Source organism: Balaenoptera acutorostrata, chromosome X, assembly GCF_949987535.1.
Source record: "Balaenoptera acutorostrata chromosome X, mBalAcu1.1, whole genome shotgun sequence".
NCBI lineage: Eukaryota > Metazoa > Chordata > Mammalia > Artiodactyla > Balaenopteridae > Balaenoptera > Balaenoptera acutorostrata.
Genome location: NC_080085.1, coordinates 20,081,581 through 20,225,759, shown reverse-complemented (window position 1 = coordinate 20,225,759; position 144,179 = coordinate 20,081,581). Strand labels below are relative to the sequence as shown.

Genomic DNA, 144,179 nt, shown 5'->3' with positions numbered 1-144,179 from the left:
AAATGAGCAGCTGGTATTTTGAATATTAATATAATCAACTCAACAATTCCCCATAACACTTTGACTATGTCACAGTTGTATTTGTTGTATAGTGTTATCGTTTATTTATCTTGTTCCTCTGACCTATGAATTCATTAAGAGCAGGGAATGCATTTTATTTATTTGTTTATTTCTATACTTTACACTGTACCATCAAGGCACATAAGAACTGCTTAATTGTTTGTTGACTAGCTGGATACATAAATGAATAAATAATTTTTGGCTTGAATCCTGTTGGGACGTTTGAAAAAAACCCTACTCTATTTAAAATTGCTCAGTGTCTTGGGAAAATATATTTTTGGTGAAATATCCTTATGGTGTCTTTTGGACCTTCTGCCTCTGAATTATTTTCACAAAATATGAAATCTTTGGGAGCCAGTTGGCATCATCATTAGTCACTGGAAATCATCCATTTGACACCAGCAAAAATACAGGCATGACACTTTTTTTTTAAGTCTTAATTGAGTTTGTTACAATATTGCTTCTGTTTTATGTTTTGCTTTTTTGGCCCCAAGGCATGTGGGATCTTAGCTCCCCGACCAGGGGACCAGGGATCGAACCTGCAACCCCCTGCATTGGAAGGCGAAGTCTTAACCAATGGACCGCCAGGGAAGTCCCACAGGCATGCCACATTTCTCACAAAGGCTCTAAGTTAGTGAAACACCCAGTAGTGAGAATACATCATTGTCCTTTCTGTTCTGAGATGACACAGTTGATGATCTCCCCTTCTCCTGTTTGGATAAGGAGCAGTCTTATACAGATGAGCCTTCGCATACTGAATCAAATTTGTCCATAGGACAGGGCTAGCCTCTCACAAGTTGCTGTGTAAATGATGTTGCTTCAAGTGACTGCAAGCAGCTCTTCTGCTTCCAAATGATCATTCCTATAGCGTTTCAGGGCCCCAGATTTCCCCATAAGAACTATTACCATGCTTGATTCATTGTTCAGTCGTTCCACCTTGCTTCTGCTCCTTTCTTTGCGTCCTACGCAACGCCGACCCCCCCGACCCCCTGCCGTAGAGGCAGCAGTTATAGCTTGGCTCTTTTTTCCTACTCCCTAACACAGGCACCTTACATTTTTATAATTTAATTTGGGTTGAGAAATGTAATTTATGCGACAAAAATCTATGCATTGTATACTGGGTGTTAGGCACTGTGCCTTCTCTGAATAAGTTCACAGTCTAGAGGGGATGATAGACAATTAAACCAAGAATTAAAGTGTGGTGTGATAAACGCTATGATAGAGGCATTCCTGGAGTGTACAGACATGGGCCATCTATAAGGTGGAGGTGGTCAGGAGATGACATGACTCTTGAAGGATGAATGGGTGTTGTGTAACTCGGCAGTAGATATTTGAGACTGAGGAAATACCAGGTATATCCATATAATATATAGCATGGGGGTGAGGAAGATCATTTGAACGTTTTGTGAGCTGGCTGAAGCCTAGGATGGCGATTCTAGAAAATGATGCCAGGTCATGGAGAGTCTTGTTTAAGGCATTAATGGAGGCACTGGGTCTTTAGATTTGAGTTTTAGCATGTTAATTTCAGGTGGAAGAATAAAGCAATGAGTATAAGTGGAGAGAGGGCATTTCTGGTGGTGAGAAATGATATGAACTATAACCTTAGCAATTGGCAGTTAGAAGTCATTGTGATAGGAGGAAGTAGAAATGGTAGAATCTGACTGCTTGCATGTGGTGGTGGGGCTGAAGGGAAGGAGGGAAATAGAAGAGTCTCGGAAAGCTGACAGGTTCCTCATTTGGGTAAATAGATAGTAGTATCTTCTACCCAGATGAAGCTGAGTACCAGGTTAAGGGGCTGAAGAGTAAGAGAGATTAGGGTGAGAGGTGAAATAACAGGGTTTAAAATAGTGGATTTAAGGATCTTTTATGACACTTAAATGGTGATATGTTGATGTCTAGTAGGTAACTGAGTTAATAGGTTTAGAGTTCAGTAAAAGGGAGTTGACAACTACCAGTGCACAGATTTCAATTAAATTCAATGGAGAGAGGGAGAGAAAATGAGAGAAAGATTGAGAGGGAGTAAAGAAGAGAGGAAGGGAGAGAGAAATAAAACTATGATCTGAGAAGAGAAAAGAAGAGTCCTGTATCAGTCAGGGTTTTAGGTTCCAAGTAATAGGGATTGAGACTGAGCCCTAGTTGATTTAACTAGAATTACCAGGAAGGCAGGAGGACCAAGCATGGAGGTTTCCTAACCAGGGTAAGTGCTCCAAATCATGCCAGATGACTGTTACGCTTGCAGATCCCACTGCTGCTAGTATCATAGATTTCACCAACTCTGAGCCACTTTTTACCAGGATGGATTTAACAAGGTTCCTGCTTTATTCTGTTTTTAGTTTTTATATCAGGCAGGGTTCTGAGAGGAAATAGATGGCATGCTCAAAAGTGTCACAAAAGAGAATTTGAAGAAGGGACTAGATATTTTCAAAGGAACAAGAAGGGATGGTGAGGCACTCGAGCTAGCAACAGAAAGACGACTCTACCACCCCTAGGACTGAAGGGGGATAGAAGGGAGCAATTACAAGAACCCAGCCAGATCTAGTACCATAGGAGTGAGGCTGTGGCCTTACCCAGAGGAATACAGCCATTGCCAAATTGCATCTCAGTGAGGAAGAAGCAGAGGGAATAGATACCTCAGCCTCACTCTCCTCTGGCCCTCTTACCTCGTTTTTTTTTTTTGAATTTTATTTTATTTATTTTTTTATACAGCAGGTTCTTTGGCCCTCTTATCTCTTGCTAGTGTGTTTCATTGGCCAAGCATAGTGGGAAGGATGCTGGCAAGGGGAGCCCAGGGGATGTGGTGTCTAGAGGTCCACTTCTTGAGCACAGAGCAGGGTGGAAAGTGGATCCAGAGGGGTAAATGGGAATATCCAGCATAGCTTCCAGTTCAAATTGTGATTGGCAGAGCCTGGATTATTTAATCATGGCTTGGTTTCTAGGGAACTTGGGGAAGCAAGCCACTGACATTTTCAGAATGCATACTTGGAGTCAGGCTGTATTCAGATGATCAGGGAGAAAGATCAGCCATGAAGAATGACAACTGTCCCCTCAGTGGTCAAGGTTAATGCCCTGGGAAAAAACAAATATTCAGGATAGAGGCATGTAAAGAGCATACTTTGAAAGGCAAGTAAAATGGTGCAGCTAAGGAGGAAGGAAGGAAAACCAGGGAAGACCATAGTCAGATAACCAGAATCACCAGTGTCAGAGGCTCAGAAGGGTTGATTGAAACAAGAGCTGTTTCTCTGGGGTGGTAGGTGTGGAAACTATATCACCAAAAAGTGAATGAGAGGTGATGAGGTGCTGAAAGGGATTGTATATTACTCTCTTTAGAATGTTATGGTTTATGAGGAAAAGGAGAGAGACAAAATAATCACTTGTTTGGGGATGATCATGAATTTGGATGAGGATTTTATTTTTTTAAAGAAGAGAGAACTTGAGTGTTGCTTATGTGTGTGAAAAGAGCTTGTAAAAAGAGTTGGTGGAGGTATACTATGCACTAGCAAGAGAAAGCCCTCTTGCCCTCTTTCTTTTTTCTCATTTGGGTATGCTTTATCTTTCTACCTATCTACCTATCTATGTGTATAAATTTTTAATGGGATTATCCCAACTATGCTATTTATGGTTCATATTTTTTACTTATTTATATAAAAATAACTACATATTGCTACCATAATTTTTCCAACTTATTGAAGGAAAATTGACAAACATATTCATATTTATTTAAAGTGTACAATGTGATTATTTGATATACATTGTGGAATGATTACCAAGACCAAGATAATTAACACATCCGTCACCTCACATAGTTACTCTTTTTTTTTTCTTTTTTGTGGTGAGAACACTTAAGATCTATTCTGAGCAACTTTTGAGTATACAGTACTGTATTATTTATTAAGTCACCATGGTGTACTTTAGATTCTCAGAACTTACTCTTATAACTGAAAGTTTGTACCCTTTGACTTACATCTCCCCATTTCTTCCTCTGCTCAGCCCCTGGAAACCGCTGTTCTGTTCTCTGTTTCTATAAAATTGACTTTTTAGAAATCTCCCTCCACCAGTTTTATTGAGATTCAATTGACGTATAGCACTGTATAAGTTTAAGGTGTACAGCATAATGATTTGACTTACATACATCATGAAATGATTACTACAATAAGTTTAGTGAACATTCATCATTTCACATATATACAAAATTAACGAAATAGAAAAAATATTTTCTCCTTGTGATGAGAACTCTTGGGATTTACTCTCTTAACAACTTTCATATATAACATACAGCAGTGTTAATTATATTTGTCATGTTGTACATTATATGCCTAATAATTATTTATAACTGGAAGTTTGTACCTTTTGACTGCCTTCATCCAATTTCCCCCTTCCCTTACCTCCCCACTTCTGATAACCACAAATCTGATCTCTTTACCCATGACTTTGTTTGGTTTTGATGTATAGTTGACCTACAACACTACGTTAGTTCTTGTTACTCAATATAGTGATTCAGTATTTCTACACATTTCAAAATGATCACCACAGTAAGTCTACATGGCTCGTTTATTTTGCAGTTGGAAGTTTGTGCCTCTTAATCTCCCTTACCTATTTCTCTCCCTTCCCCCCCCCCCGCAAACACCATTTTGTTCTCTGTATCTATAACTCTCTTTCTGTTTTGTTTTCTTTGTTCCTTTGTTTTGTTTTTTAGAATCCACATATAAGTGAAATCATACAGTATTTGTCTTTCTCTGTCTGACTTATTTCACTTAGCATAATACACTCTAGATCATCCATGTTGTTGCAAATGGAAAGATTTCATTCATTTTTATGGCTGAGTAATATTCCATTGTATACATGTACCACATCTTTATCCATTCATCTATCGATGGACATTTAAGTTGCTTATCTTTTCTTGGCTATTGTAAATAATGCTGCAATGAACATAGGAGTGCATATATCTTTCCTAATTAGTGTTTTTGTTTTCTTTGGATAAATACCCAGGGATGGAATTGATGGATTGTATGGTAGTTCTGTTTTTAATCTTTTGAGGAATCTCCAAAATGTTTTCTATAGTGGGTATACTAATTTACATTCCCACCAATAGTGCACAAAGATCCCCTTTTCTCCACATCCTTGCCAACATTTGTTATTTGTTGTCTTTTTGATAATAGCCATTCTGACAAGTGCATGGTGTTATCTCATTGTGGTTTTGATTTGCATTTTTCTGATTATAAGTGATGTTCATCATCTTTTCATGTGCCTGCTTGCCATCTGTATGTCTTCTTTGGAAAAATGTCTCTTCAGATCCTCTGCTTATTTTTTAAAGTAAGTATAGTTGATTTACAGTATTGTATTTAATTGGGCTGGTTTTCTTTTATAGAGAGTTGTACAAGTTCTTTGTATATTTTGGATATTAACCCTTTATCAGATGAATCTAAATCATTGCAAGTATCTATCTGGCCTTTATTATGTTGAGGTATGTTCCCTTTATATCCACTTTATGGAGAGTTTTTAACATAAATGGATGTTGAATTTTGTCTGAAGCTTTTTCTGCATCTATTGAGAAGATCATATGATTTTTTTCTTCATTTTTTTAGTGTGGTGTATCACACTGATTTATTTGCAGATATTGAACCATACTTGCATCCCTGGGATAAATCACACTTGATCATGGTGTATGATCTTTTTTAATATATTAAATTCAGTTTGCTAATATTTTGTTGAGGATTTTTGTATCTATGTTCATCAGTGACATTGGCCTGTAATTTTCTTTTTTTGTGGTGTCCTGGTCAGGTTTTGGGATCAGGGTGATCCTGGCCTTGTAGAATGAGTTTCAGAAGCATTCCTTTCTCTGCAGTTTTTTTGGAATAGTTTGAGAAGGATAGGTATTAACTCTTCTGTAAATGTTTGGTACAATTCACCTGTGAAGCCATCTGGTCCTGGACTTCTGATTTTTGGAGTTTTTTAAAATTACTGATTCAATTTTATTACTGGTAATTTGTCTGGTCATATTTTCTATTTCTTCCTGGTTCAGTCTTGGGAGATTGTACATTTCTAAGAATTTGTCCATTTCTTTTAGGCTGTCCATTTTATTGGTGTATAATTGATCATTTATTGGTGTATAATCTCTCTGGATTTTTTTTATTGTTATGTTGTCAGTTGTAACTTCTCCATTTTCATTTCTGATTTTATTGATTTGGGCTCTCTCTCTTTTTTTCTTGAAGAGTCCTACTAAAGGTTTATCAATTTTGTTTACCTTTTCAAAGAACCAGCTCTTAGTTTCACTGATGTTTTCTATTGTTTTTTAGTCTCTATTTCCTTTATTTCTCCTCTGATATTTATGATTTCTTTCACTAACTTTGGGTTTTGTTTGTTCTTCTTCTAGTTCCCTTAGGTGTAAGATTAGATTATTTATTTGAGATTTTTCTTGTTTCCTGAGGTAGACTTGTATCGCTATAAACTTCCCTCTTAGAAGAGTTTTTGCTGTGTCACATAGATTTTGGATCATTGTGTTTTCATTTTTATTGGTCTCCAGGTATTTTTTATTTCTTCTTTGATTCCTTCACACTCATTGGTTGGTTAGTAACATATTGTTTAGCTTCCATGGTTTGTGTTTTTTGCATTTTTTCACGTTATTGATTTCTAGTCTCATAGTGTTGTATTCAGAAAAGATGCCTGATATGATCTCAGTCTTCTTAAATTGACTGAGACTTGGTTTGTGGCCTAGCATGTGATTTATCCTGGAGAATGTTCCATGTGCACTTGAAAAGAATGTGTATTCTCCTGCTTTTGGATGGAATGTTCTATATATATATCTCTTAAGTCCATCTGATCTAATATGTTATTAAAGCCAGTGTTTCCTTATTGATTTTTTGTCTGGTGTTCTGTCTATGTAAGTGGGGTGTTAAAGTCCCCTGCTATTATCGTGCTACTGTCAGTTTCTCCCTTTTTGTCTGTTAATATTTGCTTTATGTATTTAGGCACTCCTATGTTGGGTGCATATATGTTTACAATTGTTATATCTTCTTCTTGCATTGATCCCTTAATCATTATATAATGTCCTTCTTTGTCTTTTGTTACAGTCTTTGTTTTAAAGTCCATTTTGTTTGATACAAGTTTTGATATTCTGGCTTTCTTTTTCATTTCCATTTTCATGAAATACCTTTTTCCATCCCCTCACTTTCAATCTGTGTGTGTCTTTGGATCTGAAGTGAGTGTCTTATAGGCAGTATATATATGACTCTTGTTTTTGCATCCATTCAGTCACTCTGTGTCTTTTGGTTGGAGCATTTAGTCCATTGACATTTAAAGTAATTATTGATAGGTATGTACTTTATTGCCATTTAGTTAAATGTTTGGGGTTGTTTTTGTAGTTCTTTGTTCTTCTTCTTTTGCTCTCTTCCCTTGTGATTTGATGACTATCTTTATTGTTATGTTTGGATTCCTTTCTCTTTTTTTTGTCTATATCTATTATAGATTTTTGGGTTTTGGTTACCCTGAGGTTTATATATGGGTATCTGTGCATATACATGATTATTTTAAGTTGCTGATCTCTTAAGTTTGAATGCATTTTAACAACTCTGAATTTTTACTCCCCTTGTCCCCCATTTACTGCTCTTGACATCATATTTTACATCTTTTTGTTTTGTGTATCCCTTAACTACTTATTGTGGATATAGATGACTTTGCTGCTTTTGTCTTTTAACCTTTCTATTACCTTTATACATGTTGATTTACTAGCTTTACTCTATATTTGCCTTTACCAATGGGATTTTTCCTTTCGTACTTTTCATATTTCTTGTGGCCTTTTCTTTTTCACTTAGAAAAGTCCCTTTAACATTTCTTGTAAAGCTGGTTTGGTGGTGCTGAACCCCTTTAGTTTTTGCTTGTCTGTAAAACTTTTGATCTCTCCTTCAAATTTGAATGAAAGCCTTTCTGTGTAGAGTATTCTTGGTTGTAGATTTTACCCTTTCATCACTTTATATATATCATTCCACTCCTTTCTGGCCTGCAGAGTTTCTGCTGAAAAGTCAACTGATGAGAGTTCTCTTGTATGTAACTTGTTGCTTTTCCCTTGCTGCTTTTAATATTCTCTCTTTATCTCTAATTTTTGCCATTTTAATTACTGTGTGTCTTTTTAAAAAACATTTATTTATTTATTTATTTATTTTTGGCTGTGTTGGGTCTTTGTTCCTGCATGGGGGCTTTTTCTAGTTGCGGTGAGTGGGGGCTACTCTTCATTGCAGTGCGCAGGCTTCTCATTGCGGTGGCTTCTCTTGTTGTGGAGCATGGGCTCTAGACACGCGGGCTTCAGTAGTTGTGGCACGTGGGCTCAGTAGTTGTGGCTCGCGGGCTCTAGAGTGCAGGCTCAGCAGCTGTGGCGCACGGGCTTAGTTGCTCCGTGGCACATGAGATCTTCCTGGGCCAGGGTTCAAACGCGTGTCCCCTGCATTTGCAGGTGGATTCTTAACCACTGCGCCACCAGGGAGGTGCCTTACTGTGTGTCTTGATGTGGTTCTTTTGGGGTTGATCCTGTTTGGGACTCTCTGTGCTTCCTGGACCTGGATGTCTGTTTCCTTTCCCAGGTTAGGGAAGTTTTCAGTTATTATGTCTTCAAATAATGTTCTTTGCCCCTTTCTCTCTTCTCCTTCTGAGACCTTTATAATTCAAATGTTAGTGTACTTCATGTTGTCCTTGAGTTCTCTTAAACTATCCTCATTTAAAAAAATTATTTTCTTTTTTCTGTTTGGCTTAAGTGATTTTCACTCTCTCTTACAGTTTGCTGATCTGTTCCTTTTTTCAAAAAATTTATTTATTTATTTTTGGCTGTGTTGGGTCTTCGTTTCTGTGCGAGGGCTTTCTCCAGTTGCGGCGAGCGGGGACCACTCTTCATCGCGGTGCACAGGCCTCTCACTGTCGCGGCCTCTCGTTGTGGAGCATGGCTCCAGACGCGCAGGCTCAGTAGTTGCGGCTCATGGGCCCAGTTGCTCTGCGGCATGTGGGATCCTCCCGGACCAGGGCTCGAACCCGTGTCCCCTGCATTGGCAGGCAGATTCTCAACCACTGCGCCACCAGGGAAGCCCTGATCTGTTCCTTTGTATCATCTAGTCTACTATTGATTCCTTCTAGTGTATTTTTGTTTTAGTTATTGTATTCTTCAACTATTTTTAAAAGTGTATTTTCTGTCTCTTTGTTCAAAACTTTTCACTCTGTTCGTGCATTCTTTTTCCAAGTTCTCTGAGCATCTTTATGATCATTACCTTGAACTCTTTATCAGGTAGATTTTTTAATCTCCACTTCACTTTGTTCGTTTTCTTGAGTCTTATCTTGTTTCTTTATTTGGAACATATTTCTCTATCATTTAATTTTCCCTAATTTGCTGTTTTTCTTTCTGTGTATTTGGTCAATTATGTTTCCTGATCTTGTAGAAGTAGACTTTTTTAGGTGATGTCCTATGAGTCCCAGCAGCTCACTCCCCTTTGATCACCAGACCTATATGCTCTAGGAGTGCCCTGTATGTGGGTTGCATGTACTCTTCTGGTATACTGGCCTGACTTCTGTGGGTTTTCTGGAAGCCATGGCTGGCCCCTGGTCCAGTTGGTTGCTAGGCTTTGCCTTGTGTGGAGGTTGCCATTCGCTAATGCTAGGGGCTGGGTCATAAGGCAGCTGGACGCCAGCATGGGTCCCGGGGCTAGTGCTGGCTCACTGGTGGGTAGAGCTGGGTTTTGGAATGTGTGGTTTCAGGGCCATTGGTTCCTCATCTAGTGTTGGCCTGCTGGTGGGTGGGGCCAGTTCCTGACATGGCAGGCTGCAGGGTCTGTGGTGGCCCAAAGCTGGAGCCAGCCTGCTGGTGTGTTGGACCTGATCCTGGGGTTGGGTGGCTGAGGTTCACAAGGTGTCTTGGAGGTGGTGTTGGCCTGCTGGTAGGTGTGGCTGGAGCCCAGTGGATCCTGGGGCTGGTGCCCACCCACTGGTAGGTGGAGCCTTGTCCTGGGGCCTCTGTTTGCAGGGCCCTGGGTGTCCCAGAGCTTCTGTTGGCTGGCTGGTGGGTAAGCCTTGTTTCTAATACTGCTCATTGTGGAGTCTGCGATATCCCACAGCTGGTTTTGGTCCACTGGTGGGTGGGGCTGCAACCCAGTGTAGTTGGTTGAGGGTCCCAAGGTGTCCCAGAGCTGGTGTAGGTACACTGGTGGGTGGGGCCAGGTCCCTGGGGGTTCCAGGGCTGGTGTTGGGCTGCTGGTCAGTGGGTTGGGTACTGACATGGCAGGCTGTGGGCTGCAGTGGTCTTGGAGCTGGTGTCCACCGACTGGTGGGTGAGGCCGGGTCCTGGGGCTAAGTGTTGGCCCACTGGTAGGCGGAGCCAGGTCCTGGGATCTCTGGCTGCAGGGCCTGGGTATCCTGGAGCTAGTATCAGCCCAATGGTGGTCACAGCCTGGGCCTAGGGGTTCCTGGGTCTAGTGCCAGCCTCTGGTGGGTGGAACCAGGTCTTGGGGTCTCTGGTTATAGGGCCCTGTGCATTCTGGCATTCGTGTTGGTCTGCTTTTCAGTGAGGCCAGGTCCTACAGGGGGCAGCTGGGGGCTCAGGGAGTCCTAAGGCAGCTGGTCTTCTGGTGGGTGGGGCATTGTCTCTTCCTGGTTAACTGCTTGGCATGAGGCATCCTGGTATTAGTGCCGACAGGCTGGTGGATGTGGCTGGGTCTGGTGGTAATAAATTAGAGGGAGGATTCCAAAATGGATTCCAGCACCAGTGTTCTCCCCAAAATGGCTGCTGCCAGCATCTGTATCCTCAAGGTGAGCTCCAGTTGCCTCCTGCCTCTCCAAGATCAGTAAGTAGGTCTGATCCAGGGTCCTTTCAAGTTATTGCTTCTGCCCTGGATCTTGGAGCATGCGAGATTTTGTGTGTGCCCTTTAAGAGTGAAGTCTCTATTTCCCACAACCCACTGGCTCTCCCAAAAATAAGCCCCTGTGGCCTTCAAAGCCAAATGTTCTGGGGGCATGTCTTCCCAGCGCAGGTCCCCTGGTCTGGGAAACCTGGTGTTGAGCTTGGACCACTCACTCCTTAAGGAGAACCTCTGCAATTGTAATTATCCTCCCATTTGTGGGTTGCCCACCTGGGGTTATGGGTCTTGACCACACCCCATCTCTGCTTCTACCCATTTCATTGTGATTCCTTCTTTATATCTTTAGTTGTAGAAGACCTTTGCTGCTAGACTTCAGGTCTTTCTCGTCAATAGTTGCTCTGTGAATAGTTTAATTTTGGTGTGCCTGTGGGAGGAGGTGAGCTCAGGGTTTTCCTACTCTGCCATCTTGGCCACAACCTATGAAATTTACTATAAAAACTGATTCTACATATACGTGATACCAAACAGTATTTGGCTTTCTCTGCCTGGCCTATTTCACTTAGCCTGATGTCCGCCAGGTGCATCCATGTTGTGACAAATGGCAGAATTTTCTTCTTTTGTATGGCTGAATAATATTCCATTGTATCATTATGTACCACATTTTCTTTATCCATTCATCTATTGAAGGACATTTTAGGTTGTTTCTGTATCTTGGCTCTTGTGAATAATGCTACAGTGAACATGGGAGTGCACATATCTCTTTGAGGTACTGATTTCATTTCCTTTGTATATATACTCGGGAGTGAGATTGCTAAGTCATATAGCAGTTCTAGTTTTAATTTTTTGAAGACCCTCTGTACTGTTTACCGTAATCACTGTGCCTATTTACACTCCCACAACAGGGTATAATTGTTCTCCTTTCTCCACATTTTTGCCAACATTGGTTATTTCTTATCTTTTTGGTAATAACAATTCTAACAGGTGTGAGATAGTATTTCATTGTGGTTTTGATCTGCATTTCCCAGATGATTAGTGATGTGAGCACATTTTCATGTACCTTTTAGCCATTTGTATGTCTTCTTTGAAAAAAATATCTATTTGGGTCCTTTGCCCGTTTAAAAATTGGATTATTTGCTATTTTGCTATTGAGTTGTGTGATTTCTTTATGTATTTTGGATATTAGCCTTTTATCAGATATATGGTTTGCAAATATTTTCTTCCATTTGATAGGTTGTCTTTTCAGTTTATAGATTGTTTCCTTTTCTGTGCAGAAGTTTTTTAGTTTGATGTACTCCCACTTGTTTATTTTAGCTTTTCTTGATGTGGTTTTGGCGTCTTATCCAAGAAATCATTGTCAAGACCAATGTCAAGGAGCTTTTTCCCTATGTTTTCTTCTAGGAGTTCTATGGTCTCATGTTTTAGACTGCTAAATTTTGGGATAATTTGTTACACAGCAATAGATAACTAAAATAGTGGATTGAAATAGCATGTCCCAGACTTACAAAGGGTGAAACTCATTTTCAAGTGAAATTTATTAACTATTTTAACATTAAAAAGCACCTTAATCTGTTAATTAAAAAAATAGTTGATCCCCAAAGCTATTACAGTTTCACAATTGCTTTAAAATGAATGTGTTTTATTAAACAAACAGTATCTACATATATCTGAAAAATATCTATATGTATGAGACTTGTGAAAGTGTTCAGATTTTAAAACTTCATACCTGTTCCTCAGAACCCCAAAGATCTATGGCCCATTAGTCTTAGAGATCAAACTAATTCTACTTGTCTTAATAGGTGTAAAAAAATTGGATATGATTTGGGAGCTAGTGGAACCAGCCCTTTGAAGCCCACTGATGATTTATCATTGAAAGATTTTTCTCCATAGGCCTAAGTTCATACATTGACTGAAAAACAATTGGTATCGAGGCAATGGGTAAAAAAAAAAAAACAAATATATATACATATATATTTATATCTCACATATACTTATATTTCATGATGTTCAGAAATGAGCACTGTGATTATTTTCATCTTTATATATTTCCAGGAATTATTTTCTGAATACTCTAGTTTACCACTGAACATACTATAGGTGGTAATAAATTCTCGTAATATCATTTGACCTTTGACACTTGTTTTGATCAAATGTTGCTTTAAAATGTCTCATACTGGAGAATGGGAAGCCTTATCTAGAAAAGTAAGTTAAGGAAAATATTAGGTTTTTTCCTTAAAGGTAGAGTGTCTGATTTTAAGCTAGTTCAGTGTTGTAGTTGCATCTAGTATCAATGTAATTTCTTTCACATTACTCGGTATTATGTGTCTGGTATATTTTCAGAGCAGTCTGGAAAGCAATTGAGTAGACTATGTAAGTGTTCTTTCTACTGAGCATTACCTGGTACGAATGGATTATATAATAAGACCATTTACTTTTGTGGAATTCAGTGTGTGATACATAGATCTACTGAATTTACTCCTGGCCTCCCATACCCCAAAGGAAGTAAACTTAAAACTAGAAGAAAAAGCAATATCCGAGACTAAATTTACTGATGTTGAATCCTTACCTACAAGATGAATGTAGCTAAACATATGAACCTATCTGAAAATAAAAGGAGGATAGCTCATAAAATAGTGTTGGGACATTTGACTGTCCATTGGAAAGAAAAAGTTGGTTTCTTCCTCGTACCATTAGCAATAGTAAGCTCCAGGAGGATTAAATATTTAAATGTGAAAAATAACATCATATAATTATTAGAGGAAAAATTAGGAAATCATTTTCAGTTTTTGGAGGGGGTGAAGGATTTTCTCAGTTTGGCCCCAAGGTTTTACCATATTAAAGAAAAATTGTATCACTTTGACCGTGTAGTAGTAACCATAGTAATAATAATAGTAGTAGTAGTAGTAAAATCATTGACGTGACAACACTAAAACAAATTTTGAAAACCCATAACAAACAAAGATGTCACAGGGTTAAGAACATATTCTTATTATATAAAGATATTTTAGAAATTAATAAAACAGATAAACACTTAAATAGAAAAATGGGCAAAAGATTTAAATAGGCGATTTTCAAAAGTAGAAATTCATATAGAGGCCAATAAACGAGAAGATGCTTAATTTCACAGTAATTAGAGAAGTACAAATTACGTGGTATTTTGTTCAGGTACCATACTGTCAAAGATGAAAAAGATTGATCATAGCCAGAGTGGATGAAGGTGCCAGGAAACAGGCAATCTCCTGCACTGTGGAGGCAGTCTAAGTTGAGTAACCTTTCTGGAAGGCAAACTTGCATTAAAATTTATTTACCATTTTTCACTGAAGAATTCACTTCTAGGTAATTAGTCTAAAGAGGTAATCATATAAGTATCCCAAAGGTGTTTTATTTCAGTGTTGTATAGAATAGCAAGTTTGGCATGAACCCAAGTGTCCATCCATACAATAGAAAAATAGGTGTTTATTTTAAACAAATAAACCAGGCTATATTTATAGGCATTGACGTGGGAGTAATACCACAATCTACTTCATAGTTTTTAATTTTTATCTATTTTTAACATCTTTATTGGAGTATAATTGCTTTACAATGTTGTGTTAGTTTCTGCTGTATAACAAAGTGAATCAGCTATATGTATACATATATCCCCATATTCCCTCCCTTTTGCGTCTCCCTCCCACCCTCCCTATCCCACCCCTCTAGGTGGTCACACAACACCGAACTGATCTCCCTGTGCTATGCGGCTGCTTCCCACTAGCCATCTATTTTATATTTGGTAGTGTTTGTATGTCCATGCCACTCTCTCACTTCGTCCCAGCTTACCCTTCCCCCTCCCTGTGTCCTCAAGTTCATTTTCTATGTCTGCATCTTTATTCCTGTCCTGGCCCTAGGTTCTTCAGAACCATTTTTTTTTTTAGATTCCATATATATGTGTTAGCATACGGTATTTGTTTTTCTCTTTCTGACTTACTTCACTCTGTATGACAGTCTCTAGGTCCATCCACCTCACTACAAATAACTCAATTTCGTTTCTTTTTATGGCTGAGTAATATTCCATTGTATATATGTGCCACATCTTCTTTATCCATTCATCTGTCGATGGACACTTAGGTTGCTTCCATGTCCTGGCTATTGTAAATAGAGCTGCAATGAACATTTGTACATTTTTAAAAGGCTACAGAATAGTGTGTATGGAATGAGAACATTTAGTTTACAGGCATATAAAAGTTAGGAAGACTAACACATAGCAGAGAAGTTTCTCTTGGCAGTGGATGGGGCTTTGCTTTCATTTTTTTTCTTTTTTGTGTTGTTTAATTTTTTGTTTACAGTGAAACCATATTACTTTGAACTATGAAAAGACACTGAAGGTTTGCATTTTGAGTAAAATTGAAAATTAAGAGTAACTTTTCCATAAAGTACCCGCATTTTATATAGTTATCTTGGATCCCTTGGGCCTTGTTTTAATCACTGTAAATAACTAAGGTAGACAAGAAATCCTTAGCCTGAAGAGTCTTCACAGAAAGAAAAATGGGGAAGGACCAAAAATTGTCTGAGTTTAACCCCTTTTGAAGGACACTCAGCTTTGTCCATATCAGATTGGAGTGTTGTACACACACCTTGACAGTGACACTTTTTGGGAGGGGATGTAGCTGAATTCTTTCTTTCCTACTCCTTCCCACTTCCCTGTTTTTCCACTTCTGTTTTTTTGTGCCCTGTTAAACAGTAGCATTATAACAAGAACAGATACTTGAGACCTTCTTCTCAAGGACCTCTGGACAGCACCTTGTTTTGCATATTCAGAGAATCAAAATGAATAAATAACCCATTCCAACTTCAGTTTAAGGCAACTGTAATGACTGCAAACCTCACCTAAAATATTGGTGAGCTGAGGCCTTCAGCAGGTTAGCCTTTGCTGCAGGAAACATTTGTGAATAGCTGCCATTAGAGAAAGGAGGTCACCAAAAGCTTGGCCTTGCCAAGTCCCCCTGTCTCCCTTCACTTCTCCTCTCAGTAAATAATCAGAATGCTGCTTTTTGCTTGGAGGTGTAAGGTCTATGCAGTGGTTCTAAATTAGGGATGCATATCAGAACTTTGGGAAGATTTTTAGAAATAAAGATGCCTGGGAAGTACCTCTAAGAGATTTGGCTGGATTGCTGGAATCTATTTCACTTTAAACATTCCTTAGGTGATTCTCATGGTCAGCCAGCACTGGGAAACATTGGAAACCATAGCTTATTGCATACATCTGCAAAGCTTTGAAGACCTGGAGGCTCATTATGCCCTTAGAGATGTCTCAGGACTCACTTCTTTATAAATCATGTAAAAATTGGCTTTTGGTGTTCTCTCCAGTTAGCAGTGAGCTCTCCCTTCTCTGAGTGCTTATATTAATTCTCGTATGTACTACATTACTCAAATGGTACCCTAATCCAACATTATGTCCCTAATTCATGTATTTAACATACTTATTTAGCACCTACTACATTCCAGGCTCTAGTATAGGGATCATTTCATATTTACTGTTCCTGATTATGTGTTGCATCTATCCCTGTAGGTACTGTGTTCATCTCAAACCATTGTAATAAGGAATTTACATGTCTGTCTGCCCATCCCACTATGGCTGAGTTCAGAGATTGTGTCTTATTTTTAATTGTGTTTCTAGTGTTTAGCGCCTCCCCTGGCACTTAGTGAATGCTCAGTGAATATTAGCTTATGTTATTATCCTTGAGGGAGCTGGGAGAACTGATGGTGTGTTCTAGGACTAACAGGTCAGTGATAACTACTCAGCATGGCTAGTACATAGCAGGCATGGGAAGAGGTGGTGGGAGTAGAGGTTGAATAGGCAGGTAAGATGAGACCATGAAGAGTCTTATATGCTATGTTAAGAAGTTTTGATTTTATATACAATGGTCAGTACTATGATCTGAATGTTTGTCCCTCCAAAATTCATATGTTGAAAACCTAATACCCAAGGTGGTGGTATTAGGAGGTGGAGACTATGGGAGGTGAGATCAGTTTCTTTATAAAAGAGATCCCATAGAGATCCCTTGCCCCTTTCCACCACTTGAGGACACAGTGAGAAGTCAGCAGTCTGCAAACTGGAACAGGGCCTTCACCAGAACCCAACATGCTGGCACTCTGATTTCGGACTCCCAGCTTCCAGGACTGTGAGAAATTAATTTCTATTGTTTGTAAGCAACTCAGTCTCTGGTATTCTGTTACAGCAGGTTAAACAGACTAAGACAGCAAGTCACTCAAAGTTTTATGCACAGAAGAGGCACGATGAGAGTGCAGCTGGGAGGAGGTTAAGAGGAGAACCAGGAGTAGGCCGTGGTTGGTCACTTAGGGTTTATTGCAGTAATCTAGATGAGGTATGATACAGGCCTAAACACAGGCCATAGTGGAGGGATAAAGGAAGAGAGGATAAAATAATTCATGAGGCATTTTCAGTGGGTTGCTGGAGCTGGTTTGTACTAGTTTGTGGTAGCTGATTCTGTACCTCTTTCCCCAACTCCGTGATCCGTGACTTCACATTAGTAGCTTAAAATTGGCCATGGTGGGAGTATTTACACTATGGAAATTGGCAAACACTACAAATCACGGCTTTTGCTTTTTTACCTGGAAAGCCATTTTACCAAGACATCACTGCATTTACCTTGGTTTAAAGGTCATTTCACCTAGAAAGCCTTACCTTATTGTGGTGCGTGGATAAGGTGCATCCTCTGTGTGCTCTCATAGCATCCTACTCCATGTACGTTAGAATACTCAACACTCTGTAGTTTAATAACCTGTTTACTTATTTGCATATCATGCTGGGGTGTAAGCTTTGTGACGGCAGCAACATGTCTGCCATGTGCACAACTCTACCCCCATGCTTATCATATAAATAAGTGTTCAAAGATAATACTGTGTGAATGAATGTTTTTTCCCAGTAGTTAGTGTGGCAGATATGTTTCTACAGCAATTCCAGAACTGATGTATTTTCACAGTTCATACTTTTATTTCTTTAGGATAAGTTGAATGAGTCAAAATTACAATGTAATTATCAAAAAAGCCATATATGTCTTCAGCTCTTGAAAGAGAGTAGAAAGAATATATCATTTCTCTGATCATAACATAAAAGAAGTATTTTAAGAGAGAAATTATTTTTCATTTTGTTTTAATTTTTTCTTCATTGCAGATATGAAGACTACAATTTTTTTTGCATTTTTAAGTGTAGCATGGGAAGAAAGAGACTTTTGAAGATCTAAGCCAGCATTTTATAATAGCTAGGAAAGTACTCTTTCAGTATTGAGATGTGGAGAAGAAACAAAAGGTATTGGGAAAAAACTGAGACTTTCTTTTGCTTTTTCATGTTGTTAACATTACACCTGTCAAAATAGACAACTTTCTGTCAAAATAGGTGTGTATACTTACATGCACATATAAAACATATATAAAGCACAGTTATTAATTTAATATTTGTGAAAAATTTATAACATAGCTGTGTTCATTATCTACTGTTGCATCACATGTGGCCCTAAAACTTAGTGGCTTAAAACAGTACACATTATTGGACTCAGTTTCTGTGAGTCAGAAATCTGGCAACAGCTTAGCTGTGTGGTTCTGACTTAGGGTCCCTCTTGAGCTTTAAGTCAAGATGTTGATCTGGGCTACGGTCATCTGAAGCCTTGAAAGGAGTTGGATGGAGGATGAACTTCCAAGGTAGCTCAGTTGCATGCGTGGCAGGTTAGTACTGGTTTTGTCAGGAGACTTCTCCATGGGGCTGCCTGAGTGTCCTCATAACATGGCAGCTGACTTCCTCCAGAAAGACTGATGTGAAAGAATGAGCAAAGAGGAAGCCACAGTGCCTTTTATTGACCTAGTCTACACCTTTTGTTGCCATATTCTGTTCCTTGGAAGCAAGTCACTAAATACAGCCTACACTCTCGAGAGAGGGGATGGTCAGGCTCTACTCTTTGAATGGAAGAGTATGAAAGAATTTGTGGACATACTTTAAAACCACCATGATGGCAAAATGGTTGTGTTGTAATTCTGAGTGACAAAAGTCAAATTCACAATTACTTGTGTAATATCAAAATTGGGTTAGAAAAATAGCATAAAAAGTTAGAGATGATAATTATTAATAGACCAATAATCACATAAGAGGTGTTTGAAAAGAGAATAAAAAACTTATGACTAAGAAGGCAAAATAATTGAATCACAGGACTTTAATGGGTTCTTACAAAAGAGTAAGAAAAATTTTTTAATGACTTAGGATAGCAATCAGGGCATGGGGAATGGACAGAATCCAGAGGTGGAGGCAAGATGTGAAGGCAGCTGATCAGACTATGGTAAGGAGATCCTGGAACAAAGGCACATTTTGCCCCAGCCAAAAATCTATATGTGCTTTCTTAAGGGCATAGGCTTGTTTCAGAGCAAGCCAAATTAGGAGAAAACAAGGTGAGTTAATTAGCATGGAGGAAGAACTGTGAGTGAGGCTGGAGGTGAGGCCTAATTCTGGTGTTAATGGTTTATCATTAAACAAGGTATCTCCCCTAGGTGTTTGACCTTCCATACCCATCCTGTCTTTATTCCATGTGTATGTATTACATAATGTTTTCATGCTTTCTTCTGCCATATTGAGTATTGATTTTCTGTTAATCAAGTCTCCAGCTTTCCAAAGCTGGACATTCCAGGTGAGGGGATGCAAATATTGCAGGTGAAGGGGAAAAGATAATTGCCCCATGAGGACTCAAATGAAATTAGAGACCGTATTCCTGAGGTATAAATTGGGAACTGATGGCAAACAATGGAATAAAATGACTTAGAGAAATTAGAAATCAGTGCTCTCAACAGTCAAAGCACAGGTCCCAAAGATAGACAATGACACTTAATGTTCTTTCTGGCAAATTGCTTTGCAGCTTTGAACATTTAGTGTGAGTCTGCTTTTTTGGAATCATGGCACAGAGCATAGCATATTCTTAACATATGCAGACTCATCTAAGTGGCCTCTTAGGAAAAGAAGGAGTCTCTAGAAAGACAAGTTGAGTGGTGTCTTTCCCAATAAGCTCTTGTATGTATTGAAAAGTAGCTTTTCAGTGTAGAAACTGGCTACACCTCAGTGGAATGGATGCACATTGCTTTGTTTCTCAGAAGAGTTGGTAGTCTTAAAATATTTCCTTCTCAGATGCTGCAGTGATGTATTCTAGTTCACTTCATAACCTTCTGATGAAGCCAAGATGTTTCCCAGGATTGTCTTCCCTCTGTAGCCATGGTTCTTACTCTCTCCTCTGCCTTTGAGCCTTGCCCCAACCCACCCTGTCCTTCAGTTCTCTCAAAATCTGGCCAAAAACTTACCCCTTCACAGAGTCTTCTAAGATGAACTCCCTCTCTCTTCCATCACTACCAACTTAGAGTCTTAAGTCTCAAGTCTTTAGTTGATGGTGTATTATTAATAACTGGTTGTTTTTAATCATTTCCAAGCTGTGCCCTTTCTATTGTCCAATGTAGTAATATAGTAGTAGTTGAGACCATGGGCCTAGATCCTAAATTGCAGCTCTACCACTCGTTCGTTACCTGTGTGACTTTGGGCAAGTTACTTAACTTCTCAGCATCTCCGTTTTCTCATGTGTAAAATGAGAATAATATTAGTGCCTCTCTTACAGGGTTGTTGTGAGTATTGGAAGATAATACATATCAAATGCTCAGGAAACCCTCAGTAAATATTAGTTATTAATAGTAAGAGAAGCTGTATCAGCAGGGCTAGTATGTGTAGAGGAAAAAGCGTGATATTGTTGAAACCCAGATCTGCAATTTAGTAGCATACTGACCTTGGGCATGTTATGTAAGCTCTCTGAGCCTTAATTTCCTTGCAGTAAATGGGGAAAATAATAAACACACCTGCTCATGGAATGAACGTAGGGCTGGTACTTAGAGGTGCTAGCAAATGCCTGTGTACTTCCTCAACAATAACAACAACAACAACAACACAACAATTGCTCATTTTAATGAAGCCAAAATCTTATTTCCTCATCACCTCCCCACTCCTGCTGATCAGGTAATTTAGTGGCGCTTTAATGAAGAAAAAAATTAATCAACCTGTATATTCAGCGTCTCAGAGAGTGAACACACAGCTGCTTGAATTTTTCACTCTGCAGCTGGCTGGATTCACATTGCTGGCATTATTGTCTAGGTTTGTTTACTTCTTCCTAGGGAACATTCACATTTCCAGGTAATATTCTTGTGTCCACAGAACTTCCTGCCCTAAATGAAAGAATAGGGATTTGTGAAATGGAGGCAGGAAAGTAGGTAGTCAAAATTGACCTGAACCAAATGGTCAACCCTTTCCTTGGGCCTATAGTATTAACCTAAATAGCTGATTCTGGAACCTGATTTTAGTGTTGCCATTGCTTCCACATCCTCAGTGGATATGGTCATTGTCTCTAGATGCATCCCCTATAGCTCTCATGACAGTGACAATGAGAGCAAATACTGCATTTGCTTTTTTCTTTATCCTTATTATACCCCATGAAAAAAACGTAAGGAGTTTGGGGCTTCATCTTAACACATAATGTAGACCCCAGTTTTGTGAGGAATCCTTTAGAGTCTGTGATCCATGGGCTGGCAGCATCGGCATCAACTGGGAGTTTTTAGATATGCAAATTCTTGTGCTGCACCCAGACCTACTGAAGAGTCTTTGGGGGTGAGGGACACCCATCTGTGTTTTGCATCTCTCCAGGTGATTCTTGTGCCAGAGTTTGAGAAAGCCAATAATCCAGAATCTTGCCAAATTTGGGTGACTTGTAACAAAATGCTTTAAAGAAAGAGTCAAACTCTATTTAGCCATGAAAACCTAAAGAACGTTGGCCTAGTTTAAATTTGTATTGTTTAATTCTTGAAACTCCGAATCACTGATTCTTCACTTTAGATTTTATGACAATCCTGGAGCTTTCAGTGACCTTGAAGGTTGTCATGGAATTCTAAAAAAATTAAACCTCAAAACAAAATTAATTTTAATATAATTAAATAATCCACTCTGGGCAGATTATGGAGCCATTGGAAAAGAAACAAACAAAAGGATGGCATAACTTTGTAAGTTTTAGAATCACTGTCCTCAGTATTGGCCAGGAATATTTTATGATTATATCACTAATTCATGTAAACATGACTTGTACTGTTGTTTTCACTTTAAACCCATGCTCAGTTGTGATCTGTAGAATTATAGTTCTTAATACAAAAACATTTCCTCACAAACCAGACATGATAAATAAGTCTGGATGGGACCACATAAATACACAGCATGCTGGACTTCCACGGTGCAGATCCCTCTTGAATTAGCTTTCACTCCTTTGGAGTAATACATAATATCAGGGCCGCCTGCTGTAATGCAGCCAAAACAAAAACAACCCGTCAGCTGCCAAGCACACCTCTGTTGCAGAGGTGAATGATTCAGGTAGACTTCAGCATTTAATGAAGCCCGTTGTTTCCTATCAATTAACTGAGTGCTATTAAATTTTGCTGATAGAAAATAACTGTTCTGACCATGAGCCCCTCCATTTATCAAGCTTGAAAGACAAACAAGGATCCGGAGTGGCACAGACAAGAGAACACAGAGAAAATCCCCCTAAAGGAAGTAATTCTTTTTATGGCCTTGTAACACGTTGGCCTCCGTATAGAGAGATACTGTTGGTGATCCTGTCACTGCCCTAGGATAGGTCATGTGAGTAGTTTTTCCAGTGCTAGGACATAGAGTTACAGGCATAAATTATGGCTTGGACATTCACTACCAGCTGGCTTAACTCCTTTCAGAGGGAAGTATTTTGGAAGCAAGGCCTGATGTGCATTGTGGGCACTGGAGAAATGTCCGTCCAGAGCAGAAACCACAAGAGGGGCTGGCTTCCCCCTTCTTGCCAGTGAGATATTCCTATGACTGGTGTTATAGCTTCTTGCTCCTCGGTAACTTCATCTGTTGATGAAGTGGGACACCTGTAGGTCCTCCAGTTTTTGCTTGAAAAATAAGTACAAGGATTAAAATATCTGAAGTGAGGCCATGGCTGATGAGAGAGCAGAAGAGCAGTAGGGTGATGCCCGCTCTATTGATGTGGGTGCTCTTGTCCTCCTTGCTGCTGAGAGGTGAAGCCTTCGGAGCAGGAAGCGGGGCGGATGGCAGGGAGGTGGAGAATAGATGACGACCACAGATGAGAGTGGCGGGCTCCCAGACAAGCAGAGCACTTCGGGAATTACTCTTCAAGGGTGCCTGCCTCCATCCTTTGCTATGGTACAGAACTCTCCTACGTTCTTGAGTCCTTCGACAGCCGTTCTGCTGGGCAGCTCCTTTCTGTGTGCTCATGGTCCCCAAATCACTGGTGTGTAGAACTGCTTGGTGTGTTGTATGTGTCAATCATAGTCCTGTAGTAGCCACAGCCCCTGCTGACACTGTCTAGCCTGTGACCCACTATTGACTAAGATCATCCAGCTTAAAAAAGTGGCTCATTTTGTTAAACAGGAAAGCAATATTTCTGAACTCAGGCCTATACGTGCCATGCCCTCACCCATTTCTTATCTTTCAAAACACAAAACGCACAATCTGAGCTCTCCTGACGCTTAGGTATGAGGAAAGCAACGAGGAAGGACGAGTGTGGATGGTGGCTTCTCCTCGCAGGAGAAGAGTGCTCCTCTGCGGGCTTCCTTCTTCAGCCTAGTAACCACAAGTGTGTTTCCGCAAAGCTTTTGCTCAACCGTGAGAGTTTTGGTTCCATTCCCCCAATTGCTTTTGGGGAAACTGACCCTACCCTTGGCACTAGGGGTGAGACCTGTCACTTAGGCCTGAGCTCCTCGGAGTAATCCCATTCCTTGGTCATAGATATTGGTTCACGGGTGGAATTGTGACACAGTAATAGGTATTCCTGGGTAAGCAGCTTCCAGGCCCTTTAGAGCTAGGTTGACTCTCTCCGCATCTTGAAGGGGATGTAGCTTTGGGAGTCACTAGAGTTATCTTGAGACCAGAAAGGGGAAACAGCCTGAATATAAAGTTGACACATGGAGGAAAGAACCTAGGACTTCAGTTTCGCTGTTGAACTGCTGAGCCAAACCTGCCCTGAAACCTACATGCCCTAACACTGAACTTTCAAATTACACAAGCCTTTTATTGTTTAACCTATTTTGAGTTGGCTTTTTGGTTACTTGCAACCTAATTCATCCTAATAATACAGTGGGTGGAAATGGAACTTGAGGGGTGTGGTTAAATTAAGACAAATTTCCACTATGCTTCCAAATTAACAGAGGAGATGTCTTGGGAGTGGAAGATTTCAAGGAGGGGAAGGGGCTAGTAGAAGACATTGCAGACATGAGTGAGGCTCTTGGATGCTATTATTGATGTGCATATCCTCTTTTTCTGTCTAGGTATAGGTTCCCCTGTAGGCTGAATGTCTCCCATAGCTACCTATTATTGAGCAGATACTCAATGACTATCATATACAGTTACATGAAACCAAAGCTATGCTACTGAGAAAGCATGTACACCTCCTCCATTCACTTCTTGGTTTATTTAGTAGTGTCACAAAAAGGTCATATTTCCACAGTCCATCAGATTCTGAGTCATTTGGACTTTTTAGTGAAGAGTAGATCTTTGGGATTATGGGTGATGACCCTTTGCAGGACACTGAAAACAGATAGTGCCACAGAGCAGAGGAAGGGCAGGCAGCACAAATTAAGCCTTCATTCTTGCTGTAGTTGCCTCCAAAATGTTTTGTCACTTCCTTGCCCTCTTTAATTCTTTTCTGAGCTATATTGACCCCCGCATCTTTCAGTGTCACTTGTACTATATACTCATTATTCCTGAATGAGTGTGTATCAAGGAACTTCCACTTTGTGCAAAACCAGTCAAGAACAAATAACACAGTGTTCACTCCTGTAAGATGCTGATAGTACATACTTGCTGCCAGTAAAATGACTGAGATGTGTTTCTCTTGGGTGAGGGGGTCCCATGTTACCCTTCACACCCTCTTGTCCTCACCATGGGTCCCATCACAGTTCATGCCCACCACAACATAGGGCCAACAGTTGATCCGAGTAGACTTGCCTTTAAAAATAATCTACTTAGTATCTGTTTTTGAAACAAATGGTACAGTAGGCCTCCAAGTTAATGCTGCAATGAATGTAATCTATTTTATGGAATTACCAGGTTAGAGGCAAGCAACAATTTTAAGACTTTTAATATATAAAGTATCCAAAATATCCCCGTTTGGTTTGAATTTTTCATAAATTTACTTCTATATAAGACAAACAATTTATAAAATATAACAGAGAAAGCTTTTATACAAGATTTAAATAAAATTGTTAATGATTCATTTGTTATAACATTTATTTTGACTTATATTCATAGCTGTATACAAATGTATCAGAAGTGATGGCAGAAATGAAAGCTAACATTGCTGTAATCAAATGAGCTAAATTTGGAGTTTTCCAGCAGTGGCAAAAATTTACAAATATCCTTTTCCATGAGATATGAAAACTTCTTTGATTTCAGAGAATTTTCTCACTTTTCATCATCTGAAGCAACTTATTATATTAGTAGTAAATGAGAAGCTAGTATGGGCAGGAGAAATATTTAAACCCCACTTAATTTCCCACTGCATTTTTCTACAAGTCTCGTAGATTCTGAGTATCCTTTGTGTTTTCTTTGGTGAGTGATTTGAGGAAAACTTAGGTGACTTTTGTGTAGGAGCTTGGAATGTTTCATGGGTGAGTGGATGCAAGGAGTTTAAGAGGAATTGTTAATTAGTAGTAGCAGAAAATTATGATTTGTGTGCAATAGCTAATAATCAAGTTCATTCCTTACAGAGGACCACTTTGCCAGACATGCTGTTTTTCACATGGACCAATTAAGATGTAAAGCTTGAAATCAGATCAACAAAGTGTTTTTTTTAAATCTTCCTGTCAGTTGGGGGAAATAACCTTACTCCACAGAACCTCTCTTTTATAGTGATACATGTTGTGATTCCATTTAACCAAGGGATTCTTTGAAATAGCAGGCTCCCTAGTTCATTAAGGAATTTGTCTGGCAATCATTAGTCAAAAGACTGGTGAGCAGAACAGTTTAAACCCAAGAGGAACTTAATTGAAAATTAATTTGAAATTAAGAAAAAACCTTCTGGGATGATAACATAAATCATTTGGGTTTCAACAGAAAAAAAATCCATTTAGGTATCTTTTTTATTGATGTATAGTTGACTTATAATATTATATTAGTTCCAGGTGTACAACATAGTATTCAATATTTTTATAGATTATATTCATACAAAGTTACTATAAAATATTGACTACATTCCCTGTGCTGCACATTATATCCTTGTAACTGATTTATTTTATACCTAGTAGTTTGTGCCACTTAATTCCCTTCACCTAAAAAAATTAGGTATCTTTTAACAATATTATATGTTTTTTAAAAAGGTATTCTTCCATCATTGACAAGTTCTAGGATAGAGATGACAGCTCCAAACAACCAAACACCTGATGAGAAAAAAATACTGTAAAAAATACTGTGTTAAGGAAATAATGAAGTTTATTTAAATACAGATTAGGCGCTCCACTCTTCCTCTTCCCACCCCGACCCCCTGTCTCATCTCCTTCTTGCCTATCCAGATACTCTAATCCTGTGGTGATTCCTAAGTGACAGCCTGCTATCTTGAATCCTATCACTGTCCCTCAAGTTTAGTTCAGTTTTGAGATGAAGCTAGGGGTTTAGAAATGTTGCCTTGGGACTTAAGATGCTGGGAAATGTTAAAGCTGACACATTCTTGCTACCTGGAACCAAGAGTGAGTAACAGGGAAAAATATATCAGGCAGTATTTCTCATTGTTCAAAGGCCAGTTGTTCTTGTCTGATTATTTCTTTGACTAATGAGTACTATCGGGCTGCTGTGGACAGAAGGATGGGAGAGATGTAGTAGAAAATGAAATATTTTGTAGGTCACAACTTCTCCAAAGGAAAATCTGCCAGGGAATAGTAAAGAAATACTTCTCTTTGAATGCATCTTGAGGAAATGTTGGAACTTAATTGAAAAGTTCTTGTGAATGACATTGCTATTTCCTGCTACTAGGCTTCAGATGAGAGCAGAAAATTATACAAAGAAGTTTAAAATCATAGCCTTGATTAGAGGCTATGATCAAGGGGCAGCTACCATGAAGGGAAGCCCTAGAAAGATAAAGAATTGTGAACTGGATGGTTCCTTCCTCTCCAGGCCTTCCTTGAGATGCCTTCTGAACGCTAGAAATTGCAAAGCAGCAGTGTACAAATAATTGGAACTTTGTAGTCTTTTATCGTATAGTACTCCAATAGACGTAATTTAAAAGTTCTTTGTCATAAAACATGGGAACACAAGAATTCAACTCCAGTTTGCCACCTTAGCAGGGGAGAGGTGTGAGGAGAACTTACTGAGGTGCAAAGAAATCTGAAGAGTATATGAGAGGTGTCTTAGTAACTTTAAACTTATGGAAGACCAGAGAAAGACAGAGAAAAGGGAATATTTTACTTTGAAAATAGATCTATCTTGCTTTCTGAATAGAGGAGAAACAACCAAGAAATTGGAACACAATTCAGCATGAATCCGGAACAGAACTGGTATGGCTCTCAGGGAGTTTATAAAAATGTAGAACTTAAAGAAACACAGGTTTTTGGTGATATATATCACTTGGAAGGCAATAGTTATCTTAAAATGTGAAAGCTGTGGTGAATGCCAGTTAGTGGCATGCAGCCGTTTGAGCCATTGCTTGCTTTTTTTTTTTAAAACCATTTTAAAAAATTGAAGTATAGTTAATTTACAATATTGTGTTAGCTTCAGGTGTACAGAAAAGTGATTCATATATATTCTTTTTCAGATTCTTTTCCATTATAGGTTATTATAAGACATTGAAAATTGTTTCCTGTGCTGTACAGTAGGTCCTTGATGCTTATCTGTTTTATATATAGTAGTGTGTATCTGTTAATCTCATACTCCTAATTTATCCTTCCCTCTCCCCCTTTCCCTTTTGGTAACCATAAGTTTGTTTTCTGTGTCTGTGAGTCTATTTCTGTTTTGTAACTAAGTTCATTTGTGTCATATTTTAGATTCCACTTATAAGTGATATCATATGATACTTGTCTTTGTCTAACTTACTTCACTTAGTATGGTCATTTCTAGGTCCATCCATGTTGCTGCAAATGGCATTATTTCATTCTTTTTTATGGCTGGGTAATATTCTATATATATATATATATATATATATATATATATATATATAAAATATATATAGACACACACACACCCACACCCACACACACACCATATCTTATTTATTGATTCATCTGTCGATGGGCATTTAGGTTGCTTCCATGTCTTGGCTATTGTAAATAGTACCGCTATGAACATTGGAGTGCATGTATCTTTTCTTTTTAAAAAAATTTATTTATTTATTCATTTTTGGCTGCGTTGGGTCTTCGTTGCGGCACGCGGGCTTTCTCTAGTTGTGGCGAGCAGGGGCTACTCTTCGTTGGGGTGCGCGGGCTTCTCATTGCGGTCGCTTCTATTGTTGTGGAGCATGGGCTCTAGGCACGTGGGCTTCAGTAGTTGTGGCATGTGGGCTGTAGTGCGCAGGCTCAGTAGTTGTGGCACACAGGCTTAGTTGCTCCCTGGCATGTGGGATCTCCCCTGAGCAGGGCGCGAACCCGTGTCCCCTGCATTGGCAGGCAGATTCTTAACCACTGCGCCACCAGGGAAGTCCTGGGGTGCATGTATCTTCTCAAATTGGAGTTTTATCTGGATATATGCCCAAGAGTAGGATTGCAGGATCATATGGTAACTCTATTTTTAGTTTTTTAAGGAACCTCCATACTGTTCTCCATAGTGGCTGCACCAATTTACATTCCCACCAACAGTGTAGGAGGGTTCCCTTTTCTCCACACCCTCTCCAGCATTTGTTATTTGTAGACTTTTTAATGATGGCCATTCTAACCAGTGTGAAGTGGTACCTCATTGTAGTTTTGATTTGCATTTCTCTAATAATTAGCGATATTGAGCATCTTTTCATGTGCCTGTTGGCCATTTGTATGTCTTCTTTGGAGAAATGTCTATTTAGATCTTCTGCCCATTTTTTGATTGGGTTGTTTGTCTTTTTGATATTAAGCTGTATAAGCTGTTTGTATATTTTGGAAATTGATCCCTTGTTGGTACCATTGTTTGCAGATATTTTCTCCCAGTCTGTGGGCTGTCTTTTTGTTTTGTTTATGGTTTCCTTTGCTGTGCAAAAGCTTTTACGTTGACAGTGACCCTGATGGGGGAGAGACAGGAATCCCTGTCTTCTCGGTGAGGTAGAAGCTAGATGTTGTGTGAACTGAACACGTCTCTCAGTTGAATTGCATGTGCAGCATTTTGTTCATGGTTTGGGGCAGATACAATCTGCATCAACTACAATATCCAGAAGAGGGCTGTGCACAGGGGTGTGGCAGTAAGAGTTCATTAACTTAAGTACTCATGCCAGTCCCAGGTTCTTCTGCTTTTGGATATGACTATAGTTTGATTTTCTTATAAATACATGGTGCAAATGTTAGGGAACAAGCTATTGGAACAGACATGGAATGAAATAAATACATTATAGATGCCCATGTGCAGGTGGGAATAAAGGACTGCCACAGTCTGACCCAGAGGCACTTCTGCCAGCATCTTAATTTCAGACACAAAGGGCTTCAAAGGCTCTAAGGAAGATAACAGTGAAGGGGAATCAGAGAGTACCAAGAGGGCAGTCTCCACTGAGTAACCCCAAAACCCAAATCAATAGTGTCTTCTACCCACAAAGGTACTGAGGTAGTTACAGGATAACCTCTAACATTAGGATCTGGATATGTTCTAGTGGTTAGCCCTTAGCCCTTCAAACCTCAAACAGTGGCTGGATGTTGGGTGGAGAGCAATACGCAGTGGTGTGCTGGAGCCGGCTCATGCTAGCTTGTGAGACAATTATTAAATTTTTAGGAATTTTTGAGCTAGTTACTAAACTGTGAATAGCTTGAAATTGGCTATGCCCGCCCCCCACCCTGCCCACTTCCCCAGAAAGCCAGTTGTTAAAGTTTTTCAGCACACCACTGGATATGAAACTTCTTGTGTATACAAAGGTAAACCTAGAATTGGAACTCTTCTTGGTCCAAACACTGAAGACCTGGTTTTTCTGGAGTCATCCGGTTTCTTAATTTTGTTCATACTTCATGATGACCTAGCTGCCATGGCACCTGATGGGTTATGATCTTTTATCTGCGTTGACCGTGCCTATAGCCTTAGTTCTTCCATATCCTTAACCAGTTTTTAGTTTTCCCTTGGTGGTGTTAACTCTGCTGGAGACCTTAACTAGGCCTCAGTTTGCCTGCCTTGAGTCCTGGCTTATGGCCCTACAGCTTCAACACCCATGATGTCTCAGAGAATTAAATAAGATTCTGTTCATTATCTGTGTGTATCTTGAAGAATATTCCTCATTGTAGCAGACATTACTGGTGCTCTGTCCATATCCTTTGACACTCACTATTTTAGTGTATGCCAACAGCATCTACAGAGAACACCTGCACTCCAGTGTCTGATGGCAGTTGTAAGGTAAATCCCTCAGCTTCCTCATTTCTCAGGTGGAACAATTCTGGCACATTTTCCACAACTATCTCCCAGAAGTCTCCAGTGGGATTGAGCCCCAGTTGCCCAGAGAGGTAACCGGTTCATTTACATATCCCCTATTATCTTCCTTCCCTATATCACTTTCCCTCTCCCCTGCTGGTGCTCCTGGAATCACCTCCTAAATAAATGACTTGTACCCACATCCTTGTCTCTGGGCCTGATTCTGGGGAAGAACCAGCCTAAGACACTCATCCCCCTCATTTTTATGCCAACAGCAGAATGGAAGGCACTTATGAACTACATTCTGAAAAATTCTTGAGTTACAATACCAAGACAAAGAAGATTCTTGATTGGCAGATCACATATTAATAAATGTTCAACTTGGCATCTCCTTATTTTTAATGCTGTGTGATGGTCAAACATTTTTGCAGTGGTGCTTGTTGCTTTCCCTTTGCCATCATCAAAGTGAAGTAAAAGGGACACACACATATTTGTTTTTAGTCCTGTGCTTTATTTTTAATTCTGTATAAATAAATACAAAATGACAAAAAGATATACGTTTACTGAACATTGCATTGATTGTGTGGCATTACACAGTGTGTCACAATATTTCAGCTTATAATTGTGTCCTTTAGCTGTTGATGCATAATTCTATAACTTTTAGGATACAATTCGTCTGGAAGCTTTAGTGGAACCCCTGAGTGCTTACACTTGCAAAAGTTTGTTTGGGGAGTATTTGAGCCACAATGGCTCAAGTCTAGGGATATTTCTGGAACATCTAAAACAGTAAAAGAGTAAGGGATGGAGAGGATATTCTTTTTGCGTTCATGAGAGGCATGCAGGGGTACAAATCTCAGACTACCACACTATAGTTATTTCAAGTTTAAGCATTGGATTCAGTATGTATACTTATAAAAATTATTCAGTAGTACTGATTCTTTCTAAAATTTGCGTTTTAACCATGGGAGGTCAGTTGGCAAGGCCTCTTAACAACATTAGTATTACTTCCAGGGTTTTTTCTTTTTCTTTTTTTTTTGTCATTCTTCTACAATACAAGGTCAACAAAAGTGAAAGATTAAGTGGGACCCTTTGCCAACAACCTCACATTTCTTAATTCATATAAATGCAGACAGATAAAACAGCCTGGGATCTTTTATTTAATGACCTCCAGTTCATGGGACTCAACATTCTTACAGATTCCACATCTGTGTTCCTGTTCAAGCTGTTGTGATAAGTATTTATTACACATTCTTTTAGGGCTCCCTCTCAGTGGATCCTCTTGAGTTTGGTGAGTTAAGTGCTATGACTCAAGGGAATTTTTTAATATTCTTGTGAATCAGTGATGCCTTCTGCAGAAATGAAGATTTTCATGTAGATGATGAAATGTCATCTCAACGTAATACCCTGGGGAAAGATAACACTTGCTCCCAAGAGGGAGGGGCCTGGCATCTTGAGTCATGCCTTGGTGATGAGAATTTTTAGTTTTTCCAACCCTCACTCTTGATTATTTTTTTAATCCTAAGAAATGACTTTTCCATTTAAAAATCATTGCCTACCCCTCCCCCCAGGTTTTGATTACAGACTGTCAGCCCCCTCATCCCTGTATAAGACCACCCATTCAAGTATAAAGCACAAATGAGAATGTGGTGCAGTGAGGTTGAAAACAAAAGTCTCATGTTTAATATCTAACATGAGTTTTGTCCTGATGCCCTGTTGATCTTTGCCAGCTAAAACATACAGCTTTCCATCCTGTTTTGGATTCCAGCAAAAGCTAAATACTTCGTGAGTTACAAAACTCACCACCTTTACTGAGGGCTGTGGTAAAAGAATCTACTTTGAGCTCCAAAATTATCATCTACAATTCATTTTTAAGTGAAATTCTTTAAAACTAAATCCCATTTTTATCTTTTCCTATGGAAAAAAGACAGAAATGGAAAGTAAACTATTCCCCCTATCAGAAATTGTCCATGTACTGAAGGCGTCCAGGTTGCCTGATGACATCTTTGCAGGAGTATGGAGAGGGGCAGTATTCGTTCTTCTTCCAACCTTACTGAAAGTTTTAGCAGTGCCCTTTTATAGGCAGCAGCTTGAGTGTTGGTCTATTTTTAAGGGAGATTTGGACTAAGATGGAATCATTTACTAAATATCTGCATAAGTCTGGAATGTGCACATATTTTGCCATTAGGATTGAAACTTAACTAAGTATATGTTGAAATATGAAAATGAGCTCATTCATGTTCGCTTTTCCCTTGGTCCTTATTTTCTGGGCTATTTAGGGAAATGTCGATGCTTGAGAGTAGAGCAAAGTGGCAAAAATCCAAGGGATTAAATTTAGTTCTTATGTATGTCTTCCTACCATAAAATATTTCCAAGTTAGTTAACTAAATTAATTGAACATGCAGTTATGAAGTGGAATTCTTCAAGGATTTGCTAGTGAAGGCCTGGTTTTCTGACCTAAGTTTTTTAATCTGCATTACAGATTGGCTTCTGAAAAAGGAAGCCGTTCTGGCCTTTCTTCCACTTGTTGGAGAGCTACCACTGATGAGAGAGTGTCCACACAGAAATTAGCCTGTGGATGTTTACACACACACACACACACACACACACACAGGCACCCACCAAACTCTAGACAGCTTTTTTCCCGTGTGTGTGTGTGTGTGTGTGTGTGTGTGTGTGTGTGTATGTGGGGGATGTGAGAGACAGAGAGACAGAGACAGAGAGAGACAAAGAGAGAGAGAGAGAAACAAAGGGGGTGGGGGCAGAGAGGGAGAGAGAGAGATCTGATTTCAGTTTCCATGGAAATGGGCTAAATAAGGACTTTAACAGACAGGAGTATGAGTGCAACTTCTTTGCTATTCCCAGCTCAGAACTATTGAGAGAAAATCTGAAATCGTTCCAATCCGTTACATTTTTACAAGATCAATATTGTAATTTGGTACCTGTGACATATAATTTTGGATTCAAACTTTCTTTGTGATGGTGAAATCATGCATCCATTCAGTAGGCCCTGTGAAATAAACTAAAATGAAACCCCACCACACCCCCCAACCACTGATTTGACACTGCACGCATATATACTGCTTTGTCACTCCCCTTGCAGGCTTTTCTCCTCCCTCTCCATGTAGGTGTTGACCTACACCGAGCATTTCCTTCTCAACTCTAAATGCCTGTGGGAGATCAGAATTCTATGGAAAAGAGAGGCCACATTTATATTTTTCTTTGGCCTCTGTTGACTTCCTTTAAGCCCAGGCATGTAGGTACATAGGATTCTTCCTGCTACAGTTTTATTCGACTGTTTGTGATCATATGTTAAACTGAGGCCAGGAAATGCGTTTTTCTTTTCTTTCTCCAGAGACAGAGATGTAACATTGTGACCATTAAAGCCAAAGAAGGCACCATATGCAGGGTTTTTATTAAACGACATCTGCTGCTAAACAAACAAAAAACCCAAACCTCTATCTGTAAGACATTAAGTCATATAAACTTCTTTGATTGCTCATCTGGAAAAAACAAAACAACAAAAAAGAACACATACTAACTGCTGTTAAAAAGCACTGAAATATCTGAATGTAAAAAAGAAAGGAAAGGAAAAAAAAGTAAAACTGGAGATATTTCCCTGGCCCACTGCCATTTCTCTCTTTGGTTGTGTCTATCAGAAGATTAGAAACCTGTATGAAAAAGTGAAAGCAATAAGTTTGAAATCTTCTTTACCCTTGGAATTTGCTCTCAAGATTGAAAACAGGATGCTTTATTGGAAGATGGGGTTTTAATATGAAAGGATAGTCAGCTAAGGCCTCGATGTATTTGGCATGAGGCATTTCCCAGGTTTAGCGTGCTAAGTGGCTCGGGGGTTGCTACAGCCTATAAATTCCTTGTGTAAGCCTGAAGTATTGCCCTCTGGTGAAAGCTGTTCAGATGGAGAGGAACTGTGGGATTGCCAATCATCAGTGGGATGGTCTTCCCTGCTGATTTTGTTTTTGTGTAGGTGTGAGATGACGTAAATACATATTTTAGGTGTCAGAGAAACTCAAGTGGTACAGAATATAGGGCATCATTTTTTGTTTCCTGAAGGAGTTGGTCATTTTTTATTCCTAATTTTCTTTAAACATCTTTAACATGCCTTGACTTTAGGTAAAAAATATAGTTGGTTAATTCTCCTTGATAGACAAGTGTTTTAACTCTTTGTGGGAAATTCTTCTGGGCAAGTTTTCAATTAATTCTACCTGAGCAGGTGTTGCCTGCCATGGATCAAAGTGGTGTGACTCACACTTTGTCAAGCGCGGGGTGCAACTGTGGTATTTTTCCCAGTAGGGTTTGATGCTTATCTGTCTCAAATCTGACCAAGCTGAACTAATTATGTGCTCTAGGATTTGAATATTCCTTTTTAATTTAAAACTAATTTAGTACTTTCAGAATCACCTACTTTCCTGTTGTGAAGAAACCCAACTAAAATAGTGGGAAACACAAGGTAACACTGGGGTCTCTGTTGAAGAATAGATAAGACTTCTGAAGGCTGAATTTAGTGATTAATCTGACTGACAAGATGTAACCTTCAGATCAATTGCCATGGATACAACTTTAAAGTTCATTGTGATTTAGCCCAAAACTTTACAGAATAATATGCAATTTCAGGAACTTCTTTCATTAGCGATGACAATAAGAGAGGGACCACATTTTGCTATCTAAACTATTTTATGTCTAGGGTGAGGATCTTTCCCAGCATCACTAAATGTTTGACATAGATTCTCTTCCCTTTTGTCACCCACTGAAGTTGGACTGCTAAAGGAACGTTTAGCTGTTATGACTATTTCATTGTTAATAATTGTTGCAGGAGTTACCTTTGATGTTAAAAAAATGCATTGGCTATCTAGACACCCTTTTTATAGCTTTGAAACATCTGCACATTTAGAGGAATGAGAGAAATTTGGCCAAGGAATTATTAAACCCAAGTTGAAACTGTCCTTGTTTGGGCCTAGCATTCAACAACTCTGCTCACAGCATCTAAGCTGGAGTGTGAATACGTAACTGTGGGTGGGTGAATTATGGGATCACAGACAATAAAAATAGAACCTGAGTGTGTTCTCATAAAGTTACTAAGGAGGAATTATGGATCGAGAATTAAAAAGAAAATGTGGGGTCCTTTTACTTTATTTAAAAAGTATAGATTCAGGCTCCATATCTTTTATCTTATAGAGATTCCTGAACAATTCCATTATTCTCAGCTCATGTTTCTATTCATTGCACACAAATTTGATTCATTTCACCATCCCAACAATTACCTTTTTTCCTGCCACACTCTGTCTAAATCTTTGGAACTGCACTAGGGCTCCTCTCCCCAACTTCTCTTAATGTCCACTCCCTGTGTGTGTGTGTGTGTGTGTGTGTGTGTGTGTGTGTTGTGGGGTGGCTATAAGTTTCTGGTGTTGGATAGTTCTTTCTGTTACTTGTGTGACTTTTCTCCCAAACTGATGTTTCTTATCACTAGGCTTCCCTGGGCGGCACCTCCTTTCCTTGAGGTGGATGAAAGGTACTGGCTTTCCTATCAAACTAATGCTGCAGATAAACGGAAAATGCCCACTCCTTCTTAAGACTGGGAGTTGGCAAAACGGAGTGACCACCCCATATGTACTTCTTCCTTCCTCTCCACTCCTTTCCTCCTTGTCCGGATTGCAAAGCAAAAATTCTAGGTAAATTTCCACAATTCCAGACTTTGGGAGAGATCTCTGTGGTTTGCGGTCACTGCTGTTCTCACCTATGACTTAGAAAAATTCCATCAAATGCAGTTTTCCACTATAAAGCTGTTAGTTAGCACTTTGTAAATTCCAAGAAACATTCACTTCCTTAGGTTTCTTTTTCTTAAAGTGTATTATATGGCTGGTCTCAGACAGGAAACATATAAAAGGGGAAGATAATATTTTTTATGGTTCCCTACAGATAGCTGAAGCCTTTGGCTTGCCAAATCCCACCGAACCACAGGGCTGGGCCTGCTAAAGCATTTTAATGTGCCTCAAATGTGTCAGGTATGTTGTAAAAGGCAGTGTGCATGTGCATGTAGGTATTTATATGTGTACATGTGTTATAGGTGTGAGTGTATGTGCATTATGTGTGCGTGGTGTGTGTGTGTGTGTGTGTGTGAAGCAGCGCTAATGGGTCATTACCAATTTTGACCAGTCACCTATGGTCCTGGGAGGCATCATGGAATTTGCCTTGGTGATTCTGGAAGGGGGCAAAAGCAATTCTGGCAGAACGTTAATTTAAAGAATAAAGATGTGAAAGTCTGAGCCAGACGTGTTGAAGTTTCACCCTGGAAATTAAGTACATTGTTTTGCCAAAGAGAATCATATGGGTTTTCCCCAGGATGAGCCTGGAATGGGTGGGTAATAGGAATGGGCCGAGTCTTTGCCATTTTGTGGGAATTAAACGAAGCACTTTATAGATCTCAGTGAGCAAAGTCTTCACACTTCATATCACATGCTACAAAGTGGGGCTCATATTCCTCCACCTCAACAGAAGGCTTCCCTTTTCACGGCTGGGCAGAGGGTTCTGTAAATGGCACTGTTCAGTCACCAGTGTCTCCTTTGTGCTTCAGGGAGGGCTAAGCAGTGCTTCCCCAGCCTTGCCCTTAGGACAACCCAGGTACATTCCTTGTGCCTAAAGTTATGCCAGAGGAAGCACAACTAACAGGTACAAATAGAGTTGTTTATTCTCTAGCTTCCTCCATCCATGTCCACGATATCTAGCTGATGGTTGGGAGTCAAGAGAACCGGGCTTCAATTTGTATGTCTGTGTCCAAGACACATCTGTCCTTAAGTGTAACCATATGTCCATGGCCATGATTTCCTATGTGTTCACTACAAATATTACCGAGATGAATGAGACACATTCTCTCCCTCTCTTGAATAGGGATCACTTGGGAACACCCCTTCAAGGGTGGCATGCTGCTGCCACAAGCATAGACCTGTAAAGCTTGGAAATAGGCTGCTCTGCTTCTTCTTCTTTAACAGGGCCCACGTCCACATGTCACCTTTGCTGGCTGCCCCCTCTGTGTGTGTCTATGTGTGGGGAGTGGTTACTGTAGTTTTGAGGCTATATATTCCTTTGTTGCAACAGCAAGAATGTGGCAATGGCCTGGTATTCTTTCTGCCAATAAGAGCATGATGCAGAGGGGTCCTTTCCCCGGTCTTGCCCTGGAGAGTGTGTTTAAGTGGTGCTAGAACATAGATTGGACAGTGAAAACATGTTTGCAGATTAAATAAATGAATGAATGAGGAATAAAGGAAGAGTAGTAGGCACTTGGCTGGGCCTGAAGAGACCAATACCTAGAAGCAGTTTTGGCTCCTTGGAGAAAAGATGGTTGAGAAATTCTTGATTGCCCATTAGCCAAAATGAGGACACCAGGATCACACTCCCAATGAGGTCTTTATTAATTGAGGACAGTGGTTCTTCACCCTTTTGGAGTCGCAGACCTCTTTTGAAACCTGATGACAACTATGAACTCTCTTCAGGAAAATGCACATATGGAACATATATACACATTTTTGCGTATAATTCAATTTTCAGGAGTTCAGAGTCCCGCCCTCCCACCAACTCATTCATGGCCCCCAGGTTAAGACCCCGTAATTTAGACACATAGAGTTTGGCAGTAAAGTGGCAGGATGGAGAAAGGACTGAGGCTAGGAGCTAGGAGCCTTCAATCATAGTCCTGTATCTGCTTCTAACTGGCTCTGTGCATGTAGTTTCACTTCTCCAGGTTTCCATTTTCCTAAGTGAAAAACAGGAGGGTAAGCTTAATTCTATCCAACGGTTCATCTGGTGTCAACATTCTGGAGGGGGAAGAGGCTGGCGTGTCCCACAGGAACAGCATTCCTTCCACCAAGGGCCCTCTGTGGGTTGCCTCCTTGGTACACCTTGCTTTCTTTGTACTTTGAAAAGAAGCCTCTTTCCCCGGGCCGGCTCCTCCAAACCTTTGCCGTGCTCATTTTAATCTAACCTGAAAATTGACACACAGGCCGTAGCTGTCTGCTCACCTCACTTCCTCTTCCTTGCATGGCGCCCTCACAGATATCAGAGGACTTCAAACACATCACCTGGGCAGAAGGGGGGCAGGTGAGAGGCGGGCTGGGGAGGACAGCCTGACACTGCCTATTCAGGTGAATGGATTTTAGCTCATTCACTTTCCTCTTTGCTTTCTCCTGGACTGGCATGAAACAGAAATAAACAGTTGTAACCACCACGGGGAGGTACTCTGCAATGTGTTGGCTGAAGCCATTCTCAGTTCTTTGCCAGAGAATCTGGTAGTACTAATTTAATATTTTCCTTCGTGTTGCAGATTTACCATACTTTAAAAAAATAGGAACTTTGTCTTTAAATACCTGGTGCTTTTTATGTAGCACAGACTTAAAAGCAAATTACCCCAAAGGAATGTTCAAATGCCTTCAGACAAGCCGGGCATAGTAATGAAATAAGCGCCCTCCCCTCCCCACTCCATTCCCAACTGCCTATATCCCTTTCTTTCAAGGATTACAATCCAACTCCACCATCTAGGGCTTGTGCCACCTTCACACTCGCCCCACTAAGTGATGATCCAGCCAAATTTTGAATGTCTTAAAATGACCAGGACAACTCTGTATTTTTACATAGCCCTAATCCTGGGCTCTGATCTGCAAAAATCTGCTTCTCTGTAGCTTTACATCCTGAGCTCTAGTGCTACTGTGTGGGATGGGCAAATTACAAATAATAATGTCTTGAGTTCCTTCTCTGTGCCAGGCCTTGCCATGAGTGCCCTCTGAACATCTTCTCATGTTAATCCTTACAGTAAATTCACAATATCACTCAAATGTAGGCTCTCGAGGGCAGATTTCTTTTAATGTGATTTGTTCACTGCTGTCCCCAGTCTCTAGAACAGTATCTGGGTGATATTAGGCACTCAGTAAGTATTTGCTGAATTGAAAGATAGTTACTGTTATTATCGCCATTTTACAGATGAGAAAACAGAGATTCACAGAGATCAAACACTACTATAAGCTGCAGGGCTACTTTAATAGGATCCGAAGGAATAAAAAGCCATTATGAGGAGGATATCATTTGTGTCCAAGAGGCTCTGACTCATGCCACACCCCCAGGGCGGCTGCCCAGCCCACTCGTTCTTGAGACAGACACAGCCACGCTCCATTGCTGGGGCTGGAGGAAAGTGATGTCATGGTCCCAGAATGCCACTTAGAACAATTGGGTGGTGGTTAGTTAAAATAAAAGGGTTATCGAGGGCCTTGTTCAGAGCAGCATATTGCACAGATAACTGTAGCCATGGAGGATGGCATCTGATTATCTCACTTCTGCCTGAAAATTGAGGGGGTAAAAATGGTAGAAAAGGTAGGAGCAAAACAAGCAAACACAAACAAATGTCACAAACCAAAGCAAAGCAAAACCCCAAAACCTAAAACCCCCCAAACCCAAAACAAAACTTATGAGCTGGAACAATGGCGAAGGAGTTTCATCAGCGATTATCTTACTTTTTCTGTGGAACAAGTATGCTCCTTTTAGCCCGAGGAGCCCTCATGCTATTCATTGGGCCATTGCTATAGGACTTAACAATAATACCCTATTTCAAGTGTCATTTTCTTTCTTGCAAACCCCAAGCTTCTTGTGAATTCACATCTTCTGCTGAGTTTCACTCAATGAGAGAATATCACCATTACCCTGACTTTTCTTTTTTTCCTTATGAATGGCCAAGATAGCCCAAGTATCACAGCTTTTTTTTTTTTTTTTAGTTGAGCAGGGGAAATATTTTTGATGAATGGAATATTTTCTTTGGTAAACAAACAATAAATACCAACTCAAAACCAACCAAATAAGTTTCTTTGGTAAAGTGGACATTAATGTCTTGGTTGGAATTAATTGAAAAATAAAACTTTTGCAAGTGTTTGCTAGGATCGTTCCTTCCCTCTTTATAGCAATTGAAAAAGTAAAACTTCATGAAGTAAAGACTTAAATTTTGGGGGGATGTGATTCTGAGCTATTTTTAAAATGTCTTCTCCATGGTGGGGCTAAACCAATGCTATCAGAGCAATTATTAATAATGAATATTAACAAATAATAATGATCTAACAATAAATAATAAGTAGTCAGTCTTGGCATGCAGACTCCCCCAAAAATAATTCATTCATTCCACAGTCAGAATTCCATAAGCTTTGATTTCAAGTGCTGAAAAGAGAAGTTGACAAGTTTGAAAATGCCCTTCATTTAAAAATACAATATCCCAAGGTGTACAGAGACCCAATCAAGAGGGAAAACTACTATCTGTCATAAAATAAAGTTCCACAGTAAGTCATTCTGGTTGACCAAATTGAATGGTTAGATTCTCAACAAAATCCGCTTAATTGGTGTGTGTTGTATCAGTTTTGTGGAGTCACTGTAACCCAAGGTGCTCCACGTGGCCGGCACTAAATCAATGGCTGATTTAGAACACGCTCTTCAGAAAATGATTTAGCAACATATGATTTAAGAATAAAACCAATCCCCTCTTCAGCTGTGTTTTATCAATGATAGCCTAGTTGCAGGTCCCTTGGAGAGAGAATTGATCGCAGATCTATTATGCGAACTTGCCCTTTTTCGAGGAGTGCATTTGTCCTTAGATTAAAGCTCATTATCTCTAGTTGAGTGCATAACACATTGGTATGATCACTTAGTGTGTTTGCAGGAGAGATTGAACAAGTGTGTAATGCACTAGCTATGATCCCCTGCACATATATTTAGAACTGGGTGAACAACAGTACATGAAATAGAAAGCACAGGTTTGCACTTGGTGTAGTTACATCTGAATCATTTGGGCATTTTTGCTGTCTGGAAAGACAATGGTAAACCTAAATCCCAAACAGTACCCAGACATTAAAAAAAAGTCTGCCTTGTGGCCAATAAGTCCTATGTTTCTTCCTTGGAAATGTACTTTGAAGGGAGTAGTAGCCCTCTTATGAGAAGATCTAAAATTGGCCTGCCCTGTCTTAGGCATGCGAAAATGATGGAAACCCTCCAGTGTTGTGACCCTGTGTGAGTCACTTTATTCTCCTAGGTCTCAGTTTCCTCCTCTGCAGGGGATGGGGAAGTTGCACAGTACATCCGCTAAGGTCCAGAAAGGTAAGGTGCTTTGGGGAAATGCTTACCACTACAGATGTCTAAATAAGCTACGTCTCTAAAAGGGAAAAATACTGTAGACGTTTACCTCAAGTGTGACCAGGTTTTAGCTTCATTTTTATAGACTTAAAGAAATGCAGGGGTCGGGGGCAACATACACAGCCTCTTCAGATCAAACCATTTCTGTTTAGATCCTGTAGATACTGCAAGTCAGCAGTATAAACATCTAGGCTTGATAATGTACAGAAGGGCCGTGCAAGGAAGTAGAGGGGTACCAACGAAGGTGGGGGGCGTGGGGACCAGGAAGATGAAAGTGCAGCCAGGTTAGCAGGAAAGCTTGACTGTCATCGTTGATAGATTTATGGTGGTGATTACATCTTCCAGTCATTTCCATTTATCTCACTTTCAGCCCTTTATGTCTGCCTGAAGTTCTCAGTTTCAGGACTTACAAAGTTTCAGGACTTTTCTCCTCTGTATCTCTGAGCAAGCACGTCTCCTGAGCGAAGGCAGACTGGCACTACAAGTGGGAAGCTGTGGCAGATAACCATGTCAGTGTTCATTTCTCCTTCCTCAGCTATGTGTGGGCAGATGTTGTTTCTGGGCATCCATGCAAAAAAAAAAAAAAATGCATGTAGGGCCAAACCGCAAACAGCTGTACCAGCTGGCCTTTTTTTTTTTTTGGCAGAATGGAAATACTATCTCTGGGTTCAAGTAGACACCTGCTTTTCCTTCATCATGCCAGGTATTTGGGTTTGGCTCTGTGGTTTTGGGTACTCAGAGCCTCCTGCCAAGAGCTGTAACTAATAAAGCAGATCCATTTGGTGACAAGCAACAAGATATACCTAAATAGAATCACCTTAACTCTGCATTGCTGGAGCTGTCATTGGTTTAAAGGTATATTAACCAAACCATACCAGTGTTAAAAGTATATTGATGGTGGGTGGGTGGGGCGTATGATAAATTCATTCTGGACAACAAAACTGCCTCACCTGGGTGAGTTTAGAGGCGACTCAGTTTCAGTCCATGGGTGATGGCCACTCCGCCATGTGTCTGTTTCTGAGGTTCTGGCTTGCTTTTGGTGGCCAGAACTTTCACAAACATCTCATTGGGGTGTTGGGGAGCTAGATGAGATGGCAAAAACCTTAGACCTTAAACCACAGACGCTGCTTGGAGCTACCGCTCTGCAGAAGTTCTGGAAGCTTTATTGTTTGAGCAATGCTCAAAGCTATTTCTGCCTTGGCAGCTGACCTTTCAATCAGAAGGTTTTTGTCACAATACCAGCAACATCTGCAGTGTGAATAAAATAGGATTCTGCTTGCTAATAAGCTTTTGCTTATTTGATCTTAGTTTAAGAGACTATGAGTCTCCTAGGGTGTGTGTGTGTGTGTGTGTGTGTGTGTGTGTGTGTAAATTTTCTCTGATGACAACCTTTTGTTTTAAAGATTGAAAATATGCAATGCCCATTTCCCCACCTTGTCCTTTACTTTTTTTGGCAATGCCTATTTCTTATTCTTAAAAACCAAAGAACAACTTTCAATTTGTTTCCATTAACATCATCCCTTTGCTCTTGATAAGACCTAGGGTGAAAATATAACAAGCAGACGCTATCACACTGTTGTAATTTGGTCAACCACTCTGGTACTATCGATATCCACCATTTCTACACACTCAATTTCCTCCCGATTTTCAGGGTTTTTCTTCTCTTTCCTTTTTTTCTTAGAGGGTGGCAGGAAAGTCAGTATCACAGGTAAAATGGCAAAGCAGTGAAAGAAGGTGACAAATGCTATTAAAAACAAGCACCTGAACAGTGTACAGGTCAGATTTGAAGGCACAGCTGCAAGAGGAATCAGACCAACAAGATAGCAGAGGTAACTCTGTAAAATAGCTACCCCATGCACTTCCAGGGCATTTTTTACCCACTTCGTTCTTGTGAAATCCTTGCCCAGAACAAAGGTGGATAATAGTGGAGCACAGTTGTCAATTGTGTAGTTAATTCCATAAATTAAGCATAGCACAGAGATGCAGTCCAGTTCTACTTTCCATAATGTCATGAAACCTATAACTCCAAACTCCACGGACACAACCGTTAGAGTGAGCCAGACATTAATCAGAGAGTCTGCCACCAGGAATGCCGAGAAGAAGAGCAGGAACAAAGCACTGATGCAGGAGTTGTGCAGGGGGGCTCCCAGAGAGGAGGCGTATCGATCCATGTACACGAAGGACGGATTGAAGACGATGAACTTCACCTTGGAGGTGACAGAAAGTCTCCTCAGGGTCTCCAGGAGATCATAGAGTTCTTCTCTGTTCGTTTCCATGGTCTTGGCCACCAAAAACATTCTGGAGGCCACTACATCAACCTCATCATTGTACTTTTTAGAGAAGATGATGTCCTCTTGAAAATGTGAAAATTGGGGGGCTTTCAGGAAGGAATTTCTCAACATGTCTGTGAAATTTTTCTTAGGCAAGCCAGTGGTCACATTGAGTTTCCGAAGGTAATTTAAATAGCTCTCAAACCAGGATATTCGCACAAACCCCTTGGTGTATTCTAGCACGTCTTCTTGGACACTAGTGTTCCAGTATTCTATAGACTCGTATATGTAAAACCCAATCACCGGACTGTAGTTGCTAAAGTACTTTTGCTGGGCAGTAGTGTACTCAATGGTTTGTGTCGCCGTTGCTACGATGTTACTAAGGTCTGACCCTTCACTGACCTGCAGATAGCCCATTAAGGCAAAGGAAATATAAATAAGGTAAAAGAGAACTACAAAAGGCTTGACATAGGTGTTGGTTATCCAGTCACAGTAATAGCGTTTGAGGAAACATACCAATAGGTGACTCTCGTAAGTGTTCGCTTCCTCGCCGTCAGTTGTGTCCTCGCTGAACCTGGCCGTCAGGAGAAACCTGTACCATGCGGGCTTCTCCTGCAATGCCTCGGGCTTTGGGACTTTCCTACAGAAGATACTATGCTGGTAATTGTTTTCTATGTAGCCAGTGAATACCAGGCTGGAACCATAAAACGAGAGTACATAGAGGTAGTTGAAGAAGATTGCGATACAGGAATTGCAGCAGAAAATCCTGGCTGCCTCAATGTTCGTGAAAGGGCTGGCCCCTATGCCAAAGGTGACCAGGTACATGGCAGTGGTGAGAGAAAAGGAGAGCATGGAGTCTGCATAGACTGCTGCAGTTCTCTCTTTAACGTGTTGGTCTTCTCTAGTTTTCCTCCAGGAGGATAACATTTCAAAAGTCCCATATAATCCATGACCTGAGGGGGCAGAAAAAGACCAGATCAAAAATTTAAAAGGCTAATCTCTCTAAAGAGGGGAAACACCTTGGTCCTGGGGAACTACTGGGTCAAAGGAAGTATAACCCATCCTAGGGGTGACAGGTGACAGTAAATGTCACTGATTTCTCCTGTGGAGAGAGAAACTCGTGTTTTAGTGAATCATAAATGTTAAGGGATAGAGGGAAGATAGAGGAGCTAAGATCTTCATGCTTCCTTCTGGCTCAAGAAAGCTGGGTGGACTTTTGCCTATAAAAATCTGAGTAGACGTGTGCCTATATCTTTTGGGGATTATGCACATTGATAGTTTAGGGTTGTTGGTGCAGTTTGCAGAGTATTTGTTTGCCTTGGTTGGTGGAACACTCCAGAGAGGATGCCTGGCCACTCATCATTTTGCTTGTCATCCCCACAAGTCTGGCTGGAGGTCAGCACAGACGAAGGCGGTGGGCAGAGGGTTCTGAGTTAACGTCTCATCACCTCATTTAAGTTTGGCCAAGTAGAAGGCTTTAGGGAGAAAGAAGCACTGCATTTAATCTGAGCCTTCACAGAAACCTAAATCACAGCCTCTTTTTTCTTCTTCCCCAAATATCAATGCAAGAAGCAATAAATCTGCGAAACAGAGGGAAGCAAAATAAGTAGGGATAAGTTTCAGTGAACAGGAAGGATGGAAGAAGGAACAAGATTCGCATGAACTCAGTGGATAAAAATGAAAATTCAGGTTGAAGGTTTGTGGCGTGTCTCTTGTCTTCAGGGATGTTTGTCCCGTTTTGGTTGTTTATGGATGGCGTCTCAAGCAGGCGGTGGCTCTGCTGGCTTCTCTGCACTCTTTGGCAGTGGCCTCTGAGGGACCGGACCAGATCAGTAACCTCCCTCCCGAACTACTTAGTGCCTTTGGCTCCTTGGTTAGTATTCCAGTAACCTTGGAACAGCACAGGTACAGTAAGTGCCCGTTTTGACTTTATTCTACTGCCTGAAACCAGATCTAGTTAAACTTCTCCCATCTTTCCTAGTTGGAGCCAGACATTTCCTGGACGGGCCTCCCCAAGTTTCCAGGCCGCTGCAACATTGAAAAGACCCACAAAGTGACTTGTTGTGGCTTTCTATCACCCCTGTCTTGGCACTGAGTTCAGCAGATCTCATTTTCTGCTTCTACGCCTTGGCATATTCAATCCCATTATTGAGGATAATAAAATCTTTACCCTGTGGTACAATAGTCTTGTTTTTAAAAATGAATTTAAAATCTCCAGCCAATCGTAATACTGAGTAAAGTGAGTCACTGTTATCTTGTGTTCAGTCATTGAGCGCTCGTCTTCCCTCGTGCCCAGGCTGGTATTTATATATTTATTGTGAAGTCTTGGCCTCAAACCCGAATGCCCATTTCATAGTCACGATATAGGCCTGTTTTCTCAGAGAGATTTGGCATTTATCTTAATTTACTAGGCACTGCTTTATAGCCACTTTTAGAGGGCAGGTCAAGACTGTCAATTTGAGAACTAGCACCGTGGCCCCTATTAAATTGGAGGCACCTAAACTCCCCAGACATGAAGTAAAAAGTGCACTTGTTGACTGGCATACTGTTGCTAATTATGTTTTAGATAGTTAATGTCTAGTGTTACTAGGGAAAACTATTTATTAAGTTTGTTGCCACTGTGTTCTCAGGAAGGACCAGCTGATTTTGATTAAAATAACTGATCCCTTGAAATGAGGGTAAAAAAAGTACCTCCGAGGCATCTGCATCCTGGGGAAACAATACTGACCATTTCATCTGGCGCTATGTAGAATAAGTTCTGGTGGGCAAAACACACTTCAGAGTTTCACTGAAAATGGCAAATGGAATTTTATGTGTTTTCTTGCTAGAAACAAACAAAAAAAAGTTTTAAAACAGGGCTTTGGTACTGAGTCATTAAATATGGTAAGAAAATAAAGATGCATGGAGCAGGATTAGAATTACTCATATAGTAGGATTTGAATTAAATCTGTTTTGCAGTCCTTTTTTACAATTGGTGTGATGTTTTATGATGGCATTATCTGACCCTGATTCTTGTTGGAAAATACAATAAGAATCCTTTTCTTACCTTGCTGTTGGATGATCTTAGAAGCTAATTGACGAAAGGAATTTGAGTTAACAGAGCTATTAGGTAAAAAGAGTAAGGCATTTGAGGGTCCAGAATGAAAATAATCAAACTCAAGGAAAGGTGGAAGTAAGCTGTTCGCCTGTCTCTTGAGATCTGTTGCTGCATTTTAAATGCCTTATCCTTCTATAGTTTGATCATTTTTATTGAGTCCTGACTCCTTTTGCACATCACGTGTTCTTGGTTCTGGGGGCAGTTCCAGAGGATTCTGATTTTATTCATAGGGGCTTATGCTTCTCCTTCATTCCTCTCGCTATAGGGGTGTGCATACAGATACAGAGGCCAGAAGAGGAAGCCCTGAGAAAGAATCTGTTTTACCTGATCACTCACCATTTGTTGCTAGTCACTGTTGGCCTGGCCTGCAAAGGCTCCCACCGTTATTCCTGATAGGCTAGATTCTTGATTCTCAAGCCACACCCCTCTAGCAGATGCCTACACCCTAAACTCCAAATTGCAGTTGTGCACTGTCTTCAAAGAGCTCTTTGGATTTCAGGGACAACTGCTAACACCATAACTGGGCCTCCTTACTGAAGCTCAGTCAGTCAAGGGAGGGGTGAGTGCCAACATAGCTGCGGGCGCCTCCCAGGGATGAATAGCCTGGACTGCCTAGCTGGCACCAGACCTGATTCACAGCTGGGTATTTATGTTGAAGAGGTTGATCTGTTACCCTAATGGAAAGCTGAACTGTGGAGCCCCTGTTTTCTGGCCTGGACTCAAGGGGAGACATGTTCCAAGAGCCGTAGGACATGAGGAATGCTCTGCCCCCCAAGAATGTCTGCTCTGCCCATCATCACAGCTGAACTCCCTGTGGTTTGGCCTTCAAGGGTATTCTTTTAAATGCAGCCCCCTCTGGAATAGTGTGTCTACTGAAGCAGCTTCCCTTTGGTCTGGGGAATGGGACAGAGAATGGAGATGGGGAGGGAGTGCAGAGGAAATCATAGGTAAGGAGGATCTCACAGAGACTAACTCCTTCCCAGTTTTTCCTCCAGCCAGCCCTGCTCTTTGTTTTTACATCCATTTCAGAAACTGGGCCAATGAAAACCAAGGAAAGGCAGGGAAGAAAGATTTTGGTACATTCTGTTCCTCTCCACTTTCCTCTCTCAGCAGCTGCCTCCTTTCTTTAGTGTCAACAAATAGATTTAGCCCTTGGTGACCAGAGGCCCTGCACGTAATGGGAGCCTGGGCTCATCATCCAAGGGGCAGGTCCAAGACCTGGGGCAGCCCGAGACCTGGAAGTCAAAGACTGCTGTGTGGTAGTGAGCCTGCCAGGAACTGACCAGCATCCTAGCGCACTCCCTCTCTTACAGTCACAGTGGTTAAGGCTGATGAATTGCCAGAGGGAACTGCTAAACAATACATACTGATTCTATCAAATTCTGAAGATAAAGAAGCTTTTAAAGTATTCACTTAGTCTTTGAAAAGCACATTCAAGATGTTTGTTTCTGTTTTGATTCATCGCATGTCTGTATAGTTACATGCATATGAACACATGCCTATCAGTGTGTCAAGACGCGCACACACAGGTCCAAGTTCTGATTATTCATGAGTGAATGCTCTGTGGCAGCGTAGGCTTTTAGCCAGGCCCTGGGATAAGGACAGTAGAGCTCTTCACCAGTGTTCAGATACAGTTTATACCAGGAGTGCAATTTAAATTTTATTAGCAGTAGACTTTGGGATTTTCATCTAGTAAAGTCAAATACCGAAGGATTTAGGCTAATCATTTTTCTTCTTTTCCAAAGAATTTTCTATCTTTATGTGCAGTTAACTTGCAGGCTTTGGAGGCAATGAAGAGACAAGGCAGCACAGATGATAAATAACACTAATGGTGGAAAATCCTCCAGTCACTTAGGGTGAGTCTCAGGAATACTCACAGATTAAATCTCACTCTCACCCACACTCTTTTCTGGGACCTGACCCAAGCCTTTGGGATTGTTTACAATCCACTGACGCAGGAATCGACAAGTGAATAGTTGAGAGTTAACCTAACTTTACCCAGTAGATACACTTCCGGAAAGTTGTTCATAAAGTCAGTTATATTTTAAATGTATTTAATGGCTTTGCTATCAGAGGCAGTCTGGGTGATTTGTTTATTTTTTTTTTTGGCCAATGAATATCACAGGCAAATCGATCTACTTTGTCCATTTGGACTTAGTAAGGCAGATTTTTCTTCAGGCCCAGATCCTCCTGCCTTCCCCAGCACACAGACCACAGCACGGAGGCTGATGCCTTTGGACGCTCCTCGCATTTTAATCCTTTAATCCTAGCAGGATTTCCTCATCCTGAGTTCCTAAAAGTAAGGAATAACTAAGAAGATGGAGGAGGTAAAATGAGATGGCTTTCAGTTTCAATGGGAAAACATTTAATATCAGGAGACAATGAAGCCATTTATAGCATGCCTGGGCAGTGCCAGATTTCATATATGGAAATAAAATGACTACATTCTTCTAGAAAATCCATGGAGTATAATGAATGCATGAGCAAAATCTGCTTAAAACATATTTTATTCTTAGGCAAGTTTCACTAAGTAGCTCATGTTTATAGAAAGCTTTTCCTTCCATGACATCCACATAAATTCATGATTTTTGTTTTTCTGAGAAGAAATTTAAAGTGTATATATGTCTGGCTTGAGTAACATCTGTTTTAAGGGAGAAGTTCATTAATTGGGTTACATTTACACTTTGCCTGTTACAAACATTTACTTTCTATGCTGAATTGTTTGGTTTATCACAGCCTGTTTTGTCTCACAGTTAAGAGTGAGAGTAAAGGTGTACTCTGTTTAAGTTAAGACAGATGCTCACATCAGGGCGAATACACACATCTTACTCTTTCTACCAGAGGCTTGTCACATTTTGGTAATTCTAATCACAGCATTGGGTTTTAATCTGAGAAATGATTTTCCTTCATTTGAGAGCTGCAAATAAGAGTCCAAGAAATGAACTGGCTAATAGCTCTTCCTTGTTTAAAGATAAAGTATTTACATACTCTGTGTGTGTGTGTGTACGCGCGCGCACGCACTATATAAAATCAGTGTGTACAACTGTGGCCCATAATATATGCTATGGTCATTGTGTAATATCTCTTCATATAGAAGACACATGTAATATATAAATATATGTATATGTGGCATATCTTATTCAAACACATTTTATATATTTACATATAAAATGTGTGAATATATACTATGTAATATAGAGAGAAATATATAGTATTTCTATTCAAACATTTAAACAATATATGTAATGTTATAAACACATAAAAATATATATAAACATGAACTTACTGCATAATATATCATATTGCATATGATATATAATATAGGTAATGTGATATATAATACGTATTATGCACCCAGATTACACAGAGACACACACACATGTACCCACATACACACACACATGCATCCACATACACACAAGATGACTAGTAGGTTGATATGAAATTTATTTTGCTGGTGCTACACCAGTCAGTGCAGCAAAGGGGCTAGAATCCCTCCCTTAGGTTCCATCTACATTTTGGTTCTTGGCTGGTGAAGTAGCCTAGGTGAAATGCAGGGTTTCCTTGACAATGACTATGAATCTGCTGGCGTTGTGAGCTACTGTAGACCCATCTGGTCAACACTGCCGGGCCCCAGCAGTGACTTTCTGAGATGCTAATCCAAATGCAACAACAAGCTAGGTGTCTCTCCTCATGGTCTGTTTTTTTTTTTTTTTTTTTAACCAGCTCAGTGTCCTGATGTTGCTTCCAGCTGCCGGACCTCCATGGAATTGGCCACTCTCCTATTCCCTAGACTAGTTGAATTGGCCACTCTCCTCTTCCCTAGACTAGTTGAATTGGCCACTCTCCTATTCCCTAGACTAGTTGAATTGGCCACTCTCCTATTCCCTAGACTAGTTGAATTGGCCACTCTCCTATTCCCTAGACTAGTTGGCTAGACCACCCAGAGGATACCCAAGAGACCTGGGTCAGAGATGAAGCATCCTTGCATTCCTCTGCCTAACTGAGCTCTGCCTTCCTGGACTGTGCCCCTAGTCCCGTTCTTGTCTTCCTTTATGGTTAAGGATAGGACAATAAAATGTGTTTGATCCATCCCCTCAAACCTATTTTTCCCCACCCACCCCTTACTGTAAGGAGTGGTGGAGCATAAGAATAAAAAGCTGAGAACTAGCCACAAAACTTGCTTACACAGCATCCTTGTAAATTAGTCCCACAGTGAGCACAGGTCATTAGAAAAAAGCTATTCAGGAAAAAACTGTGAAAAATTACTCTCTTATTTCAAATCAGATGTAAACAACAGTGGGAACAACAAAACCCCTATAAATCAATTATTTTTCTAGAAACTACTGAACCTTTTAGTGATTTATATCTACGCAGAGTATTTCCACAGCATTCTAACATACTTCTACTCCATCATGTAGATTGTCCTATTGTTGCAAATAATGGACTTCTACGATAATGTAGTAGGTTGAGCCATAAGAAATGATCACTTTTGCCGTTCAAAAATGGTCAGATATTGGTACCAATTTTGTAGGTGAAAAATGGTTGAATATTGACAATTTTGTATTTTATTATTATCTGGCTGATTTTTCCCTCCCACATTTCTCATGACTTTAGAAATATACCAGAATACTCATCAGGAAAGCAAAACTTTGCAGGTTTGCTTAAGTTTAGAGCCAAGATAATTATGAGTTCCAATTTCTCCGTTAGAACGAAATTTCTTGCACAGGAACTTTTACCTCTTTATAAGCCTGAGCTCCATATACTGCATCAGATTCTAGGTGGCAGCAAATAAGAACAAATTCTCAGAGAACTGAACCTGATCTTCTGGTTTCTGCTACATACAGATAATCTTAGAATATATACCTGAACGAAGCCAAACATCCTTGCTATTAGTCTCCTCCTAGCACTTAATCACATCCTTTCTTCCTTTCCTGTCCTTGAATTTGAGTGGCCTGGCTGGATAATTTAGAAGGAAGAGGGAACCCTGGATTTGACATTAGACTGTCTCAAAATCCCAAACATGTGAAAGGGCTTGAAGAATATTTTTCTTGAAGAAAAGTTTTCATCTCATCTGGTCTCTGAGGCTCTTGTATCTTAATAAATGCAAAGCAACCCTTATAAATTAGATTACCACATATAAAGTAATATCCAAAATATCTTTCACTGCAACTTCAATTCTCCCGTTTTAGCTGTACAGAAGGTACATGAAGCACCAAACCTGCCAGATGAAGAAGGAAGAAAACCTTCCTTCTGTTCCCTTCTATATTCTCCAGCATTCCATTCCTTTCCTGATTTGTGTCTGATCAGCAAAGCTGTGGAAATATTAAGCCTGTAAGGAGAGCTTGCATGTACAAAACCTGTGCCAATTTCTTAAATCATACCCAACTGCAGGGCAACGTTGTAAATCCTCATCCTTTAAAGGAAATTCCATAACGGATTAACATGATGAGTGTCAGATGTTTACAAATGGCAGTTCAGGTACCTCAATACCTGGTGTTAACATAGTTTGGAAAGAAAGGATATTACTTTACGCATAAGGGGTATGGATGAAATAAACTCCTCTCCAAATTATAACAACTAAAAAATGTCAATGAGCATTTATGATACTGTAGACCTTTAAGAATTTCAGCTCTAAATAAACTGATCTGACTCATATGGACAGGGGTTTTGGCAGAAGTGGGGTTGTCTAATATGCATGACACTGATTAAAAACATTCTAAATCCTGATGTATCTATGCTTACATCATTGCCAAAATGATTCATCTGTGTAGGATATATTCTTATTGCCAGAGATGTCACATATCGTCTTGGCTAGAAACACACAGTCACATCCCATTATGGTGAACTCTCAGAGTTTATCCAAATTCTTTCCTATTCTGGAATTTTGTCAGGTTAATACTGCTTGACACACATGGTCTTAAAATTTTCCATTCTAAATCTACTGCCATTTTGGCATTTGGCTGGATCTGGCCTTATGTGACTGGCATCACACTGAGACTGTTTAGTTTGTTGAATTTTAAATCTATAATTGTTTATCACATTATAGACCTATTGTCGGCCAAGGAAATGTCTGGAAAGGAAAAAGAGACTTTTTCTAAGATACTTTTCCTTCTAAAGGAGGCCATATATTTTTAAAAGTTTTATTTGATAGTATATTAATATCACAGAAAATCAAGAAGTTTTGCTTAAATCTGCTTACTTTAGAAACTGGACAAGTTTACTGACTCATAGTGCAAAACGCTTTGCACTGCATTTCTTCTTGGTCACTTGAAATATTTACTGGCATTTTAGGACTGGTCATCAAAAAACCAGAATTAAACATTGGTCCTGAATGCCACATTTATGAGCATGCTCTGGCTTATATTTCATTTTACAATCAAATCTGAGAACGAAGAGTTTATCTGAGAAATACAGAAGGGCAACTATCCTAAATCCAGACGCTGTTGGCTTTACGAGCATAGTAAGCATCCATTACGCGATGCAAAGTATTTATTGCAAATGGGCCTTAGCTACTGAAATGCGTAGCTTCCTTTCATGTTGTGACTAAGTAATTTGAGATCTCTTTGAGCTGAAAATGTACAGAAAGGTTGCCTACTGACTGTCAGCAGGGAAAACTGCCATCAAATCAGTGCATGTAACATTCCTCACAAATTACAAGCAAGGGTGTGTGGAGCACTGTGGCGCTTGATCTCTTTCACGACAAATGCCAGATTTTTCTGAATTGAATTCATGTGAAGTTCACTGATACTGGGTCTCCCTTGCTAACAGCATCTTTCCATCTCTTACATCCCTCCCCACACCAGTACTACCTGCTGTATTCCTTTTTGTGTTGACTTTTACTTACAATATTTAAAACTTAAAAAAGTACAAAAATCAGTTTTAAGAAATTTTAAATATTATAATTTATTTTACTTAATAAAATTCAAGAAGTTTTGAATATTTAATTTCATTTTACTTATAGTGAAATTGATTTTTTAGTGAAATTAATTTGAAGAAGTTTTGAATATTACTGTTCAGTTTTACTTAAAAATTAAGTTTAAGGACCTCTAAATATTGTAATTTTGTTTTATGAATGCAGTTCATTTTCAGGAAGTTTTAAATATTGTATCATTCTTTGAGCTCACTGGTAACTACTTAAGAGTGTCATAAAACCAGGAATGATAGTCCTTTTTCTAGCCCTGACATCCTTTTTTCCTCACCTTAAGAACCTGTCTCCCTTCAGTTTCCCATAAACCCTTATCCCGGTTTATCTTCCTCCCACAAAAACAATCACAGCAAAAAAAAAAAAAAAAAAAAAAACACTGTATTTTTAAAATGAAAAGCTAAAAAACAAACAAACAAAAAAACCCCCCAAGCATCTGACTAATCATGAGCAGAACATTTTAACTGAAATCTTGACTCAAGCCTCTGTGGAAGCTCCTCATGACCAGTCCTTACTCACGCTTCAAGGAACCGCCCTGTATTCCACAACTGACCCACATTGTCTTGGGGTTACTTAAAGAGGCAAGTGAGGCTGCCGTCTTAACAGACTGAGTTCAGGAGGAAGTGTAGCAGCCTCCTCCGGTGCTGAGTTCGGCAGTGATGAGTAAACCGAGCTGGTAAATTCGCAGCATGCTCAGTCTCCGCACGGTGCCCCACTTTTCCACAAAGGCTGCTAGTATGTGTTTATTGCCTGGGTCTCAATTCCCACAGGCCGCAGAGCATGGGAGGCCGCCAGCCCCGCACGTTATCATTTAACCATCATGCAGCTGAGATTTCCCGAGTAAATTCCTTTCTTCTCTGCTACCCCCAAACGGGACACAAGGCATACTAATGAACTCCACCATAGTTTTTTCTCAGCCAATGAGAAATGTCACTTCATTTGCCATGTCAGTATCTGATTGCAAATGACATCTTAATTTTGCTAAAGGGATTGATGAGAAGTTGCCAAAGAAGAGGGGGAAGCTAACTGAATCCTTGGCCCACGAGGACTCTGCCATCAGGTTTGCTGGGCATGGCACCTTCAAAATCAGGTGGACAGAGCAAGTGACATTATGTTATGACCACTATGGCTTTACGTTGACAATTATCTCTATCAGGAAGTTCCTGCAGCCTCCAAGAGAGAACATAGTGGGATTCTCACACTATCATTTTAAAACGTTCTCCTGAGTTCATAGCAAAGACAGGAAAAAGTTACCTTCTTATTTATGTCTCACTTGTTGCCTTCGAAGTTCTCGTACGTTTACCATATCCTTCTGTGTGATGTTCGCATCCCCTCAGTCCATCGGGTAGGGAAACCGAGGCCAGTGGACACTGTTCGTGCCCAACCCGTGCGCCCTCCCGTTCCCCGTGCTTGAGCTCACGGAAGTCTTCTTACTCCAAATACTGGTAGCCTGAGGGATTTCTCCAGCTGCAGGAATGTGCTTGGTCTTCCCTGGGAAGTGCTGGGGAGTAATGACTCGGGGGAGAGCCCTCAGTGAATCATACATAGGGTTTCTGGGTACACTGTGCAGCTTTCAGCCTCCTCACCCCTCAAGGAGACCTCTGAGGTCTCAAAGGTCCCCAGTGGGACTAAGCCACAGGTGCCCACAGCAGTAACCTGCTGATTAACATACCCTGAATCGTCTTCCTTCCCTGTTTCATGTCCTCACTCCCATGCTGGGGTCTCAAAGTACTTGTATCTAAATCCTTGTCTCAGGGTCTGCTTCTGGGGAAGCCCAACCTAAGGCACTGGAGCACAGAGATTAATATCTGCTAAACACCACGCAGCTACTTAACGGAGAACCAGGGCTGGAACCCAGGACTTTGGACTTCCGGCACATTTACCAGATAAGGCTGCCTCTTGTGACCCAACACCACCTTATAGAACTGGCCCCAGGGCTTCTGGGCAAGAGGAGGATGCCATAAATGAAACAGACTTGTTAGGCGGCTTCTCCTTGCCTTTTAGGAACCCAGTCACCACCACCAGAAGGAGGAAACAGAAGAACAAAGGGTAGTAATTACCTAGCATGATGAAAGGGACTCCCAGGAAGGTGGAATTGTATTTCCCACCAGTCAGATTGATGATCCCGGCCGCAGTGAGAGTGGCCAGGCTTATGGTCACCAGCCCGAGCAGGCCCAGCCAGGGTTTGCTGCGGACGCAGTCCTGCATAGAGCAGCAGAGGATGGCCATGGTGACCACCAGGATCAAGCTGGTGACCAGGTAACGTTCTGATACGCGGCTGGTCTTCTGGAAATCTTCCCTCAGTGAGGAGGACGTGTAAGGGTACATTTTGACTTTGCTGTTAGATTTCTGGAACAGTCGGACGGTGTCGCAGAAGCTGGACTCCCACCTCTCTGCCACCATGTCGTTGAGACTGTTGATTGACTGCAGGTAGTAGGTGAGCTGGACGGCCTCTGCGGATTTCACTCGGTCCTTGCTGTGCACGGTGACGCCTCCAAGCTGGTGCCCGTTGTAAACTGCCCTCCCGTCCTTTAAGTGAGTGATCGGGTACGTGATAGCAAAATTGGTCCGGTTGGTGGCCCGAGCATTCTTTAGCTCCTCCAGGACATGCACTATGTCGTCCACGATGCAAGTCTTATCGTTATTCAGGATACATATGTGAGCAAATGTGTAATTAAATCCAGGCCTTGGAACCTGGATCCTGGTCACAGCAGCATGCAACTATGGGGAAAAAAATGAGAGTCAGTGTTTATTACCAAAAATAAGACATTACTAAGTGACACTAGCTCTGTGGATTCAAACGTCTCTATTTTTTGTGGCGGAGGGGAAAGGGAGTCACTCATGCCATCTCATCTCTAAGCTAAAGAGTTCACATTAAATGTTACAACCTTACATCAGAAGTGGGTAGTAAGGATGTAAACCACAGATTTGACTAGTGGTCCTCACAGTGTGGTCCCTGGGCCAGCAGCATGGGCACAGCCTGGGAACTTGTCAGAAATGAAAATTCTCAGACCTGGCGAGTCACAGTCTCTGGGGTGTGGCCTAGGAATCTGGGTTTTCACAAGCCCTCCGGGGGATTCTGATATAGCTAAAGTTTGAGGAGCACCAGCATTATTGTGTGTTCTTTATGTGTGATTCAGTTGGTCTATAAATATCTGAAAATCTGATATTGGTCCACCCCACTATAAGGTCTCCCCCTTGAAAATGTAAAGAGTGAACTAAGGTGCAATTCCAAGTGCACAGATCCCCTGTAGGCCCATCCCTTGCTGCCGATTTGTAGGGCAGCTAAATGATTTCCCCATTCAATGTAGTCACTCTGTGACATAAAAGACAAGCGGTTCACCTTGAGGGCCCTTGTATTCTCTGCTTCTGTGGGAAGGGAGCTGTAACTGCAGAGCTTGGCTGGGATACATGGTAATCATGCTCAGGGAACACAGTAGGATTTATTCTGCACACCTTGCCCTAAATCAGATTTGCTGTGCCCGGGTTCTGTATGCCTGTGATCCAAGTGCACATGGGAATACAGACACTCATTTAACAGCCCCGACTACGTGCCAGGCACAGTTCTAGGCCCTTTATATGGATTAAGTCATTTAATCCTTATAAGAAACTCTAAAGTAGGTACAAATACTAGCCTCATTTTACAGACGAGGAAGCTGAGACACAGAGAAGCCAAGTCACTTGCCCAAGGCCACACAGAGCTGGGCTCTACCAGGCAGTCTGGTTCCAGAACCTGTGCTCCTAGCCCCTCACCATACGCCTCTAGGTTGGCAATACCAGAAGCTAGATGAAGGTTCTTGCTAGCAACTAAATCCTGGTTTTGTGCTTTCACTGCCCCACCTCTAAAAAATTACAAGGGCTCAAGTTCAGATATGTAGGAGCGTGTGTAATCTACAGTCTAAGGTGAGAAAATAAGGCCTTCTCTCTGTGAAATGAGGCCATTAGTGGACATGTAGCTGAGTGTTAAACAAATGAGCACATCTAGGTCCGTGTCTGGCACTGAGAGGGCTCTCCAAAGAGCAGAGCTAGCCATTATTACATACCTGATGAACGAGGAACATTTCACACTTAAAGGGAATAAAAACCTCATATCCAGAGTTGCCATACTGTTGCTGCGCCATTATAACTCATAACCTTCTGAGCGTCTCCGTGACCCTGATAGATTTGCTCTTAAATCTGCTGTAGCTGGATTATTTGCTGAGACATTTTCCTGTGCATGCATGTGCCAGGGTGAGTGGGATACTTACTATGTTTTTTGAAAATGTCTGAGGGGCACCAGCTGCCAAAGTCCTTTAGTTAGCACAGAGCATGGGTTATTAATCCACATTCTCAGTGCCTCCTTCCTCACATCTCCTCATGGGCCCCAACCCTGAGGTTCAGGAGACACTTCATTGTATTACATTTGGCTGAAATATTTTGAGTCCTTTCCTTCATACACACACACACACACACACACACACACACGAGTTGATGTCCCAGGGATACCTAGGAGACTGTTTTCACAAAACTCTAACCGTATGCTAAATTTTTGTTTTGATGCTTTGGGATTGATGAAGAGCAAAATGTCTTGAATGGTTCTAAACACTGAGAGTGTGTTTTCATCCATTCTTCTCGAAGCTTGGCCCAGTGAATTTTGATTAAAAGAACTCCTAACTACAAAAAAAATTCCAAAATATGAAAAGTTACTTTGGAGGAGAGAAGAACCAAGAGGAATTTAAAGACAAGAGAGAGTTAAAAGAAAGACTTTGGGGGAAAGATTCAGAATAGGCTAGAAAAGGAGTGGTATTGAAAGCATGCATATGTGTAATATTTAGTGCATTGTTTGTTCCCATGAACAGTCTAATAAATCTCCCTTAGAGTGATTACTAAATATGTCAAGAGGAAAAGATTGCCAAATAAGATGGTGCTAAGCCACAGGGCTGAACCCAATTATAGCAAGGGGATATTTTCCATCCATTCTCCAAGGCGACCATGCCATGCTGGGTGGGGAGTTGTAAACTATTTAGTGATCTGCCAACTCTGCCGATCTACTGCTGGGACCCCCTGGGACCACAGACCAAAGAAAGCAGACATGCTGTTAACCCCTGTACCACCAGCTCATAGGAGGGAGGCTTGGAAAATAAGAACCTTACTGAAGTTTGAGAGGGAAGATTTCTTAACTCTCAGTACCAGAACTGCTGTGAGATTCACCTGCTTTGAATTTTCGAAGGGAAGGTGGGTAGAACATGTGTCACTCTTGCTTCTCAGTGGCAGGGTGAAAAAGCAGCCAGAGAAGGGGTGTTGGCTGAGGCTACCCACCTGGCAGGGGGAGTCTCCTGGGATTCTGCTGTGGGATAAGAGGTGAGAGGATAATGAGAGGTATGGGAAAGGAGAATGGAGACTCCCTCCTGGGACTTTTGGGATTACTCAGTTCTGATCTTTGGTTCTTATGCCTACACGTCAAGTACACACACAGTCTACTCTTGGCTCTCCACACTGCACACTGCACGTGCTACTTGGACATCTACCTGTACAGGGTTTTAGAATACCTTGATTTACTTTCCTAAAGGAGCCCCACTCAGGACAGCAGAGGCATTAGTAGGTGATCTTAGATTATATTCACAGGGGAAAATGGAAGCCAGAGATCAAAGCTATGCTTTTTTTTTTTTTTTTTTGGTTTATACTCACTTTAAATTTCTGCACTGAAAAAGAAAAGGAACGTGAAAACGATGACAAGTTAGTTTACAGTGACTTCATCTTTGCCTTTAAATTAATCTTTGCTCTTAGGGGCAGAAGGGGGAAAGAAAGATAGGAGAACATCATAGCATGATAGTGAGATGGTGACCAAGACACCTCAGTCCACGAAATGGACAATCTCAATCCCTGTAAGCTTATTACTGGTTAGAGACCCTCAGAAAAGAAAAGGAGAGGGAAATGACATAAAGTAATAGTCCTGACCCTTAATATAGTCTGAATCTGTCATGTGAATCAGCATATAATCCACGTTTCTATAACTATGTATAGATTTTGGATTATTCACTCAACACACATTCAGTAAGTACTCATCAAATCTACTGTGTTGTCAAAATAGGCTAATTTCCCTGAATTTAGGGTGCTCACACTTACACATGGAAAATCACATAAGAGATCTGACGTCCAAAACAAAGGGACTATCCTAACAGTAGACAATGCCGAGCGCTCTAGTAAAGCCTAATCCAATGTCAGTCTTGATCACAATATGTTTATTATTATTGTATTTGCCGCCAAAGAGGCCAAACTGAATGTTAAATTGAGATTCATTCTAGGGCTCTGAACATACTGTTTAAATTGTTAGATTCTTTTCTCTCATCACCCTTCAGGCTAAGAATGATGACAGTAATAGTAACTAGTCTGCTAAGTACTCTCTATATAGTTTTCAAAATTTATTCAATACAAGACTCTATGGACATGGTTAAATCATTATTCCCGTTTTATAGCTGGAGCAATTGAGGCCTAGAGAGTCTAGACCAGGGCAACTTTAGAACTTTTCGGGAAGAATGAAGAATTGTCAGCCCACCTGGTTCAAATGACCGGCCTTGATGTGACTGAACTGTGGGACGGCCACATTTGGGGATCTGGGGTCCATTAAGAGAGACCAGAAAGAATCCAAACAGCCAAACTTCATCTTTAGGCAGCAACGGAACATGGCAATGTTAACAGGTAATGAAGGGGATGGGTTTTGAACTTACTGAATTTTCTTATTCTCCATCCAGCCTCTTTAGTTGCCAAATGAAACTTCTAAAACCGGCTTACCAAGAAAAAAGACCGGGGGGCATAATGGAATCCAGTAATAAGAAGTTTTGACTTCAAGTCTGGCTTTTGCTGCTTAGGTAGGAGTGTCGGAGACCCTAGGAATGTCACTCTGCCTCTTCATGTCTCAGATTTTTCAGTAAAAAAAGGAGGTTGGTCTAGCTAATCTCCACGGACAATTTGGTTCTAACATGACATGATTCGAAGATGAGTGACACCCACAAAGTATACAATCAGATCCTCAGTGAGAGAAAGTTAACTTCATAAATATCAATTTGAGATTTGTTACAGCTGCTTGAAGTATGCTTTTCCAACACACTGAAGTTCTTTTTAGGTCAGTGACAGATTTGATAGTACATGAAACCCAGAAAGAAAACCACAGGATAGGGAAAATAGGTTTACTGGAAAAAAAAAAAAAAAGATTCCCTTCTCTGAGTGATTTCCTGTGCTGGGGAGGCACTGGCTCTTATAATCCCCTTCTGCCAGAGCCTGGGACAAAGCCAGTGTGGGCTGCTGGTCACGACAGGCCAGAGTCTAATTTCCTCTCTGCCTCTCCTTGGCACACTCAGATCTTCCTCAGAAGACAGCAGGGGCACCTTGTAGAGGAGAGTACAGAAGGGATCTGGGAGGAAGGAAGTGTCTGCTCCTGAGTGGTAATTAACATAGGAAAAATACCTGTGGGTTCAGAAGAGCTTTTACGATACCTTCCAGCTCTTTTTGTATTTGTTTCTTGTTGAAAAAGGGGAGAGAGAAGGCAGGAAGGCCATTCTGCCAGGCAGGGCAATTAACACCTCAAGCTGTCCCCCAGCAAGCTCAGCTGTGCCGGGAGGCTCAGAGGAGGTGGGTGGTCCCCAGGGGGGATCAGTCTGATGGTACCACCTTTATCAGCCGCCTTCCTTTCCTTATCTCACCTTCCTGCCCCCTCCTTCTGCCACTCCCAAATAAGCTGCACACATGGAAACAGTTTAAAAGGGGAGCTTATTGGTTTGCCTTTCTAACCTATATCATTTGCCCCCAAGTATTACCTTCAAAGTGACGCTAAATCAAAATTGCTTTAAAATGCTTTCAAGGAATATCTGGTTTTCATCCCCGAATGAAGTGTTTTCTTCACTGAGTCCCTCCAAATTCCAGGCCTTGATCAGGGTCTATATTCTGCCACTGTAAGTGGGTAGGAACTGACTGGCAAGGCACCCTCACCCAGGACACAAGAAAGCACCTTGAAGTGGATGGCTCTGGTCTCTGCAGTTCATCAATTACTCTAGCTCCCTCGGTGTTATGTTCTGTCTCTGCATGATCTCACTCTCACCCACTCTCTTTCCTCTTCTTTTAATAGAAGTGTATTACATCAGAACATCAGTCGCAAGTTGGGGATTGTTACTGTGATTCATTTGTAGTGCAGCCAAAAGCAAGTTAGTCATGCCTTAATAAGTGGACAGAAATATCATTCTGCCTTTGAAACATAACATGTTCAGAGGACACCGAATTTAAGCTGTGGATATAGCTAAACAAGTGACTGTCCACACGCTTCCTTTACACACAGGTGCCTGGTGTCATGCTGGCCTGCTCCAGTGACAAGAAAACCAAATGGTTACCTCTGTCAGTGCTGCAGTGCCAGTGCAGGTCTGGGAGAGTGGAACGTTTCTGTTTTTCTCCTTGCTTCACCAGGGGGTAAACACTGTTTTGCGGGTGCTGACACTAAAAGCCCCACATTATAATTCCCAAAACAGGTTGTTTGTCTTTGCAGCCTTGGCTGAAAAGACATTGCAGCTTTGGATTTGAAGTAAATAAATCTGCGATTTTCGAAACAAAATATAGTAATGACGAAGGAAAAGGCAATTGCAATATCTCATTGCAACTTTTGCCTGATTCCACGTTGGTCTGGATGAGATAGAATGCAATGAACCACAGGTTCAATACTCTCTTTTTTCCCGTAGTCTGGGAGAAAATTTGACTTGCTCTTGATTACCAAAAAAAAAAAAAAAAAAATCCTTGATATGAAGACTCCTGGAAATCTGTCAAGTTAAACTTTCTGATTTAGAGTGGTTATTTTTGAATCCTGCTGTCCTCACTTGACTTTCATGGTCAAGCTTAAACTCTGCTTGAGCAAGTTTGTGGGTCATGAGTTTTGCTAGGTAACTAAGAGAACAGGATGCTCTCAGAAATGGGAGAATATTAAAGCTGACTGGCTAAGAGGCAAAGAGAAGTCCCAAGGAGCCGAATGCCTGGGGAACTGGCGACAACCGTTTTAAGATTTGGTCAGGAGACCACAAATAACTATGCAAGGGGACAGAAAAAATAAAAAAAGGATACCAAGGACGTCTAGGTCTGGAGAACAACTGTGAACCTAAGTGGGAAAAGCACTGGATCAGGAGTCAGAAGACTTCAATTTGAGTCCTTGTTCTGGGTCTTGCTGGCCACATGAGTTAGAGAAAAATAAAGAATGAACTTTTGAAAACACATACCATGCCACTTCCCTGCCCTAAAGTCTCCAGTGGTTCCTTATCGTGCTGAGAGCAAAAACCCAAGTCCTGACTGTAGCCAACAAGATGATCCATTGCCCTTGGCACTTTCTACGGGTTCATAGTGCCCTAGTCACACTGCCCGTCTTTGTCATGGTTCTGCCTGGAATGTCTTTCCTTCAGATAGCCTTACTTCCTTCACTTCCCTGCTCAAATGTAATCATCTTCCCTGACTCCACCCCCAAGTTAAAAAATAGCATCCCTTGTCATCACCATCATCTTTGCTTGTTTTAAGTTTTTCATGGCACCAATTATGATATGGCATTACATTATATGCAATATATACGTATTTGTTTCTTTATTCTGCTGTCCCCACTAGAATATGTGTTTTATCACGCTGGAGTGTTTGTCTCTTTGGTCTACTTCTATATCTCCATTACTTAGTTCCTGAAACATATACTCAATAGTTATGGAGTAAACACATGACTATAATAATCTTGTGAGTGAATGGATTTTAGTCTGTCTCATGGGCATGATGAGGGCCAATGAGGTGACAGATGTGCATGCATACTGTAGACTCTAGAGGGCTACACAAATGTAGTTCTTATTCAGCAGGGAAGCATGGAGTGGTTAGTATCTTCCAGCTGTCCAGACACAACCCTACAAGTGATTCCTGATTCTCCTGGAGCCCGTGATCTTTCCCACGATTTGGCAACATCTTGTGCTGTAGTGGGAGGGACATGGGTTATGAGGTCAGAATGCCACCAGTTCAAATCCTGCTGCTTAGTGCTAGCTTTCAGGGTGTAGATAGCTGCCCCTATCTCCTTACCACTTCAGTGCACACCAGCCCTATTTCCAGCCTGATGTGGAAATAATGAAGCATTAACGTACTATCTCAATCCCAAGCAGCCTGGATCGATGACTAAAAACAGTTTGTGTATAAATAGCCCAGCTCCCTTGTCCCCAAGGTGGGCTGACTCTGCGACATGTGTTCCTCATTGGCTCCTGGAGTTGCCCAGAGGGATTAGGCTTCAGTTGCCCACAGAGTAACCGGCTTGACAATGTCCCCATAACTTACTTCTTCCCTTCCCCGTCTCATGTTGCCATTCTCTTACCAGTGCTTCCTGGGGTTGTCTTCCAAATATACTACTTGCATCAGTTCCTTGACTCTGCGTCAACTTTAGGGGGAACCCAAACTAAGACAGTTAACTTCAGGCATTTAATTCAGTTTCATTATCTGTAAAATGGGGATAAACCTGACTTCATAGGGTCATTATGAAGATCAAGTGTGATAACATAAAAAAGGTGTGTGGTCTGGCATTTAATATTGGGCTAAACCACATGAAATTTCCACTTCTATAGGTAAAAGAGTGGTTCAGTATTGGCAATTTTATGTGGATCACCTAACTGACCTTCAGCAAGGGTCTGTTCTTTCCCCTTTTAGCCCCTCCTCCTTTCCAAGAGTCCTGCCAGAACTCCCCTGGGGGGAGGGGGTCACAGACAATTTTATTTGGTTTCCAAGGACCAGTTTGGTGGTACCAGGACAGGCTTTTAGGAAAAAGACAACAGTTTGGGGCTAGAATATCCACTCATTCCCTTTTCCACGAGCAAAACTGAGACTTGCAGATACTGTGGCCACGAGTCCCTGCATGCAACTGGAATGCACACTTTTAGCAGTTTTCCGCTTAAGGGAAAAAAATGCCATATAACCCACATCACTGAACTATTTGGAACTGCAAATAATTGATAACAATATTAAATCTACAAAATTATGAACAAGCGTCTTCATCAGATGAGATCTTTGGCAATTTTTTTTCCTTCAAAGGATTCACTAAGTTTGTAATGGGCACTGAGCAAGGAAAAAGTTCCGCCTGATGACATGGCGGCAGCACTCCTGAGTGGTGGACCGTGAGCTTTATAAGAGCGAGTACTTGGTTTAATTCATAAAAGAGTGTGTTACCTGATAGTGCATTTTTTTCCTGGAAATTGTTTTTTTTCTGTTTCCCAAACTACTGACCTTACAAAGCTACTGACCTTAAAAATCACAGGAGTGTCTCAGCTGCTGCCCTCCTTTTCCAGATCGGAAAAGAAGTCTTACAGAGCAAATGGTCAAGGCCATGATAGTTTCTGTGATTCAGCTTGCTAGGGCCTTGACCTTTCTGGGAGGTGCCATTGTTGGTGGCCTCATGTGGCGTGGAGAAGACAGGCTGCCTGGACTCAACTGCCAGCTGTGGCTCTTAGTAGATATGTGATCCTGAACACTAAGCTGTTACTTAATGGCTCTGTGCCTCAGCTTCCTCATCAGTAAAATGGGGTCAATCATAGTACCTATCCCCTTAGGATTGTTGGAGGATAAGTGAGAAATTGAATGGAAACTGCTCGATATAGTCTCTGACACACAAGTGCTACCCAGTAAAGGTCTGTTAGCAAAAAAACCAAAATGAACAAACAGAAAGCCCCCTTTCTATCCTCTGTTTTGCCTTGTCCCCCTTAATTTTTTTCTTTTACCCATAGAACTTCCTCAGTGTTTCTTGAAAAGTATCTTCAATGAAATGTAAAGGTGACAGATTTTTGCTCACATCTTTACTAGAGACTAAAGGGTAAATGGGGTTAATAGCGTGCATCAATACACATAATTGAAGAGAAGAGCTGGACTGTATGTGTTTACAAGTTGCACTCCCTAATTCCAGGATAAGCTCCCAGCCTGAAACCATTCCGCCTTTTTCAGGTTAGCTGCCCAATTAGATTACCGTGCACATCCGACTAGGAAGGGGACTGTGGTGTGGGCGGAAGAAGGAAACTAAAAGGTGTTAACTGCCTATGAAGGGTTGGGCTTTGTGCAGAGAATGCTGCATCTATCATCTCATTCAATCCTCACAGCAATTCAGAGAGGTCGATGTTACATTGCATTTACAGGGGAGGAAACTGAGCCTCAAGGAACTTAACTTGCCCACGGTCCCAAATTTAGTAAGTGGATCAGCCCAGATTTAAATCTTGGGCTCATAAGATTGTCTCCCAATGGGGGTTTTTTGGCACAGTAAAGACTTTACCCCTTCATCTCTGTGCTTTGGCCATTTGGATATTGATAAACTTGTTTTGGGGTGTTAGGCTTAAGCATGGTCAAGCCACAGAATGACATGGTTAGGGGCGGTTATGAATTAAAAGTGGTGATGACGTAGCAAAATCAAGGGGTCAAACGTGACAAAGCAGCCTAGGGGAAGCAGCAAGACTCTGACCTGTACTGAACAGTGAGACCCAGCAAATGCCAGATATCTATGATAGAGACCTCAGAGAGAAGCTACAATCTCATTACTAGTGACAAGCACATGCCACTAGCTGGAGATGCGGAAAACAGATGTATGAAGACAAGCCTTTCATCGGTCCAGATAGCATCCTTTGCATCTTGTATGTTTTCTATGTGACTCTCCCCCCACCCCCTATACACACACGCAGAAGGAAAAAGAAAAAAATACGTTATAGAACATATTTGTGAAAAGGGCTGGCAATTTGGGGATTTATTGCAAAACATCAGATTTAAGTTGGGGCTGTACAGGATTTGGGTATCACTCCTCCACAAAGGCAGTTTAACATTAGAATATAAATGCTCCATGAGGGCAGGGACTCTGTTTCACTCCATCCTGTATGGTACATAGAGGAAGCCCAACAAAGCCGTGCTGACTGAACCTTCAGTGTTTGTTCCTTCTTGCTGATTTATATTTTCTCTGGTGACATTGAATGATACTTCATTTGTACCCAAAGGCTACTGTTCTACCTGCATATCATTTCCATCTTAAATAAACAGATGACATTGAATTTAGTCCTGTCACTTACACACTGCAGACAAATGGCTGACCTCATTAGACAAATGGATATGGCTAGAATATAATCTAAAAAATGTAAGAGCAGAGAAACAATTTAGGTAGGAGATTAGGTACTGAAATAATTATGTGTTATGCTTAATTATGGAGTAGCTTGAATTTTTTCTAGTGTTTTTGTTTGTTGGAGGGGAGAAGTTTTTTTAAATACAGAAAAGTTTAGAGACTAACATAAAAACTCCCATGTACCTATATCCAGTGTCATGTCTGTTTGAAGATTCTGGCCCTGATGTTAATGCTGTCCATGTAGGTGACCATATAATTTATCATGCAAACTGGAACACTTTTGAGAGTGCAAGAGGGCACTAGTAATTTCGCAGGAATACCAGGCATAGAGTGGGACCATCATAAGCAAAGCATAGAGTGGGACCATCATAAGCAAAGCAGGATGTTCTTCCTATCTATGGGGGTCTCAGAGGAGGTAAGCACTCATGTGACTTCATCCAGTTATGCCTCACAATGGGCATGAGATGCCAGTCCTTTGGTTTGCAGACCCGTCACTGCTGATGGAACCTAGACTATTGCAGGTGATGCTATCCTGTCATCAGACAGGCCTCTGGGAAAGGAATCTGGAGAAACTCCTTCCGTCTCTAACTACTTCCAACCACACCTACCTTCCCACCGTTGCACCTTCCTTCCATGTCAAGGCTCTGATGTTTTGCAAGATTCAGCTCTCACATAGCCTAGTTCTGTTCACTCCTGCAGAGGTGGAGTGCATCCATAGTACCCTTAGAACATTCCATCTTCCTGCCCTGAGCACACTGGCCTTGCTGGAATTGACAGATAGCTTCCCCTTGGTTGTCTTACTGACATGTGGCTTCGTCCAGCCAGGAGCCGAGGTTGCTTTCCATGTCCAAAGGTGTCACTCTGGGTGATTCTATCTTGCTTTAAGGCCGACAGTGGCGCTCAGACTTGGCTGATGAAATTTTTCAAGGCTTGCAGATGTGAAGTCTGTGATGGGTCTCAGGCAGGTGGGAGGCCAGAGCATTTTTGCTTCGTTAGGAGTTAGAGGTCATACAGAGACAGTCTTAGGCATTTCATCACCAGTTAAAGCAGTGAACCATCTACTCAACATGTACTAGGTGTCTACACTATGCTGGGCATTAATATAAGCCCTGGGGAGATAAAGAATATTGACATAGTTTTACCCTCAATAAACTTAGAGTATTGTAGAGGGACTTTAGGCAGATTGTCAGAATTGGTTAGCACAGGCGAACCACAGAGTGAAGTAAAGTGCTAAAGTTCTATAATAGGAGTAAAGGGGGGGTACAGGGAGTCTAGTATGTTGGTGTGTGTGTGTGTGTGTGTGTGTGTAGCAGTGGGGGGTACAATGAAATACAAAGTTGGAGAGGAGACGGGACAGATGAGGGAGGATTTTCATATTCAACAAATATGTATTAGTAACTATTAGTAAATCTCACATCAAGCCATGTGAACAAGATAGGTATGGCTCTGCCCTCACAGAGCGTTCAAACTATGGGAGATACAGACAAGCAAAGAGGCAATTACAAAATCTGCATGGAGCTCTAAGATGGGAGAAATACTGGATATTAAGGGAAGGGCACCTACACCAACCTTGCTGGCACCAGGGAAGTCTTCTTCTTGAGGAAGTGACTTCTAAATTAGCACCTGAAGAATGAGAAGAAATTAACCACAGGCAGAGGCTTGGCATGGGTTATGGAACTGGTGGGGAGAGTATATCAGGTGGAGGCTACAGCATGGGCAAACTCGAGGCACAAAATGGATGTCGGGGAAAAGGACGTGATTCAGGCTGGTCTGGGAACTGAGAGGAAAGCTAAAGAGGCAAGCAAGGTCCAAACCACACGAAGCCTTGTCTGCTGAACCTGGGAGACAGGCTTTGTCCTGTCGGCACTTGGGAGCCAATGAAGGGTTTCAAACAGAGAATGAGGTGACAAGAACTGTGTCTTAGGAAGACCACTCTGTCTGCAACATGGTAGCTGGAATGGGAAAACTGGAGAGTGGAGGTGGGGAACTGGACTAAAATATCAATGCAGTAACTAGGTCATTGGTGAAATGAAGATCTGAACCATAGTGAGTAGTCATACTGGCTTGAAGGAGGCAGAAGGTTGATGTCTCTACCTTTTTACAGATCTGGACAGCTTAGCCCAGGGAGTAAGTCAGGTAGCAGAAGCCGATGACATCTTTTAAATCTGCAGTACTGATTAAACACTTGAACTGCATTTCTTAGGTTTGGGTCTTAATGTATCGTCTATCAACTGCATGTTTATAGATGTGCAGGTCTAGCCGATGTGTGGCCTTTCACTTTTCTGTGTGTATGATTGTAAAGTGCAGTCATAGACCATACAAGTGCAGAAGTTCTTGGCCAGTTGCTTCAAGTTCCTCTGTAGCAGATGTGGTTGGCACCCTGTTCATATCCTCCAGCCCTTAGCTCTTGAGAACATACCTACCTAACCTTGAATCCCAGTACCCACCCCTCTTTGTCAGAGAGCCCACTTTGCCATCTGCTTGGCAGGCCAAAAGTTCTGGGGAATTAACATCCCCTGGGAGCAGACCTCAAGCAATGACAGATGGGAGTTGGCATAGAAATTACCCAGCTCCCTCCCCATGGGTGGGATTACTCATGGGTGAGTGTGTTTTAAACTGGTTCCCAGAGCTTCCCCAGTGGGTTGTGCTCTAGTTGCCCACAGCCTTGGTCTGCTTGATCACATACCCTTTGAGGCTCCTTCCCCTTTGTCTCACTGCCCTGCATCCCTTCTGGTTGCCCTTCAACTCCCAAATAAACTACCTGTACTTGATTTCTTATTTTAAGGTCTGCTTCTGGGGAAACCCAAACTAAGATGTCTAACAACGCTCAAAGCCTCTGGAATTAGAGTTTCCTAGTATCTTCAAAATACTAAACCATTCTAAAACCAACCCCCCAGTTTCTTGTGTATTCAAATAATGGTTATGTCAAAACTCAACCCTTAGGGAGTAAATTTATGATCTTTTGAGCTTCTCTTCATATTGTCTTTTGATGGTGGACACATTTCTTTGATGTTGCCAACTTGCATGCAGTAGGTACGCAGCAAATATTTCTCAAGTGGCTCTGATGTGTTCACGAATGTAAATGTCCAGATGCTACCAACAGCACTTCTCCCTCATTTGGGGCATAGTCCATTCTCTTCATTAAGGTTTATAGCTAACCACATGTTGGGTCCAGGGTATACTGGTGACAAGAATGCACGGTAATCCCTCAAGAAAGGATTAGGCCTACGTTCTGCCAGGAATGAACTGTGAGATTACATGACCTCTCATCTTTCTTGCTGATGGTAAAGGAAGCAGGCATTTCTTTGGCTTTTCTTCATTTGAAAAAAAAAAAAACCACTCAGAGACACAGTCAGCAGCCTCTTTCTATGCTTCTGGAACATCTCAGCAGGTAGGGTCTCAGGCTTCAGTGTTCTCTGTTGACAGCAAGTGCTGGAATATCGCCAATGTTGGATGAGAGTCCCTATCTTTACATTTCTGGATTTCTGCTGTTATGGTGGTAGGTGTGTGGGAGAGACAGCTGATGTGTTCACTGGATTCCTTCCCAGGCAGTGATGTGCCCAGGGAGCATGTGCTGCCAGTACAGGTGTTGCAAGTCTCCATGATGGTGGTGTGTCAGATGTCAGTAAGACTGAGCTGATTTGTCTGCCAAGATTCAGACTGCTTTTCTTCATGTCGGTACTCACCACTGTTGGATGCTCTGCTGGGATGGTGGTCTAACGCTTCCGCCTTATTAACAGGGTCACTGAATAGAATGTGTATGTGTGTACAGTGTTCATTATTGAGGTATAACGTGTATATAGGAAAGTGCACAAATCTTAAGTGTACAGCTCAATGAATTTTATATGTACGTACCTATATAAACATTGCCTGGATCAAGACACAGAACATCTACTGCACCCAGAAGGCCCCCTTGTGTCCTTTCTGGTCAGTACCCCTACAACCCCCAGGGGAAGGTTATTCTGACGTCTATCAACATTGATTAGCTTTGCTTATTCTTGAGTTTGCAATAAATGGAATCATGCAGTATGTATAGCTGACCCTTGAACAACACAGGTTTGAACTGTGTGGGTCCACTTACGTTCGGGTTTTTTTCAGTAAGTATATTCTACAGTATTACATGATCTGTGGTTGGTTGAATCTGTGGATGTAGAACCACGAATCTGGGGTCCAAACTGTAAAGTTATATATGGATTTTCAATCGTGCGGAGGGTCGGCATCCCTAACCCCTGTGTTGTTCAAAGGTCAGCTGTACTCTTTTGTGTCTGCCTTCTTTTACTCAGCCCATGGCCTCTGAAGTTCATCCCTGTTGTGTTTATCTTTAGCTTGTATTTTAATTCTTGCTGCATAGTATTTCATTGCATGAACATACCACAGTGTATTTTTTTCGTTCTCTTATCGGTGGTCCTTTTGGGTTGTTATCAATAAAACCGCGATGGGCATTTCTTGTACAAGTCCTTTTGTGGACATCTGTACTCATTTCTCTCAGGTATATGCAGTGGTGTGTTGGTAAATGTGTAACAGTAAGTTCTCTAACAAAAATAGCTCTGACTTGGCCAATTTCAAGCTACCAAGGGGATGTGGGTTAGGAAGAGATGTGCCCAATCAGCTTTCAGGAGCCAGTGGGAGCCAGTTTCAGCATACCACTGGGTACAGAGACCAGGAGTGGAATTTCAGAATCAGAGAGTAGGCATATATTTGGTTTAAGTTTTCCAAAGTGATTGTACAATTTTACATTCCCGCCATCAATGTGTGAGGGTTCCAGTTGCCCCATATCCTCAGCAACACTTGGTATTATCAGTCTTTAAAATTTTTACCATTCTGGTGGGTGTGTACTGGTACCTCATCTTGGTTTAATGTGCATTTCCATGATGCCTGAAGCTTAGCACCTTTGCATATGCTCGTTAGCCATCTGGCTATCCTCTTTTCCAAAGTGCCTGTCCAAGCTGTTCGTCCCTTTGGTTATTGGGTTGTTGGGTCTTTTCTTTATTGATTTTTAAGAGAATATGTAAGTTCAAGACAAGTGGGGCTGCCTTGTAAAGAAAGCCAAAAAGAAGAGCTCCAGAGGCAGCCTGGCATGCTGAAAAGAGCCTGACATTGGGGTCACACAGACTTGTGATCATATCCAACCAAACTGGTGACTACCTGATAACGTTGAGCATATCCCCTTCCTGAGCTTCAGTTTCCACATCATCAAAATGGGCTTGCTATCTAGAGTGCTGTTGGTTTCTGAATGGGTCAATGTAGATGGAATGCCTGGCAGAGGAACACATCACAGGTTCTTGGTAAATGTTGGAGCCTCTCCCCATCTCAGTGAGAATCACCTGTGAGCTTCTATTCACGAGGCACATGATGGTTTTAATGCCTAGAAATCCCATATTCTTCCTGGCTGTCTAGTGGTGTCTTGTCATAAAGCTACCGCCTGTCTCATGATGTGAGGGCTTTATTCTTTGTGAGAAGTAGCATTTCTCTTTTTGTGGGAGGCACAATGGCAAGGCTTCCTAAGCATGATATTTTGCAGTGCCTTATTTGATGTGAGGCAGGAAGGATCTGCAGGGCACTTTTTAGAGCCATGTTCTCTATTTAGGGGGAGAAGCTGCTGCAGAGCAGGACCAATAAGAAAGTGAGGCTGCTTTGGAAAGGGCTGCAAAGTGAGCAGCCTACTCGTGGTCCCCAGCCCTCCCTTCTGGGAGTTTGGACTTGTGAGGAGTGATGGACTCAGCTCAGGCACCACCCCCTCCAGGAAGCCTGCCCTGGAAATGCAGACAAGGTCCTCTCTGGTCCCCTGCGTGTGGACACATCTGTCTCATCACCTGCCATATTATAAGGACATCTTCTTTCAGCTCTCTGAGTCTTATTCTTTGTTATATCCCCACTCCCAGCACAGTGCAGGCACACAGTACTTAAGACAGAAACGTTCTGGACAAGCCAACACACTCTTGCCCAGTCGCCTTGGCATCACCAGCATGCTTTAAACAGCTTCCACTTGCATGGCCTAAAGCCTAGTTAAATACTGAGAAGTGATCAAGCAAAAGAACTAGGTAGTTCTCAAATACTCGGGGGGGAAAAGAAAAACAAACAAAAAGGCAAACGGACAAGCAAGAGGAACCAGAACACGTGGGGGAATGATGATCGCTACAATGAGTATATGTACTTTTATGTCTAAAAGTAAAGATGCTGTGACAATTTAAACACAAAACAAAACAGCACTGTAATGCTTTTCCAGCCCAGCTCTCAAGGGAATACACAGGCAGTTATTAATATAGGCAGTTCTAGAAAGAATAGGACATTGGAATTTGGAATAAGGAGATTTTTAAATTCTGAGTCTATTATTTCCTCTCCCCTTTTCCATGCTGAAGTAGCTTTATCAGAATCAATATAAACCAGCCTGCAGATCTCAAAGTTAGTTCGGGTTCATTTAAGAAATGGATGAGCCTAGGCATTACTCTGTTACCTTGTAAATAACATAACTAATAGAAAGCTGAGACATAAACACAGAAGTATCCCTGTAAGTGTCACCTTAGTGTTTTCCATCTCACATTAACCACTTAAATCATTGTTACACGCTGTAATGTGCTTATTATATGTTATGAGGTGCTTCTGCACTATTATAATGGATATCGGTGAGCTTTGTAACTTCTCTTTTTAAGTTAAAAAAGGGGCAAAAATGTCTTTAATGGGGAAAACAGAAATGCTAAAGAACAGACCATTTTGAGATGGAAACATCTTCATGGTGCTTTGCACACAGCTTTATGAAGAGAGATCCCAATAGGCAGCAAGCAGCTCTCAGTGGGGAAACCCCAGATTGTTTTTACGAGCTGGAGACTGGTGGCATTGGCGGGTCACCCTGAAGAAGATAAACCGCTAGCCATCGGCTACTTCTGACTTGAAGCTCTGAGGGCATGGTGCACGGCCCCAGAAGCCCTTCTACGGAATCCGGGGGCTTATTAGCAGTGAGCACTGACTGCGGAGGCTCTGTTGCGCCTGCTGGCCTGGTGACCCAGGTGTGGTGGTGGCGGCGAGGGTAGCGGGCGGGCAGGAGCAAGCGTTTGGATGGATTCCAGAAAGCAGCCTCAGCAACCCCAAAGGAAAGACTTGTTCAGAGGAAAACGGGAACAGCATCTGCGTGGATTTGGGAGAAAGGTTGGGAGGGGCTTCCAGAATATGCAGAGGGGCCAACGGCAGTAAAAACAAGGAATTTCACCTTGTTCTCAAAGCATTTAGTCTAGCCTCCTGAAGATTTGTTTGTATAAATCCTTCAAAATTCGGGGTTAACAGAAAGTTGCTGTTGTCGTTGGTTTTTTTTTTTTTATTGAAGTATAGTTGGTTTACAATGTTGTGTTAATTTCTGCTGTCATCATTTTTATTTTTTAATACATTTATTTATTTATTTATTTGTGGCTGCATTGGGTCTCTGTTGCTGCGCGTGGGCTTTCTCTAGTTGCATCAAGTGGGGGCTACTCTTCGTTGCGGTTCACGGGCTTCTCATTGCGGTGGCTTCTCTTGTGGAGCTCAGGCTCTAGGCGCATGGGCTTCAGTAGTTGTGGCTCGTGGGCTCAGTAGCTGTGGCTCGCGGGCTCTGGAGCACAGGCTCAGTAGTTGTGGCTCGCGGGCTCTAGAGTTCAGGCTCAGTAGTTGTGGCGCACGGGCTTAGTTGCTCCGCGGCATGTGGGATCTTCCCGGACCAGGGCTTGAACCCGTGTCCCCTGCATTGGCAGGCGGACCCTCAACCACTGCGCCACCAGGGAAGTCCCTGTCGTTGTTTTTAAATAAGCTGAAGTTATGTTTGGATGGCACAAACGAACTAAGGTTTTATTTTCATTAAAAAAATATATGTTTAGACAAGCCATGGGAAGACAGCTAGGTTGCAAGGATAATGGCTTTACACATTTTAACTCGGAGCCTTACAGTTTTACTCAATGTACAACAAATGGAAGAGGAAGGGCTACCTCCTTAATTTATCCTGGCTGCCTCTCTGCTGCCTCCTCGTCATCCTCTGTGGTTCCAGCACGACTGGATTGAAAACCTGTGAGGTTTACCCTGCACTTCCCGCCTCCTCAGTTGGAGCCGGCTGCTTTCAACCCTGCCCATGTGAACCACCTGTGGAACTCTACAAACTCAGATGCCTGGGCTCCCCCTCACACCTTTAAATCAGAATCCCTTGGCAAGGGCTCAGGTATCTATTTGAAAAAGCTTCCCAGGGGCCTACACACACAGCCAAGGTTGACAAATCCTTGAATCATTCATCACATCCTGTGGATCTTACCTCCAAAATCTCTCAAATCCACCCTCTCGTGCTCCATTTCCATTGCTCCTGATTTGGTTCTAGCCCTTATAATCCATCTGGATGACAGAAACAGGTTCCTAACTCATCTTTTTTGTTTTTAGCCATTCCTCCAAACTGCCACCAGATTTATTTTTCTAGAACACAAATCCAAACCTGTCATCCCTCTGCTTTAAATCCTCCAATGGTTCCGCTCCGAATGAATGATGGAGCCCGTTTATTTCTTAGATGATGATGGACAACAGCTGCTCCTCATCCTAGGCAGGTGTTCTCTTAGCTTAAAATGTTTTCTTTTTAACTTTTTATTTTAAAGTAATTTAAGACTCACAAGAAGTTGTACATACAGTTCAGAGTTCCCATGTGTCTATCACTCAGCTTCCCCCTAATGATAATATCATACATAACCATAGTACATGATAAAAAGCATGAAACTGACTTGGTACAATCCTATTAACTCAACTACAGGCCTTGTTTGGATTTCACCGGTTTCTACGTGCACTCTTTGTGTATGTGTGTGTGTGTAATACTATGACACTTTATCACATGAGCTTAATTAATACGGTTTCAAAAGGATCTCTTTTTCTATGTAGCAGTGGTTCTCAAGTCTGGTTGCACGTTAGAATTTCCTGGGGGAGTTTTAAAAAGTACCCATGACTGGCCCTGCTCTAGGCCATGCTTTAGTCCAGCATTTCTCAGACTTTAATATGTACACAGATCAACTGGGGATCTTGTAACAATACAGATTCAGATCTTGTAGGTCTGGGTGGAGCCTGGGTGGAGTCTGCCGTCCTAATAAGGTCCCAGGGGATGCTGCTGCTGCTGCCAGTGTGAGGACCACATTTGGAGCAGGCCACCCTGTTGTCAGAGCAATGGGATGAGAATCCACGGGTGTGAGACCTAGGCATGGTATGTTTGAATTCCTCCAGGGATTCTACCATGTAGCCAGGGTTGAGGACCACTGAGATATGGGATGGAATTCTAAGGCCATGGTACCCTTGGAGATCACACCATCCCAACCTCTCTTTGAACCATTCTAGGTCATTTCAGTCTCCTCTGATGAGCCATTCAGATGCCAAACAACCCTTGGAGTTAAGAAATCCTTGCTTCTATATAATCCATATTTTTCTGAAATGTAAATGTAGCCAGTGTGAGCTCTCTCAGCTTGCCTCTCACTTCCACTTTAATTTCTTCTCTATACTTTTGCCCATCTTGAGACAAAAGGGAGGAAGAGACTGTCTCTTCACATTCATACCCAAATTCCAGAGAGATTGTTTCCAGTTTACCACCTAGTCTCTTTATTCCATTGTCAATTAGCCTCCAAGCCCATAGATATTATAATGACAAACGCTCACTTTCTTCAGCACTTGACAAGACTTTCAGCTACTGGCCTTGTTTTCTATCTTGCAGAGAAAACCCCAAGCCATCAGATGGAAATTACCCTCAACTTGCTGCCACCATATCTCTAAAAATACCCACATCCATTCGTTTCTATCCTCCCCCTCCTGTGAAAATCAAGGCCATGACCCTTCCTCTCTCTAAGATCAATTGCTTCCATTGGGTTCTGGCTTTCCTTTCCTTCTTCCTAGTATTGTTTATCCCCTCTTCTCCCATGTCCTCAAACTTTCTACTAGTTCCTTCCCATGAGCTTTGAAATAGGCTTATGTCTTTCGCATATTAAAAAAGGCCTCATTGACCCCACTTCCCTTCCAACTTCTGCCATAGCTCCCCTTCTTTAAGAAGCTCTTTACATATGCTGTCTCCAACTACACTTGAAAGAGTGTTTCACACTTGCTAACTTCATTTCCTCACCTCCCACTCGCTTCTCAAACCACTCCATTCTGGACTGTATCCCAGCACTCAACCAAAAGTCCACAATGACTTCTAAGCAGGTAAATCCAATGATTACTTTTCAGTCCTCATTTTTTTGAACTCTCAGCAGATTCACACAGTTAAATCAAAATAGTACTTTAAACATATCTAAGATGGTTAGGCATTTTTTGAGATTTTCGTGGGAATCCAATAGGTTCCATTAAGGCATGGGCATGGTTTCTTCACTGCTGCATCCTTGATTATGTGCCTGGCAAACAAAGGTGCTCAATATGTGTGGTTTGACCAAAACCCTCTCTCTCTCCCATGGTGAATTCCATGACACAATTTTCTCCTCTCCTCCTACCTCTCAACCTGGTTTTCCAGTGTCTATCTAACCAACTTCTCTACCTTTACCTACCTTGTAAATTTGATACTACTCAAGATTCTATCTCTGGCACTTCTGATCTTGTCACATTCATAAACTCTTCTTGGGCAATGAGTTCCATCTCCATGGTTTGGCTTGTCATTTTTATGCTGACCAATCCCCAGTTCACATCAGTGCCTCACCTCTCTTCCAAACTCCATATCTGAATTTCCATCTGCCTCCTGAAGATTTGCAAATACATATTATGGCAATATTTCAACTGGCATATATCCAACAGCTGAATCTTTTCTTCCAAATTTGTTCTTCCACCTGTTTCCTGTTATGGTTAACATCCTTCTCCTCTTTCTACTTACCCAGGTGGGCAACTTCTAAGGTGACTTCACCCTTTTCCCTTTGTTTACTCACAGATCCAGGGAAGCTCAAATCCTATTGATACCATCTCCCTATTTTTGGGATAGTATTTTCAGTCTATATTCTGAAGCACATTAGTTCCTTGGGTTGTTAATAAGGGTCATCAAAAAAGTAAAAAGTATTCATGATCAAATAAATTTAGGAAATGCTGAACTGGATAGAGTTAAATAGACTTCTTTACAGAGGAGCTTTTAAAAGCCTTTGATATGCTAATGTGCATTCAGTATGGGGCTACTACATGCATTGTTTCCCAAAGTTATTTGGTCACAGAAGCCAATTTTCTTTGCCGCATCACAGGAAATTTTTACTAAAGCACATTTTGGAAAATGGTGGTCTAATTTAGCCCCCATCTTTTCTCCTTCTGCAGCTTTTCTACTCAAAGCCTCTTGCTTACAAACTTACATATGTCTCCTGGGTGGAGGAGGGGATCTCCCCCTCTCCAATATCTTGCCTCTCCAACTTAATCTCTATACTTCTATAAGAACTGTCGTTATAAAATTTGGGTCATGACTCTCCCCAGAGTATTAGACATCCTGGCCCTTACTTCTGTCCATGTCATCCATATCCTTACTGATTTTCTGCCTGCTTGCTCTTATCAATTACTAACAGAGGAATGTTGAAGTCTCTAGCTATAATAGTGGGTTTGTCTATTTCTCCTTTCAGTTCTATCAGTTCTTGCCTCCTGTATTTTAATACTCTGTTTGTTAGGTGTATACATGTTTAGGGTTGTTATGTCTTCTTGGAGAATTAATCCTTTTATCATTATGTAATGCCCCTCTTTATTCCTGATAATTTTCCTTGTTCTGAAGTCAGCCATATCTTAAATTAATAATAGCTTTGTTTTGCTTAGTGTTAGCATGGTACATCTTTCTCTATCTCTTCATTTTTAACCTATCTGAGTCTTTATATTTAAAGTGGGTTCCTTGTAGGCAACACAGAGTTGGGTCTTCTTTTCTCTTGATCTGCTCTGATAGTCACTGCCTTTTAATTGGTATATACCATTCATGTTATAAGTAACTATTGATATGGTTGGATTAATATCTACCATAGTTGTAACTATTCTCTATTTGTTGCATTTGTTCTTTTTCTAAAAAAATGTTAGTGGTTGCCCTAGCACCTACAATATATATCAATACCTAATCTAAGTTCACCTTCAGATAATACTGTAATGCTTCATATGTAGTACAGTTGTAACACAGTAGTTCCAATTCCTCCCTCCTGTCCCTAGTGACATGGCTGACATTCATTCTACTTATCCATATGTTATAGTCAATCAATATATTGTTACTATTATTGCTTTAAACCGTTATCTTTTGATCAATTAAGAATAAGAAAGCTAAAAAGATTTTACTTTACCTTCATTTATTCCTTCTCTAACACTGTTCTTTATATAGATCGGAGTTTTTGATCTATGTAATTTTCCTTCTGCTGAAGAGAATTTCTTGCAGAACAGGTCTGCAGGCAATGAATTCCATCAGTGTTTTTTTTTTTTTTGGTCTGATAAAGTTTTTGTATCTCCTTCACTTTGAAGCATAATTTTGTGGAATTACAGAATTTCAGGTTGGTGAGTTTTTTTCCTTTCAACTCATTAAACATTTCATTCCACTATTCCTGCTTGTGTGGTTTTTGATAAGAAGTCTAATGTAGTTCTTACCTTTGTTTCTATATGTAAGGTGTTCCCCCACCCCAATCCCCTGTCTTCTTTCAAGATTTCCTCTTAGTCTTTGGTTTTCTGTAGTTTGAATATGATATGCCTAAGTGTGCTTTTATGGGTACTCGTCCTCCTTGGTGTTCTCTGAGATACCTGGATCTGTAGTTTGGTGTCTATCATTAATTTTAGAAAATTCTTGGCCATTATTATTTCAAACATTTCTTCTGTTGCATTCTCTCTTCTCCTTCTGACATTTTAATTACGTGTATGTTATTTTGATATTGTCCTACAATTCGTGGATGTTCTGGGGTGTTTTCACTCTTTTGTCTCTTTGTGTCTCAATATGTGACGTTTCTTTCATCCTGTATTTAAGCTCACTGATTCGTTCCTGGGCTGTGTTGAGTGTACTGATGATGGTCCATCAAAACCATTCTTCATTTCTGCTACAGTTTTGATTTCTAGCATTTCCTTTTGATTTATCTGGAGTTTCCATCTCTCTGCTTACATTATCTATCTGTTCTTGATGTTGCCTGCTTTTTCCATTAAAGTCAACAACATATTAATCATAGTTACTTTAGATTTCTTGTGTGATAATGCTGACATCTGTGTCATATCTGAGTATGGTTCTCATGCTTCTTTTGTCTCTTCAGACTATGTATTTTTTCTTTTTTGCATGCCTTGTAATTTTTTCCCCAAAGCTGGACATGTTGTATCAGTTAGTAGGAACTGAGGTAAATAGAATTTTATAGTAAGGACTTAGGATGTATTTAATGTTTGTTGTGGCTATAGGTACCAGAAGCTTCAAATTTCTCTATTGTCATTCTTTTTGTCTTTCCTCTTAACTTTGGCTTCCCTAAGTACTCCTCCTCAGAGAGAGTCTGTGTCTTGCAGCTCTTCAGCTATAATCCACTATTATTATATTGGAGCCCTGTTGGTGTGGTGGTAAGGTGATGGGAGGGTAAATGGTATATAATCTTTTGAAGAAATCTCAGTCTTTAAGTGGGCCTGTGCCTTGGGGCTATGACTTTCACAGATATTTCTCCAGTGGTATAGTTTTCTTCCCCTGCCTCCTACTCCCTTTCCTGGCTGCTGCACTCCTAATCTATTTCCTTGAAGCCCTGACACCTGTGGACTCTGCACCCCCAACTTACATGAGACAAAAGCTAAAGGGGGCTCCAGTGGGAAGGAGGAACCTGGGATAAAGTTTCAGAATTGTGCTCTGGCAAAGTCTTCTTCCCTGGAGAGTAGCCCTTCGTTATGGAGAAGACTAGGTGAATTTCAGGAGGATTACTTTTCTTCCACTCCCTGCCAGCAGTATGTCAAAATTACCATTTAAATGTTTCTACCAGAGACATGTGCTCCAGGTCAGCAGATTGTTTCCATGCCTCTATGGATTTGGGGATGGCACTGTGCCCTGTGACCTCAGTTCTCTGATGTGCTCGAGAAAAATCACTGATTTTCAGTTCGTCTAGGTTTTTCCTGTTGTAAGGATGGGGATGACAATTTCCAAGCTCTTTACATGTCGAAGCTGAAGCCGAAAGCTCCTCCTTACTCTGTTACTGATTGAAATACTACTTCAAGGGCATCTGGCACCAGGGGCCATGCCTTGCTCATCTATTTCTGTATTTCTTCGGGGCAATGTGGTGGAGTTAATTTTTTACTGATGCTTTAGAAGCCAGATCTGTGTTTCCATCTTGATTCCTCTGCTTATTAGTTAAGCTGTATGATGCATCGGTTATTTATTTGTGAAAAGCAGTATTGTCGAATAGAACTTTTCTGATGATGAAAATGTTATCTGTTCTGTCCATTACAGGAACATGTGGGCTATTGAGCACTTGAAAAGTGGCTAGTGCAAGTGAGGAAATGAATTTCTTATTTTAATTAATTTAAATTTAAATCAGATAGCCACATGTGGCTAGTGGCTTTTGAATTGGACAGTGTAGGTCTAAGGCTTTAGAAGTGTAGACGATAGGTGGTCAGATATGCTATTTTAAAATTCTCCTTGAGTAATTCAAAGTAAAAATATAGACTGATGTAATATTACATCATCTGGGAGCACGAGGCCATGTCAACAAAGCTTCTGGTTAGTAAAAGGTAGTCACGGACTGTACAGACACTTTTTATAAAAGGAGACGGTGATTTGGAATGTGTCAACTGAGTGACTAAGGTGGTTAGTCTTCTCCCCTGGGGATCCCCAGGAGGTTGTTCTCTTGCCCCAGACAAACACGTGTGCGTTCAGTGCAGATATTGGGAGGTTTGTGTGGCTTTAGGCATGCTGCACTTTACAAAGTTTGTTTACACACGTTATATCTCCTTCTGTCTTCCAACACCATGATGATGATATTGCTGATCCCATTTTATGGGTGAGGAAATGAAGACCCCAGAGAGGATAAATGACTTTTATCACGGACACTTTGATGGTTCACAGCCTCAAACACAGAACTTTGGGGCTCTGAAACAATGCTAATTCCACTATGCCAAAATCGGTACTCACTGAACTTCACTCCAGTTCGACTTCACCTCTCTCTAACAGAACTGACATCAGTCAGTAGTTGAAACTGAACATTAGCTGCCAGGGTCCTCCCCATGGACACCTCACCTCTGGCAACCACAGAGCTGGGTCCTTGTCTCAGAAACACAACATGTCGCTCCTATTTGTACCTGCTGCGCCTTCTGGTCTGATGTAAATTATGTTTCTGCAAAGGCAAATGGCAGGTGACCCTGTGTGGGAAGTCTTTGGAAGGAAGGAAGCTTTGGCCATCACACAGTGATGGTAGTAACAACATCCACACTGCATGTGTGTGGAGTGGGGGGCTATCTCTCTCCTCCTCATCTCTGAGCATCCTTTCTTCTACTCAGCCCCTTTCTCCTAAACTCCAGCTCCTGGAGACAGGCAGCAGGGGCAGGGCCCTCTGTCCAATATGCTTGCCTTAAACCGCAAACTTAAAGGTTCAGGCTTATGTAGTCTCCTTTGAATGACAGCATCATTCAAAATTAACGGCTGAACAAATAACTTTTTCACCCTGCTGTATCTGTTGTCCAGGTTTCTACAGACAGAGAGAAACTGCATGTTTAGAATTAGTCCTGGCAGCTAATTACTAGGATGCTTTATAGCAGTGGTTCTCAAAGTTTGGTCCCTAGACCAGCAGGAACAGCATCACCTTGGGAACCTGTTTGAAATGCAAATTCTCAGGCCCCACCCCAGACCTACAGAATTGGAAATTCTGGGGGTGAGATCTGAAATCTGTGTTCGGACAGGCCCTCCAGGGGATACCTACTCAAGGTGGAGAACCACTGCTTTAGCCTATGGAGGCAGTTAAATGGCATTAATTAGTCAGGATATATTATACAAAGGTTCTTCAGGTCCACCAATCCACTGATCTAGTCAGTGCGGTTCTCAGACCAGCAGTAGCAGCAGTAGCCCTGGGAGCTTGTTAGAAATGCGGAAGCTCAGGCCTGCTGTCTCAGACCTATTGAATCAGAATATGAACATTAATAAAATTCCCAGGGAATTCCAAAACATATTCAAATTTGAGAAAAACTGCTAATCTTCACTTAAACTGAGGTTAGTTTTGTTTGAAGAGTTTAGGCATAGAGAACCAGGAAAGTAGAGAAATTTTCTTTGATCCTAAATAATTGTAGATTTCTTTTATAACCCTATGAAAAGAAATTTTAGACAAGGGAAGGTGGAGAAGTGCACTGACCTAAATGACTAAAACCCCCAGTCAGCAAAATTTTACATTTCACAGTTTCAAGGGGCTTTATTATCACTTGGCCTGGTTCTCCTGATCTCTGGCAATTCTGACACACTCTTCCCTTTGAAGTGCTTGTGGATCTACTTATGTGGGGAAGATTTCCCAGGGAAACAGTGTAGTCATGTCAATTAAGTGAGAGAGGAGAGTTACCAACTCGCTCACCTAAATTGCTGGAGAATCCCTTTCTGGCATGCTGGGCTGTGAGGAGCGGTGAAGAGAACCTTGAAGCTGGAGCCCGCAGACTCCCAGAGCTTTTCATTCCAGAGATACTTCTCGACAAGAAGTGAACGCTTCCTTTGTGTGCAAAGCCCTGTCAAGCATGAAGGTTCTGAGCCTTGCTACTCAAAGTGTGCGCCACTGACCAGCAACATCACCATCATCTGAGAGCCTGTTAGTAATTCAGAATTGTAGGTCCCACCCCAGGCTGAATCAGAATCTGTATTTTCCCGAGATGCCCAGGTGATGTGTGGACATAAAGAGCCTAAGAGCAGTCAGTTTACTGAGCATGACCGCTTGCCTACATGCTATACCAAGACCAGAATAAAAACGAGACAACAGTGCAAAACTCAAAAAATTAAGGTACTGAGTATCACGAAGATTTTTTTTTTGAGCACTTATGCTAGTTGTATAGCAGAGATGCGGTTTTTATTGAGACAATTGGAAGGAATTGACAAAGCGATGGTATTTGACAAATTCGTGGAGCCCATGGAAGAATGAGCAAAGGAATCTCCCCTTTAATGCTGAGAAATTAACAGTTCTGGTGTTTCTGTTAAACTCACCAGAGATACACTGATTTTGTACCAGCATCATTTTCTAAGTTCACCTCTTAGAACAAGTCTTTGTTACCCTGGGCTCCCTCTTGAGAAATTCGAAGCTGAATGACATCAGAATGGTGATCTCTTGAACACTGATGCTACAGCTGGGAAAACCACTCGTCCTTGATTTTAAAAAAATGTGTTTCATGTTTACATTTGAGTATGGGTTAGGCCAATGTTTTGAGACTTTACTTCATGTACATAACGACACGTGTAGTGGAGAGCTGACTTTGACGGTACTTGCTGGGAACTGCAGAGTGCTCTGCCCTCCCAGATGGGAATGGACCACTGGAGATTGAGGTCAATTTACATCTTTCCAAACTACTTGAACCAAAAGAGGTGGTCAGGCGTTTGGTTTTGGTTTTTCTTTGTATGAGTTTCTCCCCATATAAAGTAAGTATCAACAGATCCTAAGGCAGAATGGATGCTTATTGCGTATCATCAAGTTTGAAACCAAAATTTATCAAGGATGAGAAGTGAAGACAGATCTAAAGAAATCACATGGTCATGCTATCCGGCAAAATTATATTCAAGCAAAATAAATGAATAGGGAAGGCAGAGCGTGTTTTCCATCCTACAAGCCATCAACCAGCGACAATTTATTAAGCACCTGCTGTACATTCCACATTATACTAGTTTCTAGGAGAGATGTGGGAGTATAAGACATTGGTCCTGCCCTTGAAGAGCTTTATGATCTTAAGAGAAAGTATCACATGACAATAGAGCAAATTATAGAATAGTATCTAGTTAAGCATTAAAGAATGTGGGTACAACTGAAAGCCAGATAGATTTAAGGGAGGGAGGGAGCCATGAATTTGGGAAGGCCTCACAAAGTAGGAGACATGTGAGTCTGACCTCATAGTAAGCAGCGGGTGCACTTCTAGGGGGAAGAACAACACAGGTAGATGTGTGAAGATGGGGGCTGTGAAAGGGGGGCCTGAAGGCTCCTCTTGTATTCCTGAAGGGAAGAGGGGCTGGACACAGGCCACTCAAATGTGAGGGCTTGATATAAAACCACAAATCCAGGTGGCATCCAGGTCCAGCTTGGAATCATCTTTACCACCATCCAGTGGCAAAAATGAAAATGGCAGTTACTTATCAACTTCAAGAATAACTGAACAGCTATGCTGGGTCATTCTTGCCTGGGTCATGGCCATCTTGTTGAGTGAAGGGATGAACATCCCTTAGCAATGTGGGCCCTAAACTCCTAGAGGTATATCTCTAGATGGGGGTAAGACCCTTAGTGCAGATGCTCTCAGGGTTCCACCTGTATTCTCTCCACTCACACTCACCTCTACATGTCAAGGCCGCTCACCGTGAGCACCTGCAGCTCTTTGCCTGTGGCTTTTATAAAATAACAACAGAAAACAATTCTGATTATGGGAACACATACAGCATCTGGAATTGCTAGAGATTTATTTACTGTGCCGGGCTGCAGCCGGATCAACTAATGATGGCTGGAGACTTGGGAGAAGAATATCCAGGTCCTTCACCCACAGTTGGGATAACTTGGATGGAGGTTATCCAGTGTCTCCCAGAGTTCCCCAGTGAGACTGAGCCCTGGGTGCCCACAGTGGACACTGGCTTGAGAACACTCCCTTGACTGGCTTCCTGCTACTCCCTATTTCATGTCCTCACTTCCTTACCGATGTTTTTGGATATCACGCCCCAAGGTAACTGCCTGCACTCAAATCCTCATCTCGACTGTACTTGAAGCCCACAAGTTAAACCTAAAGTAGAAGACCTAACAATGGGGATCTTTCAAAATACCAGAAACAATATTCTCAAGAGGATTTCCTGGAGAGCAAGAAGATAAAAATAACTTCCCTGTTCCCTCATTGCCTTCTTTTGTTCAAAATATGACTTCTGAAGTTGAAGGCATGACATATTATTCCCATATGAAATAACAACTGGTGTTGATTTTCCTTTTTTTTTTTTTGTCTGTTAAAGGTTAGAGATTACTCACCTCCCCTGCTGGTCATTAAATCAGTCTGGCAGGACACCTCGGAAGTTCTGTGGCCTTCCGGGCATGTGGCAGCAGCACAGGCAGTGCTGCAGACAGGCCTGCTTGCTGTGATGTGCTACCAAGCAGGTGACTTCAAAGGTCTGCTTCAAGCCTATCTCAGGTATCACTTGGGGCTCATACTGAGCCCCAAAGTCAGGTACCAGATGGCATATACCACAAAGTCAGAGCTGATCAGATCCCCTAGCTCCTGTGCCAAGGGATGCTGCAACCTCTCAGGCAGGAAACAAATAACTTCTTTTAGCTTACTTCTTCTCTTAGTTATCACAAGAAGTCACCGGTTAAATGCTCAGCTGTTGGATGAGGTTTGTAAGTCTGGTGAATCCTGAGAGGTTCAGTCTTTGTGTTTGTTAAAAAAAAATAATCATCCTTCTCCAACTCTAATATGGCATCTGTCAAGATACTCTGAGTCATTAAAAAGGTGGGCTTCCTCTCATACTACAGCTTTATATTTACATTTCAGTTTAAATTAGCAGTTTACCCAAAGTTTGTTCCAAATGCTTGTCTACATGGGCAAGTAAAAGATTGCTCCCCAAATCTAAATGAGACAAACAGAGTGGGCATTGGAGGATACTAGTCACACAAATGACATGTGCTTAGAAGTCAGACAACCCTAGAATGATACTGAACTTGGATTATTCAGATGTACCTCCCATGAAATGCAAGGAGAATGAAACGAGATCTCACCCTCTCCTTACTTTGCTCCTAGTGCAAAAATAAAGTGCAAAAGGCAACTGGCTGGTCCAGCAGATGCACGAATGCTGCCCTTTCAGGCCTGGCCTCAATCTTCTCTAAGAGTACATGCCACTTGGATAACTCATCGAAGTGACAGGACTGCCCAAGGCATCATAGCACCTGTCACCAGACAAAGCACCCTGAGATGCTAAGAGCACATTCCAGTGTCTGCGGAGATGACCTTTAAGGTGCATTCCAAACCCAAGTGTCTTTGATCCCCTCTCCTTTGGATGCAAGCTCTTCATTTGTCATTTTATGTCCAGAAAGGCAAAGCAGCTGGACTAGGCAACAGAGCACGGCCTCCTGTCTCCTCGGCAGGTCACTGTTCACAGTGGGGTCTTACGCAGTGTCAGGAGAAGCCCGGCCTAGTGGGTGACTGCTACGGACTGAGGGTCAGGCCTGCCAGTAGTGGGCACTCTGATGAGTCCCAAGGCCAGCAGCAATTCAGCAGCTTTATCATTCAAGCAGTTAGACCGTATTCAGTTTCCTGGGTTCCTCTACATTGGGATTTAGACCATAAAGGACAGAGCTCTAGGGGAGCGAGATAAGTGCATCTTGGCGAAGGTTACGTTGGAAAATCTGGTCTTTGGCCAATTGCCCGAGCGAGCGTCTCCTCACAGGTTGTAGTATTTGTCCCCAGTCAAACTTCTATAAGATTTTTGGATGTGAACTTCTCTTTGGCATTTTTTCATTTTACATAATCAATGCAGATGAAAAAATCCCAGCAAAACAAAAAGAAACACACACATGAACCCTTTCAAGCAGGATTTGGGGCCAGAGAATTCTTTGCTGTATGGGGCTGTCCCGCGCACAGGGGATGTTTAAGAGCGTCCATGACCTCCACCCACTAGATGCCAGTAGCAACTCACCCCTGGTTGTGATGAGCTAAAATGTCTCCAACCATTGCTGAATGTCCCGTGCAGGGCACAATCGCCCCTGATTGAGAACCACTGCCTGAGAGATTACTTAACAGCATTAACTTCCTGAAATTGCTCTGGTAAGGGGGTTTTGGAATATAGTATAGGAACTTCTTTATGTAAAGGACCAAAGAGTAAATATTTTAGGCTTTGAGAGTCTTAGACTATCTCTGTCTCATATTCTTCCTTGTTTTTGTTTTGTTTTGTTACAATCTTTAAAAAATGTAAAAACTCCTACGCTCAAAAATAGGCTGGAATTTGCCGATCCTTAGACTGTAGAGAAAGACATAATGGCGATTCCTGTAATGATTGAAAGTGCTGAGACAGTATTTGGAAAAATTGGGATCTTGATCCAGCTATCAGGTCTTTGTGACCCTGAGCTAGCTGTTGTGCTGCCCTTCGTGGAAAGCTTGAATTAAATAATTCCAAGTTAAATTCTATCAATCTCATTTTGCAACTTAATTCTCCTTAATATAATTAAACATGAAAAGTTTAAATAAAGTAGAAACTCAATATTTGAACAAAATGAGATTCCCCAGTAAAAGGAAGAATGTCTGCATAGTGAGTATGTGTCCTTCCCTTGGTTTAGAATAAAACAGCCTATGAGGTCCCCCTGAAAAAGAGGACGTTATGCAAAGGAGACGCCCCTATGCAATTGCAAAACTGAAAAGTGTTTTGATATGACTACAGAGGTGATCTTGGAAAACGAGAAAGGAAGAATGGTATCTTGGAAAAAGAGAAGCCTTAGAATCTGCCTATAAAGTTGTACACATAAAAATGTCATTTTGAAAATACATTTCAGAGTAGTTTCTGTGGAATTTTCTTTGCCCATCACGTAAACGTCTGAGCAAACTAGGGCAGGTCCCTTGGACAGATATTTACTGAAGGTCTACTCTGTGCCAGGGACTGTGTGAGTGAGGCATTGGAGTTGAATTCACCCGGACCTGGCCAACGAACAGCACTCAAACAGGAAATCGCTGCATTCAATCATCCAGAGATTTTTTTTCCAGCAAAATAGTCTATCTTTCTGTCTTTGTATATTGCTAATTACAAGTATCTTATGCTTTACTTTGGGCATGTAGAGTTTCTGTAAGTGGATTTCCATTGACACTAGGCAGCATCAGTCGAGAGAATGTCCTTATGATCCAACTGCCACTGTTAGAACAACGGTATAGGATGGGGATGAGACTTTGATTGAATATACCTCATTTGGATACCAAAAATGTACATTTAAAATCATTCAAGTAGTTTATCATATGGGAGGCAGTAAATGATAGTGAAAAGAGCACTGGGCGGGGAGTCAAAACCCTGGGTCACAGTCCTGGTTCTGTCCTTGTCTTTTTTTCTATAGATAATTCGGTTAATTTCTAAGGCGCAGTTTTCTCATCGGTAGAATGGAATCACACCATTTCTCCTGCCTACCCTTAGGTGTTTGATGTATTTAAACATACTATATGCTTATAACTTATAAGCTGTTATAAAGGTGATATCATTGTTATAAGGAATGGGCTAAATTGGTTCTTTACACAGATGGAACAAATCAAGTATTGTCTTGGTCACAGCCAGATCAGTTATCAACTAAGACCTGCTTACACTTCACTTTAGGTGATCAGGAAGAAACATATCCCTAAAAGCTCGGGAGGCACTACTCTGAAATTTGCTCTGAGATGAACATCATGGATTTTTGTTAAAATATAATAATGAGCTAAATTTAATATTCTAGTGAAATGAAGACTTTTGAAGATCAACATGTATTTAAAGGGGTTCAGAAATTAATGGTTGATCCTTTGCCAGTACCATCAGGCCCCACCTACTTTCACCCAGAATTACATCTTTGCCCTGTAGGCTTCAGAGGAAACCATTGCTAGGGAGAGTCACCTCTCTCATAGTTTGTGGTCAGACTCTAACGCTGCAGAGGTCAGAGTATGGCAATCATGTCACTTGCATGAATTTGAGAAAGCTCCTGCAAAGCAGATCAGCTGGGTTGTCAAGGGTGGATTATTTTTTTCTGTGATACTCTCAATTATGTTTTTGAAAAAACCAACCTGGATTTTCATTTTTTGTCATCATCCCTTCCCAGTCTATTTTTGATCAGAAAGTCGTTGGACTGATATTGCCAGGAGGATCGCCTTCACTGAACAGGTACAACCCCGGAGCACTATGAGGAGTGAGTGACACAGCCCTGCAAGTTACTTCCTTCAGTTTTGTCGTGGGGCATGAGAAAGCCTCAGGCCCTGGTTATGCTGTGTCCACTTTACTTCCAGTGCGATGTTATAAAACAGGCAGGGGCTGGCCGGTGTTGGGTACAATGTTAACTGTCAGTGCTCTCCTTGGTGCCAGCAACAAAGTATCAGAATAACACTAGTAAGGGCGGAAACAGTGACTCTTTCACTCCTAACATCTTGTGTAAAGGACAAATCTTTCATGCCTCTAATAGAAAAAAAGAGGAAAAAAGTAAGTGCTTGTTCCCACACTTTACAGTACCGTGACTACCGAGGGTCCATTTTTCTGTCCCCCAGCTCCATACCTACCAAATACAGGCGTTGGATATAAGAAGAAAAAGATGGATATATAAAATTGAAGGCAGTTCCCTCAGTTTCATGAGTCTGGGTTTTCATAAGCTCTGTGAATTCATTTTCACCAGAGAGCCATCAGCTAGAAATGAGTTCTGACCACTATGCCACTTGGTTTTGATCTTCCCCAGAAACCTAGAACCTGAAAAAACATCCCATTTCTTAAAACAATTCACTCACAAGACCGCCGTCCTTTAAAGTTGCCCTTTAGATATGAAGGCAAAGCCAGCCTCCCTGGCTCTCCAGTCCCAACTTTCTCTTCTAATACGGTTTTCTGTCCTGAACAGATCAAAATCAAATAGGAGAGAAACAGTCCAGTTGAAAAGACATCTTATGTGCCCGTTGATGTCTCATTAACCTTGAGATTGAGCAGAACTGGTGACTGCCCGTCAGAGTGGCGTGACGGTTTGTTAGGGGGAAAAAACACCCAAAAAACCAGCCAGTGGAAACATCACCTCAAAAAACAAAAAACAAAAACAAAAACAAAGAGAAACATCATTTAGTAGCTCATCTATCAAAAGATGGGGCAGCCTTCTAAATGTCAGGACTGGCTAAATTATAGTTTCCTTAAGCCTATGATGAAACTACTACATGTTTTCTTGGGAAAGCATTTGGAGCAGTATTTATCTGTGTGTCAAAATACGGTAACTAAAGTATCGGGGGGAAAAAAAACCACTTCGATGTTGGAAGCATAATCATGAAAAAAGCCAACAACTCAGGATTAATGTTACTAAGGTTCTGTGGTATGTGTGATGCTGTGTGTGCCATTCAAAATACCACGAGCCACCAATGTGCGAAGGTCCTAACTCCACTGAGTCTCTAGTCAGATTCTGCTCATTACTAATTGCTGATTGATCATGTCAACAAATACAGGGTGGAAAATTAGCTTGTCTCTAGGGGGTTACCCGTAGAGTAAAAGAGAAGGAAAGAGTCCCCCAGGTTCACTGGCTGACTCCCGGTGGGATAAGTAGACTAGAAATCTAACCAGCCTCCAATCCTGGATCTGGACCAGAGACCCACACAAAACCAGCACCTTCCATCCCTGGGCCCCAGGGCTCCAGCTGGGACTGGTTCCTGTCTGCCCTCCCCAGAGGAGTACCTTAAGTAAACAAGACCCAGAATCCCCACCAGGGCTTGGGTGGAACATTCTCACCTCTTTCTGCTTTTCTCTCCCAAGGTCTCCACTTTTCCAACTCTAGTCCTCACTCCTCTGCTTTCCTTAGGAACTTCCTGAAAGTTATCACCATTAACCTCACTTTTTACATCAAATTCCCACCTCAGGCTGACAGCACAGCCTGTTTCTTTGAGTGTCACCCTCTAAGCAGCTGCTCGGTTTCCTGTGCTCTTCTCAGGGCCACACAGCCTGGCTTCTGTCCTCACCCTTCTGGCTCTGCCCCTCACCCTCACGCCCAAATACACCCAAATGAAAGTGCATCAGTCGAATCCCTCATTTCCCAAAGAACTTTTTGCATTTCAAAGGAGAGGAGCTACTGTGAAAGATGAAACAACTGCGAATTACAAACGTTCTCTCTCACCCTATAAGTCAGAGATGGCTACCTCGCCCGGGGACGAGGGCAGCAGGGCAGCCCCTGTCCTCTCTCCAGGACCATACTTCTTTCTGGTGGATGGGAGGCATTTCCTTTACCATCCCGCTCACAGCCCCTCCGAGCAGCCTTTTCCAAAACACTCCCGGGTCAGAGGAAGGGAGAAGAAATGAGGACAGGGGAGAGGGGTCTCTGAATCCCCCCAAGATAGTATTTTGTTTTCAAGTAGCAGGACTTTCTAGAATGTCTTCTCTAGTTCGGTTCCTTCTGGCCCAGTTACCCCAAAGCCTCCCCGCCCCCAAGACCACTGCAACCAAAACAAGCGCACGGACCACAGCACCGTGGCCGCCGCCGCCCCAACTGTTGCAGCGGCTGCCGGGGTGGCGGCGACGGCGGCCAGGGCAGGGCCGGGCCCGGACCCGGACGCTCCCCGCCCGGGAGGCTGGGAGGCTCCGGGCTTCCTTCGAGGGGCGCGCGGTGCAGCAGAGCCCCTGCGGCAGTCGCCTGGGGTGGGAGAGGCGGCGCTCTCAGCCCGGACCCCCGCGCTCAGTCAGCCCAACCGCGGCAGCGGCGCCCGCAGAGGCTGCCCGTGCCCGCCCCCCTCTCACCTTTAAGATCAGGTCGGTGTGATGCTGGTCCAGCATGTTGGCTTTCTGGAAGGAGGTGACGATGACCCGGCCGTAGCGCCCAGGGGTCTGCAGGTCCGAGTAGAGCCGGTGCTTGGAGCGGTTGACCGGGAAGAGGCTGTTGACGAGGTTGCGCTCGATCTTGGCGAGGCTGTGCTGGGGCGCCAGCAGGTGCTCCACGCTCTCCTCGACCTGGTAGCGGCTGAAGCTGGCGCCGAGCAGGATGGAGATGAGCACCGGCGCCGAGGCGAAGAAGACAGGGTGACTGGCAATGAAGTGGCCGAGCCGGGAGAAACACGTCCTCAAGCCCCTGTGCAGAACCTGCCGCAGCATCCTAGAGCAGAGCGGGCGCGGGAGGAGGGCGAGGCGCACGCTCGGCGCGGGCTCGGGCGGCGGCGGCGGCGGCGGCGGCGGTGGTGGCGCCCGCGGCGGCGGCGACGGCGGCGGCGGCGGCGGAGGCGAGACCCGGTGCTCTCCCGGAGCCGCGGCACCACCATCGGGGAGTCCCGCGCCGCGCCTCGGGAGGGTCCCCTCGGGCCGGAGACACGCCCTCCTGCCCGCGGCCGCGCCGGCCCGGAGAGCCCCCCAGCTTGGCGGCCTCCGCGCCGCCCCCACCCCGCCCTACCCCGTGCGCCCTCCCCACCCCCCGCCGCCTCCCCGCCAGAGGGGCTCGGAGCGGCGGGGCAGCGTCCCGGCTCAGCGCCGGAGGTGCCCGGGGCAGCCCCCGCGGCGCGTCATGACCCCACTCACCCGACCCCCGAGGCCAACGACGGGGTGGCGCGGGGAGTGGCGGCGGCGCTATCGCGGGGAGCTTCTGCGCGCCAGCCTAGGAGCACGAGGACGGAGAATTCCAGGCTACACCCAGTCCCCTCCCCTCCCCGCACTCCCCTCCCCCTGCCCGGCCCGCCGCGCACGCCCTCCCCTCCCCTGTCCTCCTCCGGGGAGACCCAGAGATGAATAAAGAAATGGCCCCGATTTTCCAAACAAAAAGTAAAGAGTTTTCCCGGGGGTCGTCGGGCGGACCCGCTCAGAGCCGAATCCCCCCAGAGGCGGAAAGGAAGAGGCTGAAGACTGCGTGCGCCCAGGCTCTCTCGCCAGGCTCAGGTGGTGGCGCGCACTGGCTGGTGCGGAGAGGGGGTGGGGAGCGAAGACGCTCGAACGTGGAAATCACGCCTCCTCTCAAGTAAGAGCCATTTAAAATACCCCCAACATTGCAGCTTCCGCGGGACCACAGAGTCCGGGTGTGCGTCTGGGGCACGTCCACTCCAAAGGCGCCTCTGGCGAGTCTTCTCGCTCTCAATTAGGGTCACTCCAGAGTGGGTTGGACAGTTCTGCTGCGCGCCCCTCAACCTCCCCACACCGTCCCCCAGTAATAAAAGTGCTGATAACGATGGTCAGTCGGTGGAGCCGCCGGTCGCCAGGGCTCTGTTGCTCCCGGACTCCCGCCTCACCGCACTGCCGCCGCCGCCGCCGCCGCCGCCGCCGCCTCCTCCTCCTCCTCCTCCTCCTCTTCCTCTTCCTCCTCCTCCTCTCTCTGTCGTCACTGGCGGGTCTGGGGGACCTGGTGCGGCGGGGCTGGAGCGGGCGCCCCTGCGGGCATAGAGTGTTTGTGAACAGCTGGTTAGGGAGTCTGTAGCGTTACTCCTCTTCTCTCCTCCACCCCGCCCTCTCCTCCTCAAATGGGCGAGTGTGGGAGTGGGGGACACCTTATCTCAGACCTGGAGAGATGTGGTCTCCGAGAGTGCCGAGCCGCAGGGGGCGCGGGGGTACCCGGGGGGCGCCGACGGCTCGGCAAAGTTGGGCGTGTGCTTGTGCGCGCCAGCCGTGAGCTAGAAGGCAGCCACTGTGGTTCCCCTCGCACACCCCCTCCAGAGAATTCCCCGAGAAGGCGGGCGCCGGCTTCGGGCCCGGGATAGACCTGCGGCGGCGGCGGGAACGGCCACGCACAGGTACAATTTAGCGCGGTTCGTTGCGCGCTCCAATCCCCGGGTCCATCCATTGCAACGCAGACCGAGCGGGATCTCGGAGTCTGGGCCGCTGAGGCGCTCCGTCCGGCCAGGGGGGTGGGGACCGGGGCGCGGAGAGGGGTCCCCAGGCTTCGCGCTTTGAGCGCTCGGCCTTCCCATCCCACGCCTCCGGTCGCTCCTGCTTAGCTTTTTAGTGCCAAGGGTCAAGCGAGACGCGGCGGTGACTGGAGGCGCGGTCCCTGGAGTGTGGCCCGCACTACTGAGCATGGGCATGCATATTAATCAAAGCTGAAGGAAGACGGGATAGGGAGAGGGAGAAGAGGAGGAGGAGGAGAAAGAAGAGAAGGGGAGGAGAAGGAGAGGGAGAGGGGGATGGATGGGAGACCGCGACTAAGGGAGGTGTTTCCCTAACGTTCCCAGCCCAGATTCCCCAATGCCAAGCGGCCCTCCACTTCTCAAACTGAACTTGGGAACTTGCACGTCAGAAACAGGAAGTCGTGGGCCGGGAAATCCTCCTTTCTTGGTTCCTCTTCTCCCTTTCCCCACACCAGACCCTCCGTCCTATATTCCCTCAGCAACACCTGCAGCTGCTGCGCTGCCCACCCCGGGGGCGCACCCTCCGCTCTGCCTGCGCTCAGCTCTGCCTGCGCTCCCTAGGTCCTTTTACCCAGCCGTACTCTCGTCCACTTTCAAAGCTCCCCCTCGCTGTTCCCCACACCGCTCTCTATTTCCAAAGACTCCCTCTGGTTCACCAGCAGCTTCCAGCCGACAACGCTCCCCCCCACCCCCTCAGAATTGCCATTCCCGGGAGGGGCTAGAAATTCCCCTGCAACACTCCACTTGTGCCCTTCCCCCGTCATCTTAATTTCTGCTCGCGGAGACGCCGCTGCTCTGCAGCGCTTTGCTGATTCACGATGATCGCGGAGGGAAAAGCCTCATTGACTTGTGCCCCTGCTAGCGGCGACTCGAGCGCGAGCGGCTGCGAGGGCACACGCTTTGGGAAACCACCCACCACTGCGCAGCCGAGGTGCTAAATGGCAGGGTGGGTGCCTCGCCTGGCTCTCGGCCGGGGCACACGGAGAGAAGGAGAGGGCCGGCGGAGGGAGGGGGGTACGGTGGCAGTGGGAATTACTGCGAGCACTGTTCTCTGCGGCCGAGCCGGCGGCAGCTGGTGGGTGGGCACCTCTCAGGAGGCCTAAAGTCGGTCTCTGCGCGGGGAGCAAACAAAGATGTTTCCTGTTGCTCTGGTGCCAGCGCAGCGACAGAAGTAAGAGAAGGGAAACCAGCCGACAGCTCTGATGGGGAGCCTTTAACATTTTGGCAAAGCTCTTTGCATTCTGAAGTCTTTGTCCCTCCAAATGGTTCCCTCCTAACCTTGGTTCGCTCCCGTCCCTAGAATTTTCGGCCTTTTAATACAAGCCTTCACGCGGGCTGAAGAGCTGGCATCCCCGCTCTCAGTGCCTGGGCTGAGTCCTAGAGCGGGACAAACCCAGCGGTGCTCACCGGGCCGGTTGGGGGTGTTTTCTCCCACAAGGAAAGGGCCTTTCCTTTGAGACCGAGGCATTTGCCTCTAGTCCTCCCAACTCGGTTCCTAATTGTTCTTCTGTATGCTGGGGGGAACTTACCCTACCGGCTTTAACTCAGACACACGGACCGGCCTGAGAGTGGGTCTTCCTGCCACTTTTTAATGCGGGAAATCCAGTTAGTATTGTCTAAATTGAGTTGGAGTAAGAGAAAGAGAGCGCGCGCGCAGAGAGGGCGTTGCCTCCTCCCGATTTGATTCGTCTTCTCTTGATTCAGGCGTTCAGGGGAGCGTTGCCACCACCAAAGACTTGAGTTTGCATTAGGACGATGACCTTGGCTTGGGTACAGAGCTGCCATAAGTACATTTGTAAATTATTCCTTTTTCTGATTAAAGATTAATACATATTAATTGTAGAAAATTTAGAAAATAAGAACAAGAAAAAGAAAAAGACACCTGTATCCCTGTACTTTCACCACCTTTCAAAGGTGACCTCTATTAATAATTTATTGTACACATAGACAACATAATGTAGAGGTTAAGGCTATTGGTCTATAGCCACTAAGCTGAATCCTTGCTCTACTACTTTTGTTGGGTAAGTAACTTAACCTCTTTATGCCACACTTCTCTCTTCTGGAAAATGGGAATATTGATTGTACTTACTACATAGAGTTGCCGTGAAGGTTAAATAGGTTAAAAATGTGGGGCACTTAAAACGGTGCCTGGAATATCACAAACAGTAAATGATATTTGTTACAATTCTAGTTTTCTCTGACTGAATATGTGTGTGTATGTGAAAAAGAAAGTCAGTCCCTGCCATGCAGAAGCTGGCCTGGTATAATCTGCTGGGACTTGGGGTTGCTAGAACCTGCTCACAACTAAGCTTTGGTGTTCTCCTGTTGAGCAAAAACCATTCCCCAAAACACTAATGGCAGATAAGGTCACTCTGTAACTGTGATGGATCCAGACAAAATTAGGAACACTCCATAATCATGTCTGAACACAGACAAAACAGGAACCTTGTCCAAACCACAAAAATAACCAAACATGTTCCTACCCTGGCTAATATGAGTGACTGTTGTGGTGTGTTGAAAAACAAATGACAGCTTTAGCCTTGCTCTAGTCTTCTCTCCCTCTAGATGAAGATTTAGTAAGACACAATCAGAAAACTATGCCTGCTTCCCGAGAGCATCCAAACCAGAGCCAGCCCCACTGCTTTAAACCTTACCCCAAATCATTAACACGAGCCCAAATCCTATGATAAGTCCTCTCTAACACCTTCTTATTGAGACGCCCCTCAGTTCTCCATGGTGCGTGTTCTCCCTGGCTGCAATGAAAAATAAAGCCAGCTTGTTCAATTATTGGCATGTTCCTGGTGGTCTTTGGCAGGAGGGCTTTGGCAGTGCATATACAATGTTTATACACTGCCTTTTTCTAAAATTGAGGGTTATAATAAACATTCTCTTTGATAAACATTTTTTCCCATTAAATAGAAACATTTTCTATTTAATGGGAAAAAACATTTTCTCATGTCAATTAATATTGCTATAAGACATTTTAATGGCTGCGTAGAATTCTGTCATATGGCTGAAACTTCAACTTGTACCATATTGCTGGACATTTAGGTTTTTAAAATCTTTACTTCTGTAAATAGCAGTGAGATGAACAGCCTGTAGATAAATGTCTGACTGCATCTCTATTTTCTTAGGGTCAAATATCCATCACTACATTTTAAGTGGACAGCTCCTAACCAATGCCTTTCTGATTATTGTTAAATTGGAAGGGACAAGGGCATTCCTTCACACGGATTAAATTTCTTGGTCAAATAAATGAAGTATTCCTGCTTGGGGGCAGGGGATTTCTATCATCTGTTACATTTGGAATCAGTCTCTTGGCTCAGTATGGCTCAGAGATGCCAGAGGGATTGATCATGGTGTGGAAGGAGTGTGGACCCAAAGGAAAAGCTTATTTGGTTTGAAAAGGTTAGAAACAAGGGTATTCTCTGGTCTAGCAAGTATGTCAAACATTAGCTTTCAATAATCACACCACCATTTTCTGCCTGAGAAACAACAAAATATTTTCTTGCATATATCTTAAATCTAAACTGTTCTGTATCAACCATGAAATCATTGTACATAGCAGGATCATGCAAAGGAAAGTTGGGTGGCTGCAATTTAGGGTAGTACTTAGCATAGTGTGTTTATCATCACTTTATACTATCCTAATCTCAGTAACCCTGATATATTTCTAAGTGGTGGGTGCTTCTGCCATCCTAAAAGATGCCATCTAGGTAAGATTTCTTGGAGAATGGAAACAGATGCAGGGAAGGGAAAAGTGTAGCAAGCATTTTCCTTTCAGAGTGGGGAGGGTCCCCTGGCAAACGTCAGTGTTTTTTGCAGGGATGCCTCCGTAAAATATCTCCTGGGACTCAGCCCTATTTTGACCAAAAAACCGTTTTATGCAGAGCAACACTGCATTCACAGAAAGTTTACACAAAGGGAGACTTCTACAGATAGTTTGAACTTGCAGTTGAAGAGAGAACACATGTGTGTGGCAAGTCCTAATAGGTTGCTTAAGATAAAGAGGCACGCTGCTGTGTGTAGATGATCCCCTCTGAAAAGTGTGCTGATTGGATATCTGAGTCTTTCAGGATATTCTGCCAACTCAGTAGGCTCTCAATATCATCATGAGTCTTGTAGAAAAATGATCAATCATGACATAAGGAAAAAAGTCATGCAAAATAATTTTCTTGAATAAACATAGGACTCAGGGCTAAGAGAGAGATATTTCATGCATCAATTCAGGGAGAAACATTTTGAAAGACGCTATTTGGGTGTCTGGGCTCACCACGCCACCAGTAGGTTGAGGTGGCCAGGTCCAAATATTTGCTTTGCTTTTTTTCTCCTAAAAAGCAGAAAGCATGGCCTTGCCCTTTCTCCATCTTTCAAAATCCTTCTGTCCTTCAAGGTTCTCTTAAAATCCTAGCTCATATATCTAATAAGCTTTCTCTGACTGCCAAAACAACATTGATTAATTTAACTTGATTGAACAATTTTATTTGAATTATTTCAGTGAGCAAGTTTCTACTGAGGTCAACAACTAGGAGAAATTGAGTGAGGGATTCCCTGCTCTCAAGAAATTTTTAGTCTAATAGGGTTGGATAAATATACTGAGAATTAAAATAGGAACCAGAGTTAAGGGTTAGAGGAGAGGCAACAAAAAAGGCATAGATGATATCTGGTTGGTTTCCAGCCTTAGAATACCTTTAGCCTCGAGTTAGCATCTTGCTGTTTTGAGCTTCTTCGTTATCTAATGTTATAGATATCTACGCGTTAATGAGATGTAAATATTATGTATCAATTTTTGATAGGCTTTTGACCACTGGGCTGGGCTGATAGAGGTCCCCTTCTCTCTTCCCTTGGGATGGTCCTAAAGTTTTGAGCTTGGTCAAAGATGACCGCTCCTCATTCTGGGAATTCCTGAGTAATGCCACTTTCTTGAAATCTAAGTGCAACTCAGGTTTTTCATTAAGTGAAGCTGGCTTTCCTTCCACTGCATCTAAATGAGGAGAGTTTAGGTACTTTATTCACTTTCAGCACCAGGGACAGATCCGTTAAAACCTAGTTACTCCTCCCCTTTCCAGCCTCTATCACTTCTAAATTGGTTTTAGGGAAATTTTAGAGCTAAAGAGTTTCTTTAAACTAATATAATCAGGGAGTTGATCATTTTTTCTAAGCCAGGTCATTTAAAATGGAAATAAATTTAAACTGGTAGACCACTAAATCCAATATGATCATATTTAAAATTGTGCCCAATAATTTGATGCATTTGTGGTGTGTTTGTATTGGGGGGGACATTTAAAGGAAAATGTTAGAACTAATTCTAAACTACAATCTCTTGAATTTTAGGAGTGATTGTGCTGAAAACTCACAGGAATGATAGAAAATGAGGAAAAGAATACTCTCATGTGTTTTATGTGCTAAGTTTAGCCTTAGGCACTTTCCCGTATCTTAGCCCATGTAATTTGCAAAATCACTCTGTGGGCTATAGGTATTGTCAAACCCATTTTAAAGAGAGGAAATTGAGGATTAAGATAAACTGTCTTGTTCAGGGTTACACTGTAATGGAAGTATAAATAGAATCCAAGCCTATCTGATATCAAAATCCATGTTTTCCTGTTCAGTCATTCTTTTAAGCAGAAAACTACCTGATTCCTTTTCTAAAATGCCTTGACTGAATATCATAAAGTGTAAAAAAATCATAATCAGCTAATATAATGTGCCATGAATATTATAAACAATTACATGCTATTTCTGTATTTATTATTCATTTAATAGTGTTGTAAAGTGTCAATATCAATGGCCTATCCATTAGTCAGGTTTTCAGTGTTTGTATTCATTTCTGATGTTGGTATTCCTTAGAGGAGTTCTGTGGACCAACAAAAATATTGTTATGGAACCCAAAGTGTTTGCTGATCTAATCCAACCCACTCTTTTTGCAGATGGCAAAACTTCTGCAGTCCTTGTCTGGATTCTACCAAGAAAAATCCCTCAAAATGTTAAAATGGAAAACTGTCAAGTGGTTCCAAAATACATAGCAGAAAAAGCAACCAAATAGACTCTGACCTTATGCCTGTTGAAATTCTTCCATTTTTTAGTGGTTCACCAGTAGTCATTATACTGCAAAGGAAAGATTCTTTAATTCTCTTCCTTTACTTACTGTGTAAAGTGAACAGAGACTGTTATAATCACCAGATCCATTGTCTTATGTATGAGCATAGGGGACATAAGAAAGCAGGGGGTTTCCTGATACAATTCTTAGCTTCGGGGCAGTCTTTCTTTGATGTTTATATATTTAATCCCTTTAAAAATTGTACTCCAGAGCATAACCTAAGAACAAAGCACTTCATCTCTTCTGTTATTAGAACTGTGTACTTCTTGCTTTGACTTTTAAAAATGACAGAGCTACAAGGCATTCTGTTCCCCATGGCTGATAACTTCCTTCTAGTGAATGGCATTATGTTGGTGAATTAATTAATAGTAAAATATGATTTACATGTTCACAAATATTAGAATTCTAGAAAAGTTACATCGGAGGCAGCTCCTAAGAGAGTCTAAGTGAGAGAAGAAAAAAAAAATCAAAGAACCCTTTTTCAGAAAAAACACAAGACTTGGCATTTCTGGGGCTGCTTTGCTTCCACCTTCAGGCATCTTCTGAATATTGTAAAGGGGATTATTCTAGTTGTGGAAAAGCTTTTTCTTCCATGAGTTGAAAGGTTTAGCCTCAGGTGAATGCCATTGCCTCCTGTCGTCCGCCTAGCAGCAAAAACTGAAGCAGTTTGGCTACTGGCCTAGCCATCAGCAAATATGGTCCTCCATCTAGCTCTGTCTCATCACCGTATTTCAGATTTCTCTTCATAAAAATCAGAATGATAAAGATGATGATGCTATCTCCCAGGTAAGGAGATTTTCAGGTATAAAACATGATAATGAATGTAAAGTGCTTTGAAACGACCATACCCATTTTATTGGGCTTGATAAGTCCAAGGCATCTTGCTAAATGTGGAGAACGAAGATGTGTAAAGACCTTGCTTTTGAAGTGTCCACAGTGCAGTGGACTGAGGCCACCAAGTGAAACAACAAAGTTGTGTAGTGTGGCAAGGACATTGGTGCTATGAGACCAGTGAGAAGGTTCCTCTAACCCAATCTGAAAAGCAGAGGTAGGGTTTGGAAAGGCTATGAAGGGTATGTGTAGAGGTGCTGTCTGGCGCTCCAACCTTAGCCTCTTGGCCTGCTCTAGAAGTTCACTCGAGGTAGTTCCTATATATGCTGATGGCTTCCTACTTCTCTCTGTCTGAGATATTCTCCGGCCACGGGGGGCAGGCTGGAAGTGCCAGAGAGCTAACAACCCTAGGAGTGACCCTCAGTTAGTGAGGGATACGAAAAAGAAAGAAATACCCAAATTTCTTTGCCTCTCTGTAGGACATCTCAGAGAGATGTTTCACACAGGCTCTCAAAGACACCACAGCAGAGCTGACCCCACTTGTGAACACACCTTTTATTGGCTTTTCTCTCTTCTCTCTCTCCCTTCTCCACTCCCTCACTCTGCTTTCTGGAAATCCCCTCCCAAATAAACTGTTTGTGCCCACATCTTTGCTTCAGTATCTGTCTTTGGGGGAGCCCATCTGAAAACAGGAGATGACATCCAAATGGCATCTCAAAGGTTAGCAGTTAGTCAAGCCTAGTGAATTTAATGGTATGTACATTATACCTCAGTAAATTTGTCTAAAAAAAAAAAAAGGAGTTGGCCAGCCCATCATGTAGGGAAAGAATATTCCAGGCAGGGAGAATAACGTTTGAAATTATAAAGATGGCCATAGAGAGCTTAGCTTGTTTTGGTAACTACAGATAGTTCAAGATGGATAGACAGTAACTTGGAAAAGTAGACAGGGGCCGTGTTAAAAAGGGATTTATAAGCCTAGATAGAGAGCTGGGTGTTTATTTTGAAGGCGACGGGGAGCCATTTCAAGGCTTTAAACAGGGGAGTTTATGGCCAGGTTTATGTTTTATAAAGTTACTCTAGTGGCTATGTGGAAGGTGGATAAAGGGAGGGCAAGACTAGAGGCAAAGAGACCAGTTAGGAGGTCATGATAACAATTTGAACAAGAAGAGATTAGGGCCTGAAGCAAGGTGGAGGCCAGTGGGATGGAGAGAAAGGGAAGGATTGATACATTTTTGGGGGGGGGGATAGAATTGACAGGACTGAGATGATTGCAGAATGGAGCTAAGACACTGCATCATGGTTTCTGAAGACACAGTTTCATTGCAAAGAGTATGCTAAACCATATCCAACCTTAGAGATACTAGTTTATTGTTACCAGATTCTACTGGAGGACAGAGCTTCTTGTCAGGGTGAGGAAGAAGGAAAGATGGACTGTGTAAGCTCTAAGCTACAACAAATGGGGATTGAATGTAATGGTTTGGACATGAGAGTTGGACAAGAGAGGTCAGTAGCCTGGAGGAGTCCACAATGTGGAGGCTAAAGTCAATTAGGTCTGTAATATGGTGATTCATGTGGATTAATAAATGTCCTTGCTCCCTAGGGAGTTGAGTTATATCTTAAGGCCAGTTGCTTAAATGAGACAACTTCACTGGGGGGAGAAGGAAGAGGAGATAAATGAGGAGGAGGCGGTGGGGACAGGGGCAGTGGGAGGAAAATGAAATATATGGCCTTCATGGGTGAGATTTCCCAGAAAACTCCCTCTTGGGTTTATCTCAATTCTCTTCATCTTTATAATGCACCCCTGCAAATTTCCCCTCTGATGACCCTCTAGAACCCATCTCCGAAGGTGACCAAAAACCAGACCCTATACATAAGGCCCTCATTCCTTGGCAGAAGCTTATGTTTTTGTTAGGAAGCACACACCCCCATATGCCACATGTGGGTGCTTTAATTTACACAATTAGCAATCACATTGAAGAAAACGGGCACCAGCATTTTATAGTATTAGACACTCATTCTTTCACTGACGCCTATATGGGAGCACTGTAAATATTAGACCATTTTAATGAAATATTTTTAGTCCTATTATGAGTTATGCTGCTATTAACATTTGTGCACAAGTTTTTTGTATGGATATGTGTTTTTATTTCTCTTGGCTATATACCTAGAAATGGAATAGCTGGGTCATGTGGTAACTTTATGCTTAACATTTTGAGGAACTACTGAACTGTTTTCCAAAGGGCCGGAACCATTTTACATTTGCAGGGGCAATGTTTTTTGATTGTTTGCTTGTTTGTTTCAATCATATTTATGCTAGTTTTTTCTCTGCTTATTATTAGATGGTAGTTTCACGAAACCTTTCTGCAATCTCTTTCTGGATTTGTCTATCTTTTATTTATTGGGGTATAGTTGCTTTACAATGTTGTGCTAGCGCCTTCTGCACAGCCAAGTGAACTAGCCATGAGTATACACATGTCCCCTCCTTTTTGGATATCCTTCCCATTTAGGTCACCACAGAGCACCGAGTAGAGTTCCCAGTGCTATATAGCAGGTCCTCATCAGTTACCTATTTTATACCGTGGTGGTGTATATACGTCAATCCCAGTCTCCCAATTCATCCCTCCCACCACCCCCCGGATTTGTCTGTCTTTTAAATTCTCCCTTTGTGATGAAAGATATTTTTTTTACATCTCAAAATGTTACTTGAAAATCCCAATAATATCCTAATAAAAATTCGGATAATGAGATTGTCTGGAAAATATACTTGATTGGACTAGTGTATTACTTAGATACATGTGGAAGCTCATTGTTTGGGGATTTTGAATTTCAGATTGTGATGTCCACATCTTACCAGGGATGCCCAAACCTTCCACAGAATCTCCAATTTGGGGGGGATTTCTTTAAGCCATGGAACAGCAAAGATGGCAGTTGGGGCCACTAGGATGCTCTCTCAGTTTACACTCAGAAGGGGAAAGAAAGGAGGGCGAGGCCAAAAGGAGATGAAAGACTCAGAGAGAGCTGTGGGAAGGCCACAAAGACATAATGTGCCAACTATGGTTTATAGCTCTGAGGGTAGCCAGAGGGGGGTAGTGCCTGAGGTACAATAGTGGGTCTGGTTTGGACCCACTTGGAAGCTTGTCAAATTCACTTTATCCCCTTTCTCCAGTTGAAACTACTCACCCCAGTTTACTCCTTCCAGTTCCACCCTACATTTATCCATCTGGTCCCCATCAATCTGGCCAGTGGCTGGTGAGGAAAATTAAGGAACGGGAAAAAGAGAACAATAAGAACATATGTATTCATGACCCTTCCCCCACTTCTGCACCTTCCTATTTATTATCAGTCCGGTAGGCGTTCTGTTTAATTTGCCTCACCTGAAGTGATAACACTTTGGTCTCCATAAAGCAGTAGTATCACCTAGGTCATGGTAATGAGGTAATGAACTCCCCTATAGAACAATAAAGGTGAAATTAAGTGGTGACAGAATCCCACAGGGAGGACTAACTGTTATTAAGTGATACTTTCTTAGTGAAGGTTCCCTCCACTGTAATATTTCATTATTAATAGTCCTTGGGAATTTAAAGAAAAGAAATACCTTTTTATGTCTCTGGCTTAGTCTCCTGGTACTCATAAAGGAATCCAGGCTATGCTTTATGATGCCAAAACCCACCGCTCAATCCAGTCAATATGGTAATAGAACAACAACCAACCGCATGATTTGGCATTATATAGACAAAACAGCTAATTGTTTGACTGAAATATTCACATGCAAATCGGTTATTTTGACATCATATGGGCACAATCCAAGTAAATATTTAAACGGTAATTTAAAAATCATTAATTGGAACCATATTTGTTGATTATCTCATATATACAGGGATTTTTCTCATTTAACAGATGGCTTTGCATCAAGCCCATCTTAGAAATTAGTAAACACAGATTTTTCTAACTGTGGAAAGAAATAAATACGTAAGAAGGGGCCAGAGGCAGAAGGCAACTTAAAGATAACTCTGAAAATGGTGGCAGTGGTAGTTCTCTAGCGGTCGTAAGATAATGTATGGAGGAGCTGGCACTTGGGAACTCAAATATTGGAAGCTTCAGTGATTAATCTGGTGTGTTAGATTCCTGGGGTTGCCATAACAAAATACGCAAAACTGTGTGGCTTGAACAACAGAGATTTACTGTCTCACCGTTCTGGAGGCTGGAAGTCTGAGATCAAGGTGTTGGCAGGGGGGGTTCCTTCTGAGAGCTGTGTGGGAGAATCTGTTCCACGCTCCTTTCCTACCTTCTGGCAGTGTGCTGGCAACCTTTGGCATCCCTTCATGCAGTCTCATCACATTCACAGGGTGTTCTTCCTGGGTGTGTGTGTCTCTAAATTCCTCCTTTTTATAAGGACATCAGTTATATTGAATTAGGGGCCCATTCTACTCTGTATGACCTTATCTTAACTAATTACATCTGCAATGATCCTACTTCCAAATAAGGTACTAGGGGTTAGGACTTTAATATATGAATTTGGGGAAGGAGGTGGACAATTCAGCCTATCACATCTGGTATAGATTACTGTTCCAGTATAGAGATTAATACTGCCTCCACAGAGGCCCAGAATTCTCCATAAGCTCTGGCAAGAGTCATCTTTTTTTTTTTTTTTTAGTTTATATTGGAGTATAGTTGCTTTACAGTGTTGTGTTAGTTTCTGCTGTACAGCAAAGTGAATCAGCTATACGTATACGTATATCCCTTCCTTTTTCGATTTCTTTCCCATTTAGGTCACCGCAGAGCATTGAGTAGAGCTCCCTGTGCTATACCGTAGATTCTCATTAGTTACCTATTTTATACAGCCACTATGGAGAACAGTATGGAGGTTCCTTAAAAAACTAAAAATAGAACTACCTTATGACCCAGCAATCCCACTCCTGGGCATATACTCAGAGAAAACCATAATTCCAAAAGATACGTGCACCCCAATGTTCATTGCGGCACTATTTACAATTGCCAGGACATGGAAGCAACCTAAATGTCCATCGACAGAGGAATGGATAAAGAAGATGTGGCACGTATATACAATGGAGTATTACTCAGCCATAAAAAGAAATGAAATTCAGCTATTTGCAGAGATGTTGATGGACCTAGTGAACGTCATACAGAGTGAAGTAAGTCAGAAAGAGAAAACAATGATCATATATTAATGCATATATGAGGAGTCATCTTTGATTGGATGTTTTGGGGTAAAGATAAGGGCAAAGTAGAAATCTGCTGCCAACTAGACACTAAGAACATAAAATACTAATTTTTCACTTAATGCCCTCTTGATGCCTCCTCTCCATATCTGAGAGGACTGGCTAACAGATACCTTAAGATTGGGGGTCCAAGAGAAACTTGAACATCGGTGACTCCCATGTTTTTTGAGAGTGCTTTAGGTCTCCCCTTGGCTTGAAGCTTATAATGCAAGAAAATTCCTACTTTGTATGTTTTGTATATTTTCCAGTCCAATTTGAAGTTTTGTGTCAGATGACTCCTGGGTATTTTCTTTTTTTACTTTTTATAAAATTACTCTCTCCAATAAGAGATATTTCCCCCCCCATGAATTTTCATATTTTTAATCTAACAATTATGCTTTCAGAGTCTTCCCTTCTACCTTGTTTGAAAACAGTTTACCTGCCAATGTCCCCTTCCTCAGGCAACGCCGTGGCCATCTCTACCCCATCCTCACCCTTGTGTGGCTTTCTATTTGGATTCGGGAGAATCACTTGACAACCATTTCCCACCTGGAAGAAAGGGGATGGAGGTCATCCTTTTAAATATCTTAAACGTCTCGGTTAGAACCATCATGTCTCAGTGGTCAGCCCTTGATGTGAGTGATGGATTATGCTTTGCAAGGTTATCTCTTTCCTGAGAACATCACTAGCAAAGCCCTGGTAGACTTTTTCTGAGTAATGTCACAGGATATTTGTATCAGTGTTAAACTGGCCTTAGAAGGCACCTTGCTCTTACCAGTGATAAACTCTCTTATCTTGCTCTGCTTCATTTGGGAACTTCTTCAGAAGTGGCTCCTTTTAATTGTTGATGATTTTTGTTGCAAAGCTTTTAGTGAGAAAATAATAGAGGCTATGTATGCATGCAGGAAGAACAGTTGGAGGGTTGAGTCAAACCACTAGGCAGTTTGGTGGGGAAAAAGTTGTCAGGCCAAGCTTTCATTTGGCACCTCTTGGCTAAGTGTTGTACATACATATTTCACGGTTACATGTTTGTATATGTGCATATACAAGCAAAATCATGTTCCTTAGTTGTCAAGTAGAAGTTATTGAAGTAAAACATGGTTGTCTATACAAATCAGTGACCAAATATCTATTATAAGCCCACCGTGTGCATCACTAGAGGGGTGGAAGGAGGCAAAAATCTAGATTCCTGTTCTCAGTGAGCTTGATATGTTGGTAGGGAGATGAGATTCTTCATTCATTCAACATAAATTTATTAAGCACCTAATATGTACTGTGTCCAACTTGAGAACTGATAAATGTTGTAAGATAGCATCCCTATCTAAAGAAGGTCATAGTTTACTGGAGGATGTAGAGAAGGTGACAAAAGCCTGGTGAGGACTTTAGTAGAAGAATGCGTAAGGCATTGCAAGAGTTAGTATTAGGGGTGACTAACTCAGACTGAGAGGGTTGGGGAGGCTTGCTGGATGTGGAAGATAATTAAGACCAACGCATAACAGTGCCATAAGTGTTCAGTACTAAATGAGTGGTGCAACTGTTAGTGGCATTCAAAGATGAGGAAGTCACTTCATGTTGGGGTGATGAGGGAAGACTTCATGAAGGAGTGAGGTTTGAGTGAAGATCGATGTCAAGAACTGCACGTACTTGGTCTTTCTGCAACTATGTGCTGTGGAACCTCTTTGTAGGGCGTTGGGTGATAAGACAAACCCAAGATCTAGTATAGGTTGGAGCTAGATATTATTAACCAGAAGAGAAGGATTTGACATTGAATGTGAACCCAGTTAGTAGTGCTATCCAAGGGTTGTCACCTGTGGCATCAGTATTTGGGTAGTCTCGGCGGTTGCTAGGGAGGGGTGGGCCTCACAGTAGATGGGTTTGGGAATGGAGCTGAGTTGTTACTTTGAGTTGATGGATAGATATTGGAAGGAGGAGACTATTCTGGTGTATGAGTTAGGAATGCTTTTGTCCACAAGTTCCAAAACGCAACTTCGAGTGGCTTTAACAAAAAGGGACTGATTTTTTCCTGCATAATCCAAAATCTAGAGGTAGCCACTGGGCTTTGGTTCAGTGGCTGAAGAACATTTGAGATGGCATCTCTGCCCTTCTCCTGGCCTTCCCTTTGTGTTTGTTGCCTTATGGTTGAAATATGACTATCACAATTTCATTTCAGGCAGGAAAAGGGGGCAAAGTTATGTCTGTTCCTTTAATAAGGAAAGGGATATTTTCTCCAGAAGCACCCTAGCAGATTTCCCCTTATGTCTGCATGGCCAGACCTGTAGCACATGGCTACTCCTAAAATCAAGAGAGGTTGGGAAAGAGATTAGGGTTTTACGCTTGTCAGAAAAGGGAGAAGGAGGTGGGAAATGTGTGTTGGGAGGACCAAGCAGGAACTAGGGTGTATGTGTGTGTGTCTGTGTCTGCAGGCCTGGGCAGGGCTACCTGTACCCTGGCTGGGGTGCAGGACTAGCTGCAGTACCACTAGTGGCCTAAAGGGGGGACCAAAGAGAAGGACACTCGGCTGGGCCCCCGCACAGTGCTCGTTTCTTGACTCTTTGGGGTGACTCCTCTCCACCATTGTTGCTTCTGTACTGCTCCCTTGAATCCAAATCCTCGGCCTTCCCTTCAAATGTTGGCTTTCTTTTCGACTCTGTCATTGGCCCCCTTCTTTTCTCACTCTGCCCACACGTGGAGGGGAGTCAGGAAGCTGACATTGGCAGGGCCTGACTCCTGCCAGACCTAGAGGCTGTGCCAACCATAAGCTCCCTCTGGGTAGGGTTCAGAATTGCCAAGTCTCACATCCCAGCCAGACAGAGGGAAGTAAAAGAACAGGGGCTTGAGTGCCCCATGAATCATGCCAGGCCAGCCAGCGTGCAGCCAGACTGCACTCACCCTGGGATAAGAAATCTGTTCTGCGAAGACAAGTTTGATTCTGTACGTTCGCATCTTCTACATGGTTTCTACCTTTCTCTTTAGTGTCTTAGTAAACTTTTCCAGAAACCCTACCTTTGTCATCTCAGAACTAAAGCAAAAGAGGAGTTGCCCAGATCACACCAATGAGCCCCTCTCCCTTACATCCTGGGCCAGGAATGGGAGAAGCCAGCCTGCGATTCTGGTCGGGGTAGGGTGCTTAGTGAGGTAAATACCTTGGAGAAGGTAGCCAAGGACGGGGTGATCTCTAGGTGTGTATCCTCTCCCAAGGGCATTCATTTAGAAGGTTGTTGGTGAGATTGGGGAATCAGAAGCTCTGGCAAAGTTGACATGTGATGGTTTAAAACAAAGCAGCACTTTGCCCCACTGAGTGGTTTTTAATCACAGTGTTTAATTTGTTTTGCATTTCAGAGAGCATTTCATTTGCATTTCAGAGACCATCATTAAAGGTGGTCATGAATGTTTATTAAAAGGTGGCATGGCCCACAAAAGCTAACAAACACTGCTAGGGACAGTGACACAGGACAGAGTGGGGTGTGGTGTGGAGACAAGTAAGATAAACTTATCTGCATTGCAAAGTTGCCTAAGGCAAAAACTTCTCTGAAGTATCAGTGGGAGGATTTGGCCACTTTAATATAGGATCTGAGGTGGGAGCTAGGCTTTGGAAGTCTGGCAAAGCTTGTGGCATTCCTCTCAGAAAATGTTCTTAAATACATAAAATAAAATACATATAACAAAGGAAATCAATTATATTGAAATACTGCTGTATGGGAATTCCGTGGTGGTCCAGTGGTTAGGACTCCATGCTCTCACTGCCAAGGGCCTGGGTTCAATTCCTGGTCGGGAAACTAAGATCCCACAAGCCGTGCGGTGTGGCCAGAAAAAAAAAAACAGAAATACTGCTGTCAAAATACTAAAAAAAACCCCCCAGATTTGTGCTAGAGTAATATGTGTCCTTCTTTATCAACGTGGGAAATAACAAGATCTAGTGATAGGTCTAATAACTGTTGTAATGTTGAAGTAGTGATGGGTGTTCACAGTATTTTGAGCTCTGCAACAACCAAAATGTGATATGACAACAACCTTGAATTTTATTGGTGACAAAGTCACAGGCAGTGCTAGTACTGCTGAGGTTTCCTGCCTATGTTGAGTTGAAGGAAATGCCAAATTTCAGTTAGAGAATGAAAACAAAAAGGTAAAAATTTCCCCATTCAAGTCATGGACCCCCTGGGACTTCCCTGGTGGTCCAGTGGCTAGGACTCCATGCTCCCAATGCAGGGGGCCCGGGTTCGATTCCTGGTCAGGGAACTAGATCCCACATGCCTCCACTAAGATCCCGCGAGCTGTAAATAAGACCTGGCACAGCCAAAATAAATACATAAATAAATAAATATTTTTTAAAAAGTCATGGACCCCCTGAAATCTACCCATAGACCTCATGGGGGTCCACACGTTTAGAACTTCTGACCACAAAGAGGAGAATAGCAGGTTAACGTTGCCATTAAGGAGGGCAGACAGAAGCCTAGACACTAACAACGGGGGCAGCTTTGTCATTTGTCCCATGCACTATCCACGCTTTCGTGAACGGCCTGGAGTAGAAGCTGTGCTCCATTTTCTGGGTCTGTTTGGACTCTTAGATAATGCCAAGTCCAGGAAATGGTGCTGTTAATGTTTTATTGGCAGTGGACTTGGTTATCTTGCAGGAGATTAATGGATTTAGAGTCTGGTCCAAGCCTGTGGGGATTTCTGGGGACGGTTTGCTCCCAGCCTTCCTGCCCTGACTGAATCTGATGCACGTTCACACAGTGTCAGCCAGTGTAATGTTTATTTGCCTCCTTCCCGAATGTGCTAAATGCAAACGAAAAGCCAACATCAGACGCAAAGGAAAGGTGCAAGATAAAGATTTGGCTTTGGGTCATCCCTCTTTCTGAAAGTGACACTGGGAGTCTGATCGCTGACAGACATTGAGTCCTCAGTCAGAAGGTCGCCTGAAGACTCACGTTAGTCATTATTCTCATTTTGCAAACAGAGAACGAGGCCTGGCGATGAGTTCAACGCTGAAGAGCAGGTCGGGGTGTGATGGATAGAATTTCCAACCAAAGAATCACAATCCTGGCCAAGGACACAGTTACACTTTTAAAAGCATGGCCACCAGTAAGCAAGTGGTGACTGAACGCCGGGCACTTGACCAGCAAGGTGGGCATGGGGGCCTCTTTAGCTCTGGTGGCCAGGTGAGGCCTCTCTGAAGAGGTGACAGTGGAGTTGAGAGCTAAGTGAGGAGAAGCAGAGGGAAGAGACGGCATGCAGGGACACCCCGAGAGGGCAGCAAGCATCGCAGGACAGGTGAACGGCCAGGCAGAGGGCGAGGGGTCACTGCAGGAGATGGAGCTGGAGGAATCGGTGGGCCCAGAGCTTGGAGGGCCCTGAGGTCACGGTGAGGGCTCGAGATTGTGGTCTGGTTGAAATGGGAAGGCCCTGGAGGGTTTGAAAGGGAGCTACCTGCTTGATCAGCACGCTCCGATTTCGATTTCTCTTTCCCACCATAGCTCACACGGTCTCCTGGGAGGGAGTCGGGCCGACTCGGTCTAGGGTTGTAGCTGTGCGGAGAGTGAGAAGTTGCTAGATCCTGGAGATACTTGACAAGCGTAGATAATAGGACTTAACTGATGAATTAGGGACTTCCCTGGTGGTCCAGTGGTTAAGACCCCATGCTTCCACTGCAGGGGGCGAGAGTTTGATCCCTGGTCGGGGAACTAAGATCCCTCATGCCACTAGCTGTGGCCAAAAATAAAAAAAAAAAAGAGTTAAAAAAAACTGATGAATTAGACGAGGGGTGTGAGAGAAAGAGCGAATATCAGGGATGACTCCTCGGTAGCCCAGGGAGAGGTTTCTGAGTCAGGGGAGGCTGCCTAGAGGTCTGCCAGAGCTGGCAGCACTGTCCGTGGGATAAACAGTGACTTATGGAAAGTATGTCTTGTGTCCTCTGATACTTCCCTCCGTGACCCTTCTCAATGCCACCACCTTCTCAGACTCTAATTTCCTTTTTGGCCTCTCAAGGGTCTCAACCATCCACCTCTGTCTTAGAAAGCAGTATGGGGGTAGCAGACAGATGGTAGGATTTGGAACACAAAGGGACTAGAGCTTGAATCCTGCATCTCTCCCCTCATTTACTTGTTGTGTGACCTGGGCAACTTGCTTCTCTGAGTATCAGTTGTTTTTCATGTATGAAATGGGATGAAAAGAGTTGTCTCATCAAATTAAAAAAGAAAATTTTTTTTTTGGCCATGTGGCGCAGCTTGCGGGATCTTAATTCCCTGACCAGGGATTGAACCTGCACCCTCAGCAGTGAAAGCACAGAGTCCTAACCACTGGACCGCCAGGAAATTCCCTTAATTTTTTTTGGAATTTTTTTTGATACTGAATAACACAGTGGGTGAAAAATGCCCAGCCCAAAGCAGGCTCTCAGCAAATTCATCCCAACTTCAATCTGCCTCTCTTGTAACCCATTTGGGCTGGGAACAGACTGGCTAGCTGTTTAGTCATACACTAAATCATGTTAAGATGTCCTGGTTCTCAAAGCTGGACACATATAAAAGAAACTGGGAAGTTTTCAAAAATACTCAGGCTCACACCCTGCCTCCTAGGGGCTTTGATTTGATTGGTTGGAGGATGTCAAAGAGTCATTATTTTTTTTTTGAATTTTTGAATTTTATTTTATTTATTTTTTTATACAGCAGGTTCTTATTAGTCATCAATTTTATACACATCAGTGTATACATGTCAATCCCAATCACCCAATTCATCCCACCCCCACCCCCACCCCCACCCCCAGCCGCTTTCCCCCCTTGGTGTCCATACATTTGTTCTCTACCTCTGTGTCTCTATTTCTGCCCTGCAAACTGGTTCATCTGTACCATTTTTCTAGGTTCCACATATATGCGATAATATACGATATTTGTTTTTCTCTTTCTGACTTACTTCACTCTGTATGACAGTCTCTAGATCCATCCATGTCTCTACAAATGACCCAATTTCGTTCATTTTATGGCTGAGTAATATTCCATTGTATATATGTACCACATCTTCTTTATCCATTCTTCTGTTGATGGGCATTTAGGTTGTTTCCATGACCTGGCTACTGTAAATAGTGCTGCAGTGAACATTGGGGTGCATATGTCTTTTTGAATTATGGTTTTCTCAGGGTATATGCCCAGTAGTGGGATTGCTGGGTCATATGGTAGCTCTATTTTTAGTTTTTAAAGGAACCTCCATACTGTTCTCCATAGTGGCTGTATCAATTCACATTCCCACCAACAGTGCAAGAGGGTTCCCTTTTCTCCACACCCTCTCCAGCATTTGTTGTTTATAGATTTTCTGATGATGCCCATTCTAACTGGTGTGAGGTGATACCTCATTGTAGTTTTGATTTGCATTTCTCTAATAATTAGTGATGTTGAGCAGCTTTTCATGTGCTTCTTGGCCATCTGTATGTCTTCTTCTTTGGAGAAATGTCTATTTAGGTCTTCTGCCCATTTTTGGATTGGGTTGTGTGTTTTTTTAATATTGAGCTGCATGAGCTGTTTATGTACTTTGGAGATTAATCCTTTGTCTGTTGATTCATTTGCAAATATTTTCTCCCATTCTGAGGGTTGTCTTTTCGTCTTGTTTGTAGTTTCCTTTGCTTTGCAAAAGCTTTGAAGTTTCATTAGGTCCCATTTGTTTATTTTTGTTTTTATTTCCATTACTCTAGGAGGTGGATCAAAAAAGATCTTGCTGTGATTTATGTCAAAGAGTGTTCTTCCTATGTTTTCCTCTAGGAGTTTTGTAGTGTCTGGTCTTACATTTAGGTCTCTAATCCATTTTGAGTTTAATTTTGTGTATGGTGTTAGGGAGTGTTCTAATTTCATTCTTTTACATGTGGGCATTAGTCCACTTTTCTCAGCACCACTTACTGAAGAGACTGTCTTTTCTCCATTGTATATCCTTGCCTCCTTTGTCATAGATTAATTGACCATATGTGCGTGGGTTTATCTCTGGGCTTTCTATCCTGTTCCATTGATCTGTATTTCTGTTTTTGTGCCACTACCATATTGTCTTGATTACTGTAGCTTTGTAGTATAGTCTGAAGTCAGGGAGTCTGATTCCTCCAGCTCTGTTTTTTCCCTCAAGACCGCTTTGGCTATTCGGGGTCTTTTGTGTCTGCATACAAATCTTAAGATTTTTTTTCTAGTTCGTAAAAAATGCCATTGGTAATTTGATAGGGATTGCATTGAATCTGTAGATTGCTTTGGGTAGTATAATCATTTTCACAATATTGATTCTTCCAATCCAAGAACATTGTGTATCTCTCCATCTGTTGGTATCATCTTTAATTTCTTTCATCAGTGTCTTATAGTTTTCTGCATATAGGTCTTTTGTCTCCCTAGGTAGGTTTATTCCTAGGTATTTTATTCTTTTTGTTGCAATGGTAAATGGGAGTGTTTCCTTAATTTCTCTTTCAGATTTTTCATCATTAGTGTATAGGAATGCCAGAGATTTCTGTGCATTAATTTTGTATCCTGCAACTTTACCAAATTCATTGATTAGCTCTAGTAGTTTTCTGGTGGCATCTTTAGAATTCTCTATGTATAGTATCATGTCATCTGTAAACAGTGACAGTTTTACTTCTTCTTTTCCAATTTGTATTCCTTTTATTTCTTTCTCTTCTCTGATTGCCATGGCTAGGACTTCCAAAACTATGTTGAATAATAGTGGCGAGAGTGGACATCCTTGTCTTGTTCCTGACTTAGAGGAAATGCTTTCAGTTTTTCACCATTGAGAATGATGTTTGCTGTGGGTTTGTCATATATGGCCTTTATTATGTTGAGGTAGGTTCCCTCAGTGCCCACTTTCTGGAGAGTTTTTATCATAAATGGGTGTTGAATTTTGTCAAAAGCTTTTTCTGCATCTGTTGAGATGATCATATGGTTTTTATTCTTCAATTTGTTAATATGGTGTATCACATTGATTGATTTGTGTATATTGAAGAATCCTTGCATCCCTGGGATAAATCCCACTTGATCATGGTGTAATGTCCTTTTAATGTGCTGTTGGATTGCTGTTTGCTTTGTTGAGGATTTTTGCGTAATGGTGGTCTCATAGAATGAGTTTGGGAGTGTTCCTTCCTCTGCAATTTTTTGGAAGAGTTTGAGAAGGATGGGTGTTAACTCTTCTCTAAATGTTTGATTGAATTCACCTGTGAAGCCATTTGGGCCTGGACTTCTGTTTGTTGGAAGATTTTTAATCACAGTTTCAATTTCAGTGCTTGTGATTGTTCTGTTCATATTTTCTATTTCTTCCTGTTTCAGTCTTGGAAGGTTATACCTTTGTAAGAATTTGTCCATTTCTTCCAGGTTGTCCATTTTATTGGCATAGAGTTGCTTGTAGTAGTCTCTTAGGATGCTTTGTATTTCTGCGGTGTCTGTTTTAACCTCTCCTTTTTCATTTCAAATTTTATTGATTTGGGTCCTCTCCCTCTTTTTCTTGATGAGTCTGACTAATGGTTTATCAGTTTTCTTTATCTTCTCAAAGAGCCAGCTTTTAGTTTTATTGATCTTTGCTATTGTTTTCTTTGTTTCTATTTCATTTATTTCTGCTCTGATCTTTATGATTTCTTTCCTTCTACTAACTTTGGGTTTTGTTTGTTCTTCTTTCTCTAGTTCCTTTAGGTGTAAGGTTGGATTGTTTATTTGAGATTTTTCTTGTTTCTTGAGGTAGGCTTGTATAGCTATAAACTTCCCTCTTAGAACTGCTTCTGCTGCCTCCCATAGGTTTTGGATCGTCGTGTTTTCATTGTCATTTGTCTCTAGGTATTTTTTGAGTTCCTCTTTGATTTCTTCAGTGATGTCTTGCTTATTTAGTAACGTATTGTTTAGCCTCCATGTGTTTGTGGTTTTTGCGTTTTTTCTCTGTAATTGATTTGTAATCTCATAGCATTGTGGTCACAAAAGATACTTGATATGATTTCAATTTTCTTAAATTTACTGAGGCTTGATTTGTGACCCCAAATGTGATCTATCCTGGAGAATGTTCCGTGCACACTGGAGAAGAAAGTGTAATCTGCTGTGTTTGGATGGAATGTCCTATAAATATCAATTAAATCTTTCTGATCTATTGTGTCATTTAAAGCTTGTGTTTCCTTATTAATTTTCTGTTTGGATGATCTGTCCATTGGTATAAGTGAGGTGTTAAAGTCCCCCACTATTATCGTGTTACTGTCGACTTCCTCTTTTATAGCTGTTAGCAGTTGCCTTATGTATTGAGGTGCTCCTATGTTGGGTGCATATATATTTATAATTGTTATATCTTCTTCTTGGATTGATCCCTTGATCATTATGTAGTGTCCTTCCTTGTCTCTTGTAACATTCTTTATTTTAAAGTCTATTTTATCTGTTATGAGTATTGCTACTCCAGCTTTCTTTTGATTTCCATTTGCATGGAATATCTTTTTCCATCCCCTCACTTTCAGTCTGTATGTGTCCCTAGGTCTGAAGTGGGTCTCTTGTAGACAGCATAGATATGGGTCTCGTTTTCGTATCCATTCCATGAGCCTGTGTTTTTTGTTTGGAGCATTTAATCCATTCACGTTTAAGGTAATTTTCGATATGTATGTTCCTATGACCATTTTCTTAATTGTTATGGGTTTGTTTTTGTAGGTCCTTTCCTTCTCTTGTACTTCCCACTTAGAGAAGTTCCTTTAGCATTTGTTATAGAGCTGGCTTGGTGGTGCTGAATTCTCTTAGCTTTTGCTTGTTTGTAAAGCTTTTGATTTCTCCCTCGAATCTGAATGAGATCCTTGCCAGGTAGAGTAATCTTGGTTGTAGGTTCTTCCCTTTCATCAGTTTAAATATATCATGCCACTCCCTTCTGGCTTGTAGAGTTTCTTTTGAGAAATCAGCTCTTAACCTTATGGGAGTTCCCTTGTATGTTACTTGTCATTTTTCCTTTGTTGCTTTCAATAATTTTTCTTTGTCTTTAATTTTTGTCAGTTTGATTACTGTGTGTCTCGGCATGTTTCTCCTTGGGTTTATCCTGCCTGGGACTCTCTGCGCTTCCTGGACTTGGGTGACTATTTCCTTTCCCATGTTAGGGAAGTTTTCGACTATAATCTCTTCAAATATTTTCTCGGGTCCTTTTTCTCTCTCTTCTCCTTCTGAGACCCCTATAATGCAAATATTGTTGCGTTTAATGTTGTCCAGAGGTCTTTTAGGCTGTCTTCATTTCTTTTCATTCTTTTCTCTTTATTCTATCCCATGACAGTGAATTCCACCATTCTATCTTCCAGGTCACTTATCCGTTCTTCTGCCTCAGTTATTCTGGTATTGATTCCTTCTAGTGTATTTTTCATTTCAGTTATTGTATTGTTCATCTCTGTTTGTTTGTTCTTTAATTCTTCTAGGTCTTTGTTAAACATTTCTTGCATCTTCTCGATCTTTGCCTCCTTTCTTTTTCTGAGGTCCTGGACCATCTTCACTATCATTATTCTGAATTCTTTTTCTGGAAGGTTTCCTATCTCCACTTCATTTAGTTGTTTTTCTGGGGTTTTATCTTGTTCCTTCATCTGGTACATAGCCCTGTGCCTTTTCATCTCGTCTATCTTTCTGTGAATGTGGTTTTTGTTCCACAGGCTGTAGGATTGTAGTTCTTCTTGCTTCTGCTGTCTGCCCTCTGGTGGATGAGGCTATCTAAGAGGCTTGTGCAAGTTTCCTGATGGGTGGGACTGGTGGTGGGTAGAGCTGGGTTTTGCTCTGGTGGGCAGAGCTCAGTAAAACTTTAATCCACTTGTCTGCTGATGGGTGGGGCTGAGTTCCCTCCCTGTTGGTTGTTTGGGGTCTGGCGACCCAACACTGGAGCCTACCTGGTGCTTTGATGGGGTAATGGAGGACTCTGGGAGGGCTCACACCAAGGAGCACTTCCCAGAACTTCTGCTGCCAGTGTCCTTGTCCTCATGGTGAGCCACAGCCATCCCCTGCCTCTGCAGGAGACCCTCCAACACTAGCAGGTAGGTCTGGTTCAGTCTCCTATGGGGTCACTGCTCGTTCCCCTGGGACTCAACGCGCACACTACTTTGTGTATGCCCTCCAGGAGTAGAGTCTCTGTTTCCCCCAGTCCTGTCGGAAGTCCTGCAATCAAATCCCCCTAGCCTTCAAAGTCTGATTCTCTAGGAATTCCTCCTCCCGTTGCCAGATCCCCAGGTTGGGAAGCCTGACGTGGGGCTCAGAACCTTCACTCCAGTGGGTGGACTTCTGTGGTATTAGTGTTCTCCAGTCTGTGAGTCACCCACCCAGCAGTTATGGGATTTGATTTTATTGTGATTGTGCCCCTCCTACCATCTCATTGTGGCTTCTCCTTTGTCTTTGGATGTGGGGTATCTTTTTTGGTGAGTTCAGTATCTTCCCGTTGATGATAGTTCGGCAGTTAGTTGTGATTCCAGTACTCTCACAAGAGGGAGTGAGTGCACGTCCTTCTACTCTGCCATCTTCAAGAGTTATTATTTTGGGCTTCCCTGGTGGCGCAGTGGTTGAGAATTTGCCTGCCAATGCAGGGGACACGGGTTTGAGCCCTGGTCTGGGAAGATCCCACATGCCGCGGAGCAGCTGGGCCCATGAGCCACAATTACTGAGCCTGTGCGTCTGGAGCCTGTGCTCTGCAACAAGAGCGGCCGCGATAGTGAGAGGCCCACGCACCGCGATGAAGAGTGGCCCCCGCTTGCCACAACTAGAGAAAGCCCTCGCACAGAAACGAAGACCCAACACAGCCATAAATAAATAAATAAATAAATAAATAAATAAATAAATAAAGCATGACACAAATTAAGCAATGTGAATACCATCAAGCTTTCATCATCATTAAAAAAAAAAGTTTTTATGTTTAAAAGCTCCCCAGGTAGTTATAATGAGCAGCTAGGTTTGAGATCCCCTTTTAAATTGGTAGACAGTTTTAAGTTAATTAATGACCATCAAGGAGACACTAGTATTTCTAGAAAAATGTTGGGGGTTGTAAAGATTTACCCCAAGATGGAGTTACTTGAGGAGCTGAGGGCTTTTCTATTTAAGAAAAGAGTCCTTCAATAGCTAATATTTACTGCGTACTTACTATGTGTCAGACAGTGTTCTAAATTCCCTTTCTCTCCTTCTGTCTCCCTCCCTTCCTTCCTCTCTCTCTCCCTCTCTCTCTCTCTCTCCCTCTCTCTCTCCCTCTCTCTCTCTCTCTTTCCCTCTCTCTCATCTACCTGTTTCACTACTGTGGCTCTGTGGCTGACATTGGCGAGGACCCCTTCCTAGACCCTGAATTCCTCTATGTGGAACTCCCATTTAAGACCTCTTCAGGTGCTCCCTGTAGGACTTAGGTTGAAGAGCAAAACTTTAATAAGGTTGTTCTCTCTCTCTCTCTCTTTCTTTTTCTCCTCACCTTAACTGCATTGGCTTTCTTTCTGTTCCTTAAAAATCCCATCTTCCCTGCCCCCTCAGGACTTTCACACATGCTATTTTCTCCAGCCTGCTTCCTTTACATCCCCTTTGCCCTGAAATTCTGACTTCTGATATTGTTTAGATACACTTTTTGTAGGTATCTACCTGTTTTCCTGCTTGTCTAATATGTGTCTTCCACACTCTACTGTAAGGTCTGCAAAGGCAGGGACACGTCTCTTTTGCTGGCCGTTGAATCCCCAGTACCTCGCCCAGCGCGAGAGTATTTGTTGAGTAAGTGCAATGGTGAATGTGTCTTCCCTAAGCGTTAGACTCAATCAGGAGTGCACTATGGGTGGAGATGGATTCCAGTGCCAGCCTCCCAGAGGACTCCAAGTGACGGTCCTCTTCCAACATGAGTCCTTGCTGCTAAATCCAGTCAAGTGGTCACTCTTGGCCACCCTTCCTTATGACCTCAATGCACTTTTCTGTTATCTGGCCCTGGTGAGGGCCATGAAGTGGCTTCAATCATGTTGAACCTCACACAGAAAGGGTTGGAATCTTAAGCTGTTCTTTCCAAGAGACTCCTCTGCTTCTATGTTAATTCCTAGCTGTGAATTGATCCATGGGCTGCGGAGCGGGGACCATTTGTCCAGCAGTATCACCAGTGTCTTTGCTAGGGCACCTGACTCAACTCTGCCAGTCCAGGCCCTGATTTAGTCAAGGTGTTTCATTATCGAAGGCTTTACTAGCCTATTGGTCAAAAGTGAGGTTATACTGATAGTAATATATAAGATGGTTTTGGTGCCTGCCCATACCTCCTATGGGGGAATGTGTGCTGTATTTAGAAAACAAAGCTCTAAAGTCATTTTTATTCCCCCATTCCCAAATATGAGACCTTTCATTTTTCAAGTCTGTGGGGCAGAAAGACCCATACATATCACTGAAAACATTTGTCGAGTGATTTTAGCAGAGGGTCCCTCATAAGCAGACCTTGAAACAAGATATGGATGCAAGTAGTTTATTTGGGAGCCATCCCAGAAAGCACTGGTAGGAAAGGGGCAGAGTGAGACATAGAAGGGAAGGAAGCCAATACAGAGACGAGCTCACGAGAGCCTTACTCTTGTGGGTGACTGACCGTCAGTTCTGTCATGGGCTTCTGCAAGATTGTGTACAACATGCCTCAGAGTTGTTCCACCCAAGGGGTAAGGAAGCTGGGGTGTGTATCCACCCACTCCCATCCTTCATTGGTTGACAGCCACTGGGGGCAGCGTTAACTCCTAGCCCTTCAGGCCTTCCCCATGCGTGGACAGAGCATGCTTCCGTGGCTAGAGAGGCCTTTCAGGCCTTTTACTTGTCTTGAAAGCCACAGGCATGTAAGAGAATAATGGATGGCAAGAGGACGTGGGGAGGGTGCTAACAGCCTCTGCCATATCTGCTATACTGAGGATCTCTCTGTGTGTCATGTTGCGAGGAGTGGCAAAAATAAAAGTTAAATATTTTGCTGGAGGCTCATGGGTTAAAACTGATCATAATTCAGGCAGATATACAGGACATATCATATAGAGTAAATGTTCAGGACACATGCATATCTTCAGCAAATACAAACAAATAGATAAATTAAGAAGGAATATACCCTGAATGCAAATTGAGTCAGCACTAGCTCCCTTCCCTTCTGTAGATAAACTTGCAGGATTTGGGTGGGGGGCAGATTTAAGGAATATCAGAGACATCACAAAACAATTGCCAGAAGAATGTGCATCCTTATATTTATATACTTTACATACAACTTTCCAGCAATTAACAGGGGAAATATGAGTGGATTTAAACTGATAAATTTATCAAAAAATATTTTTTCTTCCTGTTTGCTACAAGTTTAAGAGCTGTCACACTGAATGTAAGTTGTCCTATAAATTAAGGGTTAGCCCTACTTGAAAGACATATTAATGAAGAAGAGCTGAGAAGAATACTGGTAAATAATGGAGAAAATATTGATGTGCAGAGCTCTAGATGTGTGAAGATGTGGGTCGTGTGTGGTGGAGGCTAGGTGGGCGTAAAGACTAGAATTGAAGATGAGCCAGCAGCTAGCCTAAGAGATTGGTAAATACAATAGAACTATTGTGAAACATTTGTCTTATCCTCTGTTTCCTTCATATGATTTCATGTGTTTCCCACTCCCCCCCGCCCCAAGCTGAAAGGTAAACGGAAGCAGGGGCTGTTAACTCAAAAAATTATTTATCAGGGTTAAGACCTCATCCTGCCACACAAATGTCAGCTGGAAGTGTAAGGAAAAAAAAACATATTTGCTTTGGCTGCCTTGTATTTTGCTTTGGGTTTGACTGAAAACCATTAGCATTTATTCCCAACTCCCCCCACTGCCTCTAAATCACTGAGCCAAGACTGGTTTTATTTTCTTGAGGTCATATTAGCTCTGGGCATGAGGGGCTCAGTGATGCTCAGAAAGGGAAGCTAAATGCTGCAGTCGACATCTGCCAGAGTTCAGTTTTAAAGTATTCATCTCGATTCATTGCATTAATAATTTCTAGAAGTGATCTTTTTTAAAACCAAAGTTATTTATTTAGGGAATCATCCTCCTACATTTCTTGAAATATTTGTTGGTTAATATTTAATCAAAATACAACACAACCGAAACACTAGAGAAATAAAGATACCCTACAGATATGACAACATAATTATGGCATTCATGTGTAAAAACCAATACTAAAGAGTTTCCAGTTTTCTAAATGATTTTTTAGCTTGAATTTGTTTCTGGGCTATGATCTCTGCTGGGGTGGAAGATGTTTAGTCCGGTTTTGAAAGTACAGTTACTGGTGAGGTTGTTCAATGTCAAGGGTTGGGAACCTTTTCCTAAGCCCTGGGCTAAGGTTCCGTTTACTTGGCTCCTCTGTGGGCTGACTGTGTCCTCATGCCAGAGTATAGGCACAGTTACATGTGTGGCCTCTAATTCTTGTGAGGGTTGGTAGCTCGTGTGCCCCTCCCATGACTGGCTGGGGAGGGCAGCCTTTGAAAGGAATAGTGACAGAAGTATGGTCGTATATGGTCTAGCATCATTACACATCATCACCACTATTGACACCTGTGTGGTAGGTGGATTGACCAATGGGGTTAATGGGTAAAGGAACTCCTTGAAGACTCCCATAGATCTCTTCCATTGCAGCTACCTTTAGATGCACACAGTATGCCCTTGTAAGATGGCCCAGAAACCACATTACAGTTAAAGGAGGAAGAATGGCAGAAAGAATAATGGTGGGGAATGGCAATATTATCAGAATCACCTCTACAGCTTCCAGAAATAACGTATTGATCCTTTCCCCAATCCCTCACCAGCAATGGAAAACTCCCCTTTCTTTCTTCATTGACGGTCGCTGCCTTGGTGAGAATATCAATTAGGATCTAGTCAAGAAAAACAGAACTACACTAGGAATTTTAATGGAAGGGATTTAATACAGGAATTGGTTACACGGGTGTTGGAAGGCTAGCGAACAAAAGGAGAAGCCTAGGGAGGCCCTAGATGAACAGCTGCAGGAGCAGTTCCCACCCTGGGCTGGGAGGACGAGAGGGGCAAGGGGTGTCTTAGAGCCCAGGGTCTTGGAAAAGGAGCAGGTTGTGACTGGTGCCTGGACCTCCGTGGAGCAGATGCCCTGCTGCTGGTATTGGGGCCAGTAAGGGGGTAATCCAGTGGGTGCTCGGATGGCCTGGGTAGCGTGGCCCAGGGAGTGAGAGAGCACAGATGACTGATTCTCCAGCCGCTCCTGGCCCTTCTCAGGGTGCAGGGTGAGGCTGCTGTTGGAGGGGTGCTGACAGAGACTGGGAAAGAAGTAGGGAGTCCCCTTTCCCCTCCTCCCACGTTCCAGTTTTCTCTAGGAGCTTCTCCACGTTCAGTCTCCCCCTGGCAAAACTGGACAGGAAGCCAGCTAGCAAGGGTGCTGGGAAACTGTGGCTTGCAGAGTTCCAGCTCCAGGCTCACAGAGAGGTGAACTTAGGGCTGAGAGGTAATAGGTAAAGGACAGTCACAGTGACCCTCTATCACCAGTAGAAGTGGGCCTTTGTCCTTGACCCTGGTCTCTGCTTTCCATTCCCTCCCTCTATCCTGACCATGAATAACTCCCCAGCCTGGCTTGTCCCTTGCTTGGTTCCCCTGGAAGGATGTTGCACAAAATGAAGATGCAAGGGGCTTTGGTTTCTATTTCATGTCAGCAATATTTTCTCCACTCCTGCACTTCCGGAGGACCTGCCGAAGCTTTGGATGTTTAATTGAATGCAATAGTATCAATTCGATTTGACTTTAAAATATATCATTAATTTGAACAAGATTCAAGAATATTGAGGCTTGAGAGAGACCAGGAATGAAAACAAACACATCAGAAAAGTTCAACTCAAGCAATTGATGAATGCATCTCCCTCATAATCCCTTATAAAGGACTTTGCTGTTTACAAGTCAAAACATTCTTATTCTGATGAATTTGAGGGATTTAATAAGGTCTTAAAATTGTCCTGGTTCATTTTTAAATGAACCAGCAAGCTGTAAGGTTCCCTTTGATCCATGTATGCAAATTGATCTTTGAGGCTGATGCAGGTGACAATGGAATTTTCCAACTGCACAGCAGTATATGCTTAATTATACATGGTATTGTTAGAGACACCCATTTTTCATGGAATTATGAAGGTTTCATAACTTTGGCAAAGTCATTTAGTGAAAGCAGTGCTGAGATTATGGCACTGATATTCTAAGTAACATCTCTAGTCATCAGTGGTTGGGCTTTATGGGGGTTTTAAATTTGTGATAAATAACTCCTTTTATGTCTGAGGGTATGTGCTTTATTAAAAACATTTTCTATTTGTCAGTGAAAGTTTTTGATAAGATAAGCTGACTCAGTGGCTGATGTCATAAGGTACCTTCCAGCAATTAGCATGCTTTACTTTAGGAAATATTTGGAGAAGGAAGGAAAGAAGTAGAGAAAAAGTTTATAGGGAGAAGGATAAGTATTAAGGTTGATTATATGTCTAAACAATTATTTGTGAAGTGCTGGAGCTGGTAAACTCTTTTTTTGTGTGTCTGGAACTCATGGGCATTGATTTCATATCAAGGAAATTGGAACCAACGCCTAAATAAGATCACTCCACGCTCTAATTTTTTAGGTTTATGCCCTGAGTTCCCTCAATCTATATGTTTTTTGGAGTGTTTACTCATCTTTCCTTATCCCCTGTCCTGGGCACATATATTTCTTCAGTATTCTCTTGAATCTGCGAAGACTGTCACTTTTCTGCTGGTCTGGCAAGCATCATTGCTTTTTTTTTCTATTTTAATTGGATTTTCTCAGAATGATGGAAACAATGGTGGCACATGGTTTGGGGTCAGGGTATTCCTCCATTCACTTCAAATTGTCTCAGTACCACAGATTTCCTTGTATATAAATTAGGCACTTCTGAAAACAGGATGCAGTCTTCAAGACCTACGGCTATGCTTAATTATAATACCTTATATTTGCATAATGTTTTAAAGTGCATTGTCTCCTATAAAGGCTCTTAACTCATTATATTTTAATTGTATTGTTTACAGGTCTGTCTCTCTGAAGGCCAGAAATATATGTATTTCTCATGTGGCAGGCCCGGTGCCTGGCATATAATTAGTGCTTTAATAACCATGTGTTGAATACGGGGAACATTTTCTACTAGTTTTACTCACAACATTGGCATGAGGATTAGATGAATCATTAGATGGAAAAACCCTGATCACTGAGCCTGGTACATAGATGGCTGTAAGTAACTGTTTTGGAATTAAGTAATAACTTTGTGATACAGACGGGATACTTGAAAGGGGTAGAGCCCTGGGATGCAAGTCCTCAGCTTCTTAAAGTGAGAAATTTTCCATCCTACCCACAGATTCTCACACAGACCCATAGCCAGAAGAGCGGAGAAAGGCTATTCCATTGGTTCTCTAAATAAATTCAATGATTTACTTGAACGAATATATCTGTATGAGACCATATGACATATGCATGACAACAGAAGGGGAGCAATGGTGAAAGGATTTCAAAATAATGGATAATCCCTCAAAGCACTTATTCCTCCTAGAAATGCAAGGTAAGATAAGGGTAACAGATTTACCTTTATTGTTAAATTTTGATTATAGTTGAAGCAGACTGCAGTAGAGTCTGTGTGGGTGGATGTTTAATGATCAGTTTTTGACTGTAAGCTCTAGCAGGCCAGCTTCTATCATGATCAGCACTGTTTCCTTAGTGCCTAGCACAGTGCCTGGAATATGGTAGGTACTGTCGTAGACTGCGTTCGTGGGCTCAATTCTTCACTCCTCCCATATCCATATCCCTTGCCATCTGACTTTGCAGTTTGTCCCATTAAAGGGGAGGAATCTATTTTCCTGCCTCTTGGCTTTGAGTTTGGTTATGTGACTTGCTTTGGTCGATGGAATATTCGTGGGTCAAAGGCTTGGAGGGCAGACCAAAAGCTTGGAAAACACTTGAAAATGAGGCTTATCTTCCTGTACCTCTACTATTGCCATGAGAGGTACATGCCTGGGCTCACTGTCCGGCCCCAGGAGGAGGAGGAGGAGAGACATGGAGAAGGGCTGTACCACCACAGCCAAGCCCCAGCCAGCTCAGCCAGTCCATAGCTGCGACCAGCAGAACTGACCAGCGGAGCCCATCCTGAATTATCTACCCCTCAACCAACACATACATTTATGAGAGTATAATGACTATTGTTTAAAGCCGCTTAGTTTGGGGTGTTTTTTGTAGTATTTTTGTGGCAATGGCTAACTGATTTGTTGAAAGAATAAATGTATAAGTGATATTGCATGGCCACCTTTTCTTAGGTGCTTACTTTTATCTAGCATCACTCCTCAGAAGAAGCTTTCAGGCAATGAAACATGGAAGAAAGTGCCCAGAACTGTGAATTAGGAGGTCCAGGTTTTAATAGTGGCTCTGCCAACCTTGAGTGGCTTCACTGAGACAAATCTATAAAGTGAGGATAATTGTGCCAAATACTTCTCTTGGCAATTTCATAGGGAGGGTATGAAGATGAAAAGAGATGGTAGACTTTGAAAAACTGAATGTTCTCTACTACTATTGTTACTGGGTTTTATCATAATGACCAATGTATCTGACCTCATCAGAGAATGAGATATTTCACAAAAGAACATTTTTCGGGAAATATAAGTTTACATGTGTAAATGCCATTACATTTATTTTTACTTTTCGTAGCCTTCTTAAACATAGTATTTTGACATGATCATTACTTCTTCCTAATGACCTGGGATTATAATTTTTAGCAGCAATAGTTTTGTCACTTCATCAACTCCATTGTAAAATAAGGAAGGATCTACGGTGACCTCCAATAACCTGCAGTGTCCTTTCTTGTTCTAATATTGTAATATATTTAGGGGCTATTGAAGCATGGAGGACTCAGATGGTCCATTCACTGAATGTCCATCCTCACCCTATGCTCTGCTTGGACACTTCTACTTCTTCTGCCTGCTCTGCTGATCTCTTGTTTCTTGCCACTGGTAGACTTTCTTTAGCTCTCAATGAGTTCTGTATCTAATCCATTGCTGTTTTTCACACATATGGTTATCTGGAGGAGGCCAGTTATCTGGAGGATACCATAGTGGTATCTGTACATATTTCTAATATTATTAACTTCAAAGCTCTTTGGGACATCTGTGGTGCCCAAATGTCCTTTAAACTAATTTTGAGGTCCCCTGGGTTACAACTGGCTGAGGCTGCTGCAAGTCGGACCTCTGAGTAGGTGAGGTTTTCTTCAACTGTTGGCCTCCCATCCACAGCTGTGCGTCAGTATAGTCTTGAGTGTGTACTCAATTCATCTGTCTCCCTTCACTCCACATTGCTTTATCTGCTTTGTAGGGGAAACAAAGCCAACTTTTCAGATGCCTACTTTGCATCCCTTCTGCCTATCTCCTATTCTGCCTTCAGATGGAGGGCAATGTTTTACATCCCACCTCATGGCGATAAATGTGGACATGTTGATCATGGTGAGGCACTTCTGATGTGTGGCCCAATGAAGGTTCTCCCGCATCAGTTATATCACATGGTGTAGTGGAAGGAATACAAATGTAGATTCAGGTAGACATGGACTCATATATTGACTTTGCCACCTGTTAGCCATTCCATCTTTCCAGGTGCAATGAAAAACGTCTAAGTTGTAGTTTTTCCATCAGTAAAATGAGGTTAATCATAGTTCCTACTTTTTGCTCTGTTTTGAGGTTTAAACAAGGTTTAAGAAGGTAAGAAAGTGTATCACAGTGACGGGCAGATATAAGAATTTAATAAATGGTATCATCGTTCATCTCATTATTAATATATATTAATTGTAGGAGTTTGTAAGATATGCAACAGCATAAAGAAAACTTAAAAATAACAGAATTCTACCACTTACAGAACTATTGTTAACATATAGACTTATGCATATTGTGCGTGTATGTGTATGTGGGCGGGGTGTGTTTACCTGTCCCACTCCATGTTACTCTATAAAATGGGCATTTCCCAAAGAAACTCTCATTAGAACCTCAGACTTTGGACCTCATTTGGGGTTTCCCAGGCCTGATTTTGGAAAAAAGTATTGACACATTTTTTAAGCAAGTATCTTCCCAAAGGACTGGAGGGAAGGTTCATAGTAAAATTATACACAGCAATTAAAAGCCTCATTTCTTCCAAATAATTTAGCTCAGTTCAATGACATTTTCTAAGCACGTGCTACATGGAATACACATAGCCATTTCTACGTTTATCCTAGATAAAACATCAAGAGTAAAAATGCTCTAAATTTGCTTTTTGCAGGGCTGTATGTCCAAAGGTCAGTAATTTTCCTGGATGGGATGGTAGGAATTATCTGTACAGAATAGTTAGGCTTTTTGATAAGGGACTGCTATTTTTCCCTCGGAGATACCCCACAGATGAGGCAGCCAGAAATCAAGTTAAATGCTCCAAAATGTCAAAGCTTCAGTTGACAAAGAAATCATTTTAGAGTCATGGTGTGAAGTGCAAAGTAGGCTTTCCGTGTAATTTTGACTAGAGCGCACATCTGAGAACAAAAGGCACCAAGTCCCCTGCGTTTTGAGTTCAGGAAGTTGCCAGTCTGTAGGAACAGTCACCTCCCTCCGGAGTCGCCTGCTGAGAGGCCCCGTTTCAGCAGAACGCGCACCAGCATTCTTTCCCTATTTGCTTGCTTCCCCCTCCATCAGGTAAGATATGGCTGTAGGGTGGGAAGCCATCTTTGGTGGGGGGGGGGTAGGGATTCATGGAGGGCAACCATCCCCTCCCCCTCCGCTCCTGTGGGACATGTAACTTACCCACTCCTTCCACCAGATTGAACCACACAACCTCCTCACCCCGAATCTGACAGTAACATTATCTCCTGTACCAAGATTGCTGAGCCACCAAGCCAGAAGGGTGCTTCACTGGTGTGGGCTGATGCTTCTGGGGCACAGGGTAATGGTAAGGGTGAAAAGTCAGAACTGAGAGATGGTACCAGCTGCAGCCAACATTCCCACCCTTTGGTGTGACAAGAATGTGGGACTTCCCTGTGTCTGAGTGGGTACCACGGGAGATGGCTAGAATGTAACCTCTCCTGTTGGTATCCTCCAACAGGGCTGCCAGCTTAGTGAGGAAGTCGCATCAGCAAGTCACCATGGGGAAGTTACCAGGGAGGGGTGAGAAAGAGGCCAACTTCAGCTGGATCTTCCCTCCCTGATAATAAAATGAATGTAAACAAACTAGATGAGAATTTTTAGGTTGGAGAATTGATAGTTTTTTAAAATAGGAACTTTAAAATTTAATCAATAAGTACTGATGTGTGTGTAGGTGTATATATACATATATGTAAAGTTCAAACATTTTATCACTGCTTGACCTATTAATTTAAAATGCACCTTGGATGATATTTAACATGAGTCTACATAGAATTTTTCAAGAACTCAAAAATACCTGCTGGGAAAATTTGTACTAGGCTAAAATATATTTCATGAGAGAAGTCCTCAAGAGGAAAGTGCAAAAGAAATTAGAATAACCAAAGTCTTTAAGAGAAAGGCAATGTCATAAATAGAGATACCACAAAATCTTTTCCTCTTGACTCCCTACTTCCGATTGGCATTTCCCTTTTCTTTACTGCTCTGTCAGTGATTTATTTGAGGCTGAGGGCAGATGCCTGGATGATTTGCGATGCCTACCTAATGCCACGGTGATAGGGAACAATGGTTTGCTCTAAGAAGTAGTAAAATGCATCATCTCTATTGAACAAATGATATTTCTAAAAATATTTTGCTACGCATAGGAGTAAAACTTGAGATTTACTGTCAGGAAAGAAACATTAGAAAGTTAATCCATCTGCCTCATGACACGACTGGCATTTCTCTCAGTCAAACTTTATCTGTTGTCCCCATTGAAAGGAAACAGGTGCCTCCAAAAGATGTTCATTTCTAAACAGTCTTCTTTGGAGGAAGAAGAATTTTGCTCAGTACAGTGCATTTTGCTGTATCACTCCTTTTCAGTATGAAGTTGAGGACAAGAGACTCCTAAGACCAACATGAAGCAAAACCAATTTTTATATGTAATTACATACCAAAAGCTAAGTGGCTAAAAGAAGTACTTTATGTTTAATTCTTTATTTTTTACTTTTTCTCTAATTACAAAATGAACTATGTGGTCCATGCAAAAAACTTGGAAAACCCAAATGAACACAAATCAGAAAGCAATCACACCACCCAAAGACAACCTTCTCATCTGTATTCATTTAGTATATTTTTCTATAGTTCTGCTTTAGTTAAAACATTTACAGGCCATGGATTTCAAACCAGAAGCTGGAAACCTGGAAACTTGATACTACTGGATGAGAGAATGGGGCATAATGAAAATGATAAGAGAAACAAAAATTTAAAGAAATGAATCTGTAGAATTGTGATGAGTGTATTTAAAAAATATTGCAAGTTAAATTTTGGTAGAGATAATTGATACTTTTGCTCTTCTGGTAAAATACATCCATATTTTATAAATAAAATACATTATAATGCATCTAACTACTATATATAATTAGTGAGTAGGGCTGTGGTAGTCCAGGGAACATTAGCAAGTTGGGAAATTACAATTTTACAAATGCTACACATGGAATATAGAAAGAACTAGTCAAGGTAGGAAAAACTGAAATTACACCAAAAAATGTCTCCTGATTCTTAGGAAGATCTAATGGCTTGAATATACAGTGTTAGCAAGAAATATCTGAAGGGTGGTCATGTAAAAGAGTGATTCAGTTTCATCCTATGAATCCCCAGAAGGACAGGATAGAGACTTTGGAGAGTTCCCTTAATTTAAGAAATCACTTTAGAAAAATAAACATTAAGTTAAATGATAATTAATAGCATCCTACCCTCATGAGAAAATTTCCCTTAAATTTCAGCAATTTTACTTTACTTTGGATGTCCCTCTATTAAAGCCCGGGCAGGGCTTTGGGACCATATTGAGTTGTTTCCCTTTTTGGAAAACATTTTGGTCTCTTCATGTTGAGCATTTCCCCCAAGTCAGCCTGTTAAGATATTTCTTTCATATTTGAGTTAGAAACATTTCCAGCACTTGAAAAGCAAATACAGTATGTTTATGTCATCTAAGAAGCCGCTAGCGTTTTGCTTGTCACCCACTGATGTTAAAACTACATAATTTGTAACAGCCCAAAATGGCTGAGATTGCAGAAAGTTGAATTGTCTGTCTTTGAAAATTTAGCATTATTATGATTACAGGGTGTTTAGTTTATTCTCTGTATAAATCAGGGTAGAATAAGTGTCATAACAAACCATTCAAAAAATCTCAGTGGCTTACTACAGCGAGATTTTATTTCTCACTCATGTCACATTCCAACTCAGGTAGGGGGTGTAGGTGACTCTGCTCCACTCAGTCATTCAGGGATCTAGTCTCCTTCTTTGTTGTGGTGTAGATCACTTTCACTCATATTTCACCAGTGAGAACTCAGTAATATGGTCCCTCCTAACTGTGACCCAGCTATATGCCCAGGAGGAAAAGAAATGATGTTTTGTGAATGCATAGAAGTCTCTGTGTCACCTCTAAAAATTGGAATAGTATGCAATGAAAAGTCTAACCTCTTCTAGATTTTGTTTTAAAATAGGAAATTACCATTAAAATCAGAAGAATGGTTATGTGGTTAACATTTTGGCTTTAAGGTGCCCCCAGTATACATCTGTGCCTCTCAAGTTGCTTTTAGGGAGACCTGTCTGTTGCTGGACTGTGGGGGGCCTTTACTCATGATCATACATCATCACACGGCATGATAGGGGTCAGTGATTTGTGACCTGGGTTCCCTCACCCGTGAAAATTCTGAAAATGGATCCATGAACCCATATGCAAAACTCATTTTGTAAATTAGCCACTGAACCATGTTAGGGGACATTATATAATGCTCAAGAGTGCCATGCTGTTCTTTGCTAATGATACAGTTCTAAGAATTGAGTTGTATTTTTTGGAGCCTGTTTAAGAGGGCTTATAGCCAACGGAGGGACGTTCAGAGAAGAGTGACTAGGAGAGTGAGGGCATTTCACATCACATCGTTCACTCAACAGTATCGAAGGCTTATCACGTCCCATTCACTGTGGTGCTGGACATATGGGGAGAACAACAGAAGCAGTGTTTCTGCCTTCATGGAACTTAATAATAGTAATAATGAAAGAGGAAATAAATGTATGAGCATGTTAAATTTTTTCATGCCTGAAAAAAATAGAGTGATGTGCTAGGTAGTATCTAGTAAGGATAGGACTTCATTAGACTGGGTAAGTCAGGGAAAGTCTTTCTGAGGAGGTGGGATATTCTAGTGGAGATCTGAATGATTAGAAGGATCCAGCCACGTAGGGAAGAGCATTCCAGATAAAAGCCGTAAGGTGAAAAGGACTTTGGTGTGTTCAAGTGACAAAAAGGCCAGTGTGAACATTAGGAAGTTGGGAAATTATAATTTTACAGATGCTACACATGGAATATAGAAAGAAATGGATTATTTAGAGGATTACCAAGTATTATAACTTGATAATGGATGTGAGCCCCTGAGCCCCTGAGCAAAGGGGAGGAGCGGCAAAGAAGCAGTGAAAGGGATGGGGAGTGGCCAGATGATGGTGTTTGGATTTTACTCTGTGTGATGAGAAGCCACCAGAGAGATTTCAGTAGGAAAGTGACACGGCTGGGCTTACATTATTAAAATGGCATTCTGGCTGCTGTGTGATGCGTGGAATGCAGGGATGCAAGAGCGGAACCAGAGAGAGCAGCTCTGGGCTGCTGACCACTAGGTGAAGGGTGATGGAGCTTGCAGAAACTGGTAGCAATAAGAAGGCAGAAGAAGCTGATGGATCTTTTTTGGAGGTTAGGTTTTTAGCTTGAACTACCAGCTGGAAATCTTTTTGGAATGTTGAGGGAGGATTCAAGTGTTGGATGGGGAACTTCAGGGTTCCTTAAAACTTAAGGGCCAGTGATATGATGAAAGACAAAACAGGAGCTGGGTGGGGCGTTGACCCTAGTGATAGGGAGATGGTGACCTTGCTCCTGGAGGCTCTGTCCTATAAAGCTTTAACCACAGGCTCCCATAGGTACCATGGGCTCTGCTGCTGCGGTACTGATCCGTGGGAGGCTGCACTATCCACTGCATTAAAATAGAAAGCGCCCATTTTGTAGACTGGAATGCTCCTTCCATCTTACCCTCCTTCTTTCCTGAGCCATATGGGCTAATTGCCATTCTTCTTCCTTCGTTAAAAAAGCTTAATCTTATTATGAGAAGTCACATTCTGGCTAAAATACATTGCCAGGTTTGCTTATAGCTAGGGGTGGCCAATGAGATGTAAGCAAAACATGCTGGGCAGGACCTATGAGAAGACTGTAAGAGGGACAGTTCTGCTTGGAACACAGGAGTGATGGCTGCAGATTAAGCAACTGTCTTGGCCTGAAGCAAGCTTGAAGATGGAAACCAGGAATTCAGGGACTCAGAAGAGTAGAGCAGAAAGGTGAAAGGAGCCCAAGTCTCTGATGACAGCATGGAGGCAGCCTATGTTTCTGAACGGCCTATCCCCATGCTTCTTTTATGCAAATGAAAAAGAAATGTTTAGGCCACTATGTTTCAGACCACTTATATTTTAATTACTAGCGGCCAAATACAACTCTAATCGATACACTCCTCCTCCCTAGCTGAAACTACCTTTTAAAACAACCTCTTTGGAGATATGCGGATGTATGTATACGTATAGCTGATTCATTTTGTTCTAGAGGAGAAACTAACACACCGTTGTAAAGCAATTATATTCCAATAAAGATGTTTTTAAAAAAAAAAAACAAAACCTCTTCTAACTTCTTTGAGCTGCTCGATGACAGTTTCCTTGGGCCAGTGAGTTTCGTAAATGTTGCATTTTATTATATATACCCCCTCAGGCCTGCCTTACCCACCCTACTGAAAAATGCACCCCCCTCAAACTGTACTCCTCATCCTCACTTCCTGCTTCATTTTTCTCCATGTGACTTATCATTATCTTACATGTCATATGATTTATATTTTTTATTTATTGCCTGTCTCTTGCACCTCTCCCCATAACTTAAAAGTAAGCTCTATGAGAATTTTTGTCTGTTCCATTCACTGCTGTATCCTCTGATCTTCTGATTCCTCCCAAACTGTTCAGTTTGTAGAGAAATAAACAGGCAGAGCGACAGTGACAGTGATACTTCTACTCCTCTTTTAGCCTGTATTCTCTCTCTCTCTCTCACTGTCACACACATACGCACAAACACACCCATGCTGCATGTGTACATTGTTATAGGTTGGCTTCTGTTCTGTTTGGACCATGTCTTACTGGATTAAAACACATCTTAGTCATCAAGTTAAAAAATTAATTGGCAAGGAGGAGAAAGGACAAAGTTCCAGATATTCCCCTGTCTCTTGTTATGCTGCAGCTTCTTGTGTGATGTGAACTTGTTGGGGAATGGTCCCCATGTCCCTGCACTAGGCGCTAATGATGACCTGGTGGATCGTCTTGGTAGAGGTCAAATGATGAGGGGAGATAGGCTCTGTCTGGTGTTCTCTCTCTGAAGGGAGCTGGCAGCCAGTGATGCTGAGATTTGGGGCTGAAATGATTGGAGAAACTCGCAAGGATCTTGTTGTTCGTGCCGCCTGCCCCCAACCCCACGTTAGCTGGTCTTGACGCGTTTTCACTGCTCACACTCACTCTTTGTTGCTCTCTTGCCTCTGAAGGGTGTGAATTAACAAGAATGAAGGCTTGCTCGAAAAGACAAGGGGCATTACAGAGATCACAAATGACCCCAGCCAGGGCACTACATCTCCAGCTCCAGGGAAAGGAAGAGATGCTTTCCTGGTCTGGGCATAGTGTGTTCGAGGGTGTGCAGAGCCCTATGCAGTCAGATCACTTCAGAACTGCCCCTGTTTGTTAGTGAGGCAAGATGGTTGGGAGGCAGGGCCTGGGTCTAGTCTGGGAGGCTGAGGCCTTCGTTCTGGTTCCGCAGTCTTTACACCTCCTCAGGGGAAAGCCATTGGCCTGCCCTTGCCAGTCTCCCTCCTGTTCCTTCTTAGGACTCGATTTGTGCAGTTGTAAAAGGGAGACGAAAAGGTCCGAGATCTGCCTGCTCCACAGCAGTTCGGGGGGATGAATCAAACAAAAAACTCAAATTAACCTATTTCAGTGATATATTGCTCGCTTAACACTACTCTGAGATGCAGTGGCTTAAAAGAAAGCAACTTATTCTTTCCCATGATTTAATGTGAGTGTAAAATGAGTTAATATATGCATAGCCCTGAGCCCAGAGCCAGGCACAGAGTTGGCACTCAGTAAGTGTTACCCCTTACAATGCGGAGGATGACCTTGCCCATGAGAATGTCCTGAGGCTGTGTGCCATTTCCAAATTACATCGTCAAGCAGCACAGGAGAACTTTGGGACTGCTTGGCACTAGGGCCACCCCTAAAGTGTGTGGGGCACTGACGAATATTTCGTGTGGGACCTCTATCTATATAAGTGATTCAGTGTAAAACATATTATAAAAATTCACAGACCCATGTGAGGTATAGCAGTGTACTGATGAAGACTGAGGATAGTGGGTAGAGATGCAGTAGATACATATTTGGTTTTTAAAAAACTTTTATTTATTTTATTTATTTTTATTTTTGGCTGCGTTGGGTCTTCGTTGCTGCGTGCAGGCTTTCTCTAGTTGCGGTGAGCGGGGGCTACTCTTCGTTGCGGTGCACGGGCTTCTCATTGAGGTGGCTTCTCTTGCTGTGGAGCACGGGCTCTAGGCACGTGGGCTTCAGTAGTTGTGGCTCGTGGGCTCAGTAGTTGTAGCACACAGGCTTAGTTGCTCCGTGGCATGTGGGATCTTCCCGGACCAGGGCTCGAACCCATGTCCCCTGCATTGGCAGGCGGATTCTTAACCACTGCACCACCAGGGAAGCCCTACATGTTTGTTTATTGTCAAATCAATACACCTGAAGATTCTTTCTCGTGCCCAGCTATAATCTCTACTTGCTCAGGTCTAGGTCCCATCTATTAGTGTTTTTTATTGTCAAATGCACCATTCCTAGATAATATCACCTCCCCACCCGCCTCTTCCCTTCATGAGAAAGGGACACTCAGAGTGCCAGGGCTCTTTGGAACCTGTTTATACTGGAACAACGTAGATCTTATTGCCCTGCAGTTCCCTAAAACCCTTTACTTAACGCTTGCTGTTTCCTTACCCATGACACTGCATCAGCCATCATGCTGCCGTAAATACTGGCTTCCAGTGACTCTCTCAGATGTTGTTTACCATGCTTTGTTGATGCTGAACAGACTTATTCAAAGTATGCAGGAAAGTGTGAATGATAAGTCACTTTCTGCTCATGTTAAATTTACCTTTCAGAATCTTATAGTATAAAGGCACAAAGACACATTGTCCAACCATGTGTTCTCTTGAATTCCTTAGGCCATAATCACTGCATTCCTAGAGTGATCTCTTTCAATGTTGATAACATCTTGGGTGTCAGTGTTGGGGTTGGAGAGGGCAAAGTGTGCCTGCTGCTACCCCCGTAAACCAGAGATACAACAGGGAAGGGGGGCTTGACACACATATCCGCACATGTGGCTCAAGCTTCTTTCTGCTCTACCTGTAATTTTCTCTCTCCCCTTGAGTAGACTTACTGGCTGGAAAAATGAAGAAGATTTTGTATCAGTAAGTCATAGCATTGACCTGGGATTTTATTAAAATATAGTGAGGGGATTGGGAGGGGAGTAGTTTCAGAAACTTGAAAGGAGAGTGTGTTTTTCTTATTAGCATTTGGCTGTATTAGCTATTTGACGAGAATACTAGCTTGTCCAGGGACTCTGGTGGTATAGCTTCTTAGAAGTGGTCTCCATTGCTAAGCATGCAGGAAAAAAAATATTAGAACTCCTATTTGTATTTACTTTTGGTAAAAAATGAAGAAAAAAAAAGAAGAAACAAATTAAGCTTTTCTAGTATTTAGGGTTGCCAGATAAAATACAGGATGCTCAGTTCAATTTGAATTTCAGATAAACAATAATTCTTTAGTATAAGTATGTTCCAGTGGGGTATACTTATACTAGAATAGTTGTGTTGTTTATCTGGAATTCAAATTTTACTAGGCATCTGATAATTTTATTTTCAAAATATGGCAACTCTACGAGTATTTAATATCCAGATGGACATAGATGCCCACACTTGCCTATATGTTACTTGGTCACCTATCATATATCCTGAAGTGAAAGAGGAGTTGACAGTGGTACCATGACTCATGTATGTGCTTTCAGGAAATTGCCACTTACTGACATTTATGTGTACCTTGTTAAGGGGCTTATAGATATCATCTGTTTTCTAAACATATTATTATTACAGATATTTAGTTATAAAGATATTAGATTTTTTTTTACAGCATGTATTATCAAGTTTTACAATTACCCTTACTTCTTCCATTTGGATCTGTGTATCTTTGTGGGCTCTTTCTCTTTCTCTCTTCTTTTTTAGCTGTCATAGCTTTAAAATCCAAGTATCAAAATAAACTGAACTTAGCACAAGACTTTTGAAGTAAGCTAAATTTAAAAAAATTTTAAAAAGCATGCTTGATCATATTGCTCCCAAAATTTTCATATTTTGCCAGTAACAGCAAAAGTGACTTTTGTACTTTTAATAAATGAAACAAAATTAAGCATAATTTAAAAATAACATTGCATTTTCATTTTTAATGTTTTTAAGGTTTCAATTTTGGGAGCATGTTTTGTAATGTGATAATATATTAGTGTAAGTACTTTATAAATAAGGGTACATATACTTGGGAGTGTGCAAAAAATTCTTGCATGCTTGATCCAAATAGTTTGGAGGATGCTTGATCCAAATAGTTTGGAGACCCCTGGCTTAAAGTACAGTTTTAGAAAGGGGTGGTGGTAATGTGGGTTTGTCTAAGTGGAAGCAACTACTAGCCTTTAGAAAACTTGCTTATGTTTAAATTGCAATCAGTAACACTCTTGTGGTTGGACAAACTAAAAAATTTCACCAGCTTTATACTTAGATGCCCAAAGGAGAGAAATTTGGAAGCCCTTTAATATCTATGTAAAACCTCTAAAAGAGTGGCCATGCTGCTTGGGAGAGTAGCTCAGAACCCTTTGTTGCAAAGACCTGGAGGTTTGCAAGAAGACCTCATTCCTTAGTTCCTTGTTGCCTCGGATTCATAGGGAATTTTCCAAGTGCATTGTGCCTCTATACACATAAAGAGTTGGTCCAAGGGTACAAATTTGCAGCCATGAGATGAATAAGTTCTGGGGACCTAATGTATAGCATGGTGATTATAGTTAACAATACTGTCTTATATACTTGAAAGTTGCTAAGAGGGTAGATCTTACGTGTTCTCATGCCGCCCCCCCCCAAAAGGTTAACTATGTGAGGTGATGGAGGTGTTAACTAACCTTTTTGTGGTAATCATTTCACATTATGTACATGTATCAAATCATCATATTGCACCACACCTTAAACTTATACAATGTTATATGTCAATTATATCTCAATAAACTTGGGGAAAAATGTGGGTGGGGAAGGGCAAATGTCAATAGGGGGTGAAAACCAAATGCTTTTCCAGAAAATCCCTTATGGGGGCATTAGCATCCTGGGCTCCTTCCTGGGGTCTTCTGTGGAGTGGGAGGCTCTGGAGGACACAGCCCAACCTGGCAGCTATGGAAAGAGGTGGTCTCAGCTGCTGTATACATTGCTGTGGAAATCAGATCCATGGCTGGGCGACATGATTGACTCCGGTGCCCAGAGTAACGGGTGAACCAGGTCCCCTACCACACTTCAGGGCTGGAGCAGCCTCACGGGATGTCTGCAAATACCATTCACTTCTGCAGTTTGGCAGTGCAGTGGTGCATGGAGATGGCATCCTGGGTTAGCTCGGGAAATATTGGCCTTGGAAGCAGACTTCTCAGTTTGGAATCTTGAGACCAAGGCTTAAAAGAGTGTGGAAAGGGCCATAGCATTTTCAGAAACCCTCCTCTTTTGCTGGCCAACAGATGGTGACTCTAAATCTGCAGTGCAGTCAGGTTAGGAAAGAAGAAAGTATTTAGAGCGCTAGTAGAGCCATTATTTGAATAGTGTGGAACATAATGGTTTCTTTGGTAACCAAGCCAGAGAGACACCCACACAAAGTTAGAATGCATTGGGCTCCTTTCTGTTCCCCACCCCTCCCCCCAATCCAACAAGATTAAAATAGTATACAGAGAAAAATGAGATGCAGCAGCATTTCATGCAAGACGGGATTTGTTCCCTATGAGAATATATTAGTGATCTATGTTTTATCTTATGGATAACCAGACATAGTAGTTTCTAGCTATGAAACTCTGTTATTATGGTCACTCAGATTATTTACTCTCTGCCCAGACTTCAGCACTTATATGTCCTATCTGGACACTGAGAAATAATGAGACGGGGGAAATTGAGAAACATTTAACCCATTCTGCTTTGCTTAGAGTTTCAGAGCTAACCAGGCGAAGGCAGCACAAAAAGGCAAAACAAATGAGTTTGAAAGGAAACCATTTGTCTTTCAAGAACAATCTCTCTTCAGCTCTATGAGTAATTTCTCTTCTAGCTGATAAAGTTCCAAATCACTGCTCTGGGTGAGGGTTTTAAAAAGTGTCAAATAACAGGAGTGACATGCAAAGAGTTGAAAGGAAAAGACCCTCCTAGATTCATGGCTCTCTGTCCAACAGAATTTTCTTTGATGATGGAAATGTTCTAAATCCGCACTATCCAGTGAGGAAGCTGCTGCACGTGTGGCTATTTGCATTTTAATAAATTAAAATTTAATTTAATTTAAAATATAGTTCCTTGGTTTAAATTAAATGGCCATATATGGCTAATGGCTACTGGATTAGTAGTGCTGTGAGGACTTCAGAAGGAAAGGATGATTTTCATTACTGAAAAATCACCAAATAGCAATTTTGTCTTCAGTGTTTCACTTTCCTTTTTTTTTTCTGGTGTCAGCCTTGCTCGTCTGGAAGTCACCCCATGGGTTACCAGAAGCAATGTTTTACTTAACAGTTCTAATAATAGTGTATCTAAGGGGCTCCGAGCACTCCACAAACCTCATCTCATTAATTCCACCAGCCTCCCAATGGGGCAGGTGCGGAGTACAGATAATTATGTTTAATTTTATAAAAGAGGAAAACAAACACTAGTCTAAAATGTAAATTATTAGCAGCAAAGGCCCTTCTGGAATACCACTGTTGCCTTCTTTTGCTTTCTTTGTCCTTTAGAGCAAGAAGTTAGTGTTTTCTCACGTCAGGAAAAAGATTCCTCAAACATGTTAGGATTAAACGACGAAACCGCCACATCCAGTTATAGATAGAATATTGTTTGATTAACATTAGGTTAAAACAACTAAATATTTATTTCCTTCTCATTCCCACTGTAAGACTTCGGACTGTACTTCTGAGTAACCAAGATAATTAGAATATGCTATTTGACTAGAGTAGCAAACCTTCGTCAACTTCTGTTTGCCTTCCTTCATTCCTCTTGCAGGGATATAATATACTGTTATTTAAAATATATATTGCTTTATACATGGTTCTTATGAGAGTGACCTGGAAGCATAGGAGTATGCTGACCAAAGATTCATAGGAACTGACAAGCTCCATGAAACCTCTTTATTCATACCATGGATATTTGTGAAGCCCTTAATATGAGTCAATAAGTATGCTTTGGACCGTGTATACAAAGTCAGCAAAACCAGATAAGATTTCAGCACTTATGTTGAAGGAGCTGACTGATAATAATCAAATGGTCAAGAGAGTGAATGTACAATTTCATCTACAGCAGGCGCCAGGGAGGAGGGGTTACCCGTGCTTGTAATAGGGAGAGTTGATGCAGTCAGGGAGACCAGGGGTGGTTTGTCTTGAATAGGGGCCAAGAGCTGGAGGATGAGTAGGAACTGACTCGGCGAAAGACAGGATGAAGAGAGCATTCCAGTTAGAAGGAGCAGCACGTGCAAGGTCTGTGCATTAATGTGGAGCGTGGTGAGTAGGAGGGACTGTCGTTGGGGAAACATACACAGAGAGAACGCAAGTTGGGTGCAAGATAGGTTGGAGAGATTGGCAGAAGCTAGAGCAGGCAGCACCTGTAGGCTAATTTAAGGAGTGTCTTTTCACCCTGTGAGCAATGGATGTCACTGAAGGGTTCTTGGTGGGGTTTACAACCCATGACAGAATTATATTTTCAAAAGACCACACTGCTTGATTGTGGTGACTAGAGAACAGTTTGAAAGGTGGTCATATCAGGAGGTAGTGTGGAGCTGCTTTATCTTTATTTTTTGCACCTGGATTTATTCTGAGGCTATTGGGCGGTCTCAGAACTTGCACTTAACCATACTTCCCGTATATCGCGTGAAGTCTTTTGGCCTAATGGGATGCTCTTACTTTTCTGAAAGAGCTAAGCACAGCAGTGGTGGGTGCGGGACTGAGGGGGTTCTGGCCTACAGTGTTGCAGTAATACTTTCTGTGACTGATAATTTTAGCATCTTAGGGTCTTTTCTTTTTCCTTCTTTGTTGCTAGTTTTCTCCAGAAAACGTAAACACCATTATTTTCTTTTTCACTTTGATGTCTTGAATCCTTCAACATAGGCTGATTTGAAAGTACTATTTCAAATTCTTGTCCTGCAGGGTTTTTGTCTCATTGTGTTCCAGGCTTTTGAGAGCAACTCCAAATCTAATACAAGCGTTTCTAGGTTCGTGCTTGAAATACGATAATTTCAGGTGATTTATTTAATAAAAAAGGAAAAAGACCCTAAGGTTCTATTGTGCTTTTTTGTATGTCTATTACAGTACTTGTTCATTATAATTTGCATTACAGTTATTTACACACGCACATTAAGCTCTTTCTACAGCCCCACTCGCCTTCCCTTTCACCTCCTACTCATCCTTCAGATTTCATGTTATCATCACTTCCTCAGGGAAGGCTTCCCTGACCTCTCTAACTAGGATGCTTCCCTATTTTATATGCTTTTGTGGCACTGTGATCACTTACACTAACTCCTCTGCTATTTGAACATTCCACCTGCTGGATGGGGAGGTTGTTGGGAGGCTTGAGTCTTGCCCTTGACTGTGCTCACCATTGGGTCCACTGCACTAGCACAATGCCTGCCACAGAGGAGGCACTGACTCAGTGTTTGCTCATGAATGAATAACTACACTTACATGAATGTCCTTGAGGTCAGGGAATTTTCACTTCATGGTTGACCTGCCTGTCTCTCCCAACAGCTGAAGAATTGATATAAGCTTCCAGCAGGCTCCTGGGAAACCAGGCCCCTTCTCACCTTGGTGCATGTTGGCTCTGGCAGCCTCTGGCAGCTAATGCAGCCCCAGGTGGCTCCTGTGGCCCCAGGTAGCATCCTTGGCACCAGGCTCCTGGTGGTTACAGGGCTCTTGAAAACGCAGGCTCCCACATAACCCCTGTGTTACCAGGCTCCTGGTGGATTCCTGCGAAGCCAGGCTCTCAGCTGGGTTCTGGCACTGGCTGGTTGCCATGGTCCCGGGCAACTCTCATGCCACCAGGCTCCTGGAATATCCTAGCACTAGCCAGCTCCTGTGGCCCTGGGCAGTTCCCCAGGTTCCCAATCACCCCTGTGAACCCAGGATCCAAGTGGGCCCCTGTGAACCCAGGCTCCTGGGCAGGCCTAGCACCAAGCCTATTCCATGGACCCAGTTATCAGGCTGGTCCCTGTATACCCATGTACCAGGCCTGCCCACCTACTGATTCAGGCACCAGACTTGCCTGCCCAAGGACTTCAGCAGCAAGAATGCCCACCAGAACCACCAGATGGCCCACCCAGAATCTCTAGACAGGTTGATGGGGGAAGAGCTTTGCCTGCCAAGCCAGTCTGTAAAGATTGGAAGAGTCATTTACTTCCTCAAACCTGTAGACACCAGTGTAAGACCACAAGGATCATGAAAAATCAAGGAGCCATGACCCCACCAATGGAAATTCTTTATTTTGAGGAAATTAAGGAATGGAGATATACGAACTGTCTGACAAAGAATTCAGAATTATTCTCTTAAAGAAATTCAGTGAACTACAAGAAGACACAGATAGATAACCAAATGATTTTAGGAAAACAACGCATGAACAAAATGAGAAGTTGAACAAAGAAATAGAAACCATTAAAGATAACCAAACCGAAATTCTAGTGTCGGAGAAAATAGCGACTGAACTGTAGAATTCAATGGAGAGATTCATGAGCAGACTCGACCAAGCAGAAAAAAGAATTAGTGAATTTGAAGACACATCATATGAAATCATTCAGCAGTTAAGCAAAAAGCAAAAAAGAATGAAAAAGAGTGAAGGTAGTAGCCAATGTGAATTAAGGGACACTATTAAAAGAAAGAATCTATGCATTATTGGAATCCCAGAAGCAGAAGAGAGGGATAAAGTGGCAGAAAGCTTATTTAAAAAATAATGG

At 42.1% G+C, this 144,179-nt stretch overlaps 1 protein-coding gene across 1 annotated transcript; it reads right to left on the bottom strand.

Annotated features, from left to right (window-relative positions):
* Nucleotides 1-43,074: 43,074 nt before the first annotated feature.
* PTCHD1 (patched domain containing 1) lies at nucleotides 43,075-92,960 on the bottom strand. The gene is made up of 3 exons (XM_007185459.2): nucleotides 92,560-92,960; nucleotides 56,002-56,662; nucleotides 43,075-44,872 (listed from the first exon to the last, which is right to left on the bottom strand). The coding sequence occupies exons 1-3, from the start codon at nucleotides 92,908-92,910 to the stop codon at nucleotides 43,218-43,220; spliced, it is 2,667 nt and encodes an 888-aa protein (XP_007185521.2). The 5' UTR covers nucleotides 92,911-92,960; the 3' UTR covers nucleotides 43,075-43,217.
* Between the last annotated feature and the right edge of the window lie 51,219 nt (nucleotides 92,961-144,179).

Coding starts and splice junctions, on each gene's coding strand:
- PTCHD1 (XM_007185459.2), bottom strand. CDS start 92,910: ATGCTGCGGCAGGTTCTGCACAGGGGCTTGAGGACGTGTTTCTCCCGG. Junction 56,663..92,559: donor ACACCGACCTGATCTTAAAG/GTGAGAGGGGGG, acceptor TTTTCCCCATAG/TTGCATGCTGCTGTGACCAG. Junction 44,873..56,001: donor AGTCCCTTTCATCATGCTAG/GTAATTACTACC, acceptor CTGCCCCCTCAG/GTCATGGATTATATGGGACT.